Here is a 140395-nt window from a genome sequence, read left to right on the forward strand (position 1 = left end):
GTTTTAAAAGCAAAGGTGGTCGCACTGAATATTGATTTAGCTTTTTTATGTTTACTGGAGTTTGTATGACATTAAGTGATAAATGAAAACTATTTATGTCATTATTTTTGAAGACATCCTTACTATGCAAAATTTTTCACAAGTGCTTAAAACTTTTGGCGTCCAAAAGTTTGGAATAATGTACAGATTTTGCTGTTTCGGAAGGAAAAATTTAATTCACCAAAGTGGCATTCAACTCATCACAAAGTATAGTCAGGACATTACTGATGTAAAAAAACAGCACCATCACTATTTAAAAAAAGAATTTTTGATCAAATCTAGACAGGCCCCATTTCCAGCAGCCATCACTCACTCCAACACCTTATCCTTGAGTAATCATGATAAATTGATAATTTGGTACTAGAAAATCACTTGCCATTATATCAAACACAGTTGAAAGCTGTTTGGATCATTAAATGAAGCTTAACATTGTCTTTGTGTTTGTTTTTGAGTTGCCACAGTATGCAATAGACTGGCATGTCTTAAGGTCAATATTAGGACAAAAACGGCAAAAAAGAAACAGTTTTCTCTAGAAACTTGTCAGTCAATCATTGTTTTGAGGAATTAAGGTTATACAATGCTTGAAATTGCCAAAAAACTGAAGATTTCATACAAAGGTGTATACTACAGTCTTCAAAGACAAAGGACAACTGGCTCTAACAAGGACAGAAAGAGATGTGGAAGGCCAGATGTACAACTAAACAAGAGGATAAGTACATCAGAGTCTCTAGTTTGAGAAATAGACGCCTCACATGTCCTCAGCTGACAGCTTCATTGAATTCTACCCGCTCAACACCAGTTTCATGTACAACAGTAAAGAGAAGACTCAGGGGTGCAGGCCTTATGGGAAGAATTGCAAAGAAAAAGCCACTTTTGAAACAGAAAAACAAAAAGAAAAGGTTAGAGTGGGCAAAGAAACACAGACATTGGACAACAGATAATTGGAAAAGAGTGTTATGGATCTTAACTCCATTGAGATTTTGTGGGATCAGCTAGACTGTAAGGTGCGTGAGAAGTGCCCGACAAGACAGCCACATCTATGGCAAGTGCTACAGGAAGTGTGGGGTGAAATGTCACCTGAGTATCTGGACAAACTGACAGCTAGAATAACAAGGATCTGCAAAGCTGTCATTGCTGCATGTGGAGGATTTTTTGATGAGAACTCTTTGAAGTAGTTTAAGAAGTTCTGAATTTTTTTTTTTCAAATTGTAATAGTAATTTTTCACATTATTAATGTCCTGACTATACATTGTGATCAGCTGAATGCCACTTTGGTGAATAAAAGTACCAATTTCTTTCCATAAGAGCAAAATCTGAACATTATTACAAACTTTTGGCTGCCAGATATTGAGGGGTTGAAGCATAACAAAAAAATGAACTGGTGAACTGGTGGTTGTGCTATAGAGTCCCCAAACTTCATTTGTCATTTTATTTGTATCGCTTTTTACTATTCACATGGTTTCAGAGCAGCTTTACAGAAAATCATGCTTTAAAGGAATATTCTGGGTTAAATTGCAAGTTCAATCGACAGCACATGTGTCAATAAATTTTGACTTGTCCCTCCTTTCTTTCAAAAAAGCAGGGGAAAAAACATTGAGGCATTGGAAGTGAAAAGGGGGCAAACAATAAATGTTAAAATAATCATATTTATTTTTTTTGTATTTTTTTTTAAGTAATATGAGTGTTAACATGATTGTAGTGTGATAACATTTCATAATAACCTTTTCTGTGTAAAGTTATATCTAATTTTACAACTTCATTGCCATAACAACGCAACGTTGTAAACCCTAAAACCCTTAAACGATTTTACAGCACAAGTTAAACACAATTTCTAACAGAAGAATTAATGTAAGTGCTTTTCTAAAATTATAAGCTTCACATTTCTGCCTTTAAACCCTCCAAAAATTTGCAACATTCACTTCCATTGTAAGTGCCTCACTGTAACCTCGATTTCTGCTTTTGTTAAAGAAAAAGAGGGACGAGTTGAAATTCTTTTTTTTTTTTTTGTGGTAATCAACATTATGCCACAAATGCAGTCGATTGAGCTTAACTTGTATTGAACCTGGAATATTCCTTTGCTCAATTCCATTGAGCAAACCAAAGGCACCTATGGCAAGAACAAAAAACTCCAGTGGAGGGAAAACTCCATAAGATGTTAAGTTAGTGGTCTAGGGGCTATTCATATGCATCCCAATCAGTGAGCCAAATTTTACTGTGTTCCTATGTACCATAAACATACCCTGTGATCCAAACGGCCTAAATGATCCCTTCAGGGGCGCTTCTAATGGATTACAATCATTATGTATCGCCATGCTGTAAGGTAATTCCAAACATGACCGTTATTTTTGAACCCCACACTCTTTAGCACTCCAAAGCTCTCACAGTGAATGGCAACCTCTTCAAAGGAAAGGATCACTTCTGAATGGAATGCACCCATTGACTCCCACTCAGAGAAGGAAGAAGAAAACTAACAAATTCAATAGGGGCTGTGCCCCCTCGGGTCTTGGCCCCTTTTAAATAAATAATTTAATCAAAATGTTTTGTGGAAATTGGAGTATCCACTAGAGGGCAGTGTCCTCGGCTATATGACATCCTCATGTCTAAAATCTCTATGAAATACTGTGCAATGTCCCTCAGAGAATGTTGATGAATGTGTAATTTTCTATCTTGCAGCACTTTATATACAATGTGCAACACTGCATACTCCCAGCCTAATGTATTGAAATGTATTCATTATGAAGCATTTTAAACAGGTAAAAATATTAGTACAAATCACAATCATTAAATCAGTCCAAATATTGATTGTTCACTCGCAGACACACACCTATTGGCATGACGCTCACAGCAGGCCTCTGCAGTCCAATGTCTGGCTGTGATTTTAAATTCTTTTTCCAGTCAAAGCATGTCATGTCTTCCATATGCATGAAGACACCAAGAGAAAAGGAGAGATAGCGTGCTGAGGACGGAGAGCGACTCAAGCAGGGATGAGCTCTCTCCTCAGGGAACTGTCTCACTCCCTCTGTCTGTCTCGCTCTCAGTCGCCATTCGTTTTACTGCATCACGCTTTTCACAGATTCAGTGGCAAGGCAGCAGAGTCTTTTTGAAGCTTGCCATGAGATGAATAAAAGAATGAGTGTGTGTAGATGTGAACGCTTGCCTGAGGGAGTCAGTTTTCACACGCATGGCATTTAGTGGGATGAGGGGGCTGGAGGTGCGTGTCATGCTCTGGGACATCTTTGAAGTCGAGGGAACAGGGTGAAGAGAACAAATAACCCCTGAAGTGCTTGTGGCTGTCGTACCTTGTCTGTGTGTTTCCCTCAAATTACTGTGACTGCTTTGTGAGCACAACTCAGAAAGTTGAAGTCACCGAGCATGGTGCCATCTTTCGTTTAATCACCTCACAGAAGTATGTGAGATATCACCATAAATCAGTCATTTCACGGAGGCAGATTGGTCTTAAATTCGTTTTATTGAATCTTAATTTGTTTGGCAGGAACAGAAGGACTAGTAGCTTATTCAAGCAGTGACACAATCATACACAAGGGCACGGTGAGCACAGCAACAGTATGCTGTGCATTGCTATGACATATAGCAGCTTTTCTTGTAACGTGAAATTGCTCCAGGTGTAACAACAATGCAATACAGGATCATTCAGAAACATATTTTGTGTGTACTGTACATTGTGAGAGTTTACGTTGTGGTCCTTTTCACCTTATAATGTTTAAAGTCAACATGAAATCAAAATGGACCATTTACTTTCTTCAAGATGTAATAATGTGCTCTGCGATGTTAATTCTTAGTGGACGTCGACCGACTGCCTCCACTTGAATATCCTTTTAGACACACTTCCATCATTACGGAATCAAAATTGGTTGCGAACATTGTTTCATGTTGACTTTAATGTTTAGACATACATGTTCCCCAGAAAGTGCTCATGAAATATGTCAGCTAATGTTAAATACAGTCTAATGAATGATGCATTCTTTAAAAGTCTAATATATATTTCTCCAAAGCACTCAAATATAATAGTGCAAAGAAAAGTCCATCTATACAGCTTATACGGTAACACTTTACAATAAGGTTCCATTTGTTAACATTAGTAAATGCATTAGGTATCATGAACAAACAATTAACAATATATTTTCTACAGCGTTTACTAATCTTAGTTAATGTTAGTGTGGCAGATTACACTGCCTTCCCTATCAAGGAGGAAGCGGGAGCCGGCTGGACAGATCACAAAGACTTTAATTAACACACAGTTCACGTAGACACAACATACACAATGCGCTCTGACACACACAAGCCGGCAGACACACACACATCTCCATGCAATGCTCACTCTGTTGACTTTTCAGCCCAAAGCAGATTGCACACTATAGTGCAACTCTCTCTCTCTCCTGTACTGGCGTTCCTGGCTCCTCTTTATCTCTCTCCCGCTGACTGGGTAACTCAGCAGCAGACCTCCACCCTGACAGCCCGGCCACGCCCTCCTCCTCATCACAGTTAGTTAATAAAAATACAATTGTTCAATGTTAGTTCATAGTGCATTAACTCATGTTAACTAATATAACTTTTGATTTTAAAAATGTATTAGTATATGTTTTAATTAACATTAATAAATGCTTAATACATATTGTTCATTGTTAGTTCATGTTAACTAATGTTGTTAACTAATGATAACAAATGGAACCTTATTGTAAAGTGTTACCTATATATTTATATAAATTACATAGCTTTCCAAACATCAAACTGAAAGACATACGTTTGTAAGACGTATTTCCTCAAGCAAGAACTCAATTTTAACATGCCATTTTTAAACCAAACTTTAGTGAATATAAGTCAAGTCAAAGCTGAATTTTAATTCACAGACATTAACGGATGAATTAAATGGACACAATTTAAACATAATTCTCTAAAGATATAATACGTGTTAAGTCAGTTACAGTTATGCTCAGAATAAAACAGCTGGACGTTAGTAGTGACGCCTAAAATCCATAATGAACGCCATTGACCGAAGCTAGAGATGAAGTTTGCGTCCATACAACAGCACAGAGATGTGAAGTTCAATGAGAAACCTGTTTGCAAACTTCTTCTAAAATGGACATTTCTACCTCTTAAAAGCATCAGAATTCTTTGGAAATTTTCCCCAAAAGATATATATTATTAAAATGCAATTTTGACATGTTAAAATTGATTTATCACTAGTGAAAACACAATACTAGAATGAATATCAATGGTATCCACGATGTAAGATGTTACATGATGAAAACAAAAAACAAAAAAGAAATATGGTTTGGCATACCTCTACAGTAACAATGGAAGTGACTACATGAACTGAAATATTAATATTCATCAAGTCGCCGCACATCTAGCAGTTAATTACATTGATTTATATAATTTATAATCTTTACATTTTTTAAGCAGCATTTAGTCAGCAAATTAGGATCTAATATGTGCTCCAAATCTTTCAGAGAAGCTTAAAACGTCACAATGAAATCATCCCTATATGATCTCTTGAAACTAGTTGAATGATTGGTACCTAAAATAAATAAAAATGAAACAAGAATGAAACAGCTATCTGTATTATAAATATTTCAGCAAATGTTAGTGTCAGAGAGAATTGTAGCTGTAAACAAGACAAACAGCATCCATTTATGACACTAACTCATTTTACAGACAGGTTCAGTCCTTTGTGACTGCTTTTGTTGATGATGTTGTTGACCTTGTCAAAACCTACAGTACAGACACACGGAAATACATGTACAGCCTACAACAAGCCTATTCATCTACTTTGCTGGACAAGGTTGATTTCTAAATTCATCCATCAACCACTGATTAAAACACTGTGTATGCATTTTAGAGATTGTCACATGTTAGACATGAACATACATCCATAAAGGCCGGATAACACGGAACATTGACTGGTTATGGATGCAGTTCAAAGGAGTTACCGAGGGCATCTATTTAACAAATGTTTGTTAGCACCCCATACAATGACACTGAGGTTACTAATAATGGTGCCCTAAACGGATCAGTTTGAGCAAACATTTAGTATCCCCCACCTTCAAGGTATATTGCAAGTCCCTCTGTGATTCTGAAGTTTCATTTTGGTTCTGTGTGAATCTAAAAGCGACCAATGCAAAAGCACCAAAGATGGCTCCATGGCACACACTTTAATAAGTTGCTCATGTCCATAGGTTTAACACTAAAACTTTTAATTTCCTGCCTCCCGAACTTTTGTGGCAGGATTTCGTTCAAGCATGCTGTGTCAGAAACAGACACCATGGAAATGTAAACACAAAATCCAAGGAATCTAGTTGGGATTTCCATTCCATTTATCCATTTGTTTGGATCCACTTGATCCCTGAACATGATGCTTTGTAAATAAATGCAATAATGTTAATTAAAAAAAAGCCAGATCTCAAGTCTGGACAACTGTTTCTGTTGGTGCATGGATGAACACTAGAGTGGGCACGAGTGTAGCTACTGTATTAAAGAGTATAGTGTGAACTCTGCATACTGTCTGCTGGACAGGTTCGAAAAGACTTCAAACTGGCTCAGTTGTACCTGTGGAACGATTCCAAGATATCCAAGGCAATAATGTCCCCCCAATATTGAGAATAGTGATCGATCGGATTATTAATATGGATCGATCAATGTGACCGATTCTTGTTCTTTTACATTTGGTCCACCCCAATCTTGACTATTTGGTTACATCTTTGGTGTCTCTCACAAACCTGGACTCACTCAACATCTGAAATCTGCCGGTACTTTCCTATTCTGTGCTCTCTTCATACTCTCTACCCCCAAGCACTTTAAAATAACTCTTCCTGAATCAGTAAGCTGAGCGCACTACAGCACATTGCATTCCATTAATTCCATCTTCTCTGCATTTCACTTTACCAGGACAAAATCCTTTAAAGAGCCCATGAAATCCTAACAAATTGGCTAGCTTTTAAACTAGCTTTTAATCCATGTCTGGTAACTGTGAGGTCATCTTTATGCTAGCGTACTGCTAAAATGAACTTTTAGAATATATACGCATTTAAAATGTAGAGTTTTTCTCTTTCAGGATAACGGACCAAAAATATTGTTGGCTCATCACAGATTTTTGTCTAATCATATGCTGTCTAGAAGAGAATGTCCCTCCCCCCAATACCACTTGCAACTGACTAAAGAGTAGCAAATCATTGTTCCTGGTTGTTATAAAACTAAAGCCTATTGGCTATTTTTTTTTATATAAAGGGACGAGCCCTTCAATATGTGTCACACCCAAACTTCCAGTTTCAACTGACCCTTCGCTAAGCCCCACCTTATAAGCGCTTCTGACTAATCAAGTCATAGCATCTGATGCCATTATTTTGACACACATTTGCTCTTTTCCAATGACAGCCTATGGAAGTAATGTATGTTTGAGTACTTTTAAGTGGGATTTTATCAAAATAATCAAAGAAATGTTAATGTAAAAAAAAGAAATGTTTTCGGGTCATTTGCAATGGTGACGAGTTGCCCAAAGAGCATACCCGCAGTGTTTTCTTTATATTTTTTTAAATAATCTTTAAAAAAATCTGGAGAAGAGCATGTTATGGATTAAACTGTGTCAGCCCCCATTCCCAAATGAACATATAACATCAGCAACAATACCTGCATTTGCCCCAAGTTAAATTAAAGCTAATAACTGAACGTTTATTCATTTATGTATTGATTCAGGTCATAATAAATGTGATAGTAAATAAAGAGTTCACAGCATCAAAATGAGTGTGTTATGAGACGTTATGAACAGTTCTGTTCACTTACGCTGATGTTATTAGATGAGTAATCACTATTAAGTGAAGTTTTTCTCTTTTTTTAAGTGACTGTAATAATCAGTTGCCTTGATTCTGATTCACAGTCTCCACAGTTTTTAATCAAATTACTATGTAATTTAACAACTTCTCTACAAAAAACTTCAGATAAATATGCATTACAATGTCCCTCTTCATACCAGACCACGCAAAAATATTATCCATTCCGTTTATGAGAATATTTAGCCAAATCCCACGTCCTTCACAGCAGTCTCCCATTCATTCCAAAGGGGAGTTCTGCAGAGCTTGTGAGAACGAGCAACGATAACCAAGGGGGGCGGAGCTTAGTGAAGGGTCAATAGGAAGCACTTGAACATAGGACAAAAAACTCAAGTGATGCTATCCTGAAAGGCCTATGGATTAAGTAAGGGTTAATTAAGACCAATGTTATAAACATCAGATCAATGATAGTGTGTTAAGTTGTATCTCTAATGATCAACCTGATTATAAAGGGACATTTGGGTGGGGCTGGTATCATTAGGATTTAGCTTTCAAACCAAACTTTCATCACCATCGACCTCCTGCAAAATCTCCACCATGCTCCCAAGATGTTTCTCCACTTTCTTGTATTTTTCCATACTCTTCATGTTTATACATGTACACGAGGTCCGGTATGTGCTACACTAAAGATGACCATGAACCAATTGCATGTGACCAATCCGTTTGAGATCTGAACTTATTCTGCCAATGATATGGCTGCCTGTGTTTCTTTCATCTTTTTTTCTTCTTCTGTGAATGTCCTCTCATGAAGTGTCAGCAGCATGTTCATTTCCTGCTGTTACTGTCTTTGTGTTTGAGAGCAGAGAAGAAAGAATATGAGGGAGTAGGAGAGAAGCTTTGAAGAGGAGCAGTCCTGGGACATGGATGTCTTCTGGGAAAACAGGAGGTGAGGGGGTGTAGGCAGAAAGGAGAATGGAGGAGAGAGAGGGCAAATGATTACGAAAGGGAAGGTTCCTCATTTCTGGGCAAGGTAGGCCCCTATGGTCAGGCCAACGGCCCCGAGAGCAGCCAGACCAAAGACTGTTACTATTGATGACCAGGAGCTGCGGAAGACCGAGTCCCTCTGTCTGCCATAGAGTTCCACGAATGCCTCCTGGTCAAAAAGAGAGAGAGATTTTATTAGAACATGGCATTTAATTCAACTGAATGTATAATTAGAGGTCCACTATTACAATTTCTCATACTTAGAGTAAGGGATCTGAACAAACCCCTAACCCTTAGTATTAAACTTTTGCATGCAAAGGCTAGGGCATACTTCATTTTTCTGTGTTCCGTTCCATCTAGTGAACAGTCGAGCGCTCAGCCTTTCAAAGTATACTCTTTTGACCGCAAGCCCATAAGGACGAATTTGACGCACATGCACTGCGCCAACTGTCCGTGTGTAGAAAAACTATGCTGCATGCAGACAGTCCGTGCGTACTGTGTTGATTACGAAATGTGCATCACATGTACTGTAAGACTTTCGGCATGCGGAAAACTGACACATACTGGGGCCTTAACTCGTCCCACACTGTTTGTGCTATGGACAAATCGTGGCTTATGGAGGAGAGGTGTGCTACTACTTTTCTAAGCAATGTGTCTTATGATTTTTTCCTCACGGAAGTGACCCAGGCCACATCTAGGTACCAGAATATCATATACTAGTAAACAACTCTCCACCAACTACCCAGAATACCCAAGCAACCTCATAGTAATGCACTAAAAACCACTCAGAACACCTTAGCAACCACCCCCAAAATCCTAGCATCATGGCAGCAAGCTTTACACAGGCAAGCACATTTCCTTCAGAAAATCTAGGGGGAAAAGTAAGCTCCTATTAAATTAGTCATAGTTCTAGATATTTGTCATAAAAAAAAAACAGTATCCTAAATGTATTTAGAAAATATAACTGCAATAGTTGTAATAAAACATTAAATAAATTCTTTACACTCATGTAATAGATTATTTAATTTGAACATTTCCACAATAGTTAATGAGTCATGAAACTCTACATGGCGCAAGCTGATTGGTCCTTTGACATGTAAACTGTTAGTCAATCAACTTGCATACTCTCTCTTCTTTGTGTAACATTTAATTTGTCTCAGTTGTTTGCAGGTAAGCAGGTTTCACTGCAGCATGTCAAGAGAGTTTTCTCACTGAAACCCTCCTCCTTCCCAGTACCACACGTTTAGATGTATTTCAAGGGGATTGTATGTATGTTTAATTGTGCAGTACACCTGTTATTAAGATGCGTCTCGGGTGATCTGATCACATGTGGTCACAGGTGAGACACATCACTGTTTACACCTGGTTGCTTAAATGCATCTCCTATAACCAATTGTGACTGGATTTGAAGGGACTCTGTTTCATGATGACATACATCAATCACTATGTCAGTGTGTTACTGCATTACATTAAAGCACAACAAAGTCAGAAAAGCTATTTCTCCCAAAAGCATCTGAAATTTAATCTAAGCACAAAAGCAACATTTTGAGCAGAATTGTCTGTTAATTTAGTGGATTATCTGTATTAACTGCAGATGTTTGTGCTTCCCATAAGTGTCTGTGCATGTTTATTTCAGACACACTGAAGAAAATCTGTGAAATTCTCATGCTTGTTTTAGCGCAGCGGTTGATTGACAGGCAAGGGGTGGCAAATCATTACTGCTGGGATGCATACAGGACAGATTAGTGTTTACACTTCAAATGTGTGGCTACCTGCGTTTTTGACCACATTCGTATGTTGTTTTTGTGATCCGATCACAAAATGTTTAGACCCCATTTAGACCTGTATTTAGCGCTGATCACATTTGACTGGATCACCTGAAACACATCTTAATACCAGGTGAAATGGGGTCTTACATGCTTGAAACAGCATATCTTTGTGTCCCAGCTTTGTGTCTCTGCAGCAGCAGTAGTGTAAGCAGATCTAGACCGCCCAGACATACCCACCAACTTGTAATTACCATTATAATAACACCTTAAATATATTCATAGAGTTGTCATGACTGAACTACAGTTAGTGTTACAATAGTAAAACCATGGTTGATTTTCATAAGGGATGTAAATTCTACAAGATCTGTCTGGATTGTCATTAAGCTGATGGAAACACAAACATTTCTAAAATTTCACAAGTGTCGACTTAATATTTTTCCGTTTAACTCTAGTCCATAAACTCTATGTCGATGCTTCAAATGTCGCGAACAACTGGTTTGGAAATGCAAAAAGGTAGTGTCACATGACAGAATTTACCCCAATCGTTATCCTGTGTTAATCATGACGACAAGGTATACATACTTGAAAGCCAATTTATTGTACGTGAAGCATTACTCATAACTGCACAGATCCGATGATGCTAACACATATGCGTCATGACACTTCCAGGAGTGCCAACACAGATCGACAAGTGCACGGAGCACAAATGAATGGCCACTCTTTGCGATTAATTTAATTGCGGTAGCCATTCGTTTATTTATTAAAGTTGCTTTTCCACACCATTCAAAATAATAGATGGCAGTCATGGAATTAGCCCACAATACAAAAAACATACAATTTCTGTGCACAAAGATGTTTTAAATTAAAAATAAATACAAATTACAAGGAGAAAAGCATAAGTGTGCTTTTTTGGAACACTAACATAGCTCATTTCTATAAAATTATTGTTTAGCTCCCTGTATTAAATTAAATAAATTACGAAATGAATAAAGCATTAAATAAAATAATTAATTACCAAATGAAAAAATATTATCATTAGGCCAATATACTTGCCTTTTCTTTACACAAACCTAAATTAGCCTTACCCTGTTCTGTAAATGAAAAAAGTCGGCTGAATGACATTCTCGGAATGTTCTAAATTTTTTCAAGACTATAAACTATCAGAACTATTTGTCCAATACAGAGCTCACTTTCGGGAAACTATCTTTTGAACATTTTAAAACTTTTAAATATTTTAAATCTAACCCTCTTTACCTCGGATCGCATTTGCTGAGCTTCTTCAGAAAATGTCAATTGCATTATGACGCTAAAATTAATTTTAGATGACAATCAAGTTCAGTTGATCGTTAAAATTTGTGGGACAAATCTGAGGGACATAATGCAGTTTTGATGCTTTAGATTAGATGATTGTTCAAAATCGCCTATTCAATATCAGGAATGTATCATATGTAAACCCTGATATTACACCGCATCAATTTTTCTTTAATAGTTGTGCACTCAGCATATACACATCGATGGATGATCCTTATATTAAGACCAAAAGTTTCCCCCACTATACTTGGTGCAGGCTGCCAGCTTGAACAGGGCCATGACGATTCACTTTTGGGTCGGAACCGGTGGCAACCTGAGATAGGCGCAACATCAGGACCAGTATTACAGTCCTATCAGAAGGGCAACTGCTCCCTTTTGATTGCAATCCCTCATCTTCTGATTGCATTTATTTGTGAAATTAAAATGACAGTAAGCTGGCTAATTTGACTCAATACTCTCCCCATTTTACAAAGACTTCGGGAAGTCTTTACTGCAGAAGACGGCAAATTTTGCAAACATTTTATTACGCATTTTCACTTTGTCGATAACAAAACAGCACGAAAAGTGGATGGAAACTAGGTTAACGTTCCTTTAAAAATGTTTTATATTTGCGGCATGCTTTGGCTTGATACATAGTTTATACTTAATGCAAAGCCATTGGGCCGCATTTTTAAAGAGCATTTTGGACCTAGTACCACCCCATAGTGGTAAGAAAGTGCTCTTAGCAGCTCACTGGAGAGGATGGAGAGCTAAACTTATAGACCTTATTCACGCCATCTTTGATTTTTAATGGGAATGACAACAAGGCTGTGAGAGATAGACATAATATCTCTTCAATGGGCTGTACTGCAGTTTAAAGTGTTTTTGGATCGTTCCGCAGACAAAACATTGATAAAATATCTGTCCAAGTACATTCAATATACAAAGAACTCCAGACAACATGAGTTAAGGAAAATCAGATGTAGTCTAGGGGCTTTATACAGCTTTATACCATTCTTGCTATTGAAGAGATGGTAATCTAGGGGTAACCATTGATAACAAACTAAATTTCACAGACCACATCTCAAAGACAGCACGATCATGTAGATTTACACTACAATATCAGGAAGATAAGACCCTTCTTCTCTGAACATGTCACACAACTTCTTGTTCAGTCACTTGTCATAACTAGACTGGACTACTGTAATGCTCTCATTGCAGGCCTCCCTGCATGCACAATTAGACCAAATGATCCAGAATGCAGCAGCACGTCTGGTCTTTAATCAAAGTGTTACACCACTCCTTGTCTCTCATCACTGGCTGCCGGTTGATACACATATCAAATTCAAGGCTCTGATGCTGGCATACAGAACAGTCACTGGGTCTGCTCCAGCATACCTAAAATCATTTCTGCAGAGCTATGTTCCCACCAGAAGCCTGCAGTACCAACACAAAGAGGCACCAAAACACTTTCCCGGACTTTCGGTTTCATCGTACCACGTTGGTGGAATGACCTTCCCAACTCCATCCGTGAAGCTGATTCAATTTCTGTCTTCAAAAATGGCTAAAAACACATCTTTTTCATGAGCACTTAACCAGTCACTAAAAAAAACAAAATTCTTGTTGCACTTTAATCTGTCTTGAATACTATTCTGATGCTAGTGAAACTTTGTAATATGGCACTTTTCATACCACTGTCTCCTTAAGATGATTTGCTTATAATGTATTCCTCTTTTGTAAGTCGCTTTGGATAAAAGCATCTGCCAAATGAATAAATGTAAATGTAAAAGTCTATCACTCACAGCCTCGTTGTCATTCCATAAAAAATCAGAGATGGCGCTAGCGTGAATAAGGTCTATAGTCCCTCATGCTTGAGCCCCTCTTTTACGGACAGCAAGCCAAATATGTTTACCCTTAACAATCTGTTTACCATTTCCACTTCCAGGGGCTAGGTGGACAAGCGAAGTCGTGAACAAACAGTATGTGAAATGTATACACAAAGGTCAAACACACAACAAATAGGCCTAGAAGTTGCAAGCAAATGTATCTGAATATAATTGATTTTTTCATTCAGTTTTAATCTTTAAAATGGGTTGTGTCTGTAAAACAGAGCAGAGAGGATGTCCGCTAATATAACCAATGTAGGCAAACCAGACAGACAGAGGAAGCGGCATCCTGAAACAAGTATCAATGTGCTTAACCGGATATCCATGTCACACAGCTGAACTAGGGAAGAGTTCCTACAATAGTTCCTCTCCAGAGAACAAGACTCAGTTTTACTGGAGACCAATACGACACTTACCTCACATCTAACGTAATTGCATTAGTCTAAGAGCAGCAGACAAAGTATTCCAAATGATTCCTTTTAGTGGACCTTATTTATAGCAGTTTAATAAATTCAAGCCTTTTATCAGGTTTTTACATAAAATAATACAAGAAAATGTTCACTGATTCATGCAGACATGCAATAAAGGGTAAAACCACAAAAAAAAAAAAAAAATGATAGAATGATCTGACCACTCTTTTAAATCTAATTCACATACTTCTAAATATGGTTTCATATTTGATACCAATGACATCAGACGTCATTTGTTCTTGCGTGTCACGTTATGCAACATGATCACATGGGAAATGTTGCTTCTGAAAGTTCATGAACCCTGAAATTAACCCCATTCAGTCAAATTACTGACCAGTGCCATCCCCCATTAGACATTTTAGCATCAATTCCAATGTAAACACATTTCCATCTAGCGCTCCTGATAGTGTGTTGTGCCAGCAACCTCTGAGACATGGTTCTGGTCGCATGGGAACCAGGAAGTATTTGTGTTCACATAAACAGTGTTGAAAGCTTTTTGTCAGTTGTGTTTTTGCTCTTAAATCACATTTTTACTCCACTGAAGGTTAGGTTTAGGGTTGGGGTTTGGGGGTAAAGTTAAAAAACTATGCACTCTTGTTGACTGTTTTACACCATTTTCAACTAAAAACAACTCACTTTTGGCGTCACTCTGTGGACATTTTACTTGTAAACTGGGGCTCACGTGTGCCCATACGTTCAACAACACTTCCAGCTTCGGCCACGCAGAACAATTTCAACAGCAAAAGTTTCCAACTTCTGTCACCAAATTAACAGTGTGATCAGTCTGGTAATTGACATCAAACCAGACGCAGTGCTTCTTGCAACACCATATGTAAATGTATGTGATTTGAGAGCTATAGTGGAGTGGAAGATAAACATATAATGACTAAATGGTAGATTTTGGCCTGTTCCACACCCAAAGCCATTGTATTGCTTCAGAAGTCTTTTAATATAGTGCAAAATTTGCATAGACCCAGCCCTCTACATAGCGAGTAAATCACTCGCAACCAAATTTCACACTATGTGACTAAAATATGTATTTTATTAGCCACTGGCGAGTAAATATTTAGATTTCACTTGCCTGAGCTTGAGTTGTGTAGTGGCAAAGAAGAACTGGAGCACTGCAAAACTTTTACTGAATAAGAAGCGGTCGATTACCTACAGTCTACTTAAGCTGGAAAGATTATTATACTGTATATATTAATTGTAAGTTTATTCTATTTTATTCTGTTCTTTAATTTTATATTTTTAACGTGCATGTGTATATGTGTGTATATGTACTGTATATATATATATATATATATATATATATATATATATGCATGGATATATGTATGCATATACTGTATATATGTAAATGTATGAGTGTGCATTTATATACGTGTCAGGATCCTGTCACTTTGTCAGTCTGGGTTTTTATGGTGACAGGGTCCTGACACTCCTGTTCTGTGGCTGTTTTGTGTTTCGTTTTTTGTTTTTTTTTGTCTCTGTGTGAGCGCACAGCTTTGGGTTGTGGTTTCCCTGCCGTGCGCTCTTCGGTCAGTCTTGTGTTTCATGTTCGGAGCATGGTGTCTGGATGCTGACTCTCCTGTCTAGTTTCAGTTTCTTGTTCTCCCGTCTTGTCAGTTCTGTGTTCTGCTCCTTTTGCTCCAGCCCAGCCCATCTGTGTGCTTACCGCCCTGGACTTTGTTTTTCCCCTACGGGGTAGTTTTTGTTTATATTTATTTTTGTATTAATAAAACCCTTTGTTTCACTCTGCATTTGGGTCCTGCCTCTGCAATTCATGACATGTATGCATGTATACGTAGACCTGTATGTATATTCTTAAATAGTGTATGTCTTTATTTCCCTTCTCCTTTTACTTTTTACGATGGAATGGTGAGAATTGCAAAGTACGATTTTCATTGCATGGTGTAACTCTTATCCCGTGCATATGACAATAAATAAATACATCTAAATAAATCTAAATTAGAAAGTTGGATTCAGCCTCGTCTTTTACAGTGTGTTTTGTCTCATGAGCGCACGACCTGAAGGAAATTTACCTTATTTGGCTGCAGTAGGTCCAGATCTGTCGGGTTTGTGCTGTCACCATCGCCTTAGTTCAGTTGTGAAATGGCACTGACATTGCATTTAACGACGTCAACACTAATGTGCCTGTTGGATGCCTGTTAGAAGGTTAAAGTGTTTCAAAACTCAAGAGCTTGTAGATTTTAATTTGATAACGTGTACAATAAATATTTGTGCAAGCAACCGATTATACAAGTAAAAGTTTCCTTTTGCTTCATTCCATGTATTTTGTATCCAAAGACGAGACCCATGGACCCCATTTTCATTTCATGATAAAAAGAAACATTATTTCGAATCATACATTGCACGGATGAGGGAAAAACCACTAATGTGCGCTGCACTCACTCAGCTGTAAACACTTGCACTGGGAGCAGCCATTCTCTTAAAGAGACAGTACCAATTTAGCACTTGTAATACATATCAACGTAAACTCAATGTAAATTGCACAAGTGCATATAAACTAACATGTTACAAAATGTAGTAATGTAGTAAGTGTAATAAATGTGTACATAAATATTTAACCCTCAAGGGTCAATTTTTGCTGGATATTTTCCTCATAACAGCGGAAACAACTTAAAATACTTCATCATTGTTCGGCATACAGATAAGTGTAAGACATCATTAGAGACTATAAAGGGTCTACTTTTATTTGTGTACACTTACAATAACAACAAAACCTTGTGCTTCTGTAAAATAAAGAAAATAAACAAGGTGCGCTTATAACCGTCTCTGTCTCCGCGAGCATCTTTCTGAAACACGTCACAAAAATGAACTGAAACTCCGTAAATACTTATCACACAAACATGAAACATATGTCTAACGAAAGCTTAAAATGTCTACTTTTAACTAAAACAATTCAAATTTAAAACAAATATTCTCCTGCAATGTAATCTGTATGAAACAAAGCGATGTACAGTTTCTCCTGGCTCAGCTAATTATCCCTAATATGATCACACCCACCAGCAGAGTGCGCTATTCATACGGTAATGTGCTGAGACGATCAATGCAAATGGTAAACGCCCAACAGTGCCTTAAAAAACATCATTCATTCACTTTCATGCGTGTTTGGAAGATGGCATGCTACACAGGTGAGGAAGCTCCTGGATAGTGATGAAGAGGTCACATTTTCCTCAGAAGAAGAGCGGGACTCCGACGATGAACGTTTGAAGAGCGACTTGATCCAGCTGAGAATACAATTTTGGATGAGTAAGTCTTTACTTACATTAGTTGACATGCTATTTTATATAAACATGTACATATTTTACTAGTTGGACTATTTCCAGACTTGCCAGCCAGTATTCAGAGTATTGAAATTTGAAATATGTCCTAATAGGCAAGTTTTAGTTACATTTAAATGTTGTTTCGGCTAAAGCAGGTATTTAAATTGTATGCTGTATGATATAAATATGATATGTAATATGATATAAAAATAATATGAATGTTTAGATTATATTTTAACTAGTGTTTATGCTGCCTCATTATCATTAACGAAGCTTGTGCTTGCAAATATCTGTTCGGGTGTAAATGTGTCAAATGTGCTGTAAATATGCCCATATTAGAAAATCAGCATATAAGAATGATTTCTGAAGGATCATGTGACACTGAAGACTGCAGTAATGATGCTGAAAATTCAGCTTTGATCACAGGAATAAATTGCATTTGACAAATATATTCAAATAGAAATGTTATTTTAAATTGTAAAAATATTTCACAATATCACTGTTTTTGCTGTATTTTGGATCAAATAAATGCAGTCTTGGTGAGCAGAAGAGACTTCTTTTAAAAACATTAAAAAAATCTTACAGATCTATAAACTTTTAAATGGTAGTGTAGGTCTAAAGTTTTTGTGTAAAGAAAATGTATAGTCAGATTACTTCTTTTAACTTAAATTTGATTTTTGTGAATAAGCTACAAACAATACATTCAATCATTAAGTCTCCTCACATTCATTCTCTCTCAGGGGAGGGGTCTTTGTCTCCTCAGGTGTGAATCACATCAATATTCATGATCATCCATGCCTCCTCGCATATGGCCTTTCTAACACTAAAAGTGTCTTACAAAAGTTAAATGACTATATTGTTTTGTATAAATGAATGATCAGGATGGTTTTCACATAATTTTTGTAGCAAAAACTCTAGGCTACAAGATCCAGTTCTCAAAAGTCTTGTGAAGAAATATTTAGTATGTGTTATATGGCCTTATTTCAGTGACTTAGGAAAATTTTAGTTTTTTCAAAAACCACGCATAAACGTTATTTTCTCAAAAATACAAACATGTACATACATATTGCTCACATATTATTGTAGCCAAGTTTGTGCTGAATACAGTGTTATAACTTCTCCAGGGCCCAAAACACCCTCAGACCCCAGAGGGTTAAAAGGCACAGTCATATATTGTGAAATATTTTAACTTAAGAAAACACTGTAAATATGAAAGAATATAACAAATAGGCTTGTGCTGCATCTATGCAAGGGATTGGTGATTTTTTATTTATTTTTTTATTTATTTTTTTGCATAGTAGTTTTGAAATAGTAGCACTTAAATTATTATTTTATAATATAATTATTAGATTAATAATTATATTTAACATAATAATTGCATATTTTGTTAGAAATTAGTATAAAATTTCAAACAATCACAACAGCTTGTATCATTATTAAAAATGCAATTTCATGACATAAATTGACAGAATTTGAAATCTGTACATTTGTACACAAGCTAAAATGTGATTAAAATGATCAAAAGTGAAATATGAAAATAAAATATACAATTTCGCATACTATATTGCGTGAATAAACTTATATATACATACATATATAAACTGTATATATATATATATGTATGTATATATGATGACTCCCCCTACTTGTTTTTCTTATTATCTTTTTTAGTTTACAGTTGCATCACGCTTACATGTTGTCAAAAGTCTGGCGAGTAAAAACAAAAATTTGCTAGCCAACGCCGATTCTTTCTCCAACATGTCGTTAGATGGTTGATACCACTTTATGGTGTTTACTTTTATGTTTTGTTTTTTGTTTAGTTTTTTGCCATTTTTTGGAGCTTGACCACATCTGTCCCAATTAAATTTCATTATATGTAAATGCGTGCCCAGCTATTCTGTTACACTTTGTCTTTTGTGTTCCACAAAACAGAGTTTAGTCAATTTTGGGTTGAACTATTCCTTTACAGTGATATACAGCAAGTATTTTCTTTAAAAAGAGCAGTTTTTTCCAATACACCACCAAACTATTTCCTCTCAGCCTAGAGGCTTCAGCTTCAACTTCCTTAAATATGAATTGCTTAAGCAAGCCCCTCGAGCAGAAGATCTCATTTGTTTCTCACCATTAACCTCTCAGTTTATTTTCTGCAAGCCAAATCCGCAAGGAAAATCATTACCACATCAAGTTCTTATTTAACAGGCATGCAATGTATTGTACTCCCCCGTCCCGCTTTCTTAACTTCAATGAAACCAAGGCTCTTTTCAGGTATTAATTAGTAAACACTGCGCCTTAATGCGACCACCCACAGCACAAATAGCATTTTTCAAGTAGGGGTATCTTTTTCGAAAACACAAGCCACCCTTGTTAAACTGAACACTGAAAACAATGCCAAACAAGTCATGGCAACGACAGCTCGTTCAGTTTGTGTTTGCGTAAAAACCTTTTTATACGTTCACCTCACACACATTCCAGTCCAAAACCTCCTATTGTACGAAATGCCCACAACCCAAGGAAAGTCCCTTTGAAAGAATAGGAGGAAATGTTCGAGAGCCAAAACCTGAAAAAGAGGGAAAGAAAATATTTTCTAATGGTTGCCCAAATGGTAGAAAGAGAGTTCATTGTTAACAGGCCACAAAATCCTGGAGGCTTATTTTCATTTGACAACCCATTTTAAGAGCTCCAGGAATGCTCATGCAAGTACTGTACTGAAGGTCACATGAATGAAAATACATGCAGAGGTTATGGAAGGCAATACTTCATTGATCCATAGAAATTGCAAGGCATAACCATCTAGAAAAATGCTTTTGAAAGGCTACATACAGTGAGTAGTCCTTTCTTAACCAGGCTTTGAATAGAACTATATAGATTTGCTATATGTTTAGGCTATCTTACTGCCTATGTAATGTGCTCAACTTGACCATCCATTACTAGTGTGACAAATGAACTGGAGGTAGTATCTGTCACAAGCTTTAACATCTCTTTCATGTCACGTTTATTCGTACTGCCAAAAGTTAGTATATTTTAACAAAAAATTGGATTAAAAACAGAAAATTACAGTCCATCCTACTAGACTGTCATTTTAAGCCCTAACCCAAACTCCAAACCTAAACCTAACCATAAAGTGTAACCATCAGGTTTTGGAAAAATCGGGTTTCGAAACGAGACAAGGGAAGCATATTGTAGGTTACTGACATTCATTGGTTACTTGTAGTGCATAAATAGATATGGAAGAGTAACCACATTTGTTCAAAGACGTTTCCTTTCTTAAAATAAAGTGTTGGATAGGATGCTCGCTAAAATTGGATGACTGTTTTGTATGATTTGAAATTCTGTTTGTTGATTGGTCGGTCCATATGGGAATAAAAGTTGTAACTTTTCAAGAGAGCCAAGTCCGGTACAATATCTTATGATTTCACCATCTCGAATGAATTATTATAAGTAGTCATAAGACTATGTTGAGTATTCCATTGTGAACATAACCTATGCAGCACTACAGAATAGACCATTTCTAACCCATTTTCTGACTAGTGCCTTGATTTTATGAGGGTGTTGAAGAAAGCGAGATCACGAGAGCTTTGGATGATAGTAAAGAGTCAGGTGGGGATCATGGGACAGGAGCGTCTCTCATCATTCACTGGGTCAGGCAGGCTTTTACACACTTACTTATACACACTCATTTTGAATGGTATTCTTTTAATATGTTTATTGATGTATTGTAAAATTAGGGTACCAAACAATGGTTTTAGTATGTTTTTCTTTGAAGTACCTAAGAGTATGATTGTAAATACCATAGCATATGAATATAGTAATCATTCTGTATCATGGTACATTGAGTGGCCCTGTATGTAAGGTTCTTGGCTATAGTGCCAAGGGTTGTGGGTTCGAACCCCACCTCAGTAAATCATGCGTTAGAAACTTCTGTAGTTCTGTAGATTTTACTTTGAGAGCTTGGCAATACAACACTGTAGATGTTGTTGAACTTTGTATGACAAATTGCTTGCTATGTTCCTCATTTGTAAGTCGCTTTGGATAAAGCGTCTCCTAAATTATTAAATGTAAATGTACATATCAAAATACCATGGTATTACCATCTGATACCTCCACAGAACTGTTTTGTAAGGAGCAGAAGGTCTAATTTTCTGGCTTTTATTCAAGGTATGATGATGTGTAAGATTAAAATTAGAATTAAAATAAGAATTATAACTAGAAAAGGAGAGTTCATCAAGTCAAACATAGGCCTAAATAGAAAGACGGACATACAGATTAGATTCTTGTACGTAAATGTTGCAAATATAAATGCAATTGCATTAAGTTAAAATTGAAAATAATTTCTCAAAGTTAATATTTGGGTCACTATCAGCATCCTCCTTTCTTTATAAGATTTTGGCATGTCCTCTACTCATTATATAGGTCAATGAAGTAATTAGCTAAATTAAATGTTCTTCATTATCCCATTTTCAAGCTGCTTTTCCCCCATCTGGGGAAAAAATCCAATGGAGTGAAGGGTGACATGCACTGTTGTAGGCGTGATGGAGAAATGCTTTCATCAGCACAAGCATTTCTTAAGGTCAAATGGACTGCACCTTGGTTTAAGACTCCTGCTCTACACAACCTAACAATCACATTCTCCTCTTTCACCGCATTTCTAAAACTGCCATGAGAAATATCCTACAACATCCCATTTCTTCCATGGAAAAACTATACTAATGACAACTCCCTGAAGGCTCCCAGAGGAGAGTGACTGGGGGGGGTAAAAGACCTTAAGCTGTGATTGCCAGTGTTCCATGGTTACAGAGTATTAGTAGCTCAACTTGTGCATTATTTTTCTCATAAACAATCTGAAAACTAGGGACATTAAAAATAAATACCAGAATAAAGGAGCGATACCAGTCTTGCACCACAGTATTGGTAGTACTGACTCAATTTGGTACTCGAATGCTATCCACCATGGTCAAGCCAGCCATCGTTTCAATATGCACATGTAAACACATGTTGTTATAATTTTTTGTCTTTACCACACATTGTTTATTAGCAGCATGTAACCAATAGAGTTTGAACAATTACAGTCAAAAACAACCTATGCCATTAAGGGTACATGTCTGGCGGACGACACACAGCATCCTAAAATGAGAAATCGAAACCATTGTTTCTATAAAAGTAAGCAAACCGGCGCCATCTATCAACAGTGCCCAGCTCCGACTTTGGGGGATGCTCAAAATTATGCTACGTCACACACCATTTTCCATTAAATTGCAATCAATTCAACCCCAGTCGTCAAGGGACATACATTATTGAATTTAGCCTAAGATAGAAGATAATAAGTAACAAGTACGTTCTCAGTAACAAGTTTCTTTTTGTGATTTGACAACATGAATGAAGCCTATTCAAGGTTAAAGATAAAAAAAATAAAAAAAAAGGTAACACTTTACTATAGGTTTCCATTTGTTAACATTAGTTAATGCATTAGGTATCATGAACAAACAATTAACAATATATTTTAACAGCATTTATTAATCTTTGTTAATGTTAGTTAATAAAATTACAATTGTTCATTGTTAGTTCACGGTGCATTAGCTTATGTTAACAAATACAAATTTTGATTTTAAAGATGTATTATTATATGTTTTTATTAACATTTTCTAAGATTAATAAATGCTGTAAAAGTATTGTTAATTGTTAGTTCATTTTAACTAAAGTTGTTAACTAATGGAACCTTATTGTAACGTTTTACCATAAAAATTCTTAATAAATGTCACCCTTTCTTCGTCAATCATTCAGTTTGCCCAGTTGCACCATTTTTCTTCATACAACAATCTGTAAACTCATCGATGTCACTTTGTTCATCCTTGAAGATGTGCAAAAACCTTCCTATGTAACTTTTTTCTGTATGGTGATTAGATTCACTGTTTTGGACTGCTACCTCTATGCACCGACGCGTTCTGTGTGCAATACTTATGCCTTGTCCTACCTGTGATGCGACATGCACCAGCCCAGTGTGCACTCGTCCAGTGCAATCTGCTTTTTCAATGGCTAACAGTAGACTGTCGTTGGAGATGATAGCCTAATAAATGCACGTGTTTGTATGCTTTGTAATATAATACAATTTTGTATTTGTAGTTTTGTATCACATTTGATTAATCTTATGTTTTTCAGCTTTTGAATGCTTTTTTCAATACTTGATACTGCTGCTAGATACTTCAAAAGCACAGTTTCCTGTTTTTATTGTTCTATTACTTATAATTAGTTTCTTTGTTCTTGATTTTATAACAGTTTACTTACGTATTTACTTGAGGCTACATCCCATCATTTTAATAATTTGTTTGTTTGTTTGGTTGTATGTAATTTAATGCCATGCCAGCTTCCATGGCTATTTTCATTTAACATTTTCTAAAAAAAAAAATTAAAAAAACAATTGTATGATGTTGGTATTTAATGAGAGAGTACCAAATGCCAGTAATCAAAATTCTAACAACATAAATACTACAGTCTTTCCTTGATACCATTGTCAAATTATTTGCCATTTACACCAAAAGGCAAAACTATGTGAAATTACACATCGATTATACATGATCTTTTTGAGAAGCTGTTCTTTAATTTAGTGAGCTAAACAATAAATGGATAAACACAACCTAGCTATTTGCTTTCTAATAACATCATTGCTTTAGCCTTATAGAGGCAGTATGAAATAGTGTGTATGTTTCAGTTGTCCATAATGAGAAACTCCCTGAACTCTGTATGACCCTCTGGGAACAGGACAGGTTTTTACATGCGTTTTGAGATATTAAGAAGAGGTTAAAAGTACATGTTGAAAAAAGAACCAACACACAAATAATCAAAGGTAAATTGTGTAGATAAACTACCATGAGCAAAAAAAACTGGACTTCCCAACAATCTTTGAACTCCACAAATGTTTTTTATAAATAAGTAATCTAAATAGACTCAACAGTGCACACTTCCAGACATAACACAGTTGACAAAACAGGTGGTGATAAGGTGTGCCCTATAATCCTTGATCATCTTTCCTTTTCATGTTATGGCAATGCATTTTACAGCTTACACAGGCATAGCAGGAAAATGTGACAAGTGATAAATCACATTTGTTGTCATTCCATGTTAATCTGAGTTTTGTCCTAATCAGCCATGATGCGAAGATGTATCAAGCAAAAAGAAAGCAACGACAAAATGAATATTTTTGTAGGTTCCAGAGGACGGACTGTTTGTTCTCAATACTCTTTGTGCTGCATCTGAGTGTCAGCCATTGTGTGACGGTAAAAGCAGCTCCTTTTGCTTAAAAAAATAATGTTAAAAGATCCCATGAAATGACTTGACAATACTTCTTCCCTGTATTTCTTGTTCAAATTAAGTTGGGGTGCTCTACATTGCTGCATTTTAAACAAATTAAATATTTTTTAATTTCACACTGTACCTTGGTTTCAATGTACACACTAAGGGCCCTATTTTCAGAGTGCTAGCGCTAAGCGCATGGCCATGGCCATGAAGTTTTTGTATTTTTGTGCAAGCATGCGCTAAGTCCACTTCCACACTAATATGTTTTTGTTTGAAAATGCATCTTTTTCGCTACGTTTTGGCCTTCCGTCCACACTGAGACAGCGTTTTTGTCAGCGAAAACTGAGCTTTTTGAAAACACCCTCCCAAGTGGATAAATTTGAAAATGCCGTCTTCACGTTGTAGTGTGGACTGGGAAAACGTATATTTCTGAAAACAATAACATATTTATTGTCATGTGACGCAGTCATATGATCCATTCAACCAAAACAATCAAGATGGCTCCCTGTATAGTAGCCCTGCTGTGCTTGATATTCACTTTGATAGCATTGTTAAAGAGAAATGTTACTTTGTACAACATTCACATTGCATTCCTTTGAAGGCAACAGGAAGTTTACTCGGAATTGGTGTCCAGCGATGGAAAACGAGAACAATTGCTTTTCAGACCGAACAGGCAATGGCGATTTTTCGCATGTGCGGTAAGTGTATTTAAGCGTTTTCATTCATTTCATTGTGGACGAACAACTTTTGGAAAATGCTTGAAAACGTCAGTGTGGACAGAGAGCATTACAAAAACAAAAACACTGTTTTCAAATGTATCTGGATTAATGAAGATGTAGCTAAAGTCTAGGCGCAAATGGGTTTTGCAAAATCACTTGTGCTAATGGGCTGGGTCAAGTGCAATTTAATTCAGAGGTTCTTCTCCGATTATTGCAGCATCTGCATCCTATTATATAGTCCATTCCCTCAAGCACCAGCGATACAAAAACAGCACATTCATAAAAAGTGGGTGGTGTAAATAGACTGCATGCAATGAATTAGAATAACAGAAATATGGACAAATTCCTTTTATATGCGTAGAAAATGTTATTGTCATCAGGATTCTGATATACACTGTAAGTATACGGAATGTAAGTATCATTAATAATTTTCATCTACTGACACACAAATCATAGCTTGTATTAAAAGTGATTGTATCGGCACACACTTCACTTCTATCTGTCGATTTTGATTATAAACAATGAAATATATTTAATGAAACACTAAAAAATTTAACCAAAAATATTTCTAAATTCAAATTACAAATTCACACTGAACGAAAAATCATTAAAATAACAAAATGGTCAAAAAATCATATGCCAGATCCAAACATTTTATCCTTTCCAACTTCTTCCACCAGCACCTTTTAGAAAGACTTAAAAATCACTCTATAACAGTAGAGTAGGTGGAAAAAACCAATAAAAATTAGATCATAACTACAATTGTAAATATAAACATAATAATAATAATAATTGAAAAATAAACCATGACCTCTAGAAAGTTTAACACAAATCTCACTGACTAGACCGTATGTGACCGCCCAACTGAATGTGATGTATTCATTCAAAACTATGAGCATGAAGTGAGAAACACTGACGGTTTTTGTCCTAAAATTTATTCTAAACACCTGCTATTTCACATAGGACAGTTAAGAAGCCAAAAATGATCTTTCACATTGCAAATACTGTATACAGTATATTAAAAACAAAAGGCTTTAGTAATTAAATGTGTACATATCATTTATTTCTACACTTGCCTTCATATTTAAATCATATCTATGAATTTATACTCCCTATTTGCTGAATTATTATTGCTGGTTTTCAGCAAATATTAATTATAATAATAACTATAAAACCAGCGCTGATAATGATAATAATAATGATAATAAAAATAATGGAACCGGAGTAAATATTAATTATGTATTTTATTGAATTCATCCATCTGCTCAACAGCAAGGTTTGGTAGCAAACCTCAGAAATCAATTCACAAAACCAACAACATTACTAACTTCCTTAAAAGCTTCTTTCTCTATGTCTCAAGGGGCTGGGTGCTCTGACACTGCAATTTGTGAGTGCCTTCTCCCATGCAACACACACTGTGACTGGCAATGTTTTTTAATTTAAAAACATAGTAAAAGTTAATAAAAGTGTTTAGATGTCATAAGATATCATTGTGGGAGGAACAGAGTGAAAAGTGTTTATGAACGGATAATCTGCCATTTTACTCGTGATTTGTGCGAAAGTGAATAAAAGTCCTTGTTGTTTTAGCGCCTCTGGTGTTCATTCCACCAGGAAATTGCCGTGTTACGTAAAAAAAGGCCACATAAAAATCATTTTGCAAAAATTATGTTATTGTAACATGATTCTTTGACCAGGTTGCAAATGTCAGAGACAGTAAAAAGGCGACTTAAACCAGTCGAATTTAACAACATCCTCTCTCACACAATCTCCTCTCTTGATTTCATTCTAGCTAAGAAAAAAGTTATTTTTACATTTTTTAATACTTAAGTACAACTTAATGTGAATAATTTTTTACTTTTTCTTACATATGTTTTTGGTTAGATACTTTTAATAAAGTACGATTTTCACCCAGTATCCATACTTTCACTTAAGTATAATTTCTGAGTACTTTTTACACCCCTGCTCCCAGCCTGAAATTTTGCCCCAGTCCGGCCCTGGCTATCGGCACAATGCCACAGAAATCAAACAATCAGCAAAATGTTCTGTCACTGGTTGGTTATCGTGGTCTCAGCTGGTTGTACAATGTGAGGCAATTCTTGGACTAGTTTGCACACAAAGGGTGATACAGTCACCTTGCTTCACACACAGGTCAGAAGCCAGTCTCAAGGGTTGTCCATCGACCTGGCTGAATGGGAAAATGATGACAGAGGACTTAAATTCTGCTCTCGTTTCCAAGATAACCAGGCATGTCAGCAAACTGGGAGTGAAGGACATTGAGTCCTTGGATAAACTCAAAAGCAGAATACAAAAAAAAAAAAAAAAAAAAAAAAAAAGAAAAAAAAAGCTATTGATATTGAGTGCCGAGACTGAAATGAGGAACAAGCCACCTGCCTCACAGTTAAATAAACATGACTAGCGTACCACAGTAATTATAGCTATCATATGCACCTGCATATTGTTCAGCAGAACAAGTCTCGTAACTTGCGAGTATGACAGCGCTAAGACAGAGATGTTTTTAAAAGCGTCTCTGATTTTAACTTAACAAATGGGAGTAAGGGTAAGTGACTTTGACTCATTGAATGAGAACAAACTGTCCGTACTCCATGAATCTATTTTAAAACATTTAATTAATGAGTCATTTTCGTCATCACACAAAAATGTTTATGGAGATTGCAATGTGGCATTTTCATTATATATAAACGTTTTAGTAACAATGTATGTAAAAATTGCTGTTTATTAATATGTACTGTTGTAAAAAATAAATAAATATATGAGTAAATAACCTAATATTGTTTCTTCTGTTCATTTAGTGAAAACATTGTTGAAACAAAAAAATTATTATTATTATTTTTTGCATTATATCTAATTGGCTGTTTGGTGGACATTATGGTTCCTCTCATTGAAAAAAAAAAGAAAAAGTAAACCTTGTAAGCCATTTCAGAGTAAAAAATATAAATAAAAAAATAAATACTGAGATTCATATTCAATATTGTCAAAAGGCTAAGAAATATCGATGTGTGTGTATATATATATATATATATATATATATATATATATATATATATATATATATATATATATATATATATATATATACACTGTATGTTTTAGCTATATCACCTAGCAATAATAATGTATACTAGCACAGAGTACTGTCCTGTATATTGCAGTGCTGTGCTATCACATTTCGTCTGTATGCTCTGTGCTACCTGCATTCACTGTCATTTCATTTTGTTTTCCAGCGGCTCCCAGTTTTGCAGAAGAACACATTTAATATTCATTGGAAAACACCTGAGGCACCTGAGAGCTGAGCTAACTTGGCAAAAAGGGATTCATCCACTGCAGTCTCCTAAATTATCAGCAATTGGTCCTGCTCCACCATATAAATATTTAAATTAGTGTCAGTGTTAGTGTGTATACACATGGGATGTCTCATAGGGGCGTTCATGTTTCACTGAGACCAAGAAATGTGATTTTAAATTAATTGTGGGGAAAGCGTCTAGCCGGAACGTTTCACAATGACTGTTTCTCAGCCAAAATAAATGTATGTAAATCAAAGTTTGGTGACTGAGGACAGAGTGGCTATCTATTTCCTTTTGGATGGGAAGCTACCAAGGAAAAGAGACAATGGACAATACACAATGGAAACCAGAGTGACGTGTGGTTATAACTGAATATCATCCCCTGATTCTTTTTCATAAAACAGCAATCCAGTATGACTTTCGCTAAAACAATGGTCTAATTGTTGAGCAGGCTACTAACAATGAAGAATTCAATTAGATTAAACTCAATGGACCTCCTGGAGCGAGTACAGGTGTTTTTTAGGGAATATACCCATAGAAGCTTAAGTGCTGATCTGGTATTTTTCTTAAGGGATTAAAGTGATATACAGACCAGAAACATAATTTACGTATGCAAAGTACACAAATACTTGGTGAATGCATTGAAAGTGTGCAGTCCTGTTCTGCATATGTAACGTACAATCTTGTGTTACTGTGTCTGTAATAAACCTCAGTATGAAGTGGGGCAATAAAGTTACCTCCAAATGTCAGTTCCCTATCTGTCACTCACTCGACGTTGTGTCGATGTAGTGACACTAGGGGTCACTCTTGGGAGCCCGAGACACCTCTGGTCTTTGATAAAAGGCCAATGAAAATTGGTGAGTGGTATTTGCATGCCACTCCCCTGGACATACAGGTATAAAAGGAGCTGGTATGCAACCACTCATTCAGATTTTCACTTCAGAGCCGAACGGTCATGCTCATTGAGCTGAATTCTACTGTTCATTCACCTCTGCTGGATCTGCCGGCGCATTTCAGCGGCTTCTCCCTCCACTGCACTGGTGCACTGCAGAGAACGCCCCTGGGTGCTTCGGCAGAAAACAAGAGAGTATATTTTCTGAAAGAGCTTTTTTCCTCTAAAAGAGTATATATTTCTCTAAAAGAGCGGCACACACGGAACGTCTTTTTAAAGATGCCTTTCCGATTGTGTGTTATTCCTGGTTGCGGTCGTTATCTCTCAACTTCGAATGGTCATGATCGCAATCGAAATGGTCTTTCGTGTCTGGGCGCGACCCACACGGAGGCAGCGTTTGTGGATGGTTCATGTCCTCATTGCAAGAACATGACCATGGCAACGTTGCGGTCGCGGCTTGCAGTCGGGCTTCCGGATGAGTTCGCCAGCTCGTCTCACGGCGAGTCTGGCTTCTTGTTTGGAGCCCGCGAAGATGATGAGCTCTCGAGCGCAGCATCGGAGAGCAGGCTTGTCTAGTCGGACGCAGAAGCCTCAGCTGGGCTTCCCCCTTCGGGGACGATTGCCCAGTCACAGGCTGATGCCGAAATGACGGACATGCTTTCCCGGGCGGCCGTGAGCGTCAGGTTAGAGTGGAACCCTCCGCTCTCCCCTGAACCCTCGTGGCTTGATGATTGGTTCCTGGGCTCGTGGCGCCGCTCAAAGCAGCCACGCCCCGCTCCAGTGCCATTCTTCCCGGAAATGCACGAGGAGCTGATGAAATCGTGGGAGGCACCTTTTACTGCCCGGCCCCGATTCTGCAGTTCCCCCGCTCTCACTACCCTCGATGACGGGGCGGCCAGGGGCTATACGGCGATTCCCCCAGTGGATAAGGCGCTCGCGGTGCACTTATGCCCGCAGAGCGCTGCCACCTGGCGTGGACGCCCTAAGTTTCCGTCCAAGCCCTGTAGGCTCACATCGTCCCTGACGGCTAAAGCCTACAGCGCTGCTGGACAAGCCACCTCTACCCTGCACGCCATGGTTCTCCTGCAGGTCCACCAAGCCAAAGCGTTGAAAGAACTGCACGAGGGTAGTTCCACCCCAGATTTGATGCAGGAACTGTGCTCGGCGACCGACCTCGCTCTCCGAGTGACGAAGGTCACGGCACGGACTCTCGGGCGGACAATGGCCACACTAGTGGTCCAGGAGTGCCACCTTTGGCTCAACCTGGTCGAGATGGGTGAGGCCGACAAGACACGGTTTCTTGCTGCCCCCATTTCCCAGGCTGGCCTATTCGGTGACAGCGTCGAAGACTTTGCCCAGCAGTTCTCGGCGGTGAAGCAGCAGACGGAGGCGATCCGGCACATCCTGCCCCGACGTGGCTCAAGTTCCCACACCCCGTCTGCTCGTCGCCAAGGGCGTCCCCCTGCGGTGACTGCATCGACACCCTCTGGCACCCACGACCAGACCTCTAGAATCTCCATGTCTGGCCCCTGGACGGGACGCGGAAGACCTAAGCGGTGGTAGACACGATCACTCAGGCTAGGACCCCCTCTACGAGGCGCCTGTATGCTTTTAAGTGGCGTCTGTTCGCTAAATGGTGTTCTTCCCGGTGGGAAGACCCCCAGAGATGTGCAGTCGGATCAGTGCTTTCCTTCCTGCAGGAGAGCTTGGAAGGGAGGCTGTCCCCTTCCACCTTGAAGGTGTTCGTTGCCGCCATAGCAGCACAACACGACGCAGTCGACGGTAAGTCCTTAGGGAAGCACGACCTGATCATCAGGTTCCTAAGAGGCGCCAGGAGGCTGAATCCCTCCAGACCGTGCCTCGTTCCTTCATGGGACCTCTCTGTAGTTCTTCAGGGTCTACAGGGAGCCCCCTTTGAGCCTTTGCAGTCAGCCAAGCTTAAGGCACTCTCCTTGAAGACTGCCCTCCTGACAGCGCTCACTTCCATCAAGAGGGTAGGAGACCTGCAAGCATTCTCCGTCAGCTGGAGTTTGGTCCAGGTTACTCTCACGTGATCCTGAGACCCCGACCGGGCTATGTGCCCAAGGCTCCCACCACCCCTTTTAGGGACCAGGTGGTGAACCTGCAAGCGCTGCCCCAGGAGGAGGCAGACCCAGCCCTGTCATTGCTGTGTCCGGTGCGCGCTTTACGCATCTATTTGGATCGCACGCAGAGCTTTAGGATCTCTGAGCAGCTCTTTGTCTGCTTTGGTGCACAGTGGAAAGGAAGCGCTGTCTCCAAGCAGAGGATCGCCCACTGACTCATTGACGCCGTAACTATGGCCTATCACGCCCGGGACATGCCGCCCCCGGTAGGGCTACGAACCCATTCTACCAGGGGTGTAGCGGCTTCCTGGGCCATGGCCAGGGGTGCCTCTGTAACAGACATTTGCAGAGCAGCAGGCTGGGCAACACCCAACAACTTTGCAAGGTTCTACAACCTCCGGGTGGAACCGGTTTCATCCCAGGTAGTGGCATGCAATACAAGTGGATAAGCCCGGGATAGCCGGCCGGGTGTATCGCTTGCACATAGCGCCTTCCACCTCCTTTTGAGCTGAAGACGTGCGCCATTAATTCCCAGTAGTGTTCACAAGCTTTGTTCCCTGGTTGACTTCCTCTGAGCCCTGTGGCAGTCGAGTTTTCGGAGAGACTCGCTGCCGGCCCAGTGCACGTGCTAACTAAGAGTCCTGTTCTGGGGTAGGTGCTCCGCATGTGGCGGTTCCCTGTAAGGCTAACACCATGCGATGTATATCTTCCGCTAATTCGTTTCCCTGTTGGCAAACTGCGTCTTCCTTGGGCAGAGCCCCTCTGCCCCAGTCTCCATGCTCGTAGTAACTCCTCTCCCGTTGGGTAGGGTCTACCTTGAAGACTCTCCACATGGTTGGAAAGACCATGTGACGTATTCTTCCACTTAAATATCCCCCCTCTCTTTGGGTGAGGTGTGGTCTCCGTGGTGTCTTCCCCTTGGGAGGGACACCCCCGACTAGACCTGGCGGCCCAGTCGGATAATCCCCCTTCTTTTTTAGGGAGTGAAAAAAAAGAGAAGGGGAAAAGAGGCCACGACTGGGTTAAGCCTGTCTCTATCTCTTGGGTAGTCAACTTGTCCCCAAAGGGCCGTTCGACACTTATAACTATGTTGGGGGAGGTTACGTGTCGACCTGGTGTGCTGGCTATGAGGCACACAGTAGTCTGCCCACCACACACCGCCAGTTCACGTAACACAGTTCAGCCAATTGTGGCGTTTCGTATAGGGACCCCTAGTGTCACTACATCGACACAATGTCGAGTGAGTGACAGATAGGGAACGTCATGGTTACTTGTGTAACCTCCGTTCCCTGATGGAGGGAACGAGATGTTGTGTCCCTCCTGCCACAACGCTGAACTACCTGCTGAAATGGCCGGACCTTATATCGGCTCCTCAGCATAAAACCTGAATGAGTGGTTGCATTCCAGCTCCTTTTATACCCATATGTCCGGGGGAGTGGCATGCAAATACCACTCGCCAATTTTCATTGGCCTTTTATCAAAGACCAGAGGTGTCTCGGGCTCCCAAGAGTGACCCCTAGTGTCACTACATCGACACAACGTCTCGTTCCCTCCATCAGGGAATGGAGGTTACACAAGTAACCATGACGTTTAACTTAACCAGACATTATTATTCAGGTAGCTAGCTATAAACTAGTGAGAGGACGATATATAATCTGATATTTGACTATTTTGAGCAATGAAAAAAAGTTATTTAAAAAAAGTATTTGAACGCAAGACTGCGTCATGTGTGAAAGGCTCCTTACTTATTTTGTGCTGCCTGTTCATCTATAAACTAGTGACAGACTGATATGTCGGCTGATATTCAACCATTTGTAAGACTGAAAATAAAATTATTTTTAAAAAGTATTTGAACGCAAGAACGTATCATGTGGGAAAGGCTCTTTACTCATTTTGTGCTGCCTGCTCAGCTATAAACTTGAGACAGACCGATATATCAGCCAATATTTGACCATTTCGAGCTCTGAATTTTTTTTATTTTTTTTAAGTACTTGAACACAAGAAGTGTGAAAGGCTCCTTACTCATTTTGTGCTGCCTGCTCAGCTATAAACTGGAGATAGACAAATATCGGCCAATATTCATCTATTTTGATGTGTGAAAGGCTCCTTACTCATTTTGTGATGCCTGCTCAGCTGTAAACTAGAGATAGGCCATTGCATCAGCTGATATTTGACCATTTTGAGCACTGAAACAAAAAGTAATTCAAAAAAAGTCCTTGAATGCAAGAACGTGTCATGTGTGAAAGGCTCCTTAATCATTTTGTGCTGCCTGCTCAGCTATAAACTAGTGATAGACCGATATTCTACCATTTTGAGCACTGAAAAAAAGGCTTTGAACGCAAGCATGTTTCATGTATGAAAGGCTCTTCACTCATTTTGAGCTGACTGCTAAGCTATAAGTTAGTGACAGACTGATATATATTGGCTGACATTTTCCCATTTTGAGCACTGAAACAAAAGAAATTTCAAAAAAGTATTTGAACGAACCGTGTCATGTGTGAAAGGCTCCTTCCTCATTTCGTGATGCCTGCTCAGCTATAAACTAGAGATAGACCGTTGCATCGGATGATATTTGACCATTTTGAGCACTGAAACAAAAGTGATTTCAAAAAAGTATTTGAACGAACCGTGTAATGTGTGAAAGGCTCCTTCCTCATTTCGTGATATCTGCTCAGCTATTAACTAGAGATAGACTGTTGCATCGGCTGATTTGACCATTTTGAGTACTGAAACAAAAGTAATTTCAAAAAAGTATTTGAACACAACAACGTGTCATGTTTGAAAGGCTTCTTCCTCATTTTGTGCTGCCTGCTCAGCTATAAACTAGTGATAGACCATTATATTGCCCAATATTTTACCATTTTGAGCACTGAAACACAAATTATTAAAAAAAACACAGGAACATGTCATATGGGAAAGGCTGCTTACTCATTTTGTGCTGCCTGCTCTCGGTAAGTGTAATGAGAGGTGTTGCCTGTATAAAGGTGGGAATTGTTCAGATAGCAGGAAAAACTTTACAACAGAATTTATTTCATGGGGCATGATTAATTGAGTTAATTTTTTAACAAGTTAATTTTTAAATACCAGTAATCAACAGCACTAAATTAACACGTTAAATCAACAGCCATGAGCCAACTTGCGCTCTAGGTATCGGTATCAACATCTGCATTAAAACCCAGGTCGTTCGACCATCAAAATAAACATATTTTTAGTTTAACTAACTTTAACTTCATCAGCAAGATTCCCTTCAAACTGCTGCTCCATCATTCAGAAATTCAGAAACAATTCATTCAGAAACATCATTCTCCATCAGAAAATATTGACTGTCGAAGACAGCTTTAGTTGCACTCAAATAAATTTCACAATGCAATGTCACATGAAATCATAGCTAGAAGCATTTACATTGTGTAGAGTATGTTACAGGCTTAAGCCTAATATTGTGGCTATGGAAACCATGAACTGGACACAAGCTAGTCTTAGCCTCAGACAGTCAAGCCTTAGACAGGATGCAATGAGGACCAGACTTAATGGGCAAGTCAAAAGTCTGGCTTTCAGAGACTAGATACAAGCTAGCAGAAGCCACATGGCTGTTTTAAAACACTGTTTGGTCCACCTGGGACTAAAACAGCCAGGGCAAACGTAATAACTGCTGACACAGCCTAGAGGCAAAATTCATTGGGCCATCACTGTACAGCAGAAAATCAGATAATAGTAGAACTGCACACAAACAAGTATATGGAAGCCATTTCATTCCTTCACATTGTATGAGTGCACCAAAGACTGAGAACTGTATAATTATATTTACATGACTCATGTGTGTTCCACAGCAGAGTTCATTTTTAATACTTCAACAAGCCTGAGGAAATGCACAAACACAAGGGCAGACATTGTAGTGTGAAATAAGCTTTCAGCTGCTCCACCTTGAACACAGATGATGATGGAGCTTCATGCATTGTTAGTGGTGGTCTGTGCGTGGGTGTGCTGCCCATTCCCTGAGGCAGAAAGGAAGAAAGCAGACCCCCCTGCTATATATAACCAGGACAGGCCTGGCAACTAATCTAATAAAACTGTCCTTATTGTATCTGCTAAGAGCCGGCAGTGCAAAAGGCCAGGGATGATGCGTGTGAAGGGCGTGGAGAGAGTGCTGAGTCATCATCTGGTCAGAGGGCGTACGGCAGACTGTGAGACAGGTCAGGTTGGATGCCCATTCCAATCTATCCTCTTTCTACAAACACTCAGCAATAATCAAACTAATCAGTGTTGAGCTGAGAATTCATCAAGACATAATGTCAATTAAGACCAAAGCATTGTTCTTTATTTAATTAATCAAGAGCTATAGACAGAACATTGTCAAGATTCACAACATTAAAGCAAAAATATACCCCAGTCCCCACCATTCCTACATACTGTACATTATCACTTCTCTCACATCACTAAATAAAACTAAATAAGTTTGCCATTTTCACTGGCAATTTGCAATAAAATCTGAATGCTCTGCTTGACTTAGCACTAGTGATAAATGTGTCTGCATCCAACATAACTGTAAGTGCTGACTGACTATTGAGAAGCAGCATCAAGAGTTGCACATGTCAGTCCAAAGCTGGATCACGTCTCCTAGGACTGCAATTGGAAATTACTGGCCAAAAAAGTTGCCTCTCATGTTGATACGGTTTCAGCTTTAATTTTCGACATATTTAAAAACCCTAAGAATTTAGAGTTAGAAATATCCGTTTTCCTGACCAACTACTGGCGCTGCCAAGATGATTCTGATTGCCGCTGAACTGTTTTCCGGTTCTGGTCTCTATAACAAGCAATGTAAAAATTACAGCAACAACTGATCCAGACAGAAAACAACAAAAGTGTTAGTTAAAAGTAAAAAATTAGTTCGGGTCATAAAAACTCGTAAAACGAAACTAATCTCATGACATAGCTTCATGCCATATACCCACTACTTAAACTTTTACGGTTGAGGCAGTGTCAAAAGAAGGCCATCGCGACTCTGTATCGGCACAAGGGAGCCACATGCTTTTTTTTTTCAGCAATTTTTACAAATGTAACATGATACACATCACAATATCTGCTAAGAACATATGCCGATGTGAGTGAAAACAATGGAGACCGGATAATGAAAACAGGCTTGCAGTATGAATTGGGGGACACTGCAGCGTTAAAAAAAGGTGGATAATTTAAAATTCACCATGTCTTGTTATTATAACTGTTATGCTGAAGATCAAACCAAAACACGGGTGACTTAAAATTTTAAAGTGAGGATTTTTGACAATAATTTAAATGACTGATTTTACGAATATGACAAAAACCTTCCAATTGTACTCCTTCACAGTATACATCACCAACTAAAAGCAACATTAACTGAGGGAGGGGAAGAATGCCTCACTAACACGCCTGAATGCTTCCTGAATTGAGATTAACTGAGATTCAGACACATTGACCGTGGGAACCATAACATACTCCTGTGACCTGCTGAGTCTTGTGGGACAAATAGTCTAGTGGAGTTTGTTTCCTTAAACTAAAACCACTGTAGAACATTAATATCTAGTTAGCTGCTAACCTTAACAAAACACTATAACAAAAGAGATAATACCTTTTCAGGGTTGCCCCGTAATATGTACTTTTTTGAAATGGAATATGATGATATTAGGTGAGATTTTTTAGATATTCTATGCCTAAAACAAGAAACAACACAAGGCTTTCCCTGCTGAAAAGACCTGCATTGTTGTTCACCAGCTTATGTTGTGTTGTGGATGCTGGCCCCCAGCATGGGATGCTGGTGTGCTGGTGTCTCCACCAGGCTTTTAAATTAGCTTAACCAGCTTCATCAGAAAGACCATGCTGGTCAGCTAGCATCGCCAGCTAGGTTTTGCTGGTGAAAAGCATGGCTATGCTGGTCCACCAGCTAGACCAGCACAAAACCAGCATAAACCAGCCTAGACCTGCATGGGAACTGCATGCTGGTTAAGCTGGTCTTTTTAGCAGCTTAACCAGCATTTGTTAACTTAGCAAGGCTAATATAACTTTTATGAAAGAGACTGAGCTTTCATCTTCAGTGATCTAGGCAGTCAGTAAGTTCCCATGAAAATGGAGTATGTTCTATAACCATGGTGCCTGTATAGCAGTTAACTTTTCCATGGTGATGCTAGCAATGGTTCAAAACAGATGCCAAGCTTGTAACCAGGGAGATTTCTAATGCAGAGCCAAATGCCTGGTTGCCAAGACACAATGATGGCGAGATGACAGCTTGTTGAAGCCTCTTGGAGTTCAAAGTGCAAAGGTTTAATCGGTCACGGAGTCACAGTTTGCTGAGGAAAACCGACGTGAGCCAATCAAGTTTACTCACATACCACTTGTAAATCTGATACCAAATGTAAATAATAAAAATGTAAGAAATGTTTTAACTGGGAAAAGTGAATTAGTGCCCCTTACATTTTTGCAAGCTTGATTCACTGCACTTGAATGAGTCATATTCACATTAAGTGTTCTGCAACTGCAAATAATTAAATGCATGTAAGAGAAGTCAAACAATGAAGAACAAAATGCCTACGGCATATTATATCCATCCATGTAAAAAATAATGGCACCCCCCATCATGTTCCACTGAATGTTCCCCCATAATCTGGTATCTTCTTTCATGTTGAACCTTCTCTGGAGCCCAACCCTGTAATGAAGTCCTGAAAGTTTTGACAACAGAGGTTCAAAAGTTATTGGCTAAAAAAAAAAATCATAATCTCAGGTTTTAAACCTTTAATACGCACATGGAATGAACCACAGATTACCGTTCAGGAAAATGGTGACTAAAGATATTAGATCACCAGTTAAACAGTGGTAAACAATGATCTACTTGCAGAAAGACCTCCCCTGGTGTGTCTTTGAATTTCAGTCTCATTAAGAGCCAGGTATATGGTTAAGTTTGAAAGAAAACCACCAACAGTTTCAGAAATTAATGTGTTGTGAACAGAGCATTACAGTATATTACAGCTTAAAGGTGAAGTGTATAATTTTTTGAATGTTAAAATACTCTCTATCATGGCTCCATCACGGAGACCTCTGCTAGTAAGGCATTCAAAGGTCAACATTCTGAAGAGTGTAAACACTGTGGTGCTTTTAAAATATGCTTAGTTTGTTTGAGCGGTCTGACATGTCCAACCAGTGGCATGTGTTTGAGGCAGGACAACCTTTTTGGGTATTTGGGAAACCTGTGTGAAAACACTATTTTTGCAATTAAGTTTGGTGTTGCTAGTGGCACAGAAATTAAAACTTCAGCTTTAAATACCAGTCTATTCCAGTATGGAATGACACATGTCGTAATGCCTTCTTCATCCACTCTGGCAACACTGGAAAAGCCCCAGCTTCTGTTGAAAGTTCCTGTTATCAATGCAGCACAGCTGTGTCTCCAGTGGGCCTCTGTCAAAATATGACAACTATGCCACAAGAACTCTTGGCAAGAGGCTGAACTAGAAAACATAATTATTTTTAAAGTTATTTTTCCATAGTTCTGTGTAACTGCTGTGGCTGAATGACACGCCCCTCCTTCTCAATATCGTCGCCCCACCTCTGAGGGCCATCCTTCAGCCAGGCTCACAATGGGAGTGGGCTGGAGAGAAGAGAGGTGCCATTTGATAAGCTTTGCTTGGGCAGCAGATGATGAGGCGCACCTGATGTTAATAGAGCCTCATCACCGTTGTCAAATGAATGTAGGAAGCCGGCTTCTATCTCCTCGTGTGCACACACTGACGTCCTTCCAGGTCCAGGAGCAGAGCAGAGCAGAGCATGGAGGGTACCGGCTGAGTTAGATGCGCCACCGGACCCACTCCCTAGACACCAGGCGCGAGTTAGAGGTGCCACGGGGGGTGACAGCATGCGTTGCGGCCAACGGGCATAGAGAGAAGCCGCTGGCCCATGTCCTGGACCATACTTTGGACACTACCCCTTTCTACACATAGCCCATTCACAGCAAGGGCACCAGATCCCCCTTTATATTGGACACTTTTTCCCTTGGACAATTTATTCCTCTTTTTTGGACATTTTTTGTTAATTATTATTTCAAATAAATGCTATTCCGAGGTGTCTGTCTCTTGCTCACCCCTCCACACTGCACAAACTAGTTGTGTTGTCATACCTATCCTGAGGGGTCAGTTGGTGGCCACTTTTACTCATCAAATGACACAAGCAGGTTTTACTCACTGAGGTTGCAATTATTCTGCAGTTTTTTTTTTGTTTGTTTGTTTGTTTTTTTTGGTCTGAAACAGAATTTATGAATTCAACAAAAGCTTGCCATATACAACTGATAGATGCCCAGCCATTCAAAGTCTTATGAACCCATCCTATATTTTTGTGGGAACAACAGACCAAAATGTATGTTAATTTAAAAACATTTGGAGAACTATTCCTTTAACATACAGCATATATTCTAGATGTCTTTTCCTACTCCCGAAATGAGATCATGCTTAGACAAAGTCTAAGATTTAAGAATGTCTACATGATCCATCTGCACGTTTTATAGTCTGTCTGTCCATTGCATTCCTCAGTGCCAGTGAAGGGCAGATAAAAGAAGTGAGAACGAGTTCAATGACCTCACCAGCACCCAGCTAATTCCTGTCCAGAGTGCCGCAGCAAGAACGCGAGGAATGCGTTGGTGCGTAGAAACAAACAACTGCACTTTGTTCACTGTTGGTACAAGAGGCTTACATTTGGCCCACAGAGAAAGATTTCTCTACCCACCCTCAAAGTAAGCTCACTGCCTACAGAGACAAGGTGCATAGCTTCTCCACCGCATGCCATTATAAAGCAGAACAAATATGTGCTTGGCACATACAAACACTTGCTTTATTTTGCCAACTAGCACAAAACCTTTAAGGCTGAAAGAGTAGACCCAAACTCAGATGTTGTCTAAATGATATCTGAATTTACAGTTGTGCTCAAAAGTTTGCATACCCTTGGAGAATTGGTAATATATGTACCATTTTTAAAGAAAACATGAGTGAGCAGGCAAAACACATTTCTTTTATTTCTTATGGGATTCATATTCAACTGTAGGTTATAACAGAATGGCACAATCATAAAACAAAACATGGCAACAAAGAAAAAAATGAAATGACCCCTGTTCAAAAGTCTGCATACCCTTAGTTCTTAATACTGTGTATTGCCCCCTTTAGCATCAATGACAGCGTGCAGTCTTTTGTAATAGTTGTCTATGAGGCCCCAAATTCTTGCAGCTGCCCATTGGTCTTGGCAAAATGCCTCCAGGTCATGCAAAGTCTTTGGTCGTCTTGCATGAACCGCACGTTTGAGATCTCCCCAGAGTGGCTCGATGATATTAAGGTCAGGAGATTGTTATGGCCACTCCAGAACCTTCACCTTTTTCTGCTGTAACCACTGGAGGGTCAACTTGGCCTTGTGCTTAGGGTCATTGTCGTGCTGGAAAGTCCAAGAGCGTCCCATGCGCAGATTTCGTGCAGAAGAATGCAAATTGTCTGCCAGAATTTTCTGATAACATGCTGCATTCATCTTGCCATCAATTTTCACAAGATTGCCCGTGCCTTTAGAGCTCACACACCCCCAAAACATCAGTGAGCCACCACCATGCTTCACAGTGGGGATGGTATTCTTTTCACTATAGGCCTTCTTGACCCCTCTCCAAACATAGTGCTTATGGTTGTGACCATAAAGCTCTATTTTGGTCTCGTCACTCCAAATTACAGTGTGCCAGAAGCCGTGAGGCGTGTCAAGGTGTTGTCGAGCATACTGTAACTAGGGATGTGCGAGACTAGTTGACTAGTTGACTAAACGGTTCGGATGCTGCTAGTCAACACTGGGATTACTAGTCGGTTAATATTTCCCCCCATTAAACTGATAATAATTTTTACACATTTACATTTGGCTTTATATTTTTACAGAGGCTGCACTTAAATTACTGTCATATTAATGTTACATATTTTAAATAGAATTAATAATACAAATATTATTTAAAAAAAAAAAGAGGATTTCTGGAGCAGATACAGAGTTTAATTTCACCTCAGGCTGCGCATGCTTCTTCCCTCTCTCTCGCAGCATGCGCAGTAAAATATCCTCTCGCTAGACAAGCAAACTCAGCAAAGTAGTTATGAAATCACTTCGGTGGTGCGGGAATCGGCTTTCCAAATGTTTGAAAGTCCCTAAGGATGTTTTCACATTTGAATCTTCTTTACATCTGTGCATGCTTGTAAGTTATTTTTTTCTGCAGAGCATGCTTTTTCAAGTGCAGGACAGCCACCTCAGGTGAGTTAAGTCCCGTCTTTCACCGGACCATGTCGACGTGTTACTTTTACTCATCAACAAAATTATGCTTTTGAGTTAGTAGCCTAGAAAATAACTGTTTTAGACTAGGTATGCAATTTTTTTAATCTGCTGATTAAGAAGGCTATTTTCAACGAGGTGCCAACTGCTTAACGTGTTAAACTATCTTTTATTCTGTGTGCACGTCATGTTTAGAGTACATTAGGTTTATTGTAGGCTACATCACAGGCATATTTTTTCTATCCTATAGCTATTTTTATTTTTACTGTACTGTTATTGGTTGACGTTCTTTACTAAACAGCTGTCATATTAGATCAATGGTTAATGCACGACTGCACGTCGTGAAATACGCGCAACTTTTAAGCACATTTTTTTTCTCTCTCATAGATTTGGCTTACCTGTTAATTATTTTCAACAATGTCCTGACTGTTTTAATATGTTAAGTAACTTTTACTTGGTGATTTCCATTTAGAACAGGCTTTTAGGGTTGTTCCATTGATCCTGCACTATTCATTCAATTGTTTTCAATAAATATGTCTATTAAATATTCGCTAATGTTGATTCAGTGAATGCATGTCATGTTCTATATTTAATGTACAATGATCATAGTTCAAGGTGAGCACGTCGCAGATAAATGCCCCTTTTCAGTGGAATTTAGCATCGGATTTGGAATAGATTAACTATTTTAAATGGGGTTTTTTTTCTACTGTTTTCTGAAGGTTGGTTTCTCTTTAGACTAATCAACTAGTCGGTTACAAAACTTCCGTTTAAATGACAGTCAAATTAGTCGTAGCGCACATCCCTAATTGTAACTGGCTTTTTTGTGGTATTGGCGCAGTAAAGGCTTCTTTCTGGCAACTCGACCATGCAGCTCATTTTTGTTCAAGTATCGTAGTATTGTGCTCCTTGAAACAACCACACCGTCTTTTTCCAGAGCAGCCTGTATTTCTCTTGAGGTTACCTGTGGGTTTTTCTTTGTATCCCGAACAATTCTTCTGGCAGTTGTGGCTGAAATCTTTCTTGGTCCACCTGACTGGCATTTTCAAGGCTTTGGATATCTTTTTATATCCTTTTCCATCTTTATAAAGTTCCATTACCTTGTTACGCAGGTCTTTTGACAGTCCTTTTCTGCTCTCCATGGCTCAGTATCTAGCCTGCTCAGTGCATCCATGTGAGAGCTAACAAACTCATTGACTATTTATACACAGACACTAATTGCAATTTAAAAAGGGAAATTAACCTTTAATTGCCATTTAAACCTGTGTGTGTCACATTGTGTGTCTGTAACAAGGCCAAACATTCAAGGGTATGTAAACTTTTGATCAGGGCCATTTGGGTGATTTCTGTTATCATTAGTATTTAAAAAGGAGCCAAACAATTATGTGATAATAAATGGCTTCATATGATCACTATCCTTAAATAAAAGACAGTTTTTTTGCATGATCAGTCATATTTTCAAAATCAATGCCAAAATTTCACAATTTCTGCCAGGGTATGCAAACCTTTGAGCACAACTTTATATATGTACATTTTTCTTTCTGTTTCTTGCATCCAAATTGATGGAGTCCGATGAGATTTATCTCAAAACCTTTAAAACAATTTTTAATTGTTAAAAAGTCGGGTGTGCACGTTCATATGCGGTTTTATCAGATATCATCTTGTGAGTTATTGAATACATCTATAGAGTGCGCACAATCAGTGCTTTTTACCCGTTCTGTTGTGGTCACAAGCTCGCTGCACCACACGCAACAACAACAAACCCAGCGCGTGAGAGTCGTGAACAAATGATTCTTTTGAACCAGATCTTTTCATGAATCACCCGAAAAGAACTGAGGGTGTGAACTCAGGAGCTCAGGTTAGCAGTTTGAATCAGATTCACTTTCTCAGCTAATCATCCATCAGTGTGTTCACAACTGGGAGTACAGACATTTCAAAACAGCAGTCCCATGTGTATTTCGGGCTTCTTTACAATTAAAGTCCCATATCAAGCTTTTGACACTTAGGGACTTGTTCACAACTATTACACAAGGTGAAAACATTCACTGATGCTCAGAAAGACAACAAACTACTATATGCATACTACACTTTATGTAATTATCTGTAATGTAGATTGTGAAGAGCAGTATTAAATAAAAAAAATATTTTATCTCTTATATTTGTATAAATTATAAAAGGGGTTTGAACATTTATGAGACAAAAGGGAATGCAAACTTATCTCCTCAACTATGTACTGTATTCTGTTTATTAAACCTCAGATTAATGGGTTATCAGCTGTCTTCTGCTTTCTATCTTGTTTCTGACATAACTCGGTTTTGCGTTAGAAGCACAGACACCGTTATATCTTCTTCTCTCATCCAACACCTTGTCGACACACATCCACAGCGCTGCCCCAGTGGTCTCAACTGTAACTGCGAGATTTGGTGAGAGATTCAGAGGGTAAAAAGTGTAATTCAGTGCTGTTCACTGCAATCAAACGCGGAAAGAAAAATGAACTTCTTATAATGAACTATTTACACCACAACTTATGCAAGTTATACTAATTATGTCAAAGATGCTGTCAGACAGTTTCAGAAACCTTGAGGCTGAAGTGTTTCAGCAGACGTTATTGACATGGCAACCGGACTGACTTGCCCAACATGCTCTGAGAATTGAACTCAACGTTTGATGGCTTGACAGCTAATTTAGCTGCTGCATCGAACACTGAACATCACAGAACTTCGTTACAGTTACAGAAGCATAGACTCCAACACTAAAGTTACAGCAAAACCATGATGCTTTAGAAGTCTCATAGTACAGGCAACCACTCCCTGTGTTCCTGTCTTTGTAATGTGGTCTGGCAACCGTATTGTGCACACTCCTCTGTCTGACTTTTATTAAATGGGTGTTTGTAGTTTGATGAAAGTTCCTCTATGAAACCACCCGCACCCACCGCCTGTTAACATCATCTCAAGTTCAAAAGGGGCTAATCGCCGCTAGAGTTGCGGTTTACCTTATTAGCTGCTGCCTTCCTAACCACAAACTCTTTGTGATGTTGAACATGTGTGCAATGCAATATTCTCTATAGCCTTTTAATTAAGATTAGAGAAGGACAAAGGTAGGACTGCAGACTAGTAAAGTCAAATAAACAGGTTTTGTTATATTAAAAAACTTTATTGACCTTTATTGAGCCAGAACTCAATCAACATACATTGGTGATATTCACACAAAAACCATGTCTAGACATTGCAATCCCATTGCATTCAAAATACCAAGGCTCCAGCAGAAGAAAATATTCCACCAGCGCAAACGTAAGTTGAACCACCCGAATAATTACAGCCTGAAACTGGCCATTTGAATAACACTTCCCTGTGGTAAGATCATAAATAATTCAACACAAGCACTTACTAGCTTAAGCTCTCTTTAAAACCTGCCAAAAATGAATCTCAGGCCTCAAAGATCAACCAGGCAGCTTCAACTTCAATCTCAGCAGCGTACGATGATCTGAACGGGTCCTTTATTAATTTATTGTGTTGGTTCCAAGTTGCTGATGCACAAGCTTCAATGCAGTTATAAAGGTGCTTGTTACCACCGATACTCTTCACAGGAGCACTCTCTTATCCTGTAGCTGACGAGAGAAATTTGTCAAGATTTTGAGAGAAGTTTTTTTTGGTCGAGGAAGTTTGAGGGAAAGCAGACGTGAGGGCCCGACAGCATGATATGGAAATGCTCCCTGAAAGCTTTTATCACCTCAGCGTCATGCAGGAAGCATTTGTCACCACTTCAAAACCAATCTGACGGTTTCAAAAGTAACGACTGAAGGTAGGGTTGGGAAACGCCAGGAACTAAATGTCTACAAGCTTCAATAATCTTTATAAAGCTATACAACAAAATACATGTTGCTGTTTACCTTTTTACAATTATTGCTTATGCAAATTTTTTTTTTTAAAGCTAGAATCATATACTGGATAAACAAAGGTTTTCCTTTACTGGTTTACAGATATGGAATTTCAATGGCCAATGTGAATACCAATAACCAGGGGGTCAGCAGTTGGCTTGTAAGCAAATCCCCATTAGCCCCTGCTGGTAGATGCTGGAACTCCATCCTATGGTGGCAAACTGCAGCATTCAAAAGTAGCCTTGTTTTCCAAATACAATTTTTTTCCAAGTAAGATTTAAATTGCAGCTAATTCATTGCATTGTAGTACACCTTGTTCCAGTGATAGACTCTTTAAAGCGTGAAATTAACTTTAATTTTTTCCTATCATTGACAAGAGATCAGTTGATTAATGCAGAAAATGGCCAAATATCAACTGGTTTATCATAGAGATGTGCACGAGTAATCGATTAATCGAGTACTCTGGTAAAAACATTACTTGAATATTGCAATTTGACTTTCCTTTGTGCTTTTGCCTGCTGTGGGCAACAATGAAACCGTTTCTTTAATTGCCGTTACAATCTTGCATGATGTTGTTAAAGGAATAGTTGACCTAAAAATTTAAATTCTGTCATTATTTAAAGAGATTGTATCACTTCAGAAGACTTGGAATGTATGTTTCTATGTGTGAGTGCAAATGTTTTTTGTCATTTTTGAATCTAGATGTTGTTTGTTTATGCATATTGCTCATGTTTGTAATATAAGAAAAACAGGTTCAAAGGTTGAACTTAAATTCTAAATTTCAAGTAATTGATTACTTGTTTTTTATGTGTTAGAGTACTTAACTACAAAATTACTCTAAAAGCCCATCCGTAATCATAATGGCCAATATATACGTCTATTTACTTTTTATCGATTATATTGCTATTTTTATTCATCTAAACCATGGAACCTGTCCTTTATGTGTGTTAAAGAGAGAAACATATCATATCATTAACATCAACTCATGACAAATGAGTAAAGGTTATCTAGAGTGTTGTAGAAAAAACATAAATTGGTAACTATGCCTTAGCATTGTGAATTCACCAATGCAACACCTTCTATGACATTAATACAAATATTTATACCAAATTGTGGGGGGTATCAATCTCATGAAGTGCTTCCAAATGGCCTGCGCATCTCCAGCAAGACAAGATAACACTTATCTTGTTGCTATTATGTGGCTGCAGTCTATGGACATGTTGAGGTGATCCCTGGGGTGATGCATGCCAGGCCATCAGAAGTCTGACAGGAAGCAATGTCCTGCAGGCCATTTGCTCCCCACCACAGCTCACATGTCAGCCAGTGACAACAGAGCATCATTGATTTCACACAGCCTGTCAATATTAGAACTTGCCAGTAGTTCAGTCAGCGGATGTGCATTTAATATTGTGCAGTTATTTGGTCTGGTCATGTCCATAGTTGTCAACTTAGTGGTAATGTTTTTGTATCGTTTTAGTTTGGCTAATGTCTTGTTATATTTAGATGTTATATAAGCTCCACAACCAAATATGGAAAGGTAACTCCAATAGCTACTAGCCTCAGCCCAGTGACAGCCTACAGTCCATTCAAAGGCCATCTCATGCACCAAAAAAATGGCAAGAGTAATAATATGTACAAGATGTACTAGTTTGCCAGGATACAAAGTTGTGTTACGAGCTACCTGGCTTAATGCATTTGAGGAAGAAATAATCACTGGATTTCACAAAGTTTGTTTAGCAGCATCAAATCTTTGGAAGATATTTAGAGTATACACTAAACTGTCTACTGTAAAGGTTTTTACAGTATATTCTGCTTTGTTTCAGTTATATCTGTGACATTATCAGTAATTGTTTCTTTTTAGTGGACATAAATTTGTATCACAAAGTCTACACACAATTTATACAGTGTTATCTGTACAACCATTCAAGGGGACTGCAGTGTCATTATTTGAATGGCTTTTTTTCACACTGGTGTATTATTGTGACAGCAATAGCATCAATAGCTGGGTTTCCATCCACATATTTTTATGTGAATTTTGGGATATCACAATTTTTTTTTGAATGGAAACACCAAGATGCAAAGAATATCTCCAAAATGCTAATAAAAACGTAATTTTGTATTATTATTTGATAAGACATGCGAATAAACTACTATTGAAACACATTAACAAAATATATAGTATTCCAATAGAATTTATATAGGAAAATAGATGTGCATCAAAAAAGTCATCTGACTTTGCCTCAATAAGCCATGTGAAGACATACACTATATTGCCAAAAGTATTCGCTCACCCATCCAAATAATTGAATTCAGGTGTTCCAATCACTTCCATGGCCACAGGTGTATAAAATGAAGCACCTAGGCATGCAGACTGCTTCTACAAACATCTGTGAAAGAATGGGCCGCTCTCAGGAGCTCAGTGAATTCCAGCGTGGTACTGTGATAGGATGCCACCTGTGCAACAAGTCCAGTCGTGAAATTTCCTCGCTACTAAATATTCCACAGTCAACTGTCAGTGGTATTATAACAAAGTGGAAGCGATTGGGAATGACAGCAACTCAGCCACGAAGTGGTAGGCCACGTAAAATGACAGCGGATGCTGAGGCGCATAGTGCACAGAGGTCGCCAACTTTCTGCAGAGTCAATCGCTACAGACCTCCAAAGTTCATGTGGCCTTCAGATTAGCTCAAGAACAGTGCGTAGAGAGCTTCATGGAATGGGTTTCCATGGCCGAGCAGCTGCATCCAAGCCATACATCACCAAGTGCAATGCAAAGCGTCGGATGCAGTGGTGTAAAGCACGCCGCCACTGGACTCTAGAGCAGTGGAGATGCATTCTCTGGAGTGACGAATCACGCTTCTCCATCTGGCAATCTGATGGACAAGTCTGGGTTTGGCGGTTGCCAGGAGAACGGTACTTGTCTGACTGCATTGTGCCAACTGTGAAGTTTGGTGGAGGGGGATTATGGTGTGGGGTTGTTTTTCAGGAGCTGGGCTTGGCCCCTTAGTTCCAGTGAAAGGAACTCTGAATGCTTCAGCATACCAAGAGATTTTGGACAATTCTATGCTCCCAACTTTGTGGGAACAGTTTGGGGATGGCCCCTTCCTGTTCCAACATGACTGCGCACCAGTGCACAAGCAAGGTCCATAAAGACATGGATGAGCGAGTTTGGTGTGGAAGAACTTGACTGGCCTGCACAAAGTCCTGACCTCAACCCGATAGAGCACCTTTGGGATGAATTAGAGCGAAGACTGCGAGCCAGGCCTTCTCATCCAACATCAGTGTCTGACCTCACAAATGTGCTTCTGGAAGAATGGTCAAAAATTCCCATAAACACACTCCTAAACCTTGTGGAAAGCCTTCCCAGAAGAGTTGAAGCTGTTATAGCAGCAAAGGGTGGGCCGACGTCATATTAAACCCTATGGATTAAGAATGGGATGTCACTTAAGTTCATATGCATCTAAAGGCAGATGAGCGAATACTTTTGGCAATATAGTGTAATTTTCTCAGAGAATATAATGAATATCATCGCACTGCATCTCAATTGTTGCCCCGGTTATTCTGAAATGCAAAGCCTGTCATCAAAATGATTGGCTACTATTACCTCCCAGAACTATCTGACACACTTTCACACCCAGACATAAGACATCTGCCGTTGAACTCTAGCAAACATGAAGTTCATCAGAGCGTCATTACGCTCTAAACCGCAAGTAATTTATTACATTTAATAAAAGAGCCACGGTGACATCGACTTCAATTTTTATTTCTATTTTGCAACAATTTCCCCAGAAATTATGATTTTGTTCTCTTGAACACATGGGATGGAAATGCAGCTTTATTCGCAAATCATTTTTGTAGTATTCATTTTTCACATCAATTAAATTCATAACTTGGATAGAAGCATGACTATTGTTAGATTTACCGTCCCAAAACGACAGGCCCCAAAACAAATAAAGTTCCAAACCTAAGTTCATCTAGGCCTGCCAATCATAGCCTAAGGATATATAAGCAACTTCTTCCCTTGCACCAGTGAAGATCCATTCGGCATCCCTCCCCTTTTCAACCTTTGAATTTTATAATGCATATACCAATTATTATTCAAAATTGTCCTTCTATTTTCTTGCTAAATGATCCTGTGGGTGGGGGGATTTAGAGCTTAAGCCCAGTCCTGTGCTCGAGCCCCTCCATTATGGACAGCACACCAAACCTTAATGCGCTCAAGGACTATATGAACCAGTGAACTCTTGAAAATGTTGTTGGTCACATGTTGGTCAGATGGTCTCTTCCTGTCTAGGTGGGTAATTCTTGACCAGAATAAGCTGCAATATAGACCAGACTTTATGCTGATACTCAAAATTCTGGCTATGCGTCTATGCAAGGTTAACGGCTATGTTCCAACTTTTAAACATTATACACTTGTGAGGAAATTTATATTTAAAGTCATTTTTGTATTTTTAAGCGAACAATAATGAAAGTTTAAAACTTGCAAGGAGTTTTCCTCTCTTTTGCTGACTCTGGATGACTTCAGTGACAGTGAGTCAGTGCTTTTACTGTGCTGTAAAACCACAGCTCTCTAAATTACCAATTGCTTACAGTTACTTCAAATAGCATAACTTTCAATCAAAGATATTTTTGTAGCTTCTCACAGAGTGACCATTCAGTACACCTTATCAACTACACAATGAAGTTTCAAAAACAGTAGCTGGACTACAAATGACCTTTGCCTTACTAAATGGTTCTCTACACAGGCTGGGTCACGTTGGGCATTACTCTGTCAGACCAAACAGTTAACACAACCTGATAAGGTAGTGAGAAACAGATATAAATCTCAACTCTCAGGGTTTTCCATGGTTCCACTGAAGCTAGCTGGTATTCAGTGTACACAACATACAGGATATGAGATTGAAAAGGCATGTTAGCAATTCCATGGTTTCTATATGATGACATTAAGCCAGTGTCTTGGCAGAAGGAGCACATCTATATTTAGATGTTCTCACATAGCTCTGAATATTTCAAGGCCTGTGTAGTCACCTGATACTCAGAGTCAGTGTGGAGAAGGCAGTGTGCGGTGAGGAGACAGAAAAAGACAGCATGACGCATCTTGTTCAAGGTATGGTCATTTAGTGTCAGAGATTATCCAGCTCATGCATCATTCAGCAACATGTGTTCAGTCTTGGTTGTGGCCACAGGGAAAGGAGGCTTTTTATTTCAGAGTGGCATCAGTGGATACCAGAACACGTGTGTCTAAGTGTGCAGCAGAGCAGATGGATATGAACAAGTGAAAACGTGACACATAACAAGCAAATGCCTCAACATGCAGTTACTGATAGACACTGATGTCATCATATTTCTGCTCATATGGACTTGTTTCTTAGACACAAGAAAATAAAGGTTCTTTAATCGCCTTTGTAGCACCTGAAACCAAGTGCAAATTATAAAATGGAAGCTTGTCGCCCTTTCAGATTGTAGCTTATTTCACAGTGCGTGCCTATACCCACACTTTTCAAGTTTGCGCACTTGCAAGACGAGTAGTCACAGGCGCTATGACATTTAAAATGTGCTTTCAGGTGTGTTCTTATTATGTGTGCTTGGCCTTCAGAACGTTAGTGGCCTTCAGGTTCTGTATAGAACTTCTTATCAAGAACATTTTTCAGTTGGTTCTTTTGAGATTAAATAAAGTTGTTGATGTTACATACTATTCTCCTACAGCATTATCAGCACTTAAAAGTTCTCCTATGGCATCAGACTGTAAAACCCTTCCTGGAACCTTTATTTTAAAAGCGTACATGCAAACTCATTACCAACTGACTACACATTTTCACATGGTCTAATTAGCGCTGAATGCATTCACATGCATGCACACCCAATTTGACATTGTGCTACCCTGTTGACCTGGGCTGGAGTGATTGTCCATGCACATCCCCACCCATGAAAGGGCTCTCAGGAAAGCAACACCCAGGTCATCTGCTTTATTTATTTACATTCCTTAAATCGGCAGGATACCCTGGAGATCCCTGGGTACAGAAATATGCTGTGGAAGTGTGTAGACCACCTGTGGGACAGCAAAGGACAGCGCCCCCACCAACACCACTTTATTATAACACACTAACACCATTGTGTTTTCAAACAAGTACACTGTACACAAAAACAATGCATTACAGTTACCATGTGCACAAGATCAATGAGAACTGTCGTAGATGTAGATGTTTGTCCTTCATGACAGGTGCAGTAGAAACAACTTAGAGTACCTACGCCAGTAAATGAACATAGACTTAGCTTTGCAAGCTCGAGTTTACAAGTTGCTGCATTCTGATACATCTCAGGATGTCTCAGAATTGTTGCATTTCGATAAATCTCAGAAAGAATGTCTCAGCCTTATTTCATTCTGATGCATCTCAGAACACTTCAACGTTGTCGCATTCCAAGATGTCTCTGCTATATCAGGTATTGTTAGCATAAACGGTTTTCTGCTATCACTTTTGTCTTTCAGGTAAATTACTAGCATTGCAGATAAACAGTTTGAAGAGAATCTTGCTGATCAAGATAGTAAAAGTTAATCAAACTGTCGACATGTTTATAGCAAGCTACCAGGATCATGTATAGCTAGCTAGCAGGGCCACACTCTGACCCCATTAACACCTGGTATTAAGATGTGTCGCGGGCAATCCGATCATATGTGGTCAGGCGAGATCCATCGCTTAAATGCGTATTCTGTGACCACTTGTGTTCAGATTTCGAGGGGAGGGTCTCTGATTTCATGACGACATCCATTAATCACACTGTCAGTGTGTTAATGCATGATAATAAAATGCCAAAAAAGTAATAAAAGGCAGTAAAAACACGAACAATGGCACGCTGTTTCTCCCAGATGCAGCTGAAATTTAATCTAAGCACAAACGCAACATTTCGAGGAGAAATCTCTGTTTTAGATGATTACTTGTATTAAAGGAGCTTTAGATGTCAGTGCTTGTCATTTGTGTCTATGCATGTTGATTTCAGATAACTGAAGAAGATCCGTTAAGTTCTCGTGTTTGTGTATGCATCCACTTTTTTATATTTTCAAATTGGATGATTATTTCCTTTTAAAGCCGCTTGTAACTGGAAACATTTAAACACTTGTTTTAGCGTAAAGGTTGATTGACAGGTGAGGGGTGGTGTTTCGCTACTGTCCGGGACGCATCCAGGCTGGATTAGTGTTTACACCTCAAATACGATGTGGTCAGATGTGTTTTTGAACACATTCATACGTATGTGGTTTTTGTGCTCCAAACACAAAACGTTTTAGACCCCGTTTAGACCTGTATTTAGCACTGACCACAAGTGATCAGATCACCTGAAATGCATCTCAAAACTAGTTGTAAACAGGGTCTCTGTGTACAATAGGTTTGGGTTATTGCAATGTGTTGGCCAAGCATTTGTGTTTGCATCTGCGTAGAGTACTCTACAAATCTGTTTGCGTAGAGTATGTTTCTGGACAAGGGCCTGGAACACAGTATGTGAATGCAAACGTTTCTAGCTATGGAACTTTGTGATTCTTTGAGATTTGAAATGTGTCAGAACACAAGTAGAACACAAACTGGTAACACAAGTTAGCATCAGTATTGCCACAAAGAACGCTATTAAAGGCATTAGGATGAACTCCACTTCTGTGGAAATTTCTCTCTTTCAGGTTAACACGTATATAGCTAGCTACCTAAAAAAAACGCTACATCTGGTTTTATGGCAGAGACATCTGAAGGTAACTAGCCACTAGGGGTGTAAATCGCAAGTTTCATCATGATTCAGTCCTGTATCGATTCTCTTAGCCAGCGATCCGATGTTTGCCGATACCTCAAAGTCTGCCGCGATGCAATTTCGATTCGATTCAGGGGTCTGCAATTGATATTACGATATTATGTGCTTATTTTACACAATTAATTACATTTATTATTTCACAAATGCAACCAAATTAGAATTTGAATATTTTATTGAGCTCTCTGAGAAGTGCAAACCAAGTGTCCACATTGGAACATCCACAAAAAAAATATAATACAGAAAAATAAATAATATAAAAAATAAAGTCAATTTGTCATCTCTACAAGAGTCAAACAATTCTTTCATTCCAAAATACTTACATACCCACGACAGGAGAGTAAGTGCTATCTCTTTTTTTCTCTTGGATACAACTTCCACAGTTTTATTGAACAATTCTGTTACAGTTTGCTGTTATAAATTTTAGTAAGGGTGTTGATGTGAAGATGTGAAAAGTCTTGTAAATAATGTGGGTGCAGAGCAGGTGTTTTTTCTTTCCCTTTTCAGTGCTGTTCAGAATATCGCGGCTATTTAGCTGTTTGACATGGTTGAATTGCTCTGTGGAGCAGAAAGTGGTCATGTGTCTGTCATTGGGGAGAGAGGAAGCGGTAAGGGCCATCACCTGGTGATTATTAACACTAAACACCTGTGTCTTGTTTCAGTGACGACGGAGACGGGTTTGAAAAGGCCGCCGAGGACCACAGAAGGGAGAGACTGATACACACACATACTCTGAAGCTCAGAGCTGAAAAGCTAGTTATACCTTACCACGTGAAAATGTTTATTGTTAGTATAAAGCTGTGTGTGAAAACAATGGAGACTAGAGATACATGTTGTGAAGCTGAAAAGCCCAAGACTGTGTTTGTGGAACTGAAAAGGCATTAAAGGTTTATTTACCTGGACTGCAACCCAGCTTCCCGCTTCCTTATTGCTGGAACTTCTACATGCTCTATAGCACTTTAAAATAGAAAATTTAATGCAGAATTCAAATGGGTCGTATGCACCACGATATCGAGGGAATCACAATTTAAATGGGCATGTGAGCTGCTCTGCGCTATCAACATGATCACACGGGAGGTCAGCATGTTGTTTCTGATAGTTCCGGTATGCTAGGATGGGTGACATTATGCCGACTCACAGACCGATGTAATCTCCTATCAGATATGTTTGCATCGGCTCAAGCTCGATTGCTTACCCCTGTAATGCATCCGGAAGCACATCGCGTCAGCAACGGGGGAGACCAGGGTTCAGATCCTGCATTGAAACCAGGGAGTAATCACGATTGCATAATCAGTGACAAGCACAATTTGAATGTTGCATTTTCACCTCTAACATATATTTATATCTTTCCAATCTCACTGTGAGATCAGTCTGGCGCTATTCTGTCACCAGAGCTCGCAGCCCTGTTGACGCGTGTGCACAGAGCAGAGCGCAACTTCAGATTTCAATAATTCCATGCACATTCGTGTCCCACACGAGAAGCATATTTAGCGCTTACAAAACAAGATGAATATCATAAGGTTGCTGCATTGCCTGACGGAAATGCGCATGGACGTGGCTGGCAAAGGTGCATCTAAAAACAAAGACATCGATGTTTACGCGTTGAATTGATAACATCGCATCATTAGTGATTAGATCAATGCACTGATCTATAGAACGATAGATCGTTACACCCCTACTAGCCACCTTGAGTGCTAAGGCTTTTTACCACAGTAAATCAAGAGCGCATGTTAAGTTTGAACAACAGGACCATTTGCAATGCGTTGGCAAGGTATCACGCCAGTGTTTGTATACTTGCAGGGAATATGTTTCTGGCCTTAGAGCAGAGAACAGTGTGTCCTTGTATCTTGTGTATCTAACATATTGCATAATAAGACTGTTCAATAGAAACATAACTGGATGTTAGAGGCATAGGTCAACATTAGGACATGACCTGCTTGAAAAGTACAGCGTAACACAAACCAAACATGTTTATAGTTAAAGTGGAATGTTTGAAATATTTGAAATTTCTCCTTGTAGAGCTAGTCAGAGTATTTGATCATGGAGAACAACAACAGTTATGCTGCAAAATGAAAGGTATAAATCTCAGTGACATTAGCAAACAGCTACAGCAAGCAACTGAATTGCCAAAAACATTTTATGTCCCAGTATTACCAGAGTAACAGAGCGAAAGAGACAGACAGAGGTTACCCTGTAAGCCAGCCTTATTCCCTTTGGCTAGGCCACTAGGAAATTTTTGTGAGATTACCGGTGCTCTGCTGATGGGTGTTAACACGGGGCAGATGACAAGTCACTGCGGCTCCAGTAAGAGGACCCTGTGAGGGGGAAACTTGGCCTGATCGTGCATGTTACTGAACTGAGCTCAGGCTGGTCTGAGAGTGTTAAAAGATTCACACAGGAGCTAGAGTATACATGTACTCATGCAAAAAGAATGTGCCTCACCTTTTGGGTGAAAAACATTTAACTGTATACACAAAAACCTCCTTTACACCCTTGTTCTGAATCATTGTGTATGGGTGCTCATGGGAAAAAACAATCACAATTTGATCTCTTCAACTTCTCAGTTGTTTCTCCAGACAGCAGTGGATTCAATGAAGATCAAATGGAGACTTTTGCTGAAGTGTCCTGTTCCTCACATCTGAGAAAAATGCCCTAGTAACTTTAAATGTCTCCACTTTTAGAGATCTCAACAATGTCTGAAACTGTGCTCAAATTTACCAAGATACCAAAGTCTGCAATCAAAAGTCAATCATTTCTCATCAAATTATTATAAAACCAGATTATCTTATGGTTATTGTGGATAGCTTTGATCCCTTTAGCTTTATATTCTTACTGTAAGTCAATAATTGTGCAATTTGCATCTATTTTTATTTCACCTAAGGAAATTTAAAAGAAACATCTGATAAAAAAGTTCATACTTAAAGGTGTGCAATTTCTACGCCACAAGGGTGACCAAATGAAACTGCGAAAAATAATGACTTTTTTCAAACAGTTTACAGTCTTCAGGAAGTCAACATTCAAATGCCTGCTTAAAGTCAATATATGGTCCACTTTCAGTGCCTGGAAAAATTCAAGTGTGACGTACTCTAGACATAGCTCAAGGACTTCTTCCATTCTTAACTTTCATTAATCACTCTCCACTTCCTGCACACTGCTTCTGTTCCATGCTCATATCCCTCTAAACATAGAAATCACAATTACTAATCTTTTACAGAAGCATCTAAAATGGGAACTACAGGAAGTTCTTGTCAGTAATTGTTTTGATTGTTCTATTAATACTGAAACATCATACTGATGAAGAATAATGGAACAATGGAATCAGCCATTATAGAAGCAATCCAGGAATGCATATTTAAGGGTTATCCTAGAAATTCTAGACATTTCTGAAAAAAATGTTAAAGGAGCGTGCCTATGCAAAACTCACCACCATGATGCTAGGAGGTTGTGGGGGGTTGCTAGGGCAGTGCTTTGTGGTAGATAAGGTGTTCTGATGTGGTTCCTAGGGTGGTCATGGTGGTTGTTTACAGGCCAAAGTCAAAAGAGCTATCTCCTTCTTATATAAGATAATCTCTGGCATTACCATTGGGATGTGTTGAGATGCTCTCGAGGGTGAACTTGAACTTCATCCTCCACTTCCTGTTCAAAAAGTTTTGCTTCTTAAATCTGTCTGTGCTTACTGAAATTTGAACAACTGCCCCCAGTGGCCAAAGATGGAGGTTTTGTTGATCGTATGGGCACATGTGAGCTCCAGATTCTGGCTGAAAAATCCACAGAGTGGCACCAAATGCAAGTTTTTTTATGTGAACACGATTACTCCCTGGTTTCCATGGGACCAGAACCCGTGTCTCGGGGGTTGCTCGAGCAACTCGCTATCAATAGCGCTAAAGGGAAAAGTATTCATGCTTGAATTGATGCAAAAATGTCTGATGGGGGATGGTATTTTTCAGTAATTCAGCTGATCGGGGTTGATTTCAGGGTACATGAACTTTCGGAAGCAACATGTCAATTTCCTATGTGATCATGTTGCCTCAAAAGTGGCTGCCGGCTGTGTTTCAGGAGTAGACCTCCACGGACCACGGTCCACTGCAAACTCACATTAAGGTCTGGCTCCAGTCTGGTAAGGAACTAGACTGTTTTTTTCTCATTGAATGTCCTGTTTTACTCAGAAATACATCACTTATGGAAGTATATGGGTTGCAAATGCCATGTTATGTTGGCTTTAAAACATAAAAGTGATCCTGAAACTTGGTTTTGCTTATGTATATGTATAGCTTCAATGCACTCTAAGTCATTATGGATAAAAGTGTCTGCCAAATGCATGTCTCTCTCTATCCTGTCCTGCCCTCATCATTTCTCCAGGTGTGCCCACCCAATGTCTTCAAAGAAACATTGTTTTAAGACCGCTGGTATAAAGGAATTATTTACAAAGGCCAGACCTGAAATCCCCCTTTAAAAGACACACAAACAACCAACAGTAAATTCCAAACTGATTTCTTCACTTAAATGTCAGTGCTCTTTTGCAAAGTCACATTATATGCAGACAGCAGATCTGTGGCTTGCGCACGGCACGATGGCAAGCAAACTCCCACTGCAGCCCTGGCTGAACCTGGATCAGCAGGCTCGAGTGTATAATTTAAGAGCTGAGCAGCTGCTAAGACAGCCAGTCATTCAGCATTTACTGACATGTCGCATAAATAAACACAGGTGCTGCTCGCGTGGGTTGCAGGCGCATTACCTTGTCAGGCTACAGGAGGCGCGTCTAGCCCATTTGGCACAGGGTTCCCAGAAGTGCGATGGGGAGGGGTGTCCAACGGGAAATTAGAGTAGAACTGGGTAGTTAAACCATGGATCAAATAAGCATTCATATTCAAATGGTCGAGTTGTTTCAGCTGTCTACTCTTTGTCCAAGTGTTTTGAACACTATTTGTGACTTCTCAAAAAACAGAACATTAAAAATGGCACAATTGTTTTATATTTGTCTCTTTCGACATCAAGAGAGGCAAGGGGCACAGTTATATAATTTATAGCATGACCACCCAGAAACTGTGCTCACAGAACTACATAGATTTTGCAGACCATGCATAAAATTCAATATATCCTGCCTCTGAAACGACTTTCCTTTTCAGCTGACGTCAGGCCATGCAGGCTATTGGTTCATGTCAATCAATATCCGAGTAGCTATTTAGGCATTGTTTTAGGCTACTGTTGTACGTAATTTAGCCTTTCTAAAATATGATTCTAGATTGAACTTCATTTACAAAACTGTGCAATTTGCCCAGTGCAATTTAACAGTGGTTTCACCGCCCGAGAAAAGCAGGCGGTAAACTCAATTTTACTTAAAAAGAGATGTTTGTGTACTTTTTCTATCAATCATGACAGCAGTAATTCAAATAGTCAAATAATGATCAAATGATGGAGAAGAGCATTATAACCTGGCATATCCCAAGTAGTCAAGTGCACTTTCGGCATGTTAAAGAGATGATTCAGGCATCTGGATCACAGTAGTGCTTAGAACTGACCCGCAAGATCAGAATTGCGCATGCAAATTATGTTCAGCACAGATTTTGTGAGCACGATTGCAATGTTGCCTGATCTGCATAATTCCTTTAGTGAATCAAGCGCTAAACCAGCATAGACAGCATGTGCAAATAAACATCGCTTTTACCAGCTGCAATTCATTCTTAATGAATTTCCCTCATAGTATTTCAATGTTCTCTGCAATTTCTGCTGATTTTTCTCAAGAATCATCCCAGAAAATTTGAAAATAGTCAGATTTTGTCTGGGCCTGGACGTTCTGTGTACTTCTGTGTAGGATGGTTCAAAGCCATCAGCTAATGTATAATTGAAACGGCCTGGACAATATATAGAATATGACTCAATGTGTTATTATCTGAATACAGGCTTCTACCGTCTATGAGAACACGGTGAATAACAGACCAAAATAAAACACTAGGTTGTTGTTCAGAATCAGACAGGAGGGTAAACAAACAAACGGTCTTGTGATGCAGCTGGAATAGTGTAGCCTTAGATAAAAATTTAAAGCTTACAGGGCAAGGCAGCAGACTCAACAAGAGCAAGCCCACAAATGGCTCCTATTTTTAAGTCTTGTGTTAAACAGGAAACAGAAGGTAGGCTGATTTCTGAACACACACACCACTCTAGCCTGTCCAAATGTCACCATTAAGGTTAATGAGCCTGCCACCTCCGTCACTGTTTATAGAACAGGGCGGAAAATATCAACCCTGGCGGGATTTAGAGTATATAGTTGTCTTCATAACAGTGATCTAGTAAACTTGATTCTTTTTATAGAAAACCACAATAGTGGTCTGAGGCATTGTGATCCCAGTAGCTCATCTTATTATATTACTGAAGAACATGTTTACAGTGTATGATAACGTTAAATATTCTATACTCACCTTAAACCATACAAATAAAAAGTAATTACTTTGTGGATTTTGGCTGTGCCACTTTAGTTTTAACAATTTTCATCTTTACCTTCTAGCTAAGATGATTTAAGGTGCAATCATACTAGGCTTGAGTGCAAAATTACTTTGGATACTCTAGGGCATCTGTTTTTTAATAATTAAAATCATAAGGGGCCTGGGTAGCTCAGTGGTAAAATACACTGTCTACCAACCCTGGAGTTCACTAGTTTGCTAGTTTGAATCCCAGAGCATGCTGAGTGACTCCAGCCAGGTCTCCTAAGCAACCAAATTGGCCCAGTTGCTAGGGAGGGTAGAGTCACATGGGGTAACCTCCTCATAGTCACTATAATGTGGTTCGTTCTCAGTGGGGTGCATGGTGAGTTGAGTGTGGTTGCCACAGTGGATGGCATGAAGCCTCTGTCCACACGCACTATGTCTCCATGACAACATGCTCAACAAGCCATGTGATAAGATGCATAAACAGAGATTCGTCCTCCGCCACCCAGACTGAGGCAAATCACTACATGACCACAAGGACTTAAAAGCACATTGGGAATTGGGCATTCCAAATTGGGAGAAAAAGGGGAAAATCCCCCCAAAAAAAAATATCTATTGAGAAAGTTGTCTGTAGATTTTGGAACTCACACAAAAGAAAATACAGGGCTCCTGACTGAGAATGAAATGGTCGCAAATGCGACCAAAAATAATTGATTGCGACAATCATTTAAAATCTAGTCGCTTTTAGCGACAGTCGGGTTGTGTGCGTTCATATGCGGTTTCGTCAGATATCATCTTGTGAGTAATCTTTAAAGCGCACACCATTGTGTCTTGAGCCGCTTTTCACCCATTCTGTTGTGATGAGCTCACTGCACCGTACGCAACAACAAACCCAGCGTGAGAGAGTCGTGACCAAATGACTCTTTTGAACCGGGTCTTTTTCATGAATCACCCGAAAAGAACTGAGGGTGTGAACTCAGGAGCTCAGGTTAGCAGTTTGAATCAGATTCACTATCTCAGCTAATCATCTGTCAGTGTGTTCACAACTGGGAGTGCAGACATTTCAAAACAGCAGTCCCATGTTTATTTCGGGCTTCTTTATAATTAAAAGTCCCCGCACCACTTTATATATATAGGACAATTGAGGGACTCATCCACTACTATTACACAAGGTGCAAACATTCATTGATGCTCAAGAAGACAACAAACTACTATATGCATACTACACTTTATGTAAATATCTGTAATGTAGATTCTGAAGAGCAGTATTAAATAAAATAAAACATGTTTTATCTCTTATATTTGTATAAATTATGAAAGAGGTGTGAACACTGATGAGACAAAAGGGGAATGCAAACTTATATATCTTCTCAACTATACAGTATATACTGTTTATTAAATCTCAAATTAATAGGTTATCAGCTGTCTTCGTTTTCTCCTGCTTTTTATCTTGTTTCTGAACAACAATCTAAATCAAGCAATTATATGATTTGGCGACTAAAAACAGCCATTTGGCTCCTTAATGTTTCAGTTAAGGAGCCAATGGCTCCTAAGTAATTTTTTTAGTCTGGAGCCCTGAAATACCACTTCTGTGCCTGTTCATCAGCCAAACAGGCACCATTACCGGCCAATGCCGATAATCCCAATAAGGCCAAACATCTTCCGATATATCGGTCCATTGCTAATATCAACTGATAATAAATTCAAAATATTTTTGAATATTTACTGCAAGGCAGCTTTGAATACTGTGCTCTTTGGATTGCGCTAAGAGGTCAGTCTGTGACTGTGATGATCAACATCTATACGAATGCGCAGGTGTAGCGGTGACTGTGGACAGACACCTCTATCTATTTCAGATATGCTGCAGAGCTGCTCCAGCCACTTTATTATCCAGTCTGTCTCAAATTAAATGACTTTACTTGCCAAATATTATATGTGGGAATTTCTTTTGCCATTAATTTTAAGTTAAATAATTACACGAATTAAATTATAAGTACATTATATTAATTATATTAATCAAATAATTACATTATATTAAAGCCACCTCGAGATGTCTAGAGTTCACCAAATTTGAACTTTGCTACGCAGAGAAAAACTAAACTGCTACCCACATGCTTGCGTTTCCACTCTCCCGTATTTGCACACTTATGAATGGACATTAATGGAGCACAAAATCAAGTGTGACTGCCCCTTTATTTAGAGGATTTAAATCCTTTATCATAAACCAGACACAGACACTGGACTTGTCACCTATGCACTTGTGTAATCACTTCCACACTGCAAATGTAAAAATTAAAATGATATTTAGGCAGAAATTGGATCCACTTGTTTCTACTTGGGTCTCTCCTTCAAAATCAGTCTATAGGATTTTTTCACAGTCCTATTGTCCGCCAAGTGAAAACTGTATTTCAGATCACTCTCCTCAACAAGCCACATGATTTAAGACTTCATTCATACTGTAGCTTAGCACAACCAGTGTGGGGTAAGTTCTGCACTTAAGTTTAATACTTTGTTCAAATCCCTACCCCTAAGCATGTGCATTAATAGTGATGCTTACCTTAGCACACACCACTAAATATAAAATGTATTTCAATAGCTAGTAGGGTTGCCTTTATTTGTAGTTTCCACAGTATTTCCGCTGTTGTATAAAGCAATTAGCTGTCACAGATTCGGTAATTCAGTGAGTCAGGTCATGTGTATATTTTACTGTTATAGTGTGTTCTGGTCTATTTCAAAACCATGAATGGAAAGAAATTAGTAAATAGAGGGCTATTCTTCCCTGATGATAAGGTCAGCCCAGGTGTAATCCTTTGATATGTCTCAGAATTTTCCACGTTCACAGATCAGGACTCAAGGGGAATGTTAAACTTTCTTTCCTTAATGATGAAATGCGACCTTTGCATTATTGATGAATGCCCTCTGGACACAGTGCTTTGAAATGTGCACACCCACATTAAGTCTTTGTTCTAACAGACTAGCTAGAACTATCTACATTTAATACAGTTATGGTCCATAGTAGATGGAATGCAAGAGAGAGATACAGAGTGAGAAAGGAAAGGGAAGTTCTAGATTATTCCGTCTGGCACTTTCCTCATTTCTTGTTAGTTGTTCTGAGGTTTGGCTACCACACCACAAGTTCTCAGTCATTTCTATAACTACTATGTTTGTCACTTTACAGTTCACATAGAGTTCATTACTGTAAAGACCATATTCTGAATGACCATTCAAATGTTAGCAGCATGTCTCTCGCAGTTCCTTCTCCATTCAGTCTATACCGAAAGTCAATTATAACTTTTGGAAGTCCGAACAAATAATAAGTCAAGAAAACTAAAAATTGCATCTAATATTACTTGCGATTCATTCATCACACTGGAAATGGAAGATCAAGTCAAATGCATTAGACTGTGGGAAACAGTACTAGCGCAGTGTGTTCTGGTTGTATACTTGAGCAATAAAAGGCCTAGGCTGTAGAGGTAGACCAATATAACGGTTTTACCGATTAAACTGTGCCGATAGTTATTTTTTGGAACTATCGGTTATCGGCAAAACTATATGCCAATTTTTTTATTATTCCTCCGTGCTCCTCCTCCGGAGTATTCAAGATTATAACAGCGGCCTCTACTGTTGAAATAAAAACAATCACTGACACCTCAAGGGGATTTGCTGTATCTAAATACATTTTTTTTGTATGTATTTTATTTAAAAAAAAAACGTTGTCATAGTAAAGACAAAAAAATTTTTTTTACATTCTATAAATATATTTTCAAAAACTATTAATTAACGATTAATCGGTTATCAGCCTTTCCCACGACCTTAGATATCGGTATCAGCAAAATCAACTATCGGTTATATTTAAACCAACAGAATTATAAAAAAATGTATATCATGTAAACGTACAGTATAACACATAAAATTAGATGTTATTTGCATCTATGTTAATGCAGCACTCTGAATCATATTTGTGTATGAATTGTGTTATACTTAAATATAAATAGAGCACCTCTCAAGCATCCCCTTAGAGATAAAAATGACAATTTAACAATACAGCTGAAGTCAGACATTTACATACACCTTAGCCAAATACATTTAAACTCAGTTTTTCAGAATTTCTGACATTTAATCGTAGAAAACATTCCCTGTCTTAAGTCAGTTAGGATCTTTATTTTAAGAATGTGAAATATCAGAATAGTAGAGAGAATGATTTATTTTAGCTTTTATTTCTTTCATCACATTCCCAGTGGGTCAGAAGTTTACATACACTTTGTTAGTATTTGGTAGCATTGCCTTTAAATTGTTTAACTTGGGTCAAACGTTTTGGGTAGCCTTCCAGAAGCTTCTCACAATAAGTTGCTGGAATTCTGGCCCATTCCTCCAGACAGAACTGGTGTAACTGAGTCAGGTTTGTAGGCCTCCTTGCTTGCACATGCTTTTTCAGTTCTGCCCACAAATTTTCTATCAGATTGCAGTCAGGACTTTGTGATGGCCACTCCAATACCTTGACTTTGTTGTCCTTAAGCCATTTGCCACAATTTTGGAGGTATGTTTGGGGTCATTGTCCATTTGGAAGGCCCATTTGCGACCGAGCTTTAACTTCCTGGCTGATGTCTTGAGATGTTGCTTCAATATATCCACATAATTTTTCTTCCTCATGATGCCATCTTTTTTGTGAAGTGCACCAGTCCCTCCTGCAACAAAGCACCCACAAAACATGATGCTGCAACCCCCATGCTTCACGGTTGGGTTGGTGTTCTTCGGCTTGCAAGCCTCACCCTTTTTCTTCCAAACATAACGATGGTCATTATGGCCAAACAGTTCAATTTTTGTTTCATCAGACCAGAGGACATTTCTCCAAAAATTAAGATCTTTGTCCCCATGTGCACTTGCAAACTGTAGTCTGACTTTTTTATGGTGGTTTTGGAACAGTGGTATCTTCCTTGCTGAGCAGCTTTTCAGGTTATGTCGATATAGGGCTCGTTTTACTGTGGATATAGATACTTGTCTACCTGTTTCCTCCAGCATCTTCACAAGGTCCTTTTCTGTTGTTCTGGGATTGATTTGCACTTTTCGCACCAAACTACATTCATCTCTAGGAGACAGAATGCGTCTCCTTTCTGAGCGGTATGAATGGCTGTGTGGTCCCATAGTGTTTATACTTGCGTACTATTGTTTGTACAGATGAACGTGGTACCTTCAGGCATTTGGAAATTGCTCCCAAGGATGAACCAGACTTGTGGAGGTCCACAAGGCACTGAGTTTGAAGGTAGGCCTTAAAATACATCCACAGGTACACCTCCAATTGACTCCAATTAGCCAATCAGAAGCTAATTTGCTAATTGCCTAAAGGCTTGACATCATTTTCTAGAATTTTCCAAGCTGTTTAAAGGCACAGTTAGCTTAGTGTATGTAAACTTCTGACCCACTGGAATTATGATATAATCAGTTTAAAGTGAAACAATCTGTCTGTAAACAACTGTTGGAAAAATTACTCGTGTCATGCACAAAATAGATGTCATAAACGACTTGCTAAAACTATAGTTTGCTTATATTAAATCTGTGGAGTGGTTAAAAAATTAGTTTTAATGACTTCAACATATGTGTATGTGAACTTCTGACTTCAACTGTATTTAATTTGAACTGTGTTTTATTAACAGAGACATTGTGCTCTGTAGTCTATAACATTTCAGTCCTTTCAAACTATTTAACAGTAAAAAAAAAAAAAAAAAATACACCTTCATTGCCTTCATTCAAAAGCATGTCTGGCTAAATCGAAATAAAACAAAATAATCAAATAATCAAAACTTAAGAAAACTGCAAAACCTAAACAGGTGAGAATGTTTAAGATAATTTAACCAATCTTACAAGGATGTATGATACACAACAATTTACTCACTTCAATCTTAGGGTACTGATGCTGACATGCTGTAGTATTTGTTCACTGCCCTAATGCCCATTGGCGGGTCTTCTTGTTGGCTAAATCACTGATGAGATCTTTCAAGTCTAATTTTTTGGCTAACTGGCTCTCAATAGACAGAAGTGCAAAGCTATTCAGTCTCTCCTGAGACATTGTTGACCTCAGATAATTTTTCACTAGTTTTAACTTGCTGAAAGCCTGCTCACCTCCAGCGACAGTCACAGGCAGTGTGCAGAATATCTTTCATGCAATACAGGGCTCTCCAAAAATGTTCTGTAGCTGCATCTTGTAGATGGCATTAAGGAGCTCAAGAGGAGACAGATTGTTTGAAAATGTGGCACTGTATATAGTTTTCAGATGCAGCATTTCTTTTTCCAACCCAGCTGTGAGGTCTTTATCATACTTTACTGTGAGTCCTCTGCATGTTATATTCATTTGGTCTTCCCTCATATCTGTTCATTTCAAAATGTGTGCAAAAGTTTCACAGATGGTTGCTGTTGTCTGGAACCTTACACTCAAGTCATGGATAATTGCATCCATTGAAATGAAAAACACATTGTTTCTGAATGCAATTCCTGCGCTCTCTCCAGTTGTGTTCTATGTGTTGTCTTGTGTCATCCGCATCATTTTCCGCTTTCGTTTCTCTTCCTTCTGAAACTGTACAGGGATCTCCATTGCCTGAACTACCAGGGAGGCCTCAGTGAGCAAGGAGTCCCATTCATTCCTCATAGCCTGTATCTCCTCTTGTAATGCCCTGACGTTAAGTTTCAATGTCAAGCGAAATATCCCCTGCCTGAAGAATCACATTTCTGTTCTCACTGCACTGTAGCACCTTCATCCATACAGTCAGAAGAGAATCCTGTTTTTTCTTTCAAGATCGGCCATTGCTCTGGTCTAGCACTGAATAGATTGTAGAGCCGATTGACTGAGCCGAAAAATTTGGAGACCTCAATACAGGAGGTAGCTGCATGTAAACCCACCAGATTGAGTGTATGGAATGCACAGGGGGATGTAGCTAATGGACTGGCTTTTAAAATTTCAGCTTGTACCCCTTTTACCTTTCCTGACATATTGTCCCCCATTATGGTATCCTTGTCCTCTACAATCCTTCAATGGTATACCATTTTCTTCCAGTACTGCCTCAATCACTGCCTGTCTTCTTATAAAAAATCTTTGAACTGAATAAATCTCTTAATTATTTCCCAGATGCCGCTCTCTTTATCTTGATAAACATATCTAACCAATAGCACATTTTGTTCTTTATGAGATATGTCTGGTGTTGAGTCGCATATTACTGAATCATATATTGCATTCTCTCTCTCAGCCAGGATAGTGTTTTTCACTCTTTTGCCACACAGGTCAATGAACTCATTTTGTGTCTCAGGACTTAGATAATGAGTTAACCGTGAGCCTATCTTCTTTTGCCTTACTCTCTGTACGTGCTCATTCAAAAAGGGATCATAATGAGCAAACAGCTCAAGAGTTCCCAGGAAATTTCCATTATGAACATCATCCAAATGTGTTGTTTTGCCTCTGAAAGCCAGATTTCGTGACGCCAAATGAAGTGTCACATCTAAAAGCCTCTGTAAAATACATTTATTCCTCTCTATCTCTGTTTGAAATTGTAGTTGCAGGTGACTATCTACTCCTTTAGCTGCTAATAATGAGTGCTGCAGACTCTTCCATATTAAGTAGCACTGCTTATGTGGCCTGTGTGTCTCATGCTCTGGAAATTTTCCATACATTCTTTGCCATTTTATTTTTGCCAATTTGAGTCCATGCTTGCTGTTCAGATCACTTGAGGATGGTCCTGTTTGCTCATGTGAAAACAGAAGACATGGGATGCACTACAGAGATGCTGCACTTTTACTGTAGATTAACCAATCTCTTTTTATTTTCTCACAGCCATTGGCTGATTTAGCATATTGTAGATAATTTAGAAATTGTTTGCCTGTCATATCTTTTGGAGCAATTTTGGTTAAATCAGCTTCTTCAGGACTTCTGTTTGCCAGTTTGAGAACAATTTAATTTCTCTGCTGATTTGTCAACCTCTGCGACTCTGGCCGTACTGCTGGATCATCAGTTACATACTCAGCACTAACATCACTTTTTTCTCCCTCCACCACTGTCATCACAGTGTCCTTCTCACTGTCCTCTGAGGAATCATTTTCTTTAGTGTCTACACCTCCATCACCTACTTCGCAGGTCCTACTTCTACCTCCTGCCTCTACTACCTCTTCTTTCTCTGGTGTAGGTACAGAGCCTTCTACAAGCATGATGAACACAAGATTGATATTACCCTGAACCGTAAATGACATGTCTGATATGTATGCTACCATCAGGTTCATGTGCATAGTATACTGAATATGTTACAAATGTGTTGGATGCTTAAACAATCTATATTTGCCTAACTACACTCTGGGCTTACCTTAACTTACATCCTCAGCAACATTAATAGGAGCAGTAGGATCTTGTATTGGGCCTGCTGCTTCACTCTCTGTGACTGTTTCTGGAACCGAGTGTTTTATGTGTTTAATAATTTTTCGTTTGTATATTTTTTTCCAATTTATTATCCTGCCATCTTATTGTTCTGACCAGGTTTGCTCATATTAATATTTTGATGCAAGATCACTCAATCAGTCTGTATCTACAAACATCATTTACATATTGATTTCCATATTTGCTAACATTTTATCTCTAAAGATTTCTCAAGCTCGCACACTTTACGTGTTACTTCGGTGTTTACAGTGAGATAAGAACGTTTATCACTGGCTTGGAAACAAGTTGTTTCTCATCTCAGATGAAGCGAAATGCAGACTACCACGCAGCATCTATTTACACAACATACCATTATTAAGCATATTAGGTCGCCTCGAACAAATTTGTTCTCACCTGCTCTCTTTGGAAAGAAATTTGTGAGGAGTTGTTTCCCTCAATTTGTTTCTTTTTTTCTCCTTCCTCTCTTTTCTTTTCTGGTATCCCAATTTTTGTTTGGACATCACCACACTCAGATGACTGTTTCTCTCCACTCTCCCTCACAGCCAATTGCCGTTTGGCATCACTCCTAGACAACCAATCAAATGCAAATTGCGCATATATTGTGCTCGTGGGAGGCGTGTACACAGACGTGTGCCTGAGTTTGTCAAACGGGTGAGGAACAAACAGAGAAGTAGCACAGATATAATAATAGTAATTATAATTTCAGGATCTTCAAGGGCCCCTCACATGCCAGGGCCTTGCTCAGTCACCCTTTTCCCCCCACTTACAATGCCCCTGCTCCGCCCGCACCCCTTAATTATTTATTTAAAGCAAACTTTATGATCATTTAATATCATTATACATACGTCAGAGAGAGAAAGAAAAATGTCAATAACTTGCTGCCGTGCATGAAAATCATCTGTATACTGGCACCTCATCCTCGTCTCCTCTTCCTCTCTGACACCTAAGGGCTCTTTTGCTCACACCACGCAGTGTGTAGTACTGCACATGTTGTGTAGCATTGTTGTTCCCGTTATCACATTGGTTAATGTCCCTAAAGTGCAGCTTCCACACGTCTCCTTATTTTGTGCTCTGCAATAACAAGGTGAACCTCGTTATATTCAGTTAATGCTTGTCATTGGTAGGACCATACACAGGGTCTCCGCTGTCTTCACTGATCCTGGAAACTTTCATCTCGACGACTCGACCAAATATTAAAAATGCACACCTGATGAACGAAACAGTGATTGTGTAAAATAAATAGATCGTTTAATGCGAAATTATTGCAAAACAATATGTAATTGTGTAATTAATTAGGTTAAATGTGTATAAACATTTCCAGTGAGGTAAATTACAAATGTTTATAAAGTTACCCACAAATATAATTAAGTTACACTGACGAGCAGCACTATATGGTCAGATTTCAGAACCTATGTCAATGCATGTCAGTGTTTGAAGACTGTATGCACATGGGGCACATCTTATTTTGTGATTTGATTATCTTTGATTATCTTTTGATTCTTCCTTTGTACTGTACGGCGCTATTATCATCCATTCTCCTTTTTTTCTTTTTTCCTTCTATAAAATAGACTTTTTTTTATGGGCAGACTGTTCATTCTAAGCAGGGTAGTTTTTATGTTTGAAGTTTGTTGTAAATTCGCCTATGGTGCGTAAGGGACTGTAAGTCCACCCACTGCACTAAAATGTCGGTGGTTAAAATGTGGTCAGTGTGAGGGGGCACAGTGGTCAAAGTTTGTGTGTGTGTGGGGGGGGCACGACACTGTAGCTGCTTTATAATGCACATTTTAGCAAATGTAGATGGTCACCTGTGTGCTCGATGCACACTACATACTGCAAAAATAGTATGGGTAGTACGGTGGTATGATATTCTGCACATAGCATGACCTAAACTTCCATCTTAAGATGCCAAGTAAATATCCAGACAGGAAATGCATGTGGTTAAATGATGTTTGTACAACATCACATGCACAGGAATAGCCCAGGATCATTTAGACACATGATTTGAAGAGTAAATATCACAAACCATAGAACAGGTTGTCGGATAAGACTAAATATTCTCCTGTTTGCATGCATCAATCAACAGCGGTCCCTGAAAGTTCCTGAGAGCGGAACCACACCTTCAAGCTCTGCAGATAACGGCTGTCATTGAGGGCTTCACAGTGAAGGCGTTAGAGGGGTGTGACAAATCGCTGCCGCTCATTGGCTGGCGGAGATTAACAGACAGCGCTATGGGCCAATTAGCAAACGCTGGAGGTTTAGAACGCGTGACGCGAGCTACGCTGCGTCACCAAAGGAGAGGTATATAAACTGCGCTAATGACATACCCAGCCTCCGTTCTCCTGGATCCAGGCGTACAGCGGGCCGTTGAGATACTCCGTCATCCAGCCCGCAATGTTGTCCACATGCGCCGTCATCTCCTTATTCATACATTCCACACAAACGGTCCCTCCAAACTCGAAAAACGCGATAATTCTGCCCCAGTTCACGCCGTCCCTGAACAGCTCGTCTATGACTGCGGTGAAGCGCTGGTGCGCCGTGAGGGACGTGAGATGCAGCTGCTTGGACATCTCCGCAAAGTCCGACTGATATAAGCGCTCCAGCTCATCCCCGGCCTCCCGTAGCACCTTATGAAGCGCGGTGCACGGGTCGTGACGGATGTCCTCCTGCATCCCCGTCCTCAGTCCGTTAGAGACACTGTCATCATGGGCATTCGCTTCCCATACATATCCCTTCTTCCATAGCTTATGGTGGATGTACTTCACCACTATACTGCGGTTATCGTACACACTCTCCTGTGCCATATCGACCTCTATGTCGCTAAATTACCTCAGTATGAGTGTGCGCCAAAGAGCTTCATATGCAGCGACTGATGATATTCTTCTTCTTCCAAAAAAAAAAAAAAAAAAAACAATAAGTGTGTACTTAAAATGACGCACTTTCCTTAAAATGAACTTATTGCACTTGAAACTGCAAGTTGCAGCAGTGAATGTAGAAAAACGCCCACTTTCTGCTCCCCGCTGAAAAATCCAGGGATATACGGGAGGATTTAAGCATGTACATCCACGTCAGAATGAAAAAGCATACCGTGCGAGCATGCTTGAGAAAGTGTCTGGTGTTTTTGGTGGGATTCGCGCGCAGCAAGTCATCATTTATCCGCGGGAAAGAGTCCAGGGCTGCGCGAGACGAAAGAGGCTGTTCATGTTCTCGCGCACTTGCGAGTTTCGGCTTTCGCGGAGCGACTAGCGTGAAGAAAGACTTTCTCGATGCTGTCTGCTGTCGCGTTCAGTCTTTAGATGCAAGCTGAACGTGTAGCTGTTAGAACTGTGTGTAAGTTGAGTGTTTCGAGGTGTCTGCTGTGCGCAGTCAGACTGCCCCCTTCATAGCAGAGAGGTGTTTCCTGTGGTGTTACGTCACTCATTCACACTCATTCACGTGCGCGCGCTCCCTCCTGCACAGTGAACTGTAAATAATGTTATTGTCTGATTAAGTTATTCTCCTGTGAAGCAGTAATTAAAGGTTTTGGCATTTAGATTTTTATATCATTAGGCCTACTGCTAGTGTTGGGTAGTAACGGGTTATATGTAATTTGGATTACGTAATCAGATTGCAAAATAATCTGAGCACTTATAATTAATTGCGTTCTATTTTTTCACGCACCATAATTGTGTATGATCAGATAACAGTTGCTTTTAATGGATTACATGAGTACATTTTTTTTTCTCTCTGAGTAAAGAAAAAATAGGCTACAATCCCTATTCCTAATTTCTTAAATAACAGCGATTCTCTTACATGTAAAAAATATATGCATGTTCTCAATCTAGTCTTCGATCTTGAGTAACGTAGTATTAGTTTTTCATGACCCTTTAAGTAACTTTTGTTGTACTCTTTGATTTCATGTTTACACATGTTTAATGAAAAGAGTGTTAATTGCTACTTATGCCATGGTCCGTTCTAATCCTTGATTCTGATTGGCTGGAAGGCGTGCAGTTCAAACCATTGAATGAACAGGTAGTTCCGGTCACCGTTCGATATTAATGCGCTGTTTGTAACCATAGCAACATAACATTATAGAGCATTGTTGGTGTAGAAAGACTAACTAAATTGTGCACAATTGTGAAAATGACAATGAATAAAAAGTCAATAATACATTCTCTCTGGAGTGTCAACCCCTCTAATTCTGTGGATATTATTATTTGTGATTGTGCATTTGAATTCAAAGTTTTGACCAAGTGTGTGGACGCACTACTTGTTCTCTGTGTGTGAATGGGCGGATCTGTAGATCTAATGGCCCTTAGATAAAATTAACCACTATTTTTTTTTTATTGTTCCAGTCAAAATTAGTGCTGAAAAAAATAAAAAATAAAATTTAAAAATATATTACAGCTGTTACTAATCAGTTCTGGCAAGTGACCATGTTATAAGCGGGATAATCCATGGCCCCTTTTCTCCCAATTTTGGAATGCCCAATTCCCACTACTTAGTAGGTCCTCGTGGTGGCACGGTTACTCACCTCAATCCGGGTGGCGGAGGACAAGTCTCAGTTGCCTCCTCTTCTGAGACAGTCAATCCGTGCATCTTATCACGTGACTCGTTGTGCATGACACCGCAGAGACTCCCAGCATGTGGAGGCTCATGCTACTCTCCATGATCCACACACAACTTACCACGTGCCCCATTGAGAGCGAGAACCACTAATCGCGACCACGAGGAGGTTACCCCATGTGACTCTACCCTCCCTAGCAACCGGGCCAATGTGGTTGCTTAGGAGACCTGGCTGGAGTCACTCAGCACACCCTGGATTCAAACTCGCGACTCCAGGGGTGGTAGTCGGTGTCAATACTCGCTGAGCTACCCAGGTTTTCTTAAAAATCCATAGACCTAAGATTTTTAGTGTTAATAACTCAAACTATTGAGTACAAAATTGATGCTATGGGGAATAATCCCTTGCGCTTGAATTATTTAACTATGTTTCCTGGTCAAAGTGAATTTATGGGGACATTTAAATTGTTGTTATTAAAAATTCATAGACATTTTAGCTCTTTTGTAGTATTATGTTGTTTTGTTGCAGGTCTATATGCATTTCTGTGGAGTAATAGGTTTATTTGATTATTGACCTAGAATCAATTAAAATCTTCATTATTTAATCTGTTCTTGTATGACCTAAATGAAATTTAATTAAAATTATTAAGTTGAAACAACATTTAAATAGCAAATATGAGTTAAGTCTACTTTCATCAAGTTACCTAAACTGAAATAGTGAAATTCATTCTATATGAACACCAAGTGAACTTAATCACACAAGTTTTGGAGATGCCATAACGTCAACTTATTAGGGTTTTCAGTGTATAGTCATGTTTCTCATCTTTATTATAACAAATTATTATGTAACAATATGCAGTTCAATCGTGTATTATATCATGTATTAAATCATATAATAATATTAATAACATTTTAAAAGCATATTTCATCATTACTTTATCATTATTTTATTACTTTGAAGAGACACACACCTTTAATTTCGAGGTGCAAGTAAGGGCATAAATATATACAGAAAGGTACCTTGAAAAATAAGCCAAAACATCTGTTAATAAATAAGACTGTATTTTGAGTTTTGCAGTTACATTTTTTCTGTATATATTTTATTATTGTCATCACAGTTTATCATTAATAGTCATATAGCTACAGATCGGTTAAAAAGTCAGACCACACTGAAAATCTGAGATTTTGTTTTCCTCATTTAAACCTGGAAATAAACAAGTTTTATGATTTCGGTAAATGTATGTTTCCTTTAAGAAAATGTAGGAATCATTCTTTACTGAGCTAAATTGGCAACTGGAATTTCATTGGAAATTCATATCACTTCCTAACAAAGTTATGAGCGATCAGTACCCTTCTTTGGTATTCTGGTCTGTTTCTTTCAATATGGGATAAGTAAAATATGAAATGTATTTTTTGGTTAACAGCTTTCAGAGCAATAACTATTTCCATCTTACAAAAAATAAAAAAAATAAAATCCAGTTAATTAAATTTTTACCTTGCTCTGAAAATTCAAGGTTTGGATGTGCTGAAATGGAAATCAGCATGATTTTAAGCAGAGCAGAATTTATTCCTCATCCTGGCCTGAACATTAGCATTTTAACTTCTTTGAACAGTAAATGGCCTTTGATCTTTTAGCACCCCTCACAGTCGACCCTGCTTTTAATAAAAAGAAAACCAGCTCAAGCCGAAACCTATGAATTACTGCAGTAGAAAAGGACTACATCATGCATATGACCCCTGCTGGCAGTCCAGGCATTAGAGACGAAAAACTTTGTGCACCATTGCTGGTTTCAATGGAATGCTTCAAAAATGTTCAGTTTTGTGCCTACCTTGGTTTCAACCCCACAAACGGCCCTGACTATGTTATTCAAGGATACATTAAGCTTCTGGAGTTGGCTAATTTCAGACAGGAGATGTCTCTTATGTCGGTAAAGTATTTCAAAGTAGGGACGCAGAGTCAGGATCAGGTTCAACCATTTACAATCATGTTGCTGACAGAGGCATGTCCTCTCCCACTCATGGCCGGGTCTAAGTGGGGGGGTTTCTTTGTGCCCAAAAAACTACACCTCATGGCCTGGGTATACTTCGTTTTTCTGCATTCCAGATCGGAATAGATATGCACTACGACTGCTTTGTTATACTCTTTTAACAGCTTTTTAACAGTCAACAGCAGGCGCATGTCGAAAAAAATGGGCCACACGCGGACAGTTCGCACAAACTGTGCCGATGACAAAATTTGCATCATGCATACGGTGCATGGAACGATTAGCAACACGGACAACCCAAGTATACTTCGGCCTTTAGTACTAGCCCTGCTCCCACTCCTACTCACTAAAAGTCACAAGAGAAAATGCTATAGGACATAGTGTAGGCTAAGCATTATAAATATTTATATTTATTGATAGAGTTAAGATTTTATTCAATTTGAAATCTTCTCCTGACCAGGAAATCACAATTCCCTGGTATGTCTCTGTGGGATCGCTCTGTCTGAGCATCCCAACCAGCCAAATAAGCCCAACCCCATGTCTCGATGATGTTCTGGTGTCGAGATATGGTCTGAGCATGTTGCTACATGGTTGCTAGGGTGCACTGGATGGTTGCTATGGTGTGGCTCAATGGTGCAAGTTTGGGGCAGGGCAATCTGCTTGTCCAGCCAATGGAAGACAGGGAAGTGTTTGGGCAACCTGTTTGAAAATAGTCAATGTTTTTGCAATTCCATTTGGCTAGTGGTGCAGTTATTACTCACCTTTAAATAACTTTGATTTTACATGATAACTCAGAATAATTTAGAGTCCAAAATAAATCTCACCGTGAAAAATAACTTTCAAGTGTTTTTTATTTCATTATGTAAGAAAATAAGACAAAGCAACAACATCCTCTTTTTCTCCAATGGCACACAAGGTGAAACTTATGCAAGTTTGGCAACAACACAACCAAAAAAACTTATCAGACATAGATAGAAGCAGAACCTATCCAAGGTGGTCTTTGTTTTCTTTTAAAAGTTACTAATAAACTACATATCTTTTCCAGAAATATACCTCGACTTCAATCAATAAAAGTCAACTAGAGCAGAAGACAATAAAAAATGCAAGTATTTTCTCAAGTGTTTGAATGAACTGTGAGCACAGGCTTGATTTGCATAGCTTTAAGAAGTTAAAACAATTTCTCTACTGTTAGCTTCTAACAACTAAACAATTGACTATGTCCATGTGATGGAAGAGGGTACAACTCAATCGTAGGTCTGACACATATCAGCACCTATTTAACTACTACTGTAAGTGCTGGACGACGTGCCTTGAGCCAATATCAAATGAGAACATCATCATTTGACTCATACATTCTCACTTTCATATTTTGGGTCTTTTTTTTTTTTTTTTATAAAAAAAAAAGAAAAATAATATCCATAGCAAACAAAGAACAAATCAATCTAACAAAAACAATGCATTTTTATCTTAGACCAGTTGAGTCTAAAACAATTTACATAAACCAGGGGTCAGCAACCTTTTTGACATGGAGTGCCATTTTTTATTTTCCTGGTCAATGGCTGTGTCGACGAAAATATTCCTATTTTACATTGTTCTATTTTAATCGCTTATTTTCATTACAAATGATATTATCAGCATAACAGTTTGAGAGAAAAATTTGTGCAAAACCCGCATGTGAAAAATCATGCATGTGAATTTTCATAGAGCATCATGTGAAAGTGCTTTAATGAAAGAAAACTTGTCCTTTGGCACAAAATGAGTAACAGTTAATGTCACAATTTTGCTTATTTGATTACTGATCACAAAATTGTGTGGAATCTTAAATATTTCTTATATTATGCCATTGTAATCATGTTATCACTAGCACGCAACAGAGAGAGAGGAGCAGGATATTTTATTTATAAGAAGTTTTTCGCACCTGCATTCCAATCTACATCTTGATGTAATCCTTCCTCATGATCACGCAGCATGTTTTCATCAGTTGAATGGGAGATTAAACACTATTAGTAACGAGACTCACACTGCGCGTGCAAGCCATTCGCACATCACAAGCCGATCAACTATTTAGCCCTTTTCGGTGAGTCGCTCCAGCAAAATCCTAAAACTTTATTTCCAGGTTTAATTTATATTTTGAATTGATCTGAAAATATTTTTTGAACCCCACTATGTGGGTTTATGTTTTCTCTTTTAATCTTTTAATGTAATTTTGAGTGTGACCATGGTTTAAGGATGCTGGGTTGGAAATCTCAAGGATTAACAGTGGTGTTTTCCTTATTACATCACGTGTTGTTCTGTAAGCAAAAAGAAACAAAAACACAGAATGTCATCCGCGCTGCCTGACCAAAGCGGGTGCGTTTACTTTTGCAATTTGCAAAGTTAATTTGCAATTAACCGAAAGTGAAGCGCTGCCGGCTCGTGATGCATGAATGGCTTGCATACGCTGCACGAATCTGTTGGGTATACTGCAGTCTCGTCACATTTGTACTTCTTGTTTAGCCTCCCATTCAACTCATGAAAACACACTGCATGATCATGAGGAAGGATTACATTAAGATGTAGATTGGAATGCAGGTGTGGCATTTCATATGTATAAAATAGTCTTCTACTCTCTCACCGTTGCCAGTGATTACCCCTGCGTGCCATAGGTTGCCAACCCCTGACGTAAACCATACACAATCTACGCCATAGCTGGTTGTGGATGTATCCACCCATATAGACTTTATAGTGGTCTGCGTTCATATCTCTTAAGGCTTGGAATGGGCCTCCACAACTGTAGAGCCAGACTGCATTGGTCAATTATTTCTAGGAAAAACGGAGCGGCATAAAACAACAATAGGTTCACAAATAAAGAGTTACACTGATTTAAAGAAATAGTTCACCCAAAAATTTGAATTCTGTCATCATTTATACACACTCATGTAGTTCCAAACCCGAATGACTTTCTTTCATCCCCATATGAAGCGTATTGTGCGGAAGGTGTATGGATGACATTTGTCACTTTTTTTTGTGGCTTTTTGGAGCTCGACAGCTTCAGTCTCCATTCACTTTAAAGGAGTTCACCCAAAAATTTAAATTCTCTCATCATTTACTCACCCTCATGCCATCCCAGATGTGTATGACTTTCTTTCATCTGCTGAACTCAAATGAAGATTTTTAGAAAACTTTCTCACCTCTTTTGGTCCATACAATGCAAGTGAATGGTGATCAGAACTTTGAAGTTCCAAAAAGCACATCAAAGTAATCCATAAGACTCATAAGGAGGTTAAATTGATGTCTTCAGAAGCGATGGTAGGTGTGGGTGAGGAAACAGATCAATATTTAAGTCCTTTTTTTACTATAAATTCTCCTCCTTGCTCAGCCAATCTCCACTTTTACTTTCCCATTCTTCTTCTTGTGTTTTTGGTGATTCATATTCTTCATGCATACCACCCCCTACTGGCAGGGAGAAGAATTTCTAGCAAAAAATGACTTAAATATTGATCTGTTTCTATCATATCACTTCTGAAGACATGGATTAAAACACTGTCTTATGTGAACTGAGTCATATGGATACTTTTATGATTCCTTTATGTGTTTTTGGAGTGTCCAAATTTTGCCACCCATTCACTTGCATTGTATGGACCAACAGAGCTGAAATATTCTTCTAAAAATCCTTGTTTGTGTTCAGCAGAAGAAAAAAAGTCATACACATCTGGGATGGTATGAAGGTGAGTAAATGATGAGAACTTTCATTTTTGGGTGAACTATCCCTTTAAACTTATCAACATGCAGGATATTCATCAAAAATCCACTTGTATTCGAAGGAAGAAAGAAAGTCTTACAGGTTTAGAACAACATGATGGATGGTGAGTAAATGATGACAGAATTCAAATTTTTGGGTGAACTTTCTTTTTAACTTGACCGCTTTGTGCACATAAAGGCAAATATGACAACAGTGCGAGTAAATGTCATTTTCTCTCTAGCTCTAGTTTGTTGTTAATATGACATAACAGGTGGAGTCAGAACAAGGGGACGTTTGAAAAGCATTAACCAGAAAACACAATAATGTCCATTTTACGTCACAACAGAGCAGAGCATAAGGAGATTCACTTCTCTTGTGGAAGCCATATTGCTTGTTTTGGGATAACAATCAGATCAAGCTTCACAACATCTACAGTTTTTGAAATGCCTGTGTGAACAATAAAATGTACGCTTGATACGTCTATTCACTAAATGTTAAATTAAATGTAATTTCTGGACTAAGACTGCTGATATCTGTTCAGCCTTTGCTCTTTGTAGGTAAATACGATTATTCTGATTCTAGATCAGCTCTACTAATGTGAGCTGATCGATATTTAGAGTTTTGCTCTCGCTACACCTGATCCATTTGGATCGACAGTTTCACCTGCTGGCAAAAAGGTGCGGTGCCTTGAACCAGCAAGCTGTCACCTCAATGGCTTCTCCTGCCTGACCCATCCTTCAGTTCATTGAACCCTTAGAAGGCCCTGAGGTCACCAAAACACATGCGTACAAGCAGACATATCTATATACAAGCACGCACATTTACACAAAAGGTAAACATTTCCTTCATGACCTCCCACACAGAGCAAAAAGGATAAGGCAGAGTGGCAGACTCAGGTTGTTTCATCAGACAACACAGAAGTCCCGTGTGTTTACCTTACAACGATGAAATCTAAAAGCAGGAAGATACAGTGCTTTACTAAGAACATAGAGGAACATCATGGACCAGCCAGAAGAACATTGGACAGCTGTTGAGTAAGCATAAAGATTGCAAGGTATATGAAAGGAAGCTGGAGCTCTTTAGCAATGGTAACATCATATTTATAGAGGAATGTAAGTTGAATAAGGTAGTAATGAAATAGAGATGGATCGAAAATTGGTTTGCCGGTTATTTTACTGACATCAACTTTTTTCTACTTAATTCTTTATTGGTTCTTTAATATTGGGTTTGTGTGTTTTTATTGTTGTAATTTAGTGAATTATTATTACTGTGTTAAAAAGTAGAATCTGCAACAGTGCTGCATTTTAACACAATATGTTTTTCAGACATTGGCACTTTTCTACGTAATTCTATTTAATTTATCGGTCCTTTAATATCAGGTCTACTGATAAATACCATTAATTTATTAATATTGTTTTAAAAAGCAGAATCTGTATCAGTGCTGCATTTTAACACTCATATTTCTTTTGGACATTGACACTTTTCCATGTAATTCTATTTATTTATCAGTTATAATCTCATGTCTACCGATAAATATTATTACAATATTCATAATGCATATGTTTTTATTGTTGTAGTTTAATGATGAATTATTATTGTATTAAAAGCAAAATCTGTAATGGTGTTGCATTTTCACGCCAACATTTTTAAAATTTATTTTTAAATGGCACTTTTCTACTAAATTCTATTATTTTTTTCAAGTTCTTTAATATCGGGTTTACAGATAAACACCATTACTATATTTATAATGCATATTTTTTATTTTTGTAGTTTAGTGATTTAGAAAAAGCTAAATCTGCAATAGTACTTCATTTTAACACCAATATTTTCTACGTAATTCTATTTATTGATTCTTTAATATTGGGTCTGCTGATAAATACCATTACTACTGTATATTCATAATGCATCTTTTTTTTTCTCGTTTTAGTTGAGTGATTTAGCTATCATTATGTTAAAACATAAAATCTGTAATGGTGCTGCATTTTAACATTTCTTTTGGACATTGACACTTTTCCATGTAATTCTATTTAATTTATCGGTTATATCATCATGTCTACTGATAAATATTATTACTATATTCATAATGCATATGTTTTTATTGTTGTAGTTTAATGATGAATTATTATTGTATTAAATTATTGTATGCATTTTAACAATATGTTTTTCAGACATTGGCACTTTTCTACATAATTCTATTTAATTTATCGGTTCTTTAAAGAGATTTATTACAACACCTATTATGGTTTTTCTAATATTACCTTTCATGTAGTGTGTTATATAGCTGTTTGTGAATGTAAAAAAGTCTGCAAAGTTTCAAAAATCAAAGTGCACGACAAATGGAGTTATTGACTCCCAAAAGAAAGAACCGAATCTGAACACCTGAAACGAGTCGTTAATAATTCCAGACTTACTTCCTGTACTAACCTACATAATTTGGTCTTCATTGGCTGCTCGCGAACAGCTTTGACCCGCCCTCAAACACTACACTAAGCGGTAGACCAATCACAATAGACTGGGACATCTGACCAATCAGAGCAGAGTAGGCTCTCTGAAAGGAGGAGTTTAGAATGAATCCTTTAGAACGGATCATTGAAGGAGTCGTTTTTGACACTGGGACAAAAAGGTAATTCTGCAATTTAAATTATGAGCAAATTAAAGTGTTTTTTGACCTTGCATGCATGTATGAGACCTTTAAAACAAAAATCAGGTTTACCGATAAATACCATTACTATTTTCATAATGCATATGTTTTTATTGTTGTAGTTTAGTGATTTAGTTATTATTGTGTTAAAAAGCCAAATCTGTAACGGTGTTGTTTTTTTAACACTGATATTTCTTTTGGAAATTCACACTTTTCTACATAATTCTACTTAATTTATTGGTTCTTTAATATCAGGTCTACCGATAAATACTATTAATTTAGTTATTTTTGTGTTGACAAGCAGAATCTGTATTGGGGCAGCATTTTAACACCAATATTACTTTGGACATTGGCACTTTTCAACATAATTTAGCTTAATCAGTTCTTTTATATCGGGTCTACGATAAATACCATAAACAGATTTTTGGAACTTTTCTACGTAATTCTAGTTCATTTATCTGTTCTTTAATATCTGGTCTACCAATAAATACTATTTTTATTAATATTATTACTATGAAAAATAACAATATTCATAATGCATAAGCAGAATTGGTATCGAACTATCAGTCATGAAGGTCAAAACAATATCAGTCAATCTCTACAACAGTTTTACGGAAACAGATTAGAACAAGAAATCAGAAGGCCAGAAAATGCTACTTATTTTCATTCTGTATTCGAGCATGCAAGAACTGGGACACATTTAAGATGAACGACCACAAACCCTCTGAAACACAGGAATTCATTAGAGGCAGTGACCGCTCAGCCGTTTCAAGCCAATGAGCAAACAATTAAAATGGAATTACAATTTTTTTTTTTTTCTCTCTTTTAACAAAAGACCTCCAAATACTGATGCAGCATGCCCAGAACTTTCAATCAAACTGGAATGGTTGGGGCCCTGAAAGAGACACAGGAAAAAGCTGGAACTATTTTAAAGGATGGACTCTAAACCTTATAACGCCTCTACTGAAAATAAACACACAGACAACAAAATCTTCTTTTTTCAGTGTGGACCTCCATTACCCAATATGTCTGCCAGGTCAGGTTGTGAGTGCTGAGTGAGAGTGTATGGGGAATGTAGTGGTGATGGAGGTGGACAGTGGTGGGGACGCTGGAGCTACTCCCTCTTGTCAGCTGCTTTGGACTGTTCCCTCTGGATCATGCAGCGGCGGACGATACTGTCGAAGCTGCCCAGGTAGAAAAGAGCGATGGTGCGGAACAGCCCCATGGTCACAATCTGAACACGGTGAGATAATCACAGAAATACATGTTGTTCCTGTAGTAGCTTGAACTGTAACATGGCAAATACTTTACTACTTGTATAATACAACTTTTACAGTAAGTCATGGTGTCAGTATCAGATGGTTATACAAAGGTTACCATACTCGGGTACCATGCCATTTACAATGTACTCCAAGGTACTTCAATGAACACCATGGCCCTACGATATTGATTGTCTAAACAACATGGCAAAACCATGAGTAAAAGCAATTATATTCATGATGTTAGCCAGAGGGGAACTCCCATTAACCATCATCTTATGGAGTTTTGTGTTCCTCGCCACAGTCGCCTTCGGCTTGCTCACTGGAGTTCTAAATACAATAATTATTTAATTACTTATTTTTAAACACAATTCATAATCCTATTTTATCAAACTACACAATGATGACGAAGACATTATAGATATTACAGTTTCATTTTCTGTTAATGCATGATCTTCTGTAAAGTTGCTTTGAAACGATGTGTGTTGTGAAAGGTGCTATACAAATAGAAATGACTTGACTTTCTTGCTGAGCCATATACAAAAGCACGCATAGTCTAACCGGGTTCTGACTAGTACTCTATAAAGGCATAAAAGTACAGTGAATTTGGCACCCCATTTTGATTTTGCCAGCACTTTTATAATATCCAATGTCTTGAAACACTTTTTCCTCAGGTTTTTCATGTGTGGAATGGGAACCCTGTACAATATGGTGGCTCTGCTACACTGCAGTACCAGTATGCATAACAGTGTGATCATTGTGTTTTGTGATAGTGGGCCGTACCTGCTGCAGGCCCTCAGTGATGGAGGTGACAGGTGACATCCCACAGGTGAGCGCTGACAGCATGTATCCATCAGGACCAAATGAGCTGGTGAAATTTCCTTGCTGTGAACGGACAGGGACAAGAGAAGGTACATGACTAAGACAATAGCTCTCATCTATCCTGTTTTTCCCTCATATACATAAACACACTATGAAATTACATGTACTGAAACTGAAATTATAATGAAATTACATGTATTGAAACATGCATAACATGTATAACACATGACTACAGCGTTTTGTGTACAAATGTTATAGATTATTTTTATTCTTTTTTATTATTATGGTAATGTGTAGCAGACACCAATCAGAAGCATTTATTAAAGGGATAGATCACCCAAAATGAAAGTTCTATCATTATTTACTCACCCTTATAATATCCCAGATGTGTTTGACTTTATTCTGCATAACACAAATGAAGATTATTATAAGAATCTTTCAGCTCTGTAGGTCCATACAATGCAAGTGAATGGTGACCAGAACCTTTAAGCTCAAAAAAGCACACAAAGGCAGCATAAAAGTAACACATAAAACTTCAGTGGTTTAATCCATGTTTTCAGAAGTGATATTATAGGTGTGGGTGAAAACAGATACATTTTTAAGTCCGTTTTTACTATAAATCTCTACTTCCACATTATCGCCACCTACTGGTTAGGGCTGGACAAAAATAGGACTAAAATACTGATCTGTTTCTCACCCACGCCTATCATATCACTTCTGGAAATATGGATTTAACCACTGGAGTCTTATGAATTACTTTTAAGCTGCTTTTATGTGCTTTTTGGAGCTTCAAAGGTCTGATCACCATTCACTTGCATTGTATGGACCTACAGAGCTGAGATATTCTTCTAAAAATCTCCGTTTGTGTTCTGCAGAAGAAAGTCAATGATAAATGATTGAATTTTGGGTGAAATATCCCTTTAAAGTCATCCCCTTTAAAGCACAGTCACTAAAAGTATTAAGCTAAAAAAAAAAAAAAAAAAAAGAATGATTACTCAGTAATTGACTAGTCAGTTGTTGGGCAACTAGTCAACCATCAGGAACCATCCCTACTTACCAAGGCATCCTTAACCACAATTTTTGCCACTTGCTCAGGCTGACAGACTCCAGACGTCTCCGAAATTAACCTGGTCTCCAGAGGCTGCCATTCCAAAGATAAAAAGCACAAGAAAAGAAGATTCAATAAATGCACGCTATGACATCAGTGTTTTACCTATTATATTAGAAGGACCTAAAATTAGCAAGCCAAAGTACTTTTATGTAGTGATCGACTGATATGGGTTTTTTTAATGGCCGATGCCGATATCCAGAGAGCAGGGCGGCCGATAGGCCAATGCAATGCCGATATATCACACAATTTAATATAGTAAATAACAAACATAAAACTGCTAAAAAAAAACAACTCTTATTTAGCACTATAATTCCTCAATTTCACACTAAACTTTAACTTTGTAAAAAAGAATATAAAAAAATAATATTGTATTTTAAATGGTAGATGGCAGTTTCTTCTGATTTCTGTTTAGTCATCAAATTTTAGTAATTTTTTTGCATATGAAGAAATTGTTAATATACTAGGAAGAAGGAAATAATACTGTCCAGCAACCACAGATGGCATGTCCACGTAAGCAATCGCATTTTTAAAATACCGAATCAAACCAATTGTGCATACAGTGCATAGTGAATAAGACATTTACTTATAGCACAAGTGAAGCGCTTTTACTTTGAAGTTGAACTCGCGCGCTCGAGGAACTTTTGATCCTGAAGTTTTGATTCTGGCTAATGGAACACGCGCTTCAGAGGAAGATAATAGATGAGCACACGAAAGGAATAAAACGCTGGATTTTTGTGAGGTTTGTGAATTACATGTTTTTAAACGAGATATCTGTATATTAGCAGACGGCATTTAATATACGTTTTATTGATATTTGCCTTTTATCATTAGAAACGTTACAGGGAACTGTTGAGGCGAGACTGTTAGAATACGAGCTTCCACAGGATGCTGGATCTGCTGAAGTTGTGTGAGGTTTGTTTATTACATCTGTTTAAACTAGATATGTGCATATTTGGAGATGGTATATGATATTAGTTTTATTGATATTTGCCTTTTTATCATTAGACAAGACAGGTAAAAGTTACAGGGAACTGTTAGGGAGAGAAGGAGAATGAAACAGACGAGCACTTTAACACTGAGCTCAAACGCATCTGCCGTGGCTCTGATATGCGGACCGTTTAAATGACACTGTGTCGCACACCGGTCTATTTTTGTATTAACACGATGTCACGTAACAACAAAACGAACCGTGACTGGTCGTTTACATATCTCAGTCGCTTCACATACAAGCAGGCGATTCTCAGCTCCCTCAAGAAACAAATCGGCCAAAGGGAAAAATGTATCAGGCAATACTGATAATTAAATACAAAGGAATAGATATTTTTAGATATCCTGCACTTATCCAGCTATTTAATGTTCAGAGATTAATTCTATTCAGGAGGAAAAAATTCTCTCTCACCTTGGTCTTATTCTCCTCTGCAAAACCTGGGGTGTCTGTGTCTGGAGGATACGCCACAGTCACATAGATATTATACGGCTTCATCTGGGAAAGAATGAGACCAGAGACTTAAGTTAGATCAGTTAAGTCAAGCTTTCTCAAAAGAACCCGTGGTCATTGTGAAGACTTAAAAAAATATTTTTGTTTAATTAAAATTCTGCTTTTTTATGGTGCTTTATTTTGGAGTTTTACACACCAAGTGTTCTTTTACTTTCACAGTATGGAAAAGAGCAGCCAGGAGGACACTCTTCAAAAATTCACCTTTTCTCTTCCACAAAGGAAAAAAAAAAGTCACCTGGGCTCGGAACCATGTCGGCAGTGTGAATTAATTTTCATTTTTGGCTGAACTTTTTCTTTAAGCTGTCACTCGATTAAGGAGTTAGTTACATTTGTTTTATTGCCGTGTGGTAATGCATTCACACACACCTCCATCTGCAAGGCCTCAGCCAGACCCCTCAGTGCGAATTTGGACGGTGAGTAGGCCGTGTATCCGAAGAGACCGATCTGCCCTGCCTGTGATGACACAAACATGATGCGGCCCATCCGCCTCTCTTTCATAGTAGTGATGACAGCCCGCGTGGGGTAAACGCTGCCCAGATAGTTTACCTCCATCAGTCTCTGTTAAAGAAAAAGACACACTTTAGTTAAGGAATAGATCTCTCTCCACTAAACTAAAAAAAAAAACTGAACTTTCACTATTATCAGTTTAACTCAATCCTCCCATGTTCATATTACTCAAAAACTCATGTAACCAAAGGAACTTCAATTAACTATGTTTTTTTTTTTTTTTATCCCCTTTTCTCCCAATTTGGAATGCCCAATTCCCACTACTTAGTAGGTCCTCATGGTGGTACGGTTATTCACCTCAATCCGGGTGGTGGATCTTATCACGTGGCTCGCTGTGCATGACACCGCGTAGACTCACAGCATGTGGAGGTTCATGCTACTCTCCGCGATCCACACACAACTTACCACGTGCCCCATTGAGAGCGAGAACCACTAATTGCGACCACGGCAATTTGGTTGCTTAGGAAACCTGGCTGGAGTCACTCAGCACACCCTGGATTCGGACTCGCAACTCCAAGGGTGGTAGTCAGCGTCAATACTCGCTGAGCTACCCAGGCCCCTTATTCAACTTAGTTGAAAAAAAGTGTCTTGTCAGCTTTACTTAATCCATTTGCATTGGGACAACACAAATAATTTTTGTTTGTTTAATTGAAACTAGGCAGGGAATTTCTAGTTCCCAGCATGCTGCATGGGACATGACAGGTAGAGTAAATGTTAAAATTAAGTGTTATTTTGTGTCTTTGTGCAGGATGAATAAAAAGGGGGAGACTTGTTATTGTTTAATGTTTTGTTATGTTGAAATTTAGAAGTATTTCTGTTATGTTGTAGTTTTGGGGGTTTCCATCATGGTGTTTGAGCTTAGGTTGAGAACCAATATATTTGAGTATTCTACAAATTGGTTTATTCAGTGAGCAATTGCTGTGCTAATTATAGCATAGTGACAAATTTGTAGTTTTTCCACCATCATGTATTTAGGATGCTAACATTTCAGTCAGCATATCACTTAGAGTTTAATTTGAGTTATTTTGACATGTTACATTTTGTTGGGTTTACTTGATTCAGTTAGGTTCCCTCTACTTGAAGTATTTAAGTAGAAATTGCATGGTAATTTTAATTTAAGAAAACTTATTTCAAACATGCGGAACCACTGTCCGTGACTGAATCAAGTTCAGCCATAGTTATTTTATTTTTTTGTGATGTAAGAGATCATCTCAGAGCAGCAAGCTGTTTTGATATGAATACTCTCAAAACGGGTTTAAGTCTTTGATCCAGAACAAGTATATCATACAAAAATTGGTTTCATACTTTGGGTCAGACTTATAATTCAATTCTAATAAATATTATAAGACACTAGATTTTTAAATTTCCTGAAGAACATGTGAATGGGGCTTGCCAGTTCTTGGGTATTGTGGGTGGTTGCAAAAGCATTTCTAGGTGGTGTCTAGAGTGTTATGCGTGGTTAGTTTGTGGTTGCCTACTGGTCCAAGTAAAAAAAGCCCATGCCCATAAGTGAATGATTTTCTGGTCTTCAGATATGGCTCAGGTCCCTCCTTCAGTGTAAATTTGTGGGATTATTTTTTGTCTGCCAGGTGACAATATTAAATCTGATTACTAAGAAATGTCATAGCACATCTCTCCTCAAAAAGTCCCACAATTTGAAGTTTAATTCACAGCACAAGTTACACTGCAAAGCTTAATATTTAAGGTTTAGGGATTTGTTCAAATCACTAACACCACAGTAAGCACCACTTATTATGAGCTCTAATTATATTTTTAACAATTTATAATTTGTTCTCTAAAGTCTGTGTTATTTACTACAAGTCTGTGCATTGTACTTCCTTCTGAATACGAAACATCTGACTGGGATATGGAGATTTAAATATGGATTGTAAAAACATCAATGATGTGTCATTTAAATGATGCTTTATTGTTGTCACTTCTTACCTTGAAGCAGTCTACTTCCACTTCCTCAAACTTCCTGGATATTGCCGTCCCGGCACAGTTCACCAGCATATCCACTGGACCCAACTTCTCCTGAGCCTGAAAAACAAAAACAAACACACAACAGCAACTTAAATCACAAACTACCTGAGGGAAAACATAAAAAAAATCATCTTGGGAAATAATGACTATATTAACTACTAACACAGATATTTTTAATGGAAAACAGATTACACTTACTTGCTTTATGACACTTTCCACTTGACTGTAGTCCTTTGACACATCAACTGAAATGCACAGTACCACCTACAAGTGACAATACCAAAAATCAGAACCATCATACATGTGCCCACTCAGATTTTTGTGCAATGTTGATTTTGACTGCAACATCCATAAAAATATAGTGCATTTTGGATAATTAAGATAATTATTTTAGATGATAAATGTTTGTCTGAAACGCTGTAAGCAGAAATTACCCCAATGGAAAATGATAAAGGATGTTGCAACATGTTCTGCTCTTTTCCATACAACATCTAGACTGTCAAGCGGAGTTGCAAATTTTGCTTGCAAGTTGCTTTATTAAAATGTATTATTAGGTTGGAATTAAAACCTCAGTTCCCTTGTGTGCTAAACAAAAACCTTACCACACATACCAACAAAATGTATAGGTGTTTGAGTGCATAAACCACCAAGTGAGCAAAGAAGAGATAAAACACATGCATGAGGCCTCTGCCAATAATACCATAAATGTCATGAATTAGCTGATCTTTGATCTGTATACTAGAGCTCAACTGATAAATCTACTGACCAATATTATTAGCTGAAAGGTTGTTTCACAGATATACAGTATATGTATGAGCCTGTAATCCACTGAACAAACACTGTATATTGTCATAAACAAAAAGCACTTGATTGAAACTGAACTGATACACTGCCAAGTTGTGTCGTGTATGATGGCTGCTTTAGTAGTTTAAGTTTAAGAAGAGTTGTAATACTCATCCTAGATTGAATTGCATGAATATTGTCATGCTCTAAGTGCTTTAATACAGTAAATTGTGTACTGTACTTAAGTTATTGATTGATACTGGTTTTCTTCCACTAATATATCAGGATCAGACCAAATAATGCATATTTGTCGACTGTAGTGTGACTCGGGTCTAGTACAGACCTGGGAAGAATCAAACTAAACATCATCTAATCTTAGATTAAGCATTTGCCACCAAATTATGAATGTTTTTTTAACCTGAAATATCCTATATATGCATACCTGCTTATCGTTTATGGCACATTTCTCCACCTCTTTCTTTGCTTGAACCAGTTTGTGCTGTAGGGAAATATGGATATGCATGTTAACTAGACATATACTGTAGGTTAATGGTTTCAGAAACAACACATACACCAACAAATATCTCACAGCATGGAAGACAATTCCAATAAACAGTGTCATGAGTGTGACAGACCTCATCTCGAGCCACCAGAGTGATGAAGGCACCGTGCTTGTAGCATTCCATGGCAATACACTTCCCAATCCCACTGCTGCCTCCAGTCACCTGATGATGGACAGGGTATTCAGAACAGACATACTAAAAACCAACCATAGCTCACATCGATATAAATCAAGTGCTGATTCATTACATTCCATGCGGTTCAAGAGATAAGTTTAGTATTTTTTAGGGATGCACTGATGTATCGGCTGCCGATATTTATCGTCCAATTATTGACCAAATTCATTTATCACTTTGGTAACACTCTGTGAATTTAAATGCACAATCCAGAAATAATAATAGACACAATAAGTACAAGGGTTGGAACTCCATTATTCTGTCTCGTTCTCACATTAAAGGAATATTCCGGGTTCAGTACAAGTTTATCTCAGTCGACAGCATTTGTGGCTTAACGTTGATTACGACAAAAATTTATTTAGACTCATCCTTCCTTTTCTTAAAAAAAAAAAAAATTATTAAAAAATCGAGGTTACAGTGAGGCACTTACAATGGAAGTGAATGGGGCCAATTTTTGGAGGGATTAAAAGGCAGAAACGTGAAGCTGATAATTTTATAAAAGTACTTAATTTACATTAATTCTTCTGTTAAAACTTGTGTATTATTTGAGCTGTAAAGTTATTTAAATCATCATTTTTACAGTCATTTTAGGGTTTATTGACATTACATCATCATGGCAACAAAGTTGTAAAATTGGCTATAACTTAAAACTATAGAACTTTACAGAGAAAAGGTTAGTAATAGTAAGTGATTTTATCACATTAAAATCATGTTTACACACATTGTTTATGTCTTGTGGCTATACTTTTGAAACAGTGAGTATTTTAACGTTAACGGACTGGGTCCATTGTAAGTGCCTCAATGTGACCCAGATTTTTGCTTCATTTAAAGAAAAAGAGGGGCAAGTCCAAATAAATTTTTGTGGTAATCAATATTATGCCACAAATGCTGTTGATTGAGTTTAACTTGTATTAAAACAGCAATACTCCTTAAATGTGGAAAAACCACCAAAAGCGGACATAACATTTTGAAAGCGCCACTTACCTATAGGCTACATGATGAGTGAAACATCCAAATCACTTTGAAACCAGCAGACTTCTGAGACATTACTTTAATTACCATTAATGCTGCATGATTGATTGAATTAAGATTGAAACTGCAATATGGTCTTGCACAATTACTAAACCTTAAAATGCTGCGTTTTAAAACTTCAGTCAATGCTGTGTGAGCAAGCGGCGCCCTCTACCGGTCTGGACGGCATTATCCATTATACCAGTATAATACAGAATTTCAAGCAGGTTTTGTTTCTTTGTTTAAATCTTTTTTCTTTATTTTTTTTATGATGTGGTTGACATTTCTGTGGAATTGCTCAACATATTCATAGCATGAATTTGTAATGTTCTATTATATAAAGTACATGCGTTTAAAATGTGCAAAACTGCAAAAACAGAAGTGGAATGTTTTAGAAGTACAAAATAACCTTTTCTTATCACTCATCATATTTATCTTATAAATGAAGTTATATTTAATCATTTTTTGTATCTTTTTAAATATGTTTATCTTCTATTTATTCCTGTCATGTGTTCAACAGATCCAATCCACTTTCAATAGAAATTAAATATTGATAGAACAGTAAAAAAAGCTTTTGTACCTTTATGTACATTTTTAAAGCATAATTCTGAAGTAAAACATTGATCTGATGACAAAATAAGGCGCGTGGCAAAATATCACTTCGGCCTTGTTTTTTCCCCAAATTTTCATATTGGTGCATCCCTAGTTTTTGTGCAATTAGACAGCCAGTATAAAAATATTTGGGGTGAAGGCACCAGACAGGCCAACAAACATATGGCAAATATTTACACTGCATGGTGCTATTGAAATTCTATAGGTGCATTGATTCACATTCAATGGGATATTAATGTTTAATATCTCAATGTATCAGATCAACTACTTTTAAGAATAAGATTTGTTTGCATGAATGTATGAAAACATGTTATATAAACAAAGCACAGCAAAAACTGTTATGAAATTGAATTGTAAAACAGGTCAACAGTTAAAACAGGCTTGTATTTGTAGAAAAATCACTTCTAGATAACTTCTAGGTTACTTTGGGTTGCTGATCAAATATGATCCTTTTGAAATCAGCATTTTCCCAACAAATGAAACATTCAGTCTCTACATTCAGTGTCCGCAGATTGAAAAAGTCCATTGCCCTGGACCAGATGTTGCATAACTAAAACTGTGCACTTTTTTGGACACCAGTGCAACATTAACTGTGACATGAATACTGGTGCCTCTAATCTGATCAGATCAAAGTCTTGTTATATATTATAGATGTTCAGGCAGAGTTGTGTAAACTTACCACCACATGGGCCCCGTTGAGTTTGAGGGGTTTGGGGCTTATTAACGGCGATATCATGTACAGCAGCAGCACGAAGGCCACGATGAAAGCAGCCATCACCAGGAGCATGACGAAGGGCAGGAGCAGCCACCAGGAGTTAAAGGAGAGCCAGTGTGAGAGTGTGGAGCTGAGAGCCTCCTCAGAGGACATGGGTCAACCTGATGCTGCTAACGTTAGCTCACAAGCTAAAGGTGCAAATACAGGCACTCCCCCTTTCGAAGAACAGCAGATAACGGGCCTTCTGACGAGTCGTTTGTGTTGTCAGAACGTCCGGCGGTGTGTCAGAGGCTGTTATGGGCAGGATAAATAATAATGCGAAGTCATAAGACTGTGAAAGCTAACTCTCTCCGCTCACTACCAGAAGCAAAACACAGAATCTGTGCACTTTAAAAAGAATGCTACGCTCGGGAGGTGGAACTATGGGATTTGTAGTTTCTTTTTTAAAACGTTCGTAAGCGTTAAGGACGCTTCTCGAGCGGAAATACTACAAGTTCCAAAACTCAACACCGTTTCCGGAACAGGAGGCGTGTCAATAACTGTCACGTTACGCTGACCTGATAAACGCACACATACTGTTGCACGTCAACTGAATGTTTTACGGCCCAAAATCTCTTTTTGGATAGATAAGATTTTAAATCGGATATGACAGCAAAGTTTAATAAAATATATTTAGAAGTATATGATATTCTGTGTTATTGTATTTTAAAGTCCATTCGTAGCAGAAATAAAAGTTTTTTTTAAATCCATAAAACGAAAAAAGAAAAATAAATAAATACTGACCTCGAGAGAGAGAGAGGAAAAAAAAAAAAAAATGAATCATAAGCTTACAACTTTTGAAGTTTTTTTTAATAAATTGTCTTATTTATTTTCAGGGTTCCCGCTCTGTTTAACAAATTAATTTCCATTATATTTCCATAATTTTCGTCGTTAGTGATTTGGGTTTTTAAAAATCATTGTATAGAGATTGCACTTATAAAAAAAAACTATTTAATTGGCTGAGAATCAATAGGAAAATTTGTATTGACTGTAGAAAACGGTCTAACAGGGTCCAACTTGACCGAAGGGGACGCAGATCACCCTAATAATGACATCATACAAAACAACTATTTGCAACAAAACAACATAAATAATACAACAAAAGAGCTAAAACCTCTATGAATTTTTAATAACAACTATTGAAATGCCCTCATACGTTCCCTTTGAACAAGCAAACATAATCAAATAAGTCAAGCGCAAGGGATTGTGGGTATTCCCATAGTCTTAATTTTGTACTAAATCGTTTGAGTTATTAACACTTAAAACTTAAGTCTATAGATTTTTAAAGGAATATTCCGGATTCAATACAAGTGAAGCTCAATCGACAGCATTTGTGGCATAATATTGATTATCACTAAAATGTATTTCAACTCGAAATAAATTTAAATAAAAATAATAATAATAATAAAAAATGTTACAGTGAGGCATTTACAATGGAAGTGAATGGGGGCCAATTTCTGGAGGGTTTAAACAGAAATGTGAAGCTTATAATTTTATAAAAGCACTTACATTAATTTTTCTATTAAAACTCATGTTTTAAAACATAGTTTAGGGTTTGTTGACATCATCATTGTGACGAAATTGTAAAATTGGCTATAACTTTACACACAAAAGGTTTGTAAGTGATTTTATCACACAAAAATCACGTTTACACGAATATTACATCTTGTGGCTATATTTTTACGTAGTATTTTAACTTTTACGGATTGGCCCCAATTCACTTCCATTGTAAATGTCCCACTGTAACCCATATTTTTGCTTTTTTTAAAGGAGGGACGAGTTGAAATTAATTTTTGTGGTAATCAACATAATGCCACAAAATCTGGCGATTGAGCTTAACTTGAATTGAACTCGGAACATTCCTTTAAGAAAAATAAGTTCAAGGAACATACATATTTGAGTTGAGCCCAAAACTTGACATTTCAAGTAATGTTTAATTAAGACAACTTGATTTTTCCAGTAATGACAACATTAAGGTTTTACAGTGAAACAAATTGTTTTATTTTGAGAAAAAAATAACTAACATTCTTAATGAATGTAATTTAGCATAAACATGCTGCTATAAATTAATAACTGACCACCATTTTAGCAAATGTTTTCCATTTTTAATGTGTACATGATGAAGCCATCAGTATTAGATGTACAAATAATTCTAGGTCAAGTTCTTTTCATTTCAACCTTTATTTACATGTGAATAATAAAATGAATAAGCTCAACCAAACCCTGACCACTTTTAAACAGGAAACTGTCTGTTTAACAGGATTTATCCTTAAAACATACCAAACATATCTATACTAAACTGTTATTCTAATAGTACAATGTCTTATAGGTTTTTAAATGGCAAACCAAACACCCTATACGTGCATAGGAGTTGAGTACAGTTTGATATATACACCGATCAGCGACAACATTAAAACCACCTGCCTAATATTGTGTAGGTCCCCCTTGTGCCACCAAAACAGCACCAACCCGCATCTCAGAATAGCATTCTGAGATGATAATCTTCTTACCACAATTGTACAGAGCAGTTATGGTGCCAGACGGGCTGGTTTGAGTATTTCTGTAACTGCTGATCTCCTGGGATTTTCACACACGACAATCGAAATGTCTTGTTGATGAGAGAGTTCAACAGAGAATGGCCAGACTGGTTTGAACTGACAAAGTCTAAGGTAACTCAGATAACTGCTCTGTACAGAATGCTATTCTGAGATGCGGGCTGGCGCTGTTTTGGCAGCACGAGAGGGACCTACACAAAATTACGCAGGTGGTTTTAATGTTGTAGCTGATCGGTGTAGTTGTAAAGTTTTAAATGAAATATGCAAATATCAACCAATCATTCTCAAACTTTCTGCCTATAACAACATAGCTATGTAGCAATCGATAAACATCAGTATCTAAGCATCTTTGTGTATGAAGCAAGAGACAGATAGAGTCAAAAGGAAAATGCAAAGAAGGCACATTGAGTGCTGAGCTTCAGCAAGTGAGTTGACAACAAAGTAAATGTCTTTTGTCAAATATTGGCCTCTGAACACATAATGTAACGCACATACCTCGGTTAATGAATATTACAGCAATACACTAAAAATGACGCTGTAGGCAGAAACAAAAACATATGCAGTATTCGAGTCCTCAGACCGTTAAATGGGGACCCAGAGTGTAACACCATGTTTTACAGATCTCAGTGTTATATCATATGCCAATGCACTGATTTGGAGAGTGATTTTCTCAGTTGAGAACATTCCAATCTATACATCTGTGAAAAAAACAAGAAAAGAAATGGAACGCTGGAATGACAATAACTCCACCCATCAAAGATGTCTTTACAAAAATAAACAGGAGCCATTTTAATGGTTATTCTCCTAGCAAGCACATTGCATTTGCCCATAAACAAAGGCAATCGAAGGTTTATTAAGCTCTGGTTGAAAATTCTTCGTGTGTCAGTGAGCTTAAAAGGTTAGTGAACCCAACAATGAAAATGGTCATTTATTGAGTGAACTATCCCCTTTAAATATTGTGTGTATTGGGATATTTGTGCCTTTGTAAACAAAACTGATATAAATATTTCTCAGACTGCTCATTACAATTGCTAAATGTTGCACAGGACTTCTATGTGTAAGATCCATTGAGCTGTGTTTATCATAGTAAGACTATATAATATTTAATATAATAATGATTGAGCCAGCTGGAATGATTAATGATGAAATAAACATGATGGTCTCAAACCTCAGCAGGTACTGAAGGCAGCCTTGCAGGTAGAGTAGCTATTAACAGATGAGGACAGGAGAAAAAAGGAGTTAGGCTAGAAGAGAGTTTGAAGAAATTTGTAGTGTTACACATTTCAGATTATATCTAGCCTTCAGCCTGAGCTCATGGGGCTCGTCAGTCACAGGAATTGAGGGTTGTGAGAAGGGCAAGAGTGAAGACATTATAATCACAATCTGTTTGATTTTGTTTCGGGGGACTGGATCAGCCCTCCTGTCCAAAGTCCTCAGTGAACTTTTTCAGCTTCTCCAGATCCTGCTCGTTCACGGTGGGCTTGGTATTGGCAAGGGACCTGAGCATGTCCGACTGCGGGTATGAGCAGAGCATAATAAGAATAGTGGTGCAACTTAAAATTTGCCCTAACCAACAATGACTGCAGAAAATGACACACAATGAGACATCAATCGGTTATCAGACTTTCCTACCACTTAAGTTATCGTTATTTGCAAAATCCAGTAGTGATCCAGAGAGCAGGGTGGCCGACAGACCACTATAATGCCATTATATCACACAATTTAATATAGGGAATAACATATACATAAAATTGCTATAAATAAAAAGGAATAAACTCTTATTTTAGAATGTATTTACTCAATTTCTTTACTTTTACTTCGTAAAAAATAATCTTTAAAAAAAATAGGACTGTTTTAAACGGTAGATAGCAGTTTCTTCTTCTGTTCAGTCATCCAATTTCAGTAGTTTATTTGCAAATAACGAAAGTCTTAATATACAGTTGTGCTCAAAAGTTTGCATACCCTATCAGAAATTGTGAAAATTTGGCATTGATTTTGAAAATATGACTGATCATGCAAATCTTTTATTTAAGGATAGTGATCATATGAAGCCATTTATCATCACATAGTTGTTTGGCTCCTTTTTAAATCATAATGGTAACAGAAATCACCCAAATGGCCCTGATCAAAAGTTTACATACCCTTGAATGTTTGGCCTTGTTACAGACACACAAGGTGACACACACAGGTTTAAATGGCAATTAAAGGTTAATTTCCCACACCTGTGGCTTTTTAAATTGCAATTAGTGTCTGTGTATAAATAGTCAATGAGTTTGTTAGCTCTCACGTGGATATACTGAGCAGGCTAGATACTGAGCCATGAGGAGCAGAAAAGAAATGTCAAAAGACCTGTGTAACAAGGTAATGGAACTTTATAAAGATAAAAAAGGATCCAAAGCCTTGAAAATGCCAGTCAGTACTGTTCAATCACTTTTTAAGAGGTGGAAAATTCAGGGATCTCTTGATACCAAGCCAAGGTCAGGTAGACTAAGAAAGATTTCATCCACAACTGCCAGAAGAATTGTTCGGGATACAAAGAAAAACCCACAGGTAACCTCAGGAGAAATACAGGCTGCTATGGAAAAAGACGGTGTGGTTGTTTCAAGGAGCACAATACGACGATACCTGAACAAAAATGAGCTGCATGGTCGAGTTGCCAGAAAGAATCCTTTACTGTGCCAATGCCACAAAAAAGCCCGGTTACAATATGCCCGATAACACCTTGACACGCCTCACAGCTTCTGGCACACTGTAATTTGGAGTGACGAGACCAAAATAGAGCTTTATGGTCACAACCATAAGCACTATGTTTGGAAAGGGGTCAACAAGGCCTATAGTGAAAAGAATACCATCCCCACTGTGAAGCATGGTGGTGGCTCACTGATGTTTTGGGGGGGTGTGAGCTCTAAAGGCACGGGGAATCTTGTGAAAATTGATGGCAATATGAATGCAGCATGTTATCAGAAAATACTGGCAGATAATTTGCATTCTTCTGCTCGAAAGCTGTGCATGGGATGCTCTTGGACTTTCCAGCATGACAATGACCCTAAGCACAAGGCCAAGTTGACCCTCCAGTGGTTACAGCAGAAAAAGGTGAAGGTTCTGGAGTGGCCATCACAGTCTCCTGACCTTAATATCATCGAGCCACTCTGGGGAGATCTCAAACATGTGGTTCATGCAAGACGACCAAAGACTTTGCATGACCTGGAGGCATTTTGCCAAGACCAATGGGCAGCTATACCACCTGCAAGAATTTGGAGCCTCATAGACAACTATTACAAAAGACTGCACGCTGTCATTGATGCTAAAGGGGGCAATACACAGTATTAAGAACTAAGGGTATGCAGACTTTTGAACAGGGGTCATTTCATTTTTTTCTTTGTTGCCATGTTTTGTTTTATGATTGTGCCATTCTGTTATAACCTACAGTTGAATATGAATCCCATAAGAAATAAAAGAAATGTGTTTTGCCTGCTCACTCATGTTTTCTTTAAAAATGGTACATATATTACCAATTCTCCAAGGGTATGCAAACTTTTGAGCACAACTGTATCAGAAACAAGGAAATAACAGTGTACACAGTAGTCCAGCAACCATGGATGGTATGTGCATGCACATTAGCAATCGCATTTTCGGCCTGGGTAGCTCAGCAAGTAAAGACGCTGACTACCATCCCTGGAGTTCACAAGTTCGAATCCCAGGGTGTGCTGAGTGACTCCAGCCAGGTCTTCTAAGCAACCAAATTGGCCCGGTTACTAGGGAGAGTAGAGTCACATGGGGTAACCTCCTCGTGGTCGCTATAATGTGGTTCGCATGGTGAGTTGTGCATGGATGCCGCAGTGGATGGCGTGAAGCCTCCACACGCGCTATGTCTCCGCGGTAACGCGCTCAACAAGACACGTGATAAGATGCGCGGGTTGGCGGTCTCAGACGCGGAGGCAACTGAGATTCGTCCTCCGCCACCCGGATTGAGGCGAGTCACTACACCACCACGAGGACTTAGAGTGCATTGGGAACTGGGCATTCCAAATTGGGGAGAAAAAGTGAGAAAATCCAAAAAATAAAAATTTAAAAAGCAATCGCATTTTCTCACAAAAGGAACAGAATCAAACCAGTTGTACACACAGTGAATGTGACATTTACACACAGCGCTCGTGAAGCGCTTTTACTTTAAAGTTGCTCTCACGTGCTCGTGCGGATCCAACAAACTGTTTACATGGCCCGGATCGCATGCTTGGTTTGTAATGGACTGACCATCATGCAACATTCGTAAGTCAGAGAAACTGAGTTTTGATCCGGGCTGATAGACGCTTCTGAGGAAGATATTATAAGAGCACACAAAAGGAAGAAAATGCTGGATTTCGTGAGGTTCGTGAATAACATCTGTTCAAATGAGGTATCTGCATATTTGCAGATGGTATATGATATTAGTTTTATTAATATTTGTAGGGATGCACGATACATCGGCAGCCATATTGGTATCGGACGATAAACGTGAACTTAAAAAAAATTATCGTTACCAGTCCGTTAAAAAAATTAGGACAATTTATTAAAGCCGATATCCCTTCAATCAAACCGTTTCAGGTACAAGCTATTCACCATGAGGGTATTGATTGGTGCCTTTCGCATAACGTGACACGTCAGCACGCAGCAGACTTTTCTTTAGAAGATCATTCAGGATCGGAGTAAACACTCCATTTTCTTTATCCATGTGACACATGCATTTTGTTTCTTTATTCTTTATGTATGTAAAGTCATGTTTGAGACTTGTTTGCATTCCTTATTGTGGCCTTTTGACTGGTTTGAATTAAGTGTAATGCACTGTATTTATAAAATTAACTTACCAAATGTTCTATCAACTGCAGTCAATAGACTTTTATTTTCAAATCAAAGTAAGTTGGCCATATGAATGTACATTTATTTATATAACTGGTTCAAAGTAGGCTACATTCAGTAAATTATTATGGGAAAAGAAAGATTTAGATGTTTCCTTGAAGTTTTTATTTTCTACAGTTGAAGTTGTTTTAAAATAAAAGCAGTTATTCACTGTACAGAAGTATTGGTCTCTGAGGAGCAATAATGGGCGTATTCCAATATGTGGGCGTTTCAGACCGGGATGGGCTTTTTAACTATCCAATGAAAGTAGGGATTCTCAATGTAGTAATCAGTGGGCGTTTCCAAACCAGGATAGGCATTTCTCAACTATACAATTAAAGTAAGCAATCTCAAAGAAGAAGGCAAATCATGTAAAGCAGTTGAAAAACGCTCATCCCGGTTTGAAAACGGCCACTGACTGGGCCACATGTTTGATTTCTTTTAAGGAGCATGGAACATGGCTTTTTGAGGTGAGCCTTTTTTTTTGTAATCAGGCACACAAAATGTAGATTTATATCAAAATTTAGATTTATCTGCAAATATATATATCAGTTATCAGCCTTAAAAATATAATGAATTATCGGTATCTGCCAAAATTTCCATAACAGTGCATCCCTTGATATTTGCCTTTTTATCATTAGACAAGACAGTTAAAAGTTACATGGAACTGTTGAAAAGAGAGAGCGAGAGTGAAAAAGGCGAGCACTTTAAACTTAATGAGATCATATGCGTCTGTCGTGGCTCTGATACGCGGGCCGTTTAAATGAGACTGTGTTGCACACCAGTCTATTATTGTAGTAACATGATGGCACATAACAAAATGAACTGTGATTGGTCATTTACATGTTACAGATCGGCCTCTGCAATATATCGGTCGACCACTAGATGACTTTAGAGAATTAAAAACATGCTGACCATGGAAACAATTGGTTCCAAAAGCTTCTCTCCAGGAACGTCCATCCATGTCATCTCTATGGCCTGTGGGTCGCCCGGAGAACAGGGGGTAAGGAGGTCGTCGGTAATCATTTTTGGGTCATTCCTTGATGGTCCTCGTACCTGAAGGAAATATGAATAATGGCAGTGGTTAAAGAAGTAAGTAGTTCCAGGGATTAATTCCAGTCATTTTCTTTATCCAAGTTCATGTAAATATAAGATATATACTTATAATATCCAGTACAGAACACCCACACAATTAATCTATTTTGACACTTAAACCAGTCTGAACTGAAATTTATAAATTTTTAAGCTAGAATTCTGTTACCAAAAACTTTTTAGGGCAACTTATACATCACAACATAAACATTAAACACTTAGCAAGACTGACCCTTTTGAAGTGAGTGGCAGACTGGACCTTCCTGACAGGTTGCATAAGAGCGTCTCTGACAATAACGCTGATGTCAGCACCGGAGTAACCGTTGGTCTTCTTTCCCAGAGTGATGAAGTCTGATTCTGTGAGACTGTTTGGTGTGCTGCCCAGATTTAGCTTAAACATGAACCCACGGGCATGGTCCTCCGGCAGGGGGATGTAGATACGTTTCTCAAATCTTAACACAACAGAAGATGTTTCATGAATGTAAAAACACATACACGCAAAGTGAGCACCTCTGGACCAATGTTAAATTAGTTTGTGAATGGTATATCTTGCCTAATAACGCCCCAACCGAGAGTTGATAAACTTGTTCTAGCTGACCTGACTGAGGTGATGTCATTTAAACTGATGCCTAACACTGACTAAAGTTTAATGCAAGATAACTGATAAGGGGCCACAGACAGACTGAATTACCTTAAAATCTGTTACCTTTCAGACCTGAATTTTTCATGGCAATTCACTCACTAGTTTATAAACCTATGGGCTTCCCTCACAGACATGAATCATTACCGTCTTCTGATGGCAGAATCCAACGTCCACGGGATGTTAGTGGCTCCCAACACCAGGATCCCTTCATTGTCATTACCAACACCTATAATGACATTAATTTACATTAGACAATATTAATGGCTCATGTTTAAAGCATAGTTCACCCAAAAATGAAAATGCCTTAAACCGCATGGGCACGTCATCGTACAAATGAAAAAACAAGTCCAGCTCACATTTCACCATAAAAATCAAAAGAAAAATTTAAATTCTTTATGAAATTATATTTTGAATAAAGAAAATTAAGCCTTTTTTTTTTTTTTTTTTGGATTAAAATGTGATGTACATGTTCTAGACAGGTTTCTTGAGATTCAGCCCTACATATTCATATATAATTGTATGACTGTGATTACATGAATGTACAACTTATTTTATATGATCATTGATAGTCTTTAGACGCTTCACCTTGCATCTGGACCAGAAACTCCGTCTTGATTCGACGAGCCGCTTCACTTTCATTCTCACTTCTGGAGCCGCACAGTGAATCAATCTCATCAATGAAGATAATAGAGGGTTTGTGTTCTCGAGCCAAAGTGAACAAGTTCTTCACCAACCTAAGGAAATGAACGAGCCAGTTTACGAACCATCACATGGTAGAGTTTCTCACTAATGCCAATAGAACTCATATGCTAATTTGGCAAGGGAAGTGACAAGCAACCTTAACCAATCAGAACTGTTAAAGGGATAGATCACCCAAAAATGAAAATTCTCTCATCATTTACTCACCCTTATGATATCCCAGATGTGTATGACTTCCTTTCTTCTGCAGAACACAAATTATGATTTTTAGAAGAATATTTCAGCTCTGTAGGTCCATACAATGCAAGTGAATGGGTGCTAAATTTCGACACTCCAAAAAGCACATAAAGACATCATAAAAGTAATCCATACGACTCAAGTGTTTTAATGCATATATTCAGAAGTGATATGACATGAGAAACATAAATATTTAAGTCCTTTTTTGCTCAAAATTCTTCTCCCTGCCCAGTAGGGGGCGATAGGCCGAAGAATGTAAATCATAAAAAACACAAGAAGAATGAAAGTTAAAATGAAGATTGACTGAGGAGAGAGGAGAACTTATAGTAAATAAGGAATTAAATATTGATCTGTTTCTCACCCACACATATCATATCACTGAAGACATTGATTTAACCACTGGAGTCTTACGGATTACTTTTATGCTAACTTATGTGATTTTTGGAGCTACAAAGGTCTGACCACCATTCACTTGCATTGTTTGGACCTACAGAGCTGAGATATTCTTCTAAAAATCTTCATTTGTGTTCAGCAGATTAAAGAAAGTCATCCACATCTGGGATAGTATGAGGGTGAGTAAATGATGAGAGAGTTTTTATTTTTGGGTGAACTGTCCCTTTTAAGGTCATTATTTTGACAGTTGACTATCTGAAAGCGTTCCCACGATAATTAACAGTGAAGCTAATTTTAGAATTAAAAGTACAGCTACAAAGTGATCAAAGAGTTTGAGACAGCATTAGGGTGAGGTACTCATGCCACAGTAACGGTTCAGGCTCATTTAGAGTCTGACATTATAATTTAACTGACCGATTCAGTCCATGATTCATTCACATAGTGGATGACTCGTTGCACTGCATGTTCATTTTGGCCTAGTCGACAAGGACAATGCTATAGCAATGCAACAACTTTCGGAAGTAAATTATTACAAAACACTTTTAATATTTCATATGTCCAGGTCCAAGTTGACTTTCAGACTATGCACTTGCCTTTTCACATTTTTTCAAATTTTGCACGTTCTCAAACATACAGTATAGCCCCTACTATAAACATGGCCCAGTCCTTACAACCCAAACACTCACTTTTCACTCTCTCCAAGCCACTTTGATACCAGGTCTGAGGAGGAAATGGAGAAAAAGGTGGAATTGTTGGCTTCTGTCGCTACCGCTTTGGCCAGGTATGATTTGCCTGTGCCGGGAGGCCCGAAGAGAAGGATACCCCTCCACGGAGTCCTTTTACCTAATACACAAAGAAATACAATCCTTAGTAAGCATTTCTGACAGACACACTTCTGAGCTTCTTTGGATACACCCATAGTTATCAATCCTCCCTCTGAATATGGTTCACGTTGCAAACCACTTTAATAAACTGCAAGAAACTTATTGGCAATGGCGAGCATCACATACAGTATGTAAAACATTAGTTGATGATTTTGTTTACACTGGAAAGCCACTTGCCTGTAAAGAGATGTGGAAACTTAATTGGCAGAATGACAGCTTCTTTCAGGGCCTCTTTGGCCCCTTCTAACCCAGCTACATCATCCCATTTAATGTTCGGCTTCTCCATGACAATGGCTCCTGTGATCGAAGATCATCTATTAGTTCATAATAAGTTGCACTCTGAAGGCAGAGTCATTTAAAAGCAATTGTCTGAATAGTGGAAGGGGAATAATTAACCTGAGAGCTGATTCTGAAATTTTTTTTTTTCAGGGTCTTCTCCTTCATCACTCTCATTTCTAAGCAACGAAAATAAATTGTAAACAATGAAAATCACAAAAGAACAGTAAGTGTGCATATGTTAAGGCATGCATACGGCATGTAGCCCTCGCCACAAACAAATACACCAACACTAGTAGTCGTCCGTTTTACTTCATGCAAAAAATTTGAATCTAATTGGCAATGATTGCTGTTTTAAGCCATTTAGAGCAAATACATAGACATAGAATATCATCAAAAGGCTGAAAATGATTAATATATAATGTTTAAACAACATCATCCAGTCCTATTGACTACTATTGCACATCACCCACCCTTTATCATTGGACTGCGACTCCTTCACCGGCTTCGCTGGTGCCTTCTCTTTCTTCTTCAAATACTCTTTCAGTTTCTCAGCCCGGTCCAAATACTCAGCACATTTGGCTCGGATGCTTTGTTTGGCTTTATCACCCTGTGCTTCATCTTGCAAGAAAAAAACAGAGTAAATTTATGACTGTGCTCAGCATTCTGAAATCAGTCGCTGCTTAACTGCTGTGATTTATTTGGTTTAACATAGTGACGATAAATGAAAATTCTGACAAAAACACACATCTACCTCAAAATTAGAGGTAAACTGATCTATCGGTTTTACTGATTAACTGGTGCCGATAGCTGCTTTTTGGAACTATCGGTTACCGGCAAAAATCTGTGGTGATAGTCGCTGATAGTTTTTTTCTTTTTCTATTCCTCTGTGCCAAAGGTCCCTCAGTTTGTTCCTGGAAGGCAGCAGCACCTCATGGGAATTTTTCTTGCTGAAGCACCCTCAGATCATCACCTGGTCGTCTAATGGTTAGGAGGAGACCTAAAGAGGCCTTCAAGCCACAGTGTCTCGCACCCACTGTGAAATTTGGTGGAGGATCGTTGATGATCTGGGGGTGCTTCAGCAAGGCTGGAATCGGGAATATTCGTCTTTGTGAAGGACGCATGACTCAAGCCACTTACAAGGTTATCCTGGAAGAAAACTTGCTTCCTTCGGCTCTGACAATATTCCCCAACTCTAAGGATTGGTTTTTCCATCAGGACAATGCTCCATACCACACAGCCAGGTCAATCAATGTGTGGATGGAGGAGCACCAGATCAAGACCCTGTCACGGCCAGCCCAATCTCCAGACCTGAACCCCATTAAAAACCTCTGGAATGTGATCGAGAGGACGATGGATGGCCACAAGCCATCAAACAAAGCCGAGCTGCTTGAATTTTTGCACCAGGAGTTGCATAAAGTCACTCAACAGCAATGTGAAAGACTGGTTGAGAGCATGCCAAGACGCATGAAAGCTGTGATTGAAAATCAGGGTTATTCCACCAAATATTGATTTCTGAACTCTTTCCAAGTTAAAACATTAGTATTTTGTTGTTTAAAAATGAATATGAACTTGTTTTCTTTGCATTATTCAAGGTCTGAAAACACTGCATCTTTTTTGTTATTTTGACCAGTTGTCATTTTCTGCAAATAAATGCTCTAAATGACAATATTTTTATTTGGAATTTGGGGAGAAATGTTGTCAGTACTTCATAGAATAAAACAAAAATGTTAATTTTACTCAAACACATATAAATAGTCAATCCAGAGAAACTGATAATTTTGCAGTGGTCTCTTAATTTTTTCCAGAGCTGCACATATACACAAATCCCTTCATCTGGTGAATATCTAGGCTATAAAAAGCTTAATTTGGTTAATACTTATTTTAGAACATTGTAATGTAGCCAAGTCTCTGTTATTTCAAAATACGAGTCCCTTGTGAGTTTAGGGCTTGTTTATAGTTAAAAATCCCACGTTAAGCACCAAATCTTCATTTTTATGATTATTATTGGGATTTTGGTTGAACAATAAACTGCATTTGGGATTTTAATCATTTTGGACTCTTGTAGCCTCTGTGTCTATGCCCATCTCGAGAGGGAAAGAATAAGACTTTTGAACATTCTATAAATTGATTTCAAAAACTATAGGCCGATTAATTTTTTATCAGCCTTTTCCACCACCTTAGTTACCATTATCGGCAAAACCCACTATCTGTCGACCTCTACTCAAGAGCAATATATATGAACATTTAGCAGGAATATTAAGTACAAGCCTTGATGGACAGATGTAGACAGAGAGATTTCTGCTGCATACTCACATTTCACAACATGCAAGAAGTACTGAACAGCATGCTCGTACAGACGCAGGGCCTCTTCATAGTTTTCGGCCTTATCCTCCTGAGATGCCTTACTAGCGAGATCTATAGCTTTCTGTGAGGTGGACATCACAGTATTATTTCAGAGTGGGTTTCAGACAAGGCAAGCACAATAGAAACTATTGTGTTATAAAGCCGTTAGTTAAACATTTACCAATGTATTGCCGGTGTTATGGATCAACTGCGCGTGCACGTGAATAATTTTACTTGCATTTTCAGCAGATTCGTTCAGTGTGAATATCCAAGGAGCCAAAAAAAGGCGTTTTACACATCATAAAAATGTTTTGGTATCATTATTAACCTGCTTTGTATGATCGATGTCTGTTCCAATGAATTTGACACAGTTTAAGAGCATAACATGGTTTAACATGGTTTCACAGGGTAACGTGGTTGCCCATGTTAACGTGGTACATTGGTTTGAATGGGAACTGGCGATTACATTTGTCAGAGCAGTAAATCGCATGTGGAAGTCTTTTATTTGCAACACTAAAGCATTAGAGGCTTATATGTGTCAACAATAGGCCAATACTCTTTTATGAAAAAAAAAAACAAAAAAAAACAAAAAAAAACAATAGCTTGATAAAGTAGATAAACCAATTGTTACTATTCACATAGCAGGTCTGTTGGTCAAGGGGTAGTGTGTTTGCTAACCATGCATACCGACCTGGGTTCAATTCCCAATGAATACCTGCATTTCTATATAAATTGTTATAATAGCATCTTTTACTTTTCAAAGGTTCTGTGCATGACAATGTTGTATGCAGTGTTGGGGAGTAACAGAATACATGTAACGGGGTTACGTATTTAAAATGCAAAATATAAGTAACTGTATTCCACTACAGTTACAATTTAAATCATTGGTAATTAGAATACAGTTACATTCAAAAAGTATTTTGATTACTGAAGAGATTACTTTGCATTTTATTGTCATTTGTTTCATTTAATATTTAGTCCTTTCAGATGGAAAACATTTATACATATAAATTATGTGATCCAAAGTGCATTTGAACAGTGGTGAAACACTTTCTTATGATGTGTTACATTCATACGAGCAGACAGAGAAGTAAGTTTGAAGTAAGTTTGGAGCAGAAGAAATAGAAATAAACCTTGTGTAAACTGTCAGCTTTACGCTAAGCTAAAATGCTATTTCTAGCCATTTTACATGCACGTTACCAGACACGATCATATTTTTTTATCAAGAAAATTCACGTTAGATCATAATTTGTTTTTTTCTAGTAATATCTTTGATATTAGGGCAAAAATCGTATTCTTGATAATAATTTTTGTATAGTTTTCCTGTAAAAATACCTAAAAATCTTTAAAACAAGATCAATTTGATTTCTCTTGTTTTAGAAACAACACTGCATAAGATATTTAGGTATTTCAGAGAATGTATTTTTAACATGTGTATATTGTGTTACTGTACTGGCAGAGTTTTTATAGTCAAAACAAGTGAAAAAATCTACCAGTGCTGAAGAAGTAATCCAAAGTATTTAGAATACATTACTGACCTTGAGTAATCTAACGGAATACTTTACAAATTACAGCATGTATTCTGTAATCTGTAGTGGAATACATTTCTAAAGTAAGCCTCCCAACCCTGGTTGTATGTTTGACTACCCATGACATTGCCACAAGAAGATCTTTCAGAACAGTGCAATATTTTTTTGGTGGAGAGCAAGTACAAAGGCCAAATTGACCAATGGGTAAGAATAAATGGTACTCTGAGAAAGTTCTTCAGAAACATCATGATTTTGCTTGTTTTGCAAAATCTTGAGTAATCTTGAATAATACTGAAAATATATTGTTGACACATAACAGCATATGATGCTTTAGTGCTGCAAATAAAAGACTTCCACATGCGATTTACTGCTCTGACCAATGTAATCACCAGTTCCCATTCAAACCAATGTACCAACCATGTTACCGTGAAACCACGTTAAAATCGCTCTTAAACGGTGTCAAATTCATTGGAACGGGGGGGACTCGGTTTAATAACGATACCAACATTTTTTATCATGTGCAAAACGTGTTTTCTTTCCTTCTTGACAATTCCCATTGTATGAATCTGCTGAAAGGGCAAGTGTTCTTATTCACGTGCACGCGCACATGCCGGTTCATCCGAACTTTGATTGTATTAATGGTCATAACGTTGTACATTTTGTCATATATTCGTGTATGAGAGGAAACAGCCACTTTACCAGACACATTCAGACAGAACGTTTGAGAAGCAGAAAAAACATTCCGAAACAAACTAAAATATTGTTTCAATCCTCTCTTGGTTTGCCTTTGTCTGTATACCGAGCAAGCATGACACAAGCATTGAAATGACAAAATTACAATCGAAACACCTGTCAAACTGAGCACATACAGAACTGTAACAGTGACCGATGTATTTTGTCAATTTATCAGAAAAATATATTGATCATAAATGCTTTTATATCAAATTGCCACTCTTCAAATCAAAAACTTTGAAGATAATTTTAACCGTAACTTATTGAGTATTCATCTGAATAAGGGAAATGTTTAAATGCTAGGTGTAATATAGCTGTATTCATGAGCACAAAACACAAAAGAGCTGATTTTCAAAGTTAGCTCATCTGATCTGCTAACGTCATTGTCTTACTTTAAACTCGCCAAAACGTTCAAAGTTGCATTTAAACTCTCATTTATAATCAGTTAAAATGTATTACATCTCCACGGGTTTGTTAGTATATTTAGATTACAGAAATTAAACAACGTGATAAATAGTCGAGATATATATATATATATATATATATATATATATATATATATATATATATAATGTTTTTTACTAAAGGATTAATTTCGAATGTACGTAATTAACAAAAGGGCCAATAAAGCTTTTAAGAACGCAAATGCTTGTGTCTATTTTAATTAAACCCTTGAGTTAATGTTCTTGCTGTCTGTTTGGCTTTTGTTAGTTAACTTACCTGTAAGTTGTTGTTGTTGGCAGCCATAAGGGTTGGAAAAATGCATAAAACACGACGTGTTTGGGGAATATGAAGACAGTGTTGCGTTAACAGACGGTCACAAATCGTTCTTTACAAATAAACAACGAGAAACAGTAAACGTATGTAATTTCTGTACTTATTTTTAAAGATCGTTAGACAACACAGGAAAAAAATAACTTCCGCATTAAAAATGTCTAATGTCACTTCCGCCTCGACGCTCACGTGTTGCAAAAATGACGTCACACGCGAAAGATACACCCATTTGGCGCGCCCTAAAAAATACCTGAGGGCTTCAACAAAAAGGAATAAATAAGTCATTCCTTACGTAATGGGTGTTGCTGTCGTAATACATAATGAACAAAGATTACTGTATGTAATAAGTGCTTTTTGCCACCAAACATCAGGATATATAACAGGATATAGTCTTTAAATGCAGTAGCTAAAATTTCATGTCCCCAGTATAATACTCTTACTATTACTCGTATCTTTCTATGTAGTAGCTACAAAAGTGGGGCTAGATGATTTTACTCCATTGTATGTTTCTCAGGTTAGGTTTATTTTTGAAAGTCAGTTTCTGTATTACCACATATCTTACAGTATTGGCAACAAATACTGTAAGAAATACAGTTAAATGAACACATTTACCATTTGTGACAACAAGCCCCAAATAGCTGTGCATGTTGTCACACTATCAGGGGTAAGTTGTCACAAGACATGCCAAGTTTCATATGAACATTTGGAGAGACCCCGTCATTTCACCACCACCAAAACCAAATCGACGCATGCATTAAACCACTTATTTATAGGCTTTTCAGCTAAATGCAAAAATTAAAACAGTCATAAAGCACAAAATAACTCATGAAGCAACAAAAATGGAAAAGGTAACTTAAAATATCACATCACTGTTGTGGTCTACAAATATCACAATTGATCAATTGTATTGTGACATCTAAAACACATGCGAGAACTTGCCCAAATGAAAATGTGACAACTTGCCAGCTTGATAGATCTGGTTGAACTGTTCACCACCTGAGAACAGTTTAATACTTTCATTTAAATCTACCTTCACTACAGTATATAGTTGACACTTGCCTGAACATATGCCAGAGAGGTTTTATGGTGTTCACTTGTGTACCCAAAAGCTATTACAATTTATATGACGTATATAAATATACAAATTATATAAAAAAATATATTCTAATTTAAGAGAGTTCTGAACAAGATGTTTGAAACTAACATACAAAACCACTGCTAGAGAAAACACAAGTTAAAGACATCAGTAACTTGAACAACATAATGGGGCATGTGGGGAAACTAATTTGGATGAAGTATTACAAGTTATCTACACTTTTACAGCTACACGGTAGGCCAATCTCTTACTATAGTGTTACAGATACCAAAACTCTCATGTCATCAGTTAGATGAATGAGCTATAAACAATTGTCATTATCGTCACAGTGAAAGGTGAACTATTGGCATGCGTCAAAGAATGCACATATAGCAACATTGCATGCTAGGAATAAGACAAAGATCAAACTAGAATTCCTCTAGAACCATGTCTAAGGCTACAATTTGGCAAAAATTGATCAAATTGGGCACCAGCCACAGCCACCACTGTTGCTGGTCACCAAAAGAGTTAGTTTCGTACCTCAGTTAAAAATTAACCTGTATTCCTGTACTGCGATACTTACTGTATCATGGCCTCTGTATAGTGATGCGTATAGTATCGTGACGTTGTCCTAGTCGAAGTGTTGGATGAGGGATGGCGACATTTGCTTTAAGGCAAAGCCAAGCCAATACTTGCAATATTTTGAGTCCTGTTGAATTGTACTCTATTGGTATACTATGCTGCATATCCCATTTTTTGTGCCACTGGATAGCACAGTGGCATACTATTGTCCCTCTGGCTCCCTAAAAACCCACCTACATTCCAATCAGAGACCTTGCTTGAATGCAGAGTTCCAGTCTCTGTTAAAATCTTATGCTGCTTTCAGATCTGGCAAGGGACCAGTCCCAGAACCAACTTTTTCACTAACATCAAAAGTTGTGCATGGAACAATCACCTCGACTGTGTTCCAGACACTTTTTGGTCATTTTTAGGCATCAACCAAAAGTCAGATGACCAGAGACTTCATGTAAACACAGTAATTGCAAAACAACTGGGCCAAACAGAATCCGCAGCCATGAGCTCAAAGAATGCATTCCCCAAACAGTGTTGTCCCACTTCAAATTGCTTTTGTGGCTCACTGACCAGCACATTGCATTTAGGCCATGTTTACACCTAAATACAGGTGTTAATAGGACAGACTGATCTCATAGTGAAATCGGAAACAGTAGGTTGAAATTTCTTTAGCCAAAATCAGTATGTGCTTACTGAAATTTGAAACACTGCCCCCAGTTTCCAAAGACGTAAGTGTTGTTGCACATATGGGCAAGTCTCCATTTTCTGGGTGTATTGTCCACAGAGGGGCGCCAAAAGCAAGTTGTGAAGCAAGTTGTTTTCAGCTGTACAGCAGGTTATACAGGAGGATGAATGCATACTTAACTGTACACCCCCCAACCCAAACCCCAAACTTAAACCTAACCATCAGTGAAGTAAAAATGTAATGTTAGAGGGAAAAATGCAACCTCCGAATCGCGATAGTCACTGATTATGTGAACGCGATTAATTCCTGGTTTCAACACGGGATCTGAATCTGGGTCTCCCACGCTGCTGACGCAATGCACTTCTGGTCAGACCACAGGGGAAGGTAAACACACTGGAGCTGATGCAAAAATGTCTGATAGGAGTCGGCAAAATGTGGCCTATCCTAGAGTACCGGAACTCTTGGAAACATCTTCCCGTGTGATCATGTTGAATAGGATACAAAACCTTTTGAGATGTTTTCACTTGAACCACATTCGGTGGAGGTTGAAAAGGCATGTGGCCACATTGAGTTTGCAGTGTAAATGACTCTCAAGGGTTTGAATGCGTTCGAACAACAGCGAAGGACCACCTAATCACCTGTCAATCAACCACTAAGATAAAACAAGAGTTTTAAACTTTGCCAGTTACTGGTTGCCGAAGCACAATTAATACATGCACTCCACTAAGAATAGACCAAAAAGAGAACAAAAGAGAAGGCCCAAGCAATTCACAACATCGTCGAAAGGATAAAATTTATCTTAAGTTATCAAATTATAATAATACGGTTATAACATCATTAAATCATAACGGGATTCATCTAGTTTGATGAGATCTAGTTTTGTTTTACATCGTTTATGTACATGATGAAGATATTATCCCACCCCTGGCCCCTGATATTAACAGTTCCTGGTTAGAGACCAGCAGGTTTATGGGTAATTGTGGAGCAAGTTTTTCCAAGCCAGATCCACCTTATCTTCAGTGGAAACAAGCAGAACAGGGACAGATTGGGTTATGAAACCATGACAATGGAAAAGGAGTATGAGAGAAAAACCTAGAGGGATTTTCTGTTGAACACATCATTGCCCTCTGGCATTCAATCCATTACACTCCATGTTGCTTGGACATATTCATAAACATACAGTAAAAATGTTATTATTGATAATAACCTCTTTCTTATCAAGATAGTCTTGGAGCTCTTCCGCTCTGTCAAGATACTGCTTACACTTATCTCTGATCTTCTGATTGCCCTCTTTACCCTGTGGTTCACCTGCATGCATGGAAACAAAGGATTAAAATGACAATACATTTTTAAGCAAACTTTGAACTGACCAATGCAAATTATTATAAACAGGTTAGACCCGTATTTATGAACTCACGTTTTATTATATGTAGAAAATATTTCACTGCATGTTGATAAGATTTAATGGCCTCCTCATAATTTCCAGCCTGATCCTCCTGTGAAGCTTTGTTAGCTACAGCTATAGCTTTCTGTGAAATTAAGCATTTTCATATGTGCATATATATTAACTGGAGACTCAATATACTCATTCACATCTCCTATGGATTCAAGTCTTTGGAGATATGAAGACCTGAAGCTACATTGATTCAAAAGTGTGAACCAATGCTACTTAAACAGATCATCATTTTTAAACAATATTAAATGACATTTAATATTTACATCTGTAATAGCACTATTGATTATTCAACTTGGTTTGTGCCTTCTGTCAATTTAGAATATTGTTAAGTAGTACAACAAAATACAACACCTAACTTCAGCAGATATTCTGATTTATTTAAATATTTTGGGAAAAGTCTCACAGAGATTTAGACCATCATGAGTCTGATAGATTCAGATTATAATAAATCTGATAGAGATTCAGTTTATTATGTGTCTGATAGACATTCAGATTATGAGTGTAATAGAGATTCAGATTATTACGAGTATGGCAGAGAATCATACTGTATTATCAGGAGTCTGATAGAAATTCAGATTATCACGAGTCTGATAGAGATTCAGATTATCATGAGTCTAATAGAGATTCAGATTATCATGAGTCTGATAGATTCAGATAATCATGAGTCTGATAGAGATTCATATTATCATGAGTCTGACAGAGATTCAGATTATCATGAGTCTGACAGAGATTCAGATTATCATGAGTCTGACAGAGATTCAGATTATCATGAGTCTAATAGAGATTCAGATTATAATGAGTCTGAAAGAGATTCAGATTATCACGAGTCTGACAGATATTCAGATTATCATGAGTCTGACAGAGATTCAGATTATCATGAGTCTAATAGAGATTCAGATTATAATGAGTCTGAAAGAGATTCAGATTATCACGAGTCTGACAGATATTCAGATTATCATGAGTCTGATAGAGATTCAGATTATCATGAGTGTAACAGAGATTCAGATTATCACGAGTCTGACAGATATTTAGATTATCATGAGTCTGATAGAGATTCAGATTATCATGAGTCTGACAGAGAATCAGATTATAATGAGTCTGACAGAGATTCAGATTATAATGAGTCTGACAGAGATTCAGATTATCATGAGTGTAATAGAGATTCAGATTATCATGAGATTGATAGAGATTCAGATTATCGTGAGTCTGATAGAGATTCAGATTATAATGACTCTGACAGAGATTCAGATTATCATGAGTGTAATAGAGATTCAGATTATTATGAGTCTGATAGAGAATCATACTCTATTATCAGGAGTCTGATAGAGATTCATATTATCATGAGTCCGATAGAGATTCAGATTATAATGAGTCTGACAGAGATTCAGATTATCATGAGTGCAATAGAGATTCAGATTATCATGAGATTGACAGAGATTCAGATTATTACGAGTCTGATAGAGAATAATACATTATTATCAGGTGTCTGATAGAGATTCATATTATCATGAGTCCGACAGAGATTCAGATTATCATGAGATTGGTAGATTCAGATTATTACGAGTCTGACAGAGAATTATACTGTATTATCACGAGTCTGCTAGATTCAGATTATCATGAGTCTGATATGAGTTTCAGATTATCATGAGTCCGATAGATTCAGATTATCATGAGTCTGATAGGGATTCAGATTATAATGAATCTGAAAGAGATTTAGATTATCATGAGTTTGATAGAGATTCAGATTATCATGAGTCTGATAGAGATTCAGATTATCATGAGTCTGATAGATTCAGATTATCATGAGACTGATAGATTCAGATTATCATGAGATTGATAGAGATTCAGATAATCATAAATCTGATAGAGATTCAGATTATCATGAGATTGATAGAGATTCAGATTATTACAAGTCTGACTGAGAATTATACTGTATTATCATGAGTCTGATAGATTCAGATTATCATGAGTCTGATAGGGATTCAGATTATAATGAATCTGAAAGAGATTTAGATTATCATGAGTTTGATAGAGATTCAGATTATCATGAGTCTGATAGAGATTCAGATTATCATGAGTCTGATAGATTCAGATTATCATGAGTCTGATAGGGATTCAGATTATAATGAATCTGAAAGAGATTCAGATTATCATGAGTCTGATAGATTCAGATTATCATGAGACTGATAGAGATTTAGATTATCATGAGTTTGATAGAGATTCAGATTATCATGAGTCTGATAGAGATTCAGATTATCATGAGTCTGATAGATTCAGATTATCATGAGTCTGATAGGGATTCAGATTATAATGAATCTGAAAGAGATTCAGATTATCATGAGTCTGATAGATTCAGATTATCATGAGACTGATAGAGATTCAGATTATCATGAGATTGATAGAGATTCAGATTATCATGAGATTGATAGAGATTCAGATTATTACAAGTCTGATTGAGAATTATACTGTATTATCATGAGTCTGATAGATTCAGATTATCATGAGTCTGATAGAGATTCATATTATCATGAGTCTGACAGAGATTCAGATTATCATGAGATTGATAGAGATTATGATTATTACGAGTCTGACTGAGAATTATACTGTATTATCACAAGTCTGATAGATTCAGATTATCATGAGTCTGATATGAGATTCAGATTATTATGAGTCTGATAGAGAATAATACTGTATTATCATGAGTCTGATAGAGATTCAGATTATAATGAATCTGAAAAAAGATTTAGATTATCATGAGTCTGATAGAGATTTAGATTATCATGAGTCTGATAGAGATTTAGATTATCATGACTCTGATAGAGATTTAGATTATCATGACTCTGATAGACATTTAGATTATCATGAGTCTGATAGAGATTCAGATTATCATGAGTGTAATAGAGATTCAGATTATTACGAGTCTGATAGAGAATAATACTGTATTATCATGAGTCTGATAGAGATTCAGATTATCATGAGTCTGATAGATTCAGATTATCATGAGTCTGATAGATTCAGATTATCATGAGTCTGATAGAGATTTAGATTATCATGAATCTGAAAGAGATTTAGATTATCGTGAGTCTGATAAAGATTTAGATTATCATGAGTCTGATAGAGATTTAGATTATCATGAGTCTGATATGAGATTCAGATTTTTACAAGTCTGATAGAGAATAATACTGTATTATCATGAGTCTGACAGATTCAGATTATCATGAGTCTGATAGAGATTCAGATTATCATGAGTCTGATAGATTCAGATAATCATGAGTCTGATAGAGATTCAGATTATAATGAATCTGAAAGAGACTTAGATTATCATGAGTCTGACAGAGATTCAGATTATCATGAGTCTGATAGAGATTCAGATTATCATGAGTCTGATAGAGATTCAGGTTATAATGAGTCTGATATGAGATTCAGATTTTTACGAGTCTGATAGAGAATAATACTGTATTATCATGAGTCTGACAGATTCAGATTATCATGAGTCTGATAGAGATTCAGATTATCATGAGTCTAATAGAGATTCAGATTATCATGAGTCTGATAGAGATTCAGGTTATAATGAGTCTGATATGAGATTCAGATTTTTACGAGTCTGATAGAGAATAATACTGTATTATCATGAGTCTGACAGATTCAGATTATCATGAGTCTGATAGATTCAGATTATCATGAGTGTAATAGAGATTCAGATTATCATGAGTCTGACAGATTCAGATTATCATGAGTCTAATAGAGATTCAGATTATCATGAGTCTGACAGATATTCAGATTATCTTGAGTCTGACAGAGATTCAGATTATCATGAGTCTAATAGAGATTCAGTTTATTATGAGTCTGATAGATATTCAGATTATCATGAGTCTGATAGAGATTCAGATTATCATGAGTGTAATAGAGATTTAGATTATAATGAATATGAAAGAGATTCAGATTATCATGAGACTGACAGATTCAGATTATCATGAGACTGACAGATTCAGATTATTATGAGTGTGATAGAGAATTATACTGTATTATCATGAGTCTGATAGATTTAGATTATCATGAGTCTGACAGAGATTCAGATTATCATGAGTGTAATAGAGATTCAGATTATCATGAGTCTGATAGAGATTCAGATTATCATGAGTGTAATAGAGATTCAGATTATAATGACTCTGACAGAGATTCAGATTATCATGAGTGTAATAGAGATTCAGACTATCATGATTCTGACAAAGATTCAGATTATCATGAGTGTAATAGAGATTCAGATTATCATGATTCTGACAAAGATTCAGATTATCATGAGTCTAATAAAGATTCAGATTATCATGAGTCTGAGAGATTCAGATTATCATGAGTCTAATAAAGATTCAGATAGATTCAGATTATCATGAGTCTGACAGAGATTCAGATTATCATGAGTCTAATAAAGATTCAGATTATCATGAGTCTGATAGATTCAGATTATCATGAGTCTGATAGATTCAGATTATCATGAGACTGACAGATTCAGATTATTATGAGTGTGATAGAGAATTATACTGTATTATCATGAGTCTGATAGATTTAGATTATCATGAGTCTGACAGAGATTCAGATTATCATGAGTGTAATAGAGATTCAGATTATCATGAGTCTGATAGAGATTCAGATTATCATGAGTGTAATAGAGATTCAGATTATAATGACTCTGACAGAGATTCAGATTATCATGAGTGTAATAGAGATTCAGATTATTACGAGTCTGATAGAGAATAATACTGTATTATCATGAGTCTGATAGAGATTCAGATTATCATGAGTCTGATAGATTCAGATTATCATGAGTCTGATAGATTCAGATTATCATGAGTCTGATAGAGATTTAGATTATCATGAATCTGAAAGAGATTTAGATTATCGTGAGTCTGATAAAGATTTAGATTATCATGAGTCTGATAGAGATTTAGATTATCATGAGTCTGATATGAGATTCAGATTTTTACAAGTCTGATAGAGAATAATACTGTATTATCATGAGTCTGACAGATTCAGATTATCATGAGTCTGATAGAGATTCAGATTATCATGAGTCTGATAGATTCAGATAATCATGAGTCTGATAGAGATTCAGATTATAATGAATCTGAAAGAGACTTAGATTATCATGAGTCTGACAGAGATTCAGATTATCATGAGTCTGATAGAGATTCAGATTATCATGAGTCTGATAGAGATTCAGGTTATAATGAGTCTGATATGAGATTCAGATTTTTACGAGTCTGATAGAGAATAATACTGTATTATCATGAGTCTGACAGATTCAGATTATCATGAGTCTGATAGAGATTCAGATTATCATGAGTCTAATAGAGATTCAGATTATCATGAGTCTGATTGAGATTCAGGTTATAATGAGTCTGATATGAGATTCAGATTTTTACGAGTCTGATAGAGAATAATACTGTATTATCATGAGTCTGACAGATTCAGATTATCATGAGTCTGATAGATTCAGATTATCATGAGTGTAATAGAGATTCAGATTATCATGAGTCTGACAGATTCAGATTATCATGAGTCTAATAGAGATTCAGATTATCATGAGTCTGACAGATATTCAGATTATCATGAGTCTGACAGAGATTCAGATTATCATGAGTCTAATAGAGATTCAGTTTATTATGAGACTGATAGATATTCAGATTATCATGAGTCTGATAGAGATTCAGATTATCATGAGTGTAATAGAGATTTAGATTATAATGAATATGAAAGAGATTCAGATTATCATGAGACTGACAGATTCAGATTATCATGAGACTGACAGATTCAGATTATTATGAGTGTGATAGAGAATTATACTGTATTATCATGAGTCTGATAGATTTATATTATCATGAGTCTGACAGAGATTCAGATTATCATGAGTGTAATAGAGATTCAGATTATCATGAGTCTGATAGAGATTCAGATTATCATGAGTGTAATAGAGATTCAGATTATAATGACTCTGACAGAGATTCAGATTATCATGAGTGTAATAGAGATTCAGACTATCATGATTCTGACAAAGATTCAGATTATCATGAGTGTAATAGAGATTCAGATTATCATGATTCTGACAAAGATTCAGATTATCATGAGTCTAATAAAGATTCAGATTATCATGAGTCTGAGAGATTCAGATTATCATGAGTCTAATAAAGATTCAGATAGATTCAGATTATCATGAGTCTGACAGAGATTCAGATTATCATGAGTCTAATAAAGATTCAGATTATCATGAGTCTGATAGATTCAGATTATCATGAGTCTGATAGATTCAGATTATCATGAGTCTGATAGATTCAGATTATCATGAGACTGACAGATTCAGATTATTATGAGTGTGATAGAGAATTATACTGTATTATCATGAGTCTGATAGATTTAGATTATCATGAGTCTGACAGAGATTCAGATTATCATGAGTGTAATAGAGATTCAGATTATAATGACTCTGACAGAGATTCAGATTATCATGAGTGTAATAGAGATTCAGATTATCATGATTCTGACAAAGATTCAGATTATCATGAGTGTAATAGAGATTCAGATTATTACGAGTCTGATAGAGAATAATACTGTATTATCATGAGTCTGATAGAGATTCAGATTATCATGAGTCTGATAGATTCAGATTATCATGAGTCTGATAGATTCAGATTATCATGAGTCTGATAGAGATTTAGATTATCATGAATCTGAAAGAGATTTAGATTATCGTGAGTCTGATAAAGATTTAGATTATCATGAGTCTGATAGAGATTTAGATTATCATGAGTCTGATATGAGATTCAGATTTTTACAAGTCTGATAGAGAATAATACTGTATTATCATGAGTCTGACAGATTCAGATTATCATGAGTCTGATAGAGATTCAGATTATCATGAGTCTGATAGATTCAGATAATCATGAGTCTGATAGAGATTCAGATTATAATGAATCTGAAAGAGACTTAGATTATCATGAGTCTGACAGAGATTCAGATTATCATGAGTCTGATAGAGATTCAGATTATCATGAGTCTGATAGAGATTCAGGTTATAATGAGTCTGATATGAGATTCAGATTTTTACGAGTCTGATAGAGAATAATACTGTATTATCATGAGTCTGACAGATTCAGATTATCATGAGTCTGATAGAGATTCAGATTATCATGAGTCTAATAGAGATTCAGATTATCATGAGTCTGATAGAGATTCAGGTTATAATGAGTCTGATATGAGATTCAGATTTTTACGAGTCTGATAGAGAATAATACTGTATTATCATGAGTCTGACAGATTCAGATTATCATGAGTCTGATAGATTCAGATTATCATGAGTGTAATAGAGATTCAGATTATCATGAGATTGACAGAGATTCAGATTATTACGAGTCTGATAGAGAATAATACATTATTATCAGGTGTCTGATAGAGATTCATATTATCATGAGTCTGACAGAGATTCAGATTATCATGAGATTGGTAGATTCAGATTATTACGAGTCTGACAGAGAATTATACTGTATTATCACGAGTCTGCTAGATTCAGATTATCATGAGTCTGATATGAGTTTCAGATTATCATGAGTCTGATAGATTCAGATTATCATGAGTCTGATAGGGATTCAGATTATAATGAATCTGAAAGAGATTTAGATTATCATGAGTTTGATAGAGATTCAGATTATCATGAGTCTGATAGAGATTCAGATTATCATGAGTCTGATAGATTCAGATTATCATGAGACTGATAGATTCAGATTATCATGAGATTGATAGAGATTCAGATAATCATAAATCTGATAGAGATTCAGATTATCATGAGATTGATAGAGATTCAGATTATTACAAGTCTGACTGAGAATTATACTGTATTATCATGAGTCTGATAGATTCAGATTATCATGAGTCTGATAGGGATTCAGATTATAATGAATCTGAAAGAGATTTAGATTATCATGAGTTTGATAGAGATTCAGATTATCATGAGTCTGATAGAGATTCAGATTATCATGAGTCTGATAGATTCAGATTATCATGAGTCTGATAGGGATTCAGATTATAATGAATCTGAAAGAGATTCAGATTATCATGAGTCTGATAGATTCAGATTATCATGAGACTGATAGAGATTTAGATTATCATGAGTTTGATAGAGATTCAGATTATCATGAGTCTGATAGAGATTCAGATTATCATGAGTCTGATAGATTCAGATTATCATGAGTCTGATAGGGATTCAGATTATAATGAATCTGAAAGAGATTCAGATTATCATGAGTCTGATAGATTCAGATTATCATGAGACTGATAGAGATTCAGATTATCATGAGATTGATAGAGATTCAGATTATCATGAGATTGATAGAGATTCAGATTATTACAAGTCTGATTGAGAATTATACTGTATTATCATGAGTCTGATAGATTCAGATTATCATGAGTCTGATAGAGATTCATATTATCATGAGTCTGACAGAGATTCAGATTATCATGAGATTGATAGAGATTATGATTATTACGAGTCTGACTGAGAATTATACTGTATTATCACAAGTCTGATAGATTCAGATTATCATGAGTCTGATATGAGATTCAGATTATTATGAGTCTGATAGAGAATAATACTGTATTATCATGAGTCTGATAGAGATTCAGATTATAATGAATCTGAAAAAAGATTTAGATTATCATGAGTCTGATAGAGATTTAGATTATCATGAGTCTGATAGAGATTTAGATTATCATGACTCTGATAGAGATTTAGATTATCATGACTCTGATAGACATTTAGATTATCATGAGTCTGATAGAGATTCAGATTATCATGAGTGTAATAGAGATTCAGATTATTACGAGTCTGATAGAGAATAATACTGTATTATCATGAGTCTGATAGAGATTCAGATTATCATGAGTCTGATAGATTCAGATTATCATGAGTCTGATAGATTCAGATTATCATGAGTCTGATAGAGATTTAGATTATCATGAATCTGAAAGAGATTTAGATTATCGTGAGTCTGATAAAGATTTAGATTATCATGAGTCTGATAGAGATTTAGATTATCATGAGTCTGATATGAGATTCAGATTTTTACAAGTCTGATAGAGAATAATACTGTATTATCATGAGTCTGACAGATTCAGATTATCATGAGTCTGATAGAGATTCAGATTATCATGAGTCTGATAGATTCAGATAATCATGAGTCTGATAGAGATTCAGATTATAATGAATCTGAAAGAGACTTAGATTATCATGAGTCTGACAGAGATTCAGATTATCATGAGTCTGATAGAGATTCAGATTATCATGAGTCTGATAGAGATTCAGGTTATAATGAGTCTGATATGAGATTCAGATTTTTACGAGTCTGATAGAGAATAATACTGTATTATCATGAGTCTGACAGATTCAGATTATCATGAGTCTGATAGAGATTCAGATTATCATGAGTCTAATAGAGATTCAGATTATCATGAGTCTGATAGAGATTCAGGTTATAATGAGTCTGATATGAGATTCAGATTTTTACGAGTCTGATAGAGAATAATACTGTATTATCATGAGTCTGACAGATTCAGATTATCATGAGTCTGATAGATTCAGATTATCATGAGTGTAATAGAGATTCAGATTATCATGAGTCTGACAGATTCAGATTATCATGAGTCTAATAGAGATTCAGATTATCATGAGTCTGACAGATATTCAGATTATCTTGAGTCTGACAGAGATTCAGATTATCATGAGTCTAATAGAGATTCAGTTTATTATGAGTCTGATAGATATTCAGATTATCATGAGTCTGATAGAGATTCAGATTATCATGAGTGTAATAGAGATTTAGATTATAATGAATATGAAAGAGATTCAGATTATCATGAGACTGACAGATTCAGATTATCATGAGACTGACAGATTCAGATTATTATGAGTGTGATAGAGAATTATACTGTATTATCATGAGTCTGATAGATTTAGATTATCATGAGTCTGACAGAGATTCAGATTATCATGAGTGTAATAGAGATTCAGATTATCATGAGTCTGATAGAGATTCAGATTATCATGAGTGTAATAGAGATTCAGATTATAATGACTCTGACAGAGATTCAGATTATCATGAGTGTAATAGAGATTCAGACTATCATGATTCTGACAAAGATTCAGATTATCATGAGTGTAATAGAGATTCAGATTATCATGATTCTGACAAAGATTCAGATTATCATGAGTCTAATAAAGATTCAGATTATCATGAGTCTGAGAGATTCAGATTATCATGAGTCTAATAAAGATTCAGATAGATTCAGATTATCATGAGTCTGACAGAGATTCAGATTATCATGAGTCTAATAAAGATTCAGATTATCATGAGTCTGATAGATTCAGATTATCATGAGTCTGATAGATTCAGATTATCATGAGACTGACAGATTCAGATTATTATGAGTGTGATAGAGAATTATACTGTATTATCATGAGTCTGATAGATTTAGATTATCATGAGTCTGACAGAGATTCAGATTATCATGAGTGTAATAGAGATTCAGATTATCATGAGTCTGATAGAGATTCAGATTATCATGAGTGTAATAGAGATTCAGATTATAATGACTCTGACAGAGATTCAGATTATCATGAGTGTAATAGAGATTCAGATTATCATGATTCTGACAAAGATTCAGATTATCATGAGTGTAATAGAGATTCAGATTATCATGATTCTGACAAAGATTCAGATTATCATGAGTCTAATAAAGATTCAGATTATCATGAGTCTGACAGAGATTCAGATTATCATGAGTCTAATAAAGATTCAGATTATCATGAGTCTGATAGATTCAGATTATCATGAGTCTGACAAAGATTCAGATTATCATGAGTCTAATAAAGATTCAGATTATCATGAGTCTGACAGAGATTCAGATTATCATGAGTCTAATAAAGATTAAGTTATTATAAATTGGAAAGATTCAGATTATCAGGAGTCTGATGGAGATTTAGATAATTTTGCATCTAACAGATTTTCAAATGACCTCGAGTACAATAAAAATCTCATTTTTAATTTTAATTTTCACAAGATTCTTTTAGTTATTATTTTTTCACATATAACTTTATTAGTTTGTTACAAAAGAAAAATAATTAAGTGACATTAAGTATGTGTGGCTTCTTATTATCTTCAAGTCACATTACAGTTAATTAATAAATGTATTTGCAATAATTTAGAAGCTGAAAATAATAACCACTCACATAGCCTAATGTTAAAATCGACGACTTTTATTGACAAACTGCATTTATCACTTAACTTTTTTGAGGTCAATGATGCCTTGGGGGAAAAAATAGCCTACTGTTTTAAGATAATGATCAAACGACACACTATTGACATTGTTCCTGAACTGATACTAGCCTATAGAAATGCTGAATGTCCGGGATTAACTGTGTCTCAAAACATACACAGCTGATTATCCCTAGACAGCATGTTTGCGCCTTCCGGGTCAGAAATGCATGACAGCTCACATGATTTTGAGACACAGCAGTGAGAACCTTTGTACTTCAGGATTGTTAAAACACAACTCATTTGGAAATAATGACAACGACGGTCCAGCGTTGCGCAAGAAATGAATGTGAAATATAAGTACAATTAGTTAAGTAAGTGATTTCGTGGACAACGTAAAACAGATTTACTTTGAAATCGGACACGGATCCGCTATTAAACTATACAAATAACGATACTTTGTCTGAATTCATGTTATCATTACGTTATTTACCTGTAAATTAGTAGGCTCCATGTCGCCCTGATTTGTAGATCACTTCTCAAGAAGTTTCGATGACTGTTTGTTTGTCTGTTTAGAGTCTGTATGTAACACCCACTTGACTCAGAGTTGAAGCCTGATAATCAACGACTGAAGGAAAATCTGAAAAACAGCGCCTCCTCATTCTCACTCAGCCTGAGGAAACTCTTTATCATAACTCAAATATTTGAATTGTTGTTGTAATATATTATATCATATAATGGTGATCAAAAATGGCTAACGGTCATAAAAATATTTTCTTTAAATATTTTTAAAGCAAAATATCCTTTCTTATTTCTTTCTTTTGAATTTTGGGGTGAAATATGACCTGAACATGTTCAGACAGTTGTACCACTCATCAGTAGAATATCTTCAATGGCTCAGCAGAATATACCTAGACTACGGGTCTGTTCCAAAACTTAGTGAGCTGCCTCGCTGTCTCCTGCCTACTGAGGCAGCTGTCTTCTATGGCAGCATCCTTACCAGAGAGTTTTTAGCGGAGATTTGCCACTTCTATTAAAATGAATGGGAGAAATTGTAAAGCCCAACCAAGGAGCTCTGAGTGCCCAATGGTCAACGGATGTAGAAAGGAAGTCCCGCCTTACAGTTAAAAGAGCCAATCACCTTTTAGAATAAGACATCGCCTGTCAATCAACTCTAGAACGCGCATGCGCATTAGCTATACAAGCAGAGAAAATTTTGGTTTTTAAGGTAATATGAGGTAAAGAAGCACAATTTATGATACAGTTTTGTCAGATTTTACTGCTAATTTAAATTACGGTATGCTCTTTGATCATAATATTGACCAACCGTTTTTGAGATTTCGGTGTTCCCTGATTCAAGTAAATAGGAGCTGCACTGGCATGAGTGGAATAGCCTCCCAGGAGCATTTCAAAGATGCCCGACAGTGGACTGACCACTGATATATAATATAGAACTGGATTGCTCATGACGTAATAAAGGGGGTCGCATACCGGACGCGTCTGGCGGACGACATGGCGCATTCTAAAATTCGAAACAGCTGTTTTCTATGAATGTACGAGCACCGCCGCTGCCACTCGTCGTTCTCTCAGCACGCCCAGCTACAACTCCGGAGTCTGCTCAAATTTATGCCACACCACGGAGCGCAACTCGCATATTTTCCATTAAATTCGAATCAAATTATTATCAAAGGACATAGATTATTTACTCTAGCGTTGTTCATTGTTGAAGAAGGGAACAACCTTGGTATCTTTTGTGTGTACTGTCTGACACCTGAGCTGCATCGACGTGCCCTGTGTTTGATACGTGTCGTGTCCTAGCCGCGTGGCGCTTCTCGTCCGGTGTACAACCGCCTTAATAGTGAAGCCACTGCGCCACCATATGGCTATGCCCAAACATTCCAATGTCCCTACTGACTTAATAGGAAATCATCTAATTTCAGCGAGTAAACATTAGTCGTTCAAACACCGATTTTATTCTCAAATCTGCATGTACATCCCTACAACGCAAACTTCCCACACATGTAATTATTTATTTAGTTATAGTCGGGAATTTTTCCTGCTTCTTAAAAGCCCGAGCGAGTTATGTATTTCTACAGCAGTGATTCCCAACCCTGTTCCTGGAGGCCCCCCAACACTACACATTTTGGACATCTCCTTAATCAAACACACCTGATTCAACTTATTAGCTTATTAGTAGGGACTCCATGACCTGAATTGGGTGTTGCAGAAAAGGGAGATATACAAAATGTGCAGTGTTGGGGGGCCTCCAGGAACAGGGTTGGGAACCACTGATCTACAGTATATCAAACACTATCCACCTCTAACAAACTTCATCAGCGAACAGATCAGCTGAATGTAAACAATTTCACTGAAACTGAGGTAAGATACAAACAGACATTTTCAGACTTATTTACTGTGATAATCATAGTGTTTGTTCAGAGTTACTTGTTTTATGTTTTTATCAAAAAAAGTGCCTTGTTCTCGCGGTCACTTGAATAAGAGCACGCGCTCTCTCTCTATCACACACAGCGGGCGCTGAGATTGAGGGAGATACACAAAGCAAAGCTGGTTAAAATTAAACGGATACGGGTTCGACTGGAGGACATTGAATTAAACTGACAACAGAGAGCACTTCAATGTAAAAACAAGCAAATCCCGGGCATTTAAGGCAATTTAGAAATCCCGGTTACTTACTATTTTAAAGTCCCTTACGGGGTAAGAACGTATTGTCACCATAAACAAGCAGATATTACAGCTTTTCCTCCTTACATCACAACTTGTGGACAGTTTTCCCGCTTCCTTTGGTGATCGTTGTGCTGCACTGATAGGCTGAACACCGGGGCAGGTGAATGCTCTGATATCGCGATCTGCGTATATCTTCTCCCTCGTAACGAATATTATCCAGAACGAGAAAATTAAACATTAAACATGATTGTCACTAGAGGGCGAAATGCAACTGTCATATCTGCAGGTCAGAGATAGTGAAATGGGGGCTTTTTCGCCTGTCAGTCATTGACGCTCTATGGCAGATTGGGCATACTAAAATGACCGCTCGAACACTTCCGGTGGCTTCACCTCCTGCCTGGCAGTTAAACATTGCATCAGCGATCCAGTTCTATTTATATATCAATGAGACTGACTTGCTAGAAAGACTTTGATCCTTACCAAAGTCTTTTTAGCAAGTCAGTTCACTCAGTGGCCATCGTTGGAACACTCCCAGGAGCTATTTTTCGATGTAAACAAGCAGTATGCCAGTGCAGCTTCTATCTACTTGAATGGGTAAAGACCGAAATCTCCAAAATGGTTGGTCAAGATTACGATCAAAGAACATATTTCATGGGCTCTGGGTAGCTCAGCCAGTACTGACGCTGACTACCACCCCTGGGGTTGCGAGTTCGAATCCAGGGTGTGCTGAGTGACTCCAGCCAGGTCTCCTAAGCAACCAAATTTGCCCGGTTGCTAGGGAGGGTAGAGTCACATGGGGTAACCTGCTGGTGGTCATGATTAGTGGTTTTCGCTCTCAATGGGGCGCATGGTAAGTTGTGCGTGGACTGCGGAGAGTAGCATGAGCCTCCACATGCTGTGAGTCTCCACGGTGTCATGCACAACGAGCCATGTGATAAGATGTGTGGATTGACTGTCTCAGAAGCTGAGGCAACTGAGACTTGTCCTCTGCCACCTGGATTGAGGTGAGTAACTGTGCCACCACGAGGACCTACTAAGTAGTGGAAATTGGGCATTCCAAATTGGGGAGAAAAGGGATTAAAAAAAAAAAATTATAATTAAAAAGAACATATTTCATATCAGTAAAATATAACTAAACTGGTATCATAAACTGTGCTTCTTTACCTCATATTACGCAAAAAAATATAGCTAATGAACGTGCTTTCTCAAGTTGATTAACAGGCAATGTCTGTTTCTAAAAGGTGATTGGCTCTTTTAGCTGAAGGCGGGAATTCCTTTCTACATCTGTTGACTGTTGGCGACCGCTGGGCATTCCGATTTCTCCCATTCATTTTAATAGAAGTGACCCGGCCGTCTCTGTTAAATAGTCTCTGATTCTTACTAAAGTGATGCCTCATAAGAGAGTGATTTGGAATGCACTACATAGGCAGCAGCTCCGTGCATCATTCAAATAGCGCTCCTCACGCGCAGCGCATGGGACACTCGAATCGCAACTGATATCAATACAGGTGAAGCGAGGGCATAAATACACACTGCACACACACACATTTTGGTTAAAATAGACGGTTTTGTATCATATTAAACTGTTATTTATTGATACTTTTCAGTATTGAATGGATTGTAAGTATATATACAAAACCTCTTTGTTTGGACTTCCAAAGGCAGACAAATTAAAGAATCAGTGGTTCAAATGTATTTTAATCATTTAGTAGTACAACCACAACCAATGCCAGATTTTCAAGATGGTTACTCCTGAAAGATGGTGCAGTTCCCACTTTGTTGGGACAATCTGGCGCTTCAGAATCACAACCTGTAAGTAGGCTTGATTATTTGTGGATTTATCTGCTACCGAGAGTTCAAATGCAGAGTTTTGTGTTGTAGCTATGGTGTACACCCAGTGCACAGCTGTAGGCCTCTGTTAACCTGCTAGCTAATGTTATTGTGTTGAAATACTGTAGTTTTGCTAATCAGCTGCGGGTCCACTTTTACCTGCAATTGTGTAGAATTATGCAGATTGTATGTCGTTCTTACTATCATGAATGGTGATTAAGTGTGGAGATGGATTTATTTTTACAAACGTTATTTTTACGTCTGCAATCCACAGTAGTGCTCAGCTAACTTACTATGTAATGTTACTGTTTTGGTAAGGGTTTACTATTCAGCTGTGGGCCGGCTTTTACCTAAAAATGTGTAACAAAATGGTCAATCTCAAGAGTCTTATAAACTTATAATTTCAAGCTGTAATGTTTCGGCCGCTATCCACGGTAGTCCACGGCTAACTTGCTCACAAACTGGGAGTAAGCCTCTATTCTCCGTTCATATCTCGGGCAAAAAAAGTTCGGCTACACCCATTCCAGCAAAAGATGACTAACTTAGATTCACCATGTGTCTTTTACTTGAAGCTTTGTTAGGTTCACAATAATCAACAGCCTACTTGTAGGAAAGCTACTAAATTAAAACTTACCACTGTGAAACGTCCTGCTCAAGTCGTGCTTGCGAAGGTGGTTCGGGTCGATCAGCTTGTTCTTCCAAACTTTCATTATTTCATTCATTACTGGATTGGGCTAGAACTGGCAAAAACTGATGGCACTGTTACCATAGTTACAGTAGTGTTTACAGCTGCTCACGAAGATTCGGGAGCTGAAACTTGGTTATGGTAAGGGGCGTTACATTTCCAACACATGCTCTATGTGGCTGACCAATCACAACAGACTAGGCCAGCTGACCAATCAGAGCAGACTGGGCTTTTTGGAAAGGGGGGCTTTAAAGAGACAGGAGGTAAACCAGAGCGTTTGAGCCAGAGGAAGAAGAGAGGGGGAAAGAAATGTACAGTATGAGAAAATAATGTGTTTTTTTTTTTTTTTTTTTTTTTTTACATTTAAAGCATGTAAACCTGTTCTAGTAGACCCCCAAAATAAAATTATGAACCCGTAAATTAGCACAGTATGGGCTCTTTAAAGTGTTCCAAATCATAGTATTTGGAAATGAGTGTCCCAAAGTTGCCAGGATGGTGTAATATTTCCGGTACGTTTTCGAAGTGTGGAATCGTGAACACTTTTTCGGCTAATATTGGCCCACAATCCCTTGCTCGACGGAAGAGGAGTTGACTGTTCGCTTCAGAACTACAACTGTCTTCCATGAAAAACTAGAAATGTGGTGATGAGGCCGACGATGCATCTCCATCAAGTTTTTACAACATAAAACAACATTAAACATGACGTAAGTTAGTTTGAACACTGTAAAGGTAAACTACTTTGTTCTTGCTGCTGGATGAAGACGCTGATTGGCTCATTGAATTGCAAACGATCAAGCAGCTCCATTTACATTGATCAGAAAAGTGCACTTTCCATCACAAAAAGAGTGCACACTTTAAGGGCATAGTATAACTGTTCGAATTGGGATGCAGCAGCATTATTTCTCTTGTTTCGTCTACCATCTTGGATTTATTTTTCCACCAAGCTCAGGATGGTATATTTTGGGATTGCCTACCTAAGGAAGGATACATCTGATGCTACCTTAGAATCTGGCCAAAATGTGATATCTTAAGAGGCAGCATAGATAACATACCTACATTGTGGAACAGCCTTTCGCATCGGGAGTGCACCTATGAGCGCCTCTAGGACGCTCACTAGGATTTGGAACAGACCCTACATCACATTTTCTCAGGCATTGTAAAAAGTATAACGTCTCGGTTATAACTGTAACCTTATTGGTTTCCTAAAAGGAGGGAACTAGATGCTGCATCAGTAGCACTTGGCACTTGGCACTCCGTCCCTTATGCGTGCATCATTGCGGGCATATAAACAGCACCATTTCGTCAGGATTTTTCAAATGAAGGAATTAGCCGTAGGAGAAGGAGAAGCCCAGCCTGCTGCCAGGAATATGTCTTCTAGAGAAACTCCCTTCACCCAAGCCCAGGAAGAAGCTATGCTCCTGGTATAATGGGCCTTAAAACCCAGGGCCATGGGGCACTGCATGCCTTACTAATCGTAGGCGAGCACAATGGAATCAACTAATCAGTGAGAAATTATTTGCTTAGAGATGGTCAAATGTTTTGTGCGGCCTCCAAAGCAGACAAAGAGGTGATCTGACAGCCTGAATTGACTCATTCAGTCAACAAACATGCAGAAAGCTCTAACTGGACAAAGCATGTGCAGCCTCCTAGCCTCATCCGACTCAAACTGAGGAGGGGAAAATGCTTGCAAGGTGACAAACTGAGCCCTAAATGGGGGTGAATGGGGGGTGCAACACCTTGGGCACATAACCTTTTCTAGGATTAAGGACTGCCTTGGACAAACCTGGTCCAAACTTTTAGCTAGAGTCTTTGACCGACAAGGCCTATTCACCTGGTCCGCCTCCCTGATGCGAGAGCAGTTCTCTCTGCAGTTCAGGTGACCGGGGACGTGAATTGCACACAAAGACAGGATATGTTTCTTGCTCTAGAGGAGAACACAATGCATCAGAGCCAACATCGGCAGTGAACGTACTCCCGCTTTGCGATTTATGTACGTGTAACAGGAGCCAGCTGGTATGTGATGGCTGTGCAGTATGTTTAAACCTCACTCCCCTGGCCTCAAGAAGCACACTAGCGACTGACTCTAAAGGCTGTAGCCTGCTGTTTGTATGGACCAGAATGTGAAACCTTGCAAGTCTGCCCAAAAGGCTTTCAGAGCCAAGAGGACTTCAAGCAGCTCTAGGTGATTTATATGCCACGAGGCTAGCATACCTGTCCAGGATTTACAGTGGTGTGGTCGGCATACCTTAACCTAACCTGACAGCTGGGCACCAGGATAATCTTTGCCCAATTGACTTTGAGGCCAAATGCTCCAAGTGCGTAAGCAATAGATGCCTGTGCTTGCACGCCAAATCTGATCATGTTTGGAGAAGACAACAACAGCCAATTGCTGAGGTAATTTAATATGCGGACAACGCTCAGCCTCCGTGGAACCAGTGCTGTATCAAAACATTTAGTAAACGTGTAAATGCACATAGGAGGGCTGGTCAAAAGTGCAGATTTATAGTGAAAAAGGATGTAAATACTCATCTGTTTCTCACCCACACCTATCATATCATTTCTGAAGACATGGATTTAACCACTGGAGTCATATGTATTACTTTTATGCTGCCTTTATGTGCTTTTTGGAGCTTCAAATTTCTGGCCACCATTTTGTTGCATTGTATGGACCTACAGAGCTGAAATATTTTTTCTAAAAATCTTTGAATGTGTTCAGCAGAAGAAAGAAAGTCATGCACATCTGGGATGGCATGAGGATGTGGAAATGATGAGAGAATTTTCTTTTTTTTTTAATGAACTAGAGCCTATTCCTTAAAGTATGTTTGTCAACATAATTGACACTGCCCCATCACTGCAGGAATTAATCTTGAAAGTTTATGAATCTTGATAAAAATTTAAACGAACCACAGCAAAAAAAAAAACAAAAAAAAAAACAACTAATATGCTAATGAACACACTTCTTTATGTATAAAGTTAAATATGAATATATTTAGTATTAAAACAATTGTATGTAACCTTTGAGTATTTACCTTCAAAAGTACACCCAGGCAATCGCAATGTTCAGAGTGTCCAGCAGGGTAGCATTGTTGACAAGGTGGAAACTGTCATCCTGATGGAGGACACTCACAGCATCCTGACAAGTGCTGCGTGGGAGTCATGCAAACAGTGATGTGGTTATCGAACTTTAGATCAGCCATAAAATACCCAGGTTGTTGCTCAGGCTGGTTGGGTGGCAGAACATGGGGTGTAATCTCAGAGTTGTCCCACAGAGCCACTTTTTTAACTGTAAATCTACACTTTCACTTCAACATTCTGGTTGGGGCTGGTCAAATGTGTTGATTTAATAGTAAAAAAAGAATTAAATATTGATCTGTTTCTCACCCACACCTATCATATCGCAACTGAAGAAATGGATTTAATATCACAGTTATTCACCGTTCTGTTCCTTGGACTCTTATTTTGATATGGTTTTTGTGTCATCCTTAGTTTCCCCTGGATGACACTTCCCATAATGCACTGCCCTCATCACTGCCATCTGTTCCCAATCTTCCTCACCTGTCCTCCATTTCCTCATCAGCACCTGTGTGTATAAATTAATTCCTTGTCAGTTCTTAAAGTGTTTCGTTGTGTTGTTGTGTTGTAATATTTTGCATTATAGTTTGTTCTACTCCAGCAACAATTAAAAGATTGAAAAGTTTCTCCTGTGTCTCCTCTCTTCCTCTCCTTGAGCCAATGTTACAGGTGTGAACTATCACTTTTAACCAATATGTTTTGTTTAGCCTAATGAGAAATGCAGACACTTGATTTCACCCATATCTTTTACTGGAAGATGCAACACTTTTGTGTAAGTAAATACAAAGTTTTTCAGAATACTGCACCATTGTGATGCAAATCCTCTCACAGCAGTGGATTTTCAAAAGATAGTCATTTTGGCAGGCAACCTAATAAAATGTATCTATGCTTCTAATGACATCTAGTGTCTAGAAGTGTCAGAACAGAACCTGACAGTGGCATCTCTGTAACAAGAAAGCCAGAACATCCAGACACTTGGTTTGTGTCTAAGTGCATCATTTCATTTGAGTGATTTTAAAATAAAATGACCTGAAATGATGCAGTTATAACCAGTAGATGGCTGCAGAGGTCCACTCATTCGCCTGGTTGTAGCAAACATGTTTTTTTTTTTTTTTTTAGATCTTATCACAAGTTCTGCATTTGGATATATATTTAGACATTATCAAAGACATTTAACAAATCACTATTTTTGTCAAAGATTTTGTGTGTGTACAGGTTTGGCTGTATGTGTGAGTGCCAATTTTTTTTAAATGTCCTCACTAATATAGTTAAACTCTATTATATTGTTGAAAACTAATTAGTGAAGACATTTTAGGTGGTCCTCACTAGTAAAAAAAAAAAAGGCTCATAAATCGGCCAAATCATGTTTAGCCTTAAATTTACTTATGTGCATAGGTTTCTATGAGGGTTAGGTTTAAGAATAGGGTTAGGTTTAGGGGTAGGCTTAGGGAATATAATTAATATATCATATATATTGATGATATTAATATATCTTTAGCCTGCTATGTAATCAATGGAAGTCTGAGATATCCTCACTAATATAGTGAAGCAAACTACATGTGTATGCGTGCATGTAAGCATGCTTAGTGTGTGCTAAGTATTATTGCCTCACTCTTTCATTTGTGTGTGTGTGTGTGTGTGTGTGTGTGTGTGTGTGTGTTCTCCATACTGGATGTGTTATGGTCTCACTCCTTCATTTCTGTGTGTGTTCTGTATTATGACTGATTTTATTTGACAAATTCTATAAAAAGTAGTCTCTTATAGTCTCACCTTTTCATTCCTGTGTGTGTGTGTGTGTGTGTGTGTGTGTGTGGTTTACGAGGACTTTTTTGATATGTTACAAACTAGTAATTACAAGGGTATTATGCTATATATGTGGTTTATGAGGACATATCTAATGTCCCCATAATTCAAATCACTTAAAAAAAACATACTAAACGATGTTTTTTTGGAAATGTAAAAATGCAGAACGTTTTTTGTTAGGGTTAGGTGATAGAATCTACAGTTCGTACAGTATAAAAATCATTGTCTATGGAGAGTCCTCATAAGGATAGCGCACCAGCGTGTGTGTGTGTGTGTGTGTTTGTGTGTGTGGGTGTGTTCCACACTCTGAATGTGTTACAGTATCACCCCTTCCTTTCTGTGTGTTCTGCATTGTGGCTGATTTATTGATTTTATTTGACAAATAATAAAAAAAAAAAAATGCTAGTTTTATCCCTTAACCATTCATTTATGTGGGGTAAAATTTGACCCCGAACATCGTGTTTTTTTTTTTGTTTTTTTTGTCATACCACCACACAACCTCAATCCAGCCCAGTTTTGTTTGTGTGTGTGTATAGATAACAAATGTAGGAAAAGTCACCAAATCTCATGCCACTGAGATGAAGGAAATGCTGTTTTTTTAAGGAAGCACATTTCAAAAGGGGTCATTTTTTACCCCAAAGCTACATACGGGTTAATTTATTTTGTATACACTTGTTTCTAGTTAACTTTTAACTATTTTGTGTCAGTTCAGAACCTGATGACTTTTGACATATGACGTTGTAAGAGTGATATGAAATACTGAGTTTTACTTTTTGTATGACAATCTGCCACAAGAAGCATGGCATGAAGCAGTTGATTTACAAATAAATCTATAGAGTGTATTAAAACATGTTTAAATAAATACATAAACATTTATTCATTTGTTTAGTTGTTTTATTTATTTGTGTTACAATTAGAATTTTATGTTTTTTAATTATTATTATTGATGACCAGGAAGGTGCCTTTACATTTTGAATGGAATTGTATGCTACTGTTGTTGTCTGACTCTCTTCTCCAGTGTCAGTAATGGCAGTATGAGAACATAGACCATAAAAGTAGTTTATATGACTCAAATTTTATTTGCAATTGAACATATTTAAACTTATCGAGTCATGTTTGGTCACTTGAAACTCCGTTCCACACATAAAGTGAGCGTATGGCTTCAGAAGACTTGAAATACAGCACATTATTTGGAGGTTGCCAGTATAAATCATCAACTTAAGTTGTATAGAAAATAGTAGCTCAGGCAAAACATCACAAAGGCCAGTACATTTTATTTTGGGTCAACTATTCATTGAATCCAGTCATCTCCATAGATGATGAGAGTATTTTGTGTTATAACACTTTTAACTTTGTGATGAAAGGTTTTAACATCATCTGGATGAGATGTTAGGACGCAGGCAGACAGATGTGCTTTGACAGTTCCAATCTTCAGCTTTGTTGTCCCTATATTGGCTAGCGGACTGAAAATCTGTTACTGTTGGAGCATCACATTGACCCATTGCTGCAGATTTTGCTGTGCCCATATTTCTTAGAGAGGACAGAGGAGAGTTGGAACCAGACACCAAGAGAGATTAGAGGGACAGTTTAATGGAAATTCAGAGGGAACTGTCAGTTCAATTTATTTAATAGAATTTATCATCTCAAATTGTGCATGTCTCCTAATGTGGATGTGTGTGTGGTGGAGAATGAAGATAACAGTTGTTGCAGTGAAATTCGAGCACTCCATATAAATAATTCAACAAATAAGAAAGTGCAAATAGCCTGCCCTCTGCCTAAGTGCAAATAGAGAAAGATGGTATTTGTGTAAATAGCAACAAAATAGCAGCAAAAAAAATAAAATAAAAAATACAGCAACAAAAAGCATCTTGCACTAAGTGCAATTAGTGTTAGATGCTATATAAAAATTGATGGTTCCCATCACAGTGAGACTTGAATTGGGAAGCTGGTCAGGACTGAGGATATAGTGAACAGAGCAAATGCAGACAGGCCCTTGAAGAAACCTTCTCCAGAGCCCACTATAGACGTCAGACTGAGACGAAGAGTCATCTTTATCAAAACAACAAGCCATACCACACAGTCATGATAACAATGGAGTGTCTTTAAGAAAAGTCCTTGAATGTCTTTGAGATGCCCAGCCAAAGCCTGGACTTCAGCCTCTACAGATGATGTTTACACCATGGGGCCCAGGATTTAATTACTGTCCTCTGCAGAGGAATTTGTTTTTATGAATTTCTCTTAGACCATACTTGCCATACCTTAAAACATCCCGTGTTTTGTACAATAAATAAGACATCTTGGGCTTATTGGAGATATCAATTATTTGAGGGTTTTTCCATGACAGCTTCCTCTCCTTGCTTTGAAAAATGGCTGATGTCACAATACTGAAAATTGTACTGAAAAGTAGGTGTATTATTTTGTAATTTTAATTTATACAACAGTTAGTTCCTGTCATTGAATCTGATTGGATGAGTGGCTTTCTACGAGTTCTGATGTCCACCTTTTTCCTGAATACAGAAGTGTTCTGCCATTCATAACGGAAGCCTGTTTTCGTTTTTTCAGTCTCCTGTGTTTTCACTTGCATCAGCGTATGTTTTTAGTGAGTAATCTAATGGTTATCATATTATATTTGCAAATAAATAAAAAACATGTGGCTCCATAGTGCCGATACTTTACAGAGTTTTTCTGTAGATTACATCTTTAAATCAGTAGGTGGCGACAAGTAAGTGTTTGAAACCATTCAAGTGTTTGAACCATTGACTGAATGGATTAGTTAAAAACTGAAACAATGGCTGCGTCCGAAACCAAAGGTTTTGTTGCCTCGCTGCCCCATCAGTCAATGACTCAACAGACAGCGTTTGCGAATGAAGGTACCTCCAGAAACTGGTTTTGGACAGGCTACTGAGGCAGCATAACGTCACATAGTTGCTAGGATTCCAGCAACTGATTAACACTATCTGGTGTTCACTAAAGGTAACGCATCTACTTCATCCAAACGAACCACAATGGTCTAATAATCTAGAACAAAATCAAGAATGTTTTGGTGATAACCAAGTGTATATTTCAAAACTACAATACTAATTTCTCATTTGAAATGGAATCAAAAGTTGGAAAAAGTGGAAAAAACTACATTTATACACAAATTGGCTGTAAGCCGCCTCTTCAGCCTCCTTGGATCCGCGTGCACAGGATTGTGGGATTTCATAGGCAGCGAAGGATACGTCTATGCTGCCTTCAAAAATGTATCGGATGAAGGTATCTTATTAGACAGGATGTGACATGAACATTGGATTCGGACGTGCCTTGGTCCCTTCCTACCTCCATATACAGCCTCCGGAGGCAGCATTTTCCTGGTTTCAGGCGAAGCCAGTGGATGTGAACAGGAACTATTCATTCACTTAAAAGATTTGTTTAAAACACTGATTCGTTTACGAATGAAACATCGCTTGTTGAAAACCAGAGGAAAGCAGTGCATGCTTGCTTTGGCTTCTTTTGAAACCATGGCATTGCTCCCCTAGATTTTTCTTGTGCACCCCACAGAAAATGTTCTCAGGAAAATTTCAGTGAAGCACTACTTTCTCTTACAAGATAGTGCACATATTTTCAGTTTACTAAATTGAAGTAAATATAATATATATAAATAATTAATATAAAATATTAGGCAATATTTAAAAGGCTAAGAACACCCATGTTTACACAAATTTTCTAATAAATCAAGTTAAAAAATAAAGTTGGGTTTGTTTATGTCTAGTGGAAGATTAATGTGCTGTGCTGAAAAACACTCATTATGATTAAATGCTTATTAAATGTGAACCCTGCTAATTCATGTGTATAATAGTGCACATACAAAAATAAAAAAACATATATTAAAAAAACATTTTTCAACATTTTATGATAATGGTGTGTAACGATCAGCCGAAACTACTGAGTTACTCAATAAAGAGTGGGGATCCTGATCAATCCTTCTCAGACTGATAAAATACATACAGAGTCTTAAGTGTATATACAACTAACAGTCTTTGAGACAGTGTGTGTTTGCAATCCAATGTGAGCTCACCAGTGTATTTACAATCCAAAAAAGTGCACATAATCCAACCCAAGGAGAATAGTCCTGGAAAAGGAAAGTACTCCCACAGAGTTTGATCCTCAATTGATAGTACTCCACAGTCCAAGCTTAGTCCAATGATCACTGACCCATCACCTCCCCTTGTTGTTCCATGCTGGTTCCTTATATACCATTTATCAAACATTTCCTTATTCCTGCCAAATGACTTACATGTGACAGGTAGACCAACAATATTTAAAGGCATACCATGCAATATTTATAAATAAGTTTTAGAGACCTGAAAAATGGAGTTTGCCGACGCTTCCCACCCAATCGGACAGAGCTTCATAAGACAACAAGACAGTGAAATGTGAAATAAATGAAGTGATGTTTATACTCTATATAATTAATTATTCACTGTGTAATGCATAGTATTAAGCAATGAAAGGACAATTTATGGCTCTTAAGGTTGCTACTAGCCATGCTTAACTGGATTATAGTTCTCGTAAAGTTACATATTAATATTTTTAGAGATTCTTTCGTGTCTGAGCTGTAGAAAGATAGGATGTTTCCTGTGATATATACCATGCTTTTTGTAAAACATGCAATAAAACTCTCACTCATATGTGACCTCTCAAAGCGTGGAGTCAATCCAGGTTTTACTCTGCTTATGCTAAAGTGGTGGAGGGTTGCCAAAACACTGTCAGCCCACTGCAAGTCTCCTTTTAGGGTTATTGAAGACCACAGAGAGTCCTCCATTTTTGCACTGTGTTCAAACTATTTGACCAATGTGACATTAATTATTCCAGCAAGGTGACTTTCCCTGCATTCAAAACGATCAATTGCCAGCGAAAACTTTTTTTTAGATAAGTTTAGTATTGTAGATACAAACGTTCCAGAAGTCTGAGATTACACTGAATATCTGGGATTTTTTAATTTTTTTTACTTTGGAAAAAAAGAAAAAAGAAATAGAAAGTTTTAGTGTTTCCAAAAATGTAACCCAAAAAAAAGCTATGATAATATGTAAAATTACAAAGAAACATGTATGCTATAAATAGGTTGAGCATTAATGTACACTCAAATATTAAAAACGTTAAATTAACTTAATTTAAAAAAAAAAAATTCCACGCAATTAAATTTCACTTTTTTTTTTTATCAAAACAGATTTATTTGAATAAAGTCTTGCTATACAAACTTAAAATAATTTTGCTACTAGATAAAAAAATTGGACAATCGATGCAATTTAATTTATTCAACTAATGTTAAACACTTGTTGTTGTTGATGATGTAAGAAGCTGTGAGCTTGTAGTCTCAACATTAAAATACAACAGCTTGCAGATAAGTTTTAATTCAAGCTTTCCAACCAGGCATGCAGGGTCCTTAACATCCAACACAAAAACCACAAAGACGGTGACACTCAACAATCATATTCTTGGAAATAGAGACTCACATGACACAAAGAGACAACAAACATAACACCACCAATGCAAATGTTGCACTAAAAAGCAATTATTAGTAAATTCATTTGCAGTTCTTACTCATGCAGTAGTGCATGCTGGGAACCTGACATCACATGGTTATGGCCAAAAAAAGAAATTTAAATTCTCTCAT

The 140395-nt window shown here is 37.7% G+C and overlaps 3 protein-coding genes and 1 long non-coding RNA gene across 9 annotated transcripts; 1 reads left to right on the forward strand and 3 right to left on the reverse strand.

Annotated features, from left to right (window-relative positions):
• Positions 1 to 3489: 3489 nt before the first annotated feature.
• On the reverse strand, positions 3490 to 72206 carry LOC127441660 (apoptosis regulator Bcl-2-like). Of its 3 annotated transcripts, XM_051699300.1 has the most exons (4): positions 70905 to 72206; positions 19966 to 20066; positions 17343 to 17473; positions 3490 to 8976 (listed from the first exon to the last, which is right to left on the reverse strand). In XM_051699300.1, the coding sequence occupies exons 1-4, from the start codon at positions 71379 to 71381 to the stop codon at positions 8627 to 8629; spliced, it is 1059 nt and encodes a 352-aa protein (XP_051555260.1). In that variant the 5' UTR covers positions 71382 to 72206; the 3' UTR covers positions 3490 to 8626. The 3 variants fall into 3 exon arrangements, 2 of the variants coding, with proteins under 2 accessions (XP_051555260.1, XP_051555261.1); XM_051699301.1 differs by lacking the exons at positions 17343 to 17473; positions 19966 to 20066 and having other exon boundaries at positions 8689 to 8976; XR_007897349.1 differs by lacking the exons at positions 17343 to 17473; positions 19966 to 20066; positions 70905 to 72206 and adding an exon at positions 16265 to 16743 and having other exon boundaries at positions 8852 to 8976.
• Positions 72207 to 75937: 3731 nt separating this feature from the next.
• Positions 75938 to 92930, reverse strand: LOC127441659 (3-ketodihydrosphingosine reductase). Of its 3 annotated transcripts, XR_007897348.1 has the most exons (11): positions 92469 to 92928; positions 90065 to 90154; positions 89872 to 89928; positions 88845 to 88910; positions 88608 to 88703; positions 86523 to 86714; positions 86058 to 86141; positions 84605 to 84688; positions 83509 to 83610; positions 82487 to 82700; positions 75938 to 82361 (listed from the first exon to the last, which is right to left on the reverse strand). XR_007897348.1 is itself a non-coding variant. In XM_051699298.1 (10 exons), exons 1-10 carry the CDS (start codon positions 92655 to 92657, stop codon positions 82581 to 82583), a joined length of 1080 nt encoding a protein of 359 aa, XP_051555258.1. In that variant the 5' UTR covers positions 92658 to 92928; the 3' UTR covers positions 75938 to 82580. The 3 variants fall into 3 exon arrangements, 2 of the variants coding, with proteins under 2 accessions (XP_051555258.1, XP_051555259.1); XM_051699298.1 differs by having other exon boundaries at positions 75938 to 82700; XM_051699299.1 differs by lacking the exons at positions 75938 to 82361; positions 82487 to 82700 and adding an exon at positions 82710 to 83055 and having other exon boundaries at positions 92469 to 92930.
• LOC127441665 (uncharacterized) lies at positions 83510 to 86501 on the forward strand. Its single transcript, XR_007897351.1, has 3 exons — positions 83510 to 83636; positions 85490 to 85570; positions 86316 to 86501. It is a non-coding gene; the product is annotated as an uncharacterized LOC127441665 (long non-coding RNA).
• Positions 92931 to 96003: 3073 nt separating the features above from the next.
• Positions 96004 to 125284, reverse strand: LOC127441656 (vacuolar protein sorting-associated protein 4B). Of its 2 annotated transcripts, XM_051699293.1 has the most exons (13): positions 125158 to 125284; positions 113329 to 113440; positions 113119 to 113219; positions 106514 to 106625; positions 104671 to 104818; positions 104318 to 104376; positions 104099 to 104218; positions 103724 to 103880; positions 102294 to 102442; positions 101853 to 101934; positions 101298 to 101517; positions 100889 to 101029; positions 96004 to 96611 (listed from the first exon to the last, which is right to left on the reverse strand). In XM_051699293.1, the coding sequence occupies exons 1-13, from the start codon at positions 125176 to 125178 to the stop codon at positions 96510 to 96512; spliced, it is 1524 nt and encodes a 507-aa protein (XP_051555253.1). In that variant the 5' UTR covers positions 125179 to 125284; the 3' UTR covers positions 96004 to 96509. The 2 variants fall into 2 exon arrangements, with proteins under 2 accessions (XP_051555253.1, XP_051555254.1); XM_051699294.1 differs by lacking the exons at positions 113119 to 113219; positions 113329 to 113440; positions 125158 to 125284 and adding an exon at positions 109525 to 109755.
• Positions 125285 to 140395: the final 15111 nt, after the last annotated feature.

This window comes from Myxocyprinus asiaticus, chromosome 5 (genome assembly GCF_019703515.2).
Source record: "Myxocyprinus asiaticus isolate MX2 ecotype Aquarium Trade chromosome 5, UBuf_Myxa_2, whole genome shotgun sequence".
Classification (NCBI taxonomy): domain Eukaryota; kingdom Metazoa; phylum Chordata; class Actinopteri; order Cypriniformes; family Catostomidae; genus Myxocyprinus; species Myxocyprinus asiaticus.

Coding starts and splice junctions, on each gene's coding strand:
- LOC127441659 (XM_051699298.1), bottom strand. CDS start 92,657: ATGTCCTCTGAGGAGGCTCTCAGCTCCACACTCTCACACTGGCTCTCC. Junction 88,911..89,871: donor GTGCCATAAACGATAAGCAG/GTATGCATATAT, acceptor TGTCACTTGTAG/GTGGTACTGTGCATTTCAGT. Junction 86,142..86,522: donor CTGAGGCCTTGCAGATGGAG/GTGTGTGTGAAT, acceptor ATTCTTTCCCAG/ATGAAGCCGTATAATATCTA.
- LOC127441656 (XM_051699293.1), bottom strand. CDS start 125,178: ATGGAGCCTACTAATTTACAG. Junction 104,377..104,670: donor TCGCAGTCCAATGATAAAGG/GTGGGTGATGTG, acceptor TTCGTTGCTTAG/AAATGAGAGTGATGAAGGAG. Junction 101,030..101,297: donor CTGCCACTCACTTCAAAAGG/GTCAGTCTTGCT, acceptor TATTTCCTTCAG/GTACGAGGACCATCAAGGAA.
- LOC127441660 (XM_051699300.1), bottom strand. CDS start 71,381: ATGGCACAGGAGAGTGTGTACGATAACCGCAGTATAGTGGTGAAGTAC. Junction 20,067..70,904: donor TCCAGGAGAACGGAGGCTGG/GTATGTCATTAG, acceptor CCTCTTTTTCAG/GTTTTGGCTCTCGAACATTT. Junction 8,977..17,342: donor TCTTCCAAACACGCATGAAA/GTGAATGAATGA, acceptor CTTTTTGACCAG/GAGGCATTCGTGGAACTCTA.